Source organism: Grampus griseus (assembly GCF_964374135.1).
Source record: "Grampus griseus genome assembly, chromosome: 1".
Classification (NCBI taxonomy): Eukaryota; Metazoa; Chordata; class Mammalia; order Artiodactyla; family Delphinidae; genus Grampus; species Grampus griseus.
In genome coordinates, this window is record NC_139017.1 from 99,022,187 (window position 1) to 99,166,365 (window position 144,179).

Consider the following 144,179-nt stretch of genomic DNA (forward strand, 5'->3'; position numbering starts at 1 on the left):
CAGCTGTGTCCAAATCGGCTGTCTTGATAAGAGAATTTTTTGACTAACACTCCTTTCTTTAGACCTGGAATGTGTGTGTGTGTGTGTGTGTGTGTGTGTGTGTGTGTGTCTGAAGAAAAGCACTTGGAAATATGTCCTGGCTCACTAAAAAAGGATGAAATCTTTTTTTGTTTTTGCCTATAAATATTAGTATTAGACTCCCTTTTAGGGGGTTCACCACTTATTTTTGAAGTCTTCTTTTTTCATTTTTAATAAATTTCTTTTCTAATTATGAAAATAATACATATTTAGAGTAGAAAATCCATAGCCTATAGGAAAAGACAAAGAAGAAAATTAAAATTATCACCAATCCTACTTTTCACTTACTTAGCTTTTAAATTTCCCATAGGAAAAGCTACAAAATATTCTTAAAACAAACAAATAAACAAAAACCCTTTTGATTCATTTAGAACCTCCTTTAAAAAATTTAGCTTTTTATGATAAAATAAACAAATGTTAATGGTAAAAATTAAATGAACACTGGTGAAATATACAGTTCCCACACTTCTAACAACCCTCTTCTAGGTTCATTTGGCCAATACTCTTCTCCACTGAGTAAGGAGTTCACAGGACCAAGGGAAAGTGTCCCCAGACCACTTGTACAATATGATCTGGGGAGCCAGGGCCCAAGATTCTGTGCCCAGAGATTCACCCCCAAGGTTTTCACCTCTTCCCTGGGCATTCCAAGGGTGGGCTATACTACAGTTGGGTACACCTTCAGGTCTACAGGATAGCCCAGGGGCAGCTGATTGTAGATGACATAAAGGAGCTTGGACAGTCGGGCTGAGATGCCCACATGCATGCTCACGAGACCCTTCAAAGTGTGAAATGCAGTTTAAGGTGGTAAGAGAATGGAGTGGGTATCAGGATGAGGACTGGAGTTGAACTCAACAGGGTTTAAAAATAATATATTTGAATCTGATCTTCTAGGTCATTATGAAGATATTGTTAAGGAAGGAGAATAGAACATGTCTCATTTAATAGTTGTGTTAGCTTGATTTAAAATCCTCAAAGATTTGGCATATGGCATGTTGGCCTACATGTGTAATTGTTCTCCTCAAACTGTAAACGTTGGGGACAGGCCTGATGACAACAAAGAATGTGTTTCATAGGGTTTCCTGCAGGAAAGCAGTGGTAGTTTCGTTCTGAGTATTTCCATGTTTCCTCCTGGAAAATGAACAGAGCAAGGTTGCTCTGTGGAACACTGAGACGGAATGGTGAGAAGGTGTGGGTAGGCTAAGGGGCCGGGTGGATGCAGACCTCAAAAATATGCAGAAAACATACACTGCTAAAAGGAAAGAACTCCACCCTAAGCAGGTACTGTTGGGAGCTAGACTGAGATCTTACAGGAACCAAATGATAGGAGAGACAAAGTGAGAGGTGAAGAAAGTGCCTGGTGGGGCCCAAAGGTAGGTCTTGGAATCTAACACAAAAACAAACAAATAATAAGTAATAAGCAAATCAATAAAAGTACCTTCTAAAAAGAGTGGCTGATCTTGGAAGGCAAGACCTGTACCCATGTAGGTGTTGGGAGGTGTAGCAACTGGTGAAGGAACCAGGCAAATGCATATAGGACTGGCTGAATAAATCCTCCTGAATTAAATTAGGTTCTAGAAGAAAGATAGCACATTTTAAGGAAAATATCTATCTCTGTAGCAACAAAACGTGTCTTTGACTTATAATGTCTTGAAGGATACATTGCCCCTACTCCTTTCTCCAAGTAACTCTGGCTATTAACAAATCCAGAAAAATCCAACTCATTCAATATGAGTATCAAACAAAGAGTAAGCACAGCACACGTACAAAGACACCACAAGAAAAAAATGTTTCTAAAAATTAGCAAAACTATTCTACAAATGAAGGAACTTCAGTGGGAAAAAATATCTGCAAAGCAGATAAAAATTATAACCTAACATTAAAACAATACTGAAGTAATTACTCTTATAAAAGAAAACCAAAAAACAGAAATATAAGAAATCATGCAAGTGTTGCTTGGGCCAAAGTTGTCAAAATTAGGAGAAGGTAAAACAGTTACTAGCAGAACTCAGGAAGGAAATGGATAAAATCAAATTATTTCAGAAATGAAGATTAATTATTAGCACTTGGGAGAATAGACACTACTGAGAGTAAAACTCAGGATAGAAACTAGAAAAGCAAACAAAGTGAAACAAAAATAAAGAAAAAAATTTTTTAAAAATCATAGAGAAAAAATGGTGACTATAGAAGACAGTCAAAGGAGATTCAATTTGTGCATTAGTAGATTATTCCCCAAAGAAAACCCAAACAACAAAACAGAAAAAAATAAAATATAATTTAATAAACCTTTCCTGAAATGGAAGAAGACCTGAGTTTACATGATGATAGGGCATCAGGAAAAGTGTCTCCAAATGATCAATAATGACACATACTTGTTAAGCAGGGCTTATAATCTTAGAATCAAAGTTGATTTTTGTCTAATAAGAATAACAAAATAAAGAAGGAAATTTATAATGTTAAAGGGGACAATGAAATTTTAATGATATATGCATAAAAATGGCAGCTCCTATAATAAAGCAGAGTTTGCAGAAATTCATGGAGAAATAGAAAGATACAAGTTGTAAGAAGCTTCAGTTTACCACTTTTGGTCCAAGACAGATCAAGTGAACTAAAAATAAGTAAGTACAGAGAAGACCCAAACAATATAATCAACAAGGTAGAAAAATTTTTGTTTACATAACTGAGAATTTTAGTTTATTACCACAGCATAATCATTCTACTCATGCTGAAACTCATCTCTTACATCATTATATACCCACATCATTGTTAATGGGGAGACCATAGAACCACTTCCATCAAAGTCAAGAACGTGATATGCCTCTCAACCATTGCCTCTAACACCTGTATTATTTAATATTATATGAGAAGTATTCACTAATGAAATTTTTAAAAGTTACTGAAGATTAAAATTATAAATAAAAAGATAAATCTATCATTACTTACATAACAGTGTTTGGCCCCAACTGCAAAAGAATCAACTGAAGCCTACAGAAAATATAAAAGAATTTATTATTTAATGTGAATTAAATTTGTCTATCTACTTCTATTTTTATGGTTTTCATATATATAGCCAACAACCAGATAGAAAATATTTTAAAACATTAAAGCTTCATTAATAAAATACATAAAATATCTATGGAAAATTTAACTAGAAAATGTAGACAACCTATATGAGGAAAACTGTAAAACTCACTTCATAAATACACAATGTAAACTTTTAATTTTAAACCTCATGTATCCATGGCAGACATGCTATGTATTTGTAGTAGTTAATTTTGTGTGTCAACTTGACTGGACAACAGGGTCCACATGTTATTCTGGGTGTGTCTGTGATGAGAGTGTTTCTGAATGAGACTAACATTTGAAGAGATCGACTGAGCAAAGTTAGATTGCCCTCCCAAATGTGGGTAGGTAGGCCTTATGCAATCAGTTGAAGGCCTGAATAGAACAAAAGGGTAAGTTTTCTTGAGGGTAAGTGAGAACACCTCTGGCTTGACTAATTGAACTGGGACATCAGTCCCTTCCTGCCTTTGGACTCAGATTGAAACATTGGCTCTTCTTAAGTCTCAAGTGCGCCAGGTTTTGGACTGGAACTTGACAGCATTGGCTCTTCTAGTTATCAGGCCTTTGGACATGGTCTAAAACTACACATCAGCTCTTTTGGGTCTCCAGCTTGCCAACTGCAGATCTTGGGACTTCTTATGCTCCATAATCACATGAGCGAATTCCTTATAATAAATCTCTTCTTATATATATATATATCTCTTCACATATATGTGTGTGTGTGTGTGTGTGTGTGTGTATATATATATATATATATATATATATATATATATATATATATATATCCTGTTAGTTCTGTTTCTTTGGAGAACACTAATAGAGTAGTCAAAATAAAATACAATGTTAAAAAATAATCTTTGAGTACAATCAAACATAATCAGGATATTATTTCTTCTGAGGATGAATTTGTAAATGTCAAACTCCAGGTATTCATGGTTCCCAAAACTTTCTATTTTATTCTTATGCAAAAGGTCAGTAAATAGAGACACTAATGTGCCCAAATAGACTAGAATGGATAATGGCTTCTTAGTCCCAAGAATGTTGCTGTTTCTTGAAGAATTGCTGAATTTGAAGTGAAACTTTATCACAAAGTGGTGCTATCTTCTGCTCATTCTTTGATCCTACACATCACCTCAGGCAATCTATTTTCAGTCAATCAAAAAAAAAAGAAAACAACAACAACGACAACACTTATAAGGTTGCAAAAATCATTAAGTTATTCACCAAATAATTACTTAGTGTTAACAGGTGACAAGCACTCTGATAGGCACTAAGATTATATTTTGGTCAATTATGCAGAGGCTTCTACAGACTCAAGTAGAAGAAACAGGAAGAAATAAATAGCAACAAAATAAGTACATAAATATATAATTACAAATTATGGAAACAAGCAAGACACAATGACAAAGAATGGATGGAAGACAGATGAAGATAAAGTCACCAGGGAAAGTATCTCTGAAAAGATGACATTAAGTCAGCAGCTAAAGATATATGAGTCCTGTATGAGAATATCAGAGTGAGTGGAGTTTTAAGCAGAGGAAACACCATGTGATGGATTGAGATGAGGAAGAAACTAACCTGCTTGAGAAAATGTCAGGAGTCAGTGAATCTAGAGTATGGAGGATGAGGGAATACTGTGTAATACGAGCTTTGGAAGCTGAGTAGGAAATTGACTAGCAGGGAGGCCACATCCACATGCCTGGGCTTAAGACAAAGTGCAAGGAGAGATTTAAACTTGTCAGTGAGAGTCATGCCAGATTTATGTTTCAAGAAAGACTATTTCTGTGGCTGTGTACAGGATCAATTAGGGATGGGAATGGCTATGTTTGGTGTGCATGGAGGTATTGCTGTAGGTGGGTTTAAAATCATGATAACTTGGACTAGAGTATGACAATGAAGATGGGGAGAAGTTGATCACCTGGATATACATTTAGGAGACAGAGATGATTGGACTTAGTGATCAACTAGATGTAGAGGAAGAGAGACAGGGAGGAATTATGAGTGCCTCCCAGGTTTCAGGTCTAAGAAACTGGGTAGATGATGGTGCCAAAGAAAAGGAAGACAGAGGGAGATTTTCAGAGGAAAATAAAAACTGAGTCTTGGATCTATTTATGTGAAATAATCATGAAGCATCCATGAGAGGGTGTTATATAGATAGGCATATAAGTTAGGAGGTCAGAGGAAAGGTTAAGACTAGAGGTACACATATAGGAATTATTGGCCTAAAAGTGTACTTTAAGTCATAAGGATGGAGAAGGATGTTCATGAAAGCATAAAGCTTGGAGCTCAGATGAGAATATTGAGAAAATTTAATACTTAGAGATATGATATACAGAGGAGATGCAAAGGAGATTTAGAAGGAACATGTAGAGAAGCAGGGGGGAAACTGGGGAAATATGGAACCCTGTAAGCCAAGAACAGATAGAATTTTGAGAGGAGAATGGTCAATTATTGAAGGTCCTAATGTGGATTTTGCATTACGGAGGTCATTAGTGACCAACTGGGTTGTGAGTGTGAATGTCAGGTTCAAGTAAATTATGAAGTGAACACGAAGTGAAAAAGTGAGGGTACTGTGTACACACAATTATTTTATGGAGTTTTATGGTGAAATAGAAAGAAGAATGGAATGGTAGCTGGAGGGAGATGTAGATTGGCACAGAGCTTTTTAATTTTATTTTTTAGGTTGGTAATACTAGATTAGGTTTATATACTGGTGGGAATAATTCAGTGGAGAAGGTGTGACCAAAGCATCGAAGTTCCTGAGAAGATGAGAAGAATTGGATCCCAAGCATGATCGAGGGACAGGCGCTTGATTAAAAGAGGACACACTCAATTATAAGAGGGACAGAGACAATAGGAATCTTGGACGGAGGCTTTCAGATTTTGTGGTAGAAAACTCCTATTCTTCTCAATGAAATGCGAGGTGAGCAGAAAGAGAGTAGGGGGTGGTACCCTCAAGGAGAAGATGATGGTTAAGCAGAGTCTTCAAAGAAGAGTAAGTGGGCACATGGGAGGAGAAATGGGTTGAGTGAAGGGTGCAGACTGAACGGTGTTCCTAATGAAGGACAGTCTGTTGACCAAGTGACCGAGTCACAGAACAAAGATAACAGCCTGGTGCATTCTATTGAATCTATTCAGTAGATTCAATAGATTAATGTAGCTGGAGCAAAAGATGCAAGAGCTAAGATGGAGGACCTTGGATGAAATATTTATGAGTTTGGATAGTGTTCTATAGGTAACATGGAGCCACTGAAAGCTGTAAACAGTGATAAGAAGAACGTCACTCAGACCACAATGCCAATAATACATTTGAGGGATGTGAAACTAGGGACAAATCAAAAAGATTACTGCAGTGGTCCAGGTGAGAGAGGATGATATCCTGAGTTAAGGCAGTAACTTCAGGAATAGAGAGGAAAACACAGATTAGAAAGATATTAGACAGTTTTATTTGACAGAACTTCGTTATCAAATACTGATAATTATATAGGGAGACAGAGGAGGTGAAAATTTAGGGCATAATTCTGGTGAGCAGCTACAGTTAAAGTGCAGCAGGAGAGAAACAGCTAGAAAGGTGGGAAAATACTCAGGAAGAAATGGGAGCTGTCACAGAGTCAAGGTAAGAGAGAATTAAGTAAGAATAATCATAGTAAATGCACAAAAAATAAAAACCACAGGACCTGAAATAGAAAACTATCCATTGTAACTAGTATTTGCAGAAAGGAAAACAAATGACAAGAAGTTTTTAAATACTGTACAAAAAGAGAAACAATAGAGTTGGTAATAAGGAATTCTAAAGGATAAATAAAAATGTTTTAAGGGACTCATCATTACAAATTTGTTTATCAAATAAAGTGAATGTCAGTGGCATCTGTAATATTTTATGTTAGGAAATAGAAAACAATTATGATAACTTCCTTCAATTCACTCATTAACTCCCCAAACTCTATTTTCCTCTCAAGGTCATAAGTCCCTCAAACATAATTTCTCCTTAGCATGGGGATTTTCAGGAATATAACCTTCAAGGCTGGGAAGGAAATACTGTATCTCAGAATAGGTTCTGCCATCAGTTAACCACTGAATCTCCCTAGGCTTTTGTTTCCTCATCTGTAAAATGAAGTATTTGAGTTAGGTGACCTCTAGGGTCTCTTCCATGGTGAGACCCCTATAAGTCTGTGAATTTGACCATTATCTCTAAAATATTCCTGTGACTTTTGTGATGCTCTTGGCAATAAAACTCAAAGTGACGGGTCTGCAAACCACAGCCTGCCTGCCCACTGATTGTTTACTTCAAATAAGTTTCTTCTCCCTTTCTGTCTCAATTTCCATTGTGTGAAAACAGACACATTTGCAAAAACAAAGCCAAGAACTATAGAATTTGAACAAGCAAGGTACCCTGTACAAGGAAACACTTAGTATTTCTTGTATGGATGAATATAGAAATAAATATTCAGAAGTTATCTCCTCTAATATACCAGAGGCTACTAGAATCCCTTCTATAATACCCATGACCATCTACCTCTTTTTGAATATCTCCAGACAATAGGAACTCCTGATCTTACAGGGATGCCAGTGAGTCCTTATGGCTAGCACAAAGAGTGGCAATAGTGCAGCCGGGAATGGAAACCAGTTCCATTTAGCCAGGACAATGCCAGATAGCAGTGTCAAAGGTATAAGTGTCAGAAAATGCCAACCTATGAAGCTGAAGTTCAGTAGCGTTGAGGAGCTTCCAGGGACACAAATAGAAGGCAGAGTATTCAAACTGATGTTGCCATAATGTAAAGCTTTATCAGGGTATATCTTTGGCATTTTGTAGGAAAAAAGAAACTCTTATTCTTGATACAAAGTGAACTCTGTTTCCACTGTGATCTGCTCTTCCTGAAGACCTTAGCTCCTTAGACATATAGGAGACACTTTATTTTTTACGCAACCCTCTTAGGTTTTTCCAAAGAATGGCCTATAAAATGCCTTCGTAATAACTTTGTTGACAAGTCATGGGATACTCTCCACTATTAACATGGCAGATCTTCAAGAATCCAAAGATGTCAATTATATCATCTGTTTTTTTAAAATCATGAAATACTTCAGACACCAAAAATGGTTTAGAGTATATGAATACTTACGAACCCTCTACTCAGCTTAAGAAGTAGAAAATTCAAATTTTCTTGTACGCCTTGTGCTGTCATTTCTTTTTCTCCCTAATGTATCTCCTGAAATTTGTCTGTATCATTCTCAAGCATATTTTGTATTTTTACTACACATGAATGATTCCATAAAAGGTATGTTTCACATTTTTTAGGAGTTTGGGATTAAAATATACACACTACTATACAAAAAACAGATAGCCAACAAGGACCTACTGTATAGCATAGAACTATACTCAATATCTTGTAATAACCCATAATGGAAGAGAATGTAAAATAGGAATATATATAAAAAATAACTGAATCATTTTGCTGTACACTAGAAACTAGCACAACATTGTAAATCAACTATATTTCAATAAAAATTTTTAAAAATTAAAATAAAAATTATGATGCTTAAAAAAAAATTTTTGTTTTTAAACTTTATATACATGGTATTATACTGTACCTCTAATTCTGCAACTTGACTTTTCTCTTAAAACCCTGTATTTGACATTTATCCACATTGCTACCCTTAGCTCAAGTGTGTTCTTTTTGTAGCTGGTGTAGCCCAATCTATAAATGTACCACATTGTATTCATTATTTCCCTGGATACTTAGGTTGATGAACTGCTGTCCTTGAAAGTGGAATTTTCAATTGCCTGCATATTCCTGAACCCCAGTGTGTGTTTTCTCACTCAGTAAGAGGAGATCTCATCTGCAGCCTCCAGGAAATGTAAAGACATTTTAGTGAACAGTCTAGTAAGAGGAGGAGGCATTTTGATTTTTCCTTACTTCCCCAGGTGGAAAAATTCAGGGAATATGGTGAAATGTAATTACAACTCCCTTTAATCTTATTTATGACATAAAGGGATGTTTCTTTCTAATTTACACACGTAAATTAGAGCAAGGAAGTAGAGTACTTCAAAGAAGGAGGGGAGATTAAGTAAGTGTTTGGCAGAAATTGTTTGTTCTATCTCAGGGTCACTGTGGAAAGGTCAAATATTAGGACTATTAAGAACAATGGGCCCAATGTTTTCATCTCATTGTCACGTGGCATTTCTCACAGATGCCCTATAACAGCCATCTGACTTTGTGCTTTGTGAAACTGTGTAAATACACGTATACACTTGTTTGTGTATGCTTGCATACATATTAATGGAAAAAGAGGTGTCAAAAAGTAGAAGTAATTATCTCTTGGTATTGAAATCATGGGTGGTTTCCTGGATGGGGTAGTTCCCTGCATGCAACACTGACTCTGCATCCTCTGTGTTGGCACTGAACTGGACTCTGCAGACACCATGGGCAGCTCCACACTCGTGGACTTGCCCTGCACTAGATGTTCTAAATCCTGTACTCTAAACATGAACTAATTTTGAAATAAGACAAGATCAATAAAAGTTAACATTTTTAAAGAAGCTATCAGATATGCTATTGGAATTAAGCTATGAATGGAAAGAGATCATTTGTTTTAATTAGCACTATTTCACTGACAAGATAAAAAAAATGGCAACATTTAAGATGCTACTAATATGTTTAAGTAAATTCTTTTGCTGAGATCATTGTAGCCATTTAAAAAGAGAAAACTGGGGATAAGGAGAGCCAAACAGACCTATGTCCACAGCTTCTATTTGTCTAGGATGGGAGTAGGTTGAGGACGTAGGTAAACTGAGCAGAGCTGCGTGAAATCAGCCAACTGGACCTTGGTCGCCATAGCCCTCTCCTGCTTGTCCTCTCCATAGGAGGTCACGCTGCCTAAACTCACAACCTTCAGGTCTGTTTACTCTTTCCGTCATTCTCTTTGCTCTGATTCCTCTTCCCTTCAATTTCCATCACAACCACCCTGAACACTGAAACAGAAATGATTCTAATGTTATTCTTTACTAAAATAGCATTACTTAGGATATTTTTTACTAAAACTCATTTACATGGAAATTTCAGCCCCTTGCCTATGGATGTATCAAGGTTTATTCATTTCTATGATCAGGACTTCTTGAATCTTGAAACCATCCATAGCAACTTCATAGGCACCCAGCCAGGTGAGTCTCACCCAGGCAGGCCTGGAGTCACCTGTGACCATGCCCATCACCCACTATGTTCATGGTCTTCAGGTGGACAGCCTCCTTCTTATTTTAGCTTTATTCTCTTTCTCGCTCACTTCCATCTAAACAGTAAGCTGTCTGAAGGCAGGCCCAGGTTTAGATTTACCTATCATTTATCTGCTGTGGAGGGCAGAGCTCTGGCACAAAATAGACACTTAATGTTAGGTAGTAAGTCAATGAGCGGCAGTCTGCACAGGCATTTCAGTGGAAATTCAGGAAATGCTACAAAGGAAATTTAAACACAAGACACCGTATTAAGCTGGAATTCAGTGTGTTTGGTTCATTTGTCCCCATGAGAGAAAGTGCATGCACCCTCGCCTGGTCCCTGAAATAAAGCCATAGGCTCAGTGCTGGACTAAAACCTCATCTCCCAACCAACGTGCCACCACTCTAGCGAATGATTCTTCATGGCATGGCTGTGTGCTACAATGGAGGTTCCTTCAGCTGCCAAAAGAAGCATGTAAGCAGTCAGCAGGAACTTGCTTCCTGGAAAACCCCATGCATAAGCCTGCCTTTGTCATTTTAAAGCCCACGCAGCCGGCAATGGCAATTCAGAGCGGGCTCAAATGGGGCAAACAGGATATCCAGAGGTGTCTTTTCTCTCTATTCCTTAAGCTTAGGTCTCTCCCAGGATTCTCAGAAGGAAGCTAGGGCTCTAAAGCTTTCTAGTATTTTCTCCTGAAGAAATCTCAAACTTAAAATATTCAAAACTAATTTATGATCTTGCCTTCCCCCTCCAATAGCTATTCCTCTCAACCCTACATCCTTCTTCAAATTATCTAATTGAGCAACTTTGAGATCATCTTGAATTCTTCTCTATTCCTCACTCCCCGTATTAGTTCACTAGGGTTACCATAACAAACTAACACAGACTAGCTGGCTTAAACTAGAAATTTATTGTCTCACAGTTCTGGAGGCTAGAAGTCATAGATCAAGGTTTCAGCAGAGTTGGTTTCTTTTGAAGACTCTCTCTCTTTAGTTTGTAGATGGTTGCCTTCTTCCTGTGTCTTCACACCACCTTCCCTCTGTATGGGTCTGGGTCCAAATGTCCTATTCTTATAAGGACACCAGTCATATTGGAGTAAGTTTCCCCCAGTGACCTCATTTTAATTTAATTATCACTCTAAAGACCTTGTCTCTATATACAGTCACATTCAGAGGTACTGGGGTTTAGGACTTCAACCTATAAGCTTTGGGGGCACACCTAACATGGCCCAACAGTCAGTGTGACCTAGTGAGGACTGGAATCCAGCTCTATTGTTTATATTACATGTGACCAGAGAAGAGTTACTTAACATTCTGAGCCCATCGCTTCCTTAGTTTCTAGCAACAGAAACTAACTCTAACTAATTTAATCAGAAAACAAATGTATTAAAGCTATCAGTGTCTAACAGAAACTACAAGAGGGCCAGAGAACCAGCTTAGAGATGACCAGATAAACCCGATATTACAAGTCAAGACACAGCACTGAACATATATACTATCTCTTCCATCACCAGTGCTCTGGTTGCTGTATATGCACTGCTAACCTCACAGTCACTGAGAACCTGCCATGGCTGCAAGAGCCACGGTGATTCCTGCCTCTGGAAGCTAGGTGCAGTACAGGGACCCTGCCGCTGCTTTCACCACAGTGGTGTCTCACACAAGCCCTCTTTGTAGCTTTAGATTCTGGATCAAATTCTGACACAGGCACATCTACGTGTGGAGGGTCTTCCAACATCAGTGTTACACTATCAGGGAAAATGAGTATTTTGTATTTTCAACCTCGTATTGAAGTTGGTTTCTGCCTCACTCGTGAGGCTGGGCACTGTGCAAATATAGAAAAGAGCTTTTGATGCCAACCAGCCAAAGAGTGGGAAAATATACAGTATCTCTAATTTTAAGTCACTGTCTCTATATAATATGCATATTACATAAAACATTCATAATACTAGTACCTACTTCTTAGGTTTATTGGTAGCATGAAATGAGACTATATATGTGAAATCAGTGTGTTGGACATGGTAGGGCACAAAAGTGAAATGCTTTTATTTTGTCTCCAACTATTTGTTGTGCTGGGTTATGGCTCCCTTTGCCACGTCTTGACATCTTGGGTGGATCCCCTAGCTTTCTAGTCACTTTCTGTACTTAAAAAAAATCTCAGTCAAGTTCAATACATTATAGTACAGCCAAATTTAAAATTTGGATCTCACATTTATTTTAATGTGGTTGAGGATGAGAGAAAGTGTCACTTGGTTCAGGTAGAAATTCAGAGATAGAAGTTTTAGAAGATGCATGGGTCCCCACTTTTTTCAGCATCCTGTTGGAAAAAAAAAAAAAAACATGTTTGAGGCAGGGCATTGCTAGATTCACCTGTGGCTCTGCTCCAAAAAGAGAGGGACCCTCTGTGAGAGGATAGTTGTACAAGTGGCTTTAGATGGATAAATAAACATCTGGCGCTCAGGCATCAGGTATTCTTAGCTTTGGTGCTAGGAGTTTAGGGAAGTGCTGGAAAATGTCAGCTGCCCTGCACTTGGAGATCCCAGGAGCCCCGGTCCCAAGAGAAGCTGAGCTTAAGGCAGTTTTTCCTTGGGAGGTGGAGAGGGGAAATCCCGATGCCTGTTAGTTCATTATTAGGTGACTCTGAGAAGGATAATTGACATTACTGGACACTCCTGCTTATCTTCCCAAAAGCTCGTCCCCTCATCAGAGCTCAGACCTGGCTCCTGGCTCAAGGGTCTGTAATTGGGGGGAGGGCACAGGCTGTTGTTACACTCCTGCTGATTTTTGCTCTTTTAGACCTTCAATCCTAAGGTGAGTTGAAGCTGAGGATGGGGAAGAGAAAGGGGTTTAAAAGCTTTTCGTAACTGATGCTGCTCTGGGACCTCTATTGGCAGATGACTCCTGGTGCACAGCAGGCATTTAACTCTGGCTCCTTGAGGCATAAGATGTGCTCCAAGGTGATCTCTTCTCCGTACCCTTCTCAGTCTTTGCCACTCCATGTACCCATCTCAGCCTCTTGCTCAACAGTAGCCTTCTTGGGCACAGTACCAGCAAAACAGCTCAAGCCTGACTACTGATCCTCACAAAATTCATTCAGCCTTGTTATGCCAAACACAGAGTGGTCTTCTCTGTGTTGGGCTTTTCTTTCCAATTTCTTCTCCCTTGCTCAAATAGACACACAAGGGAGATTAAAAACTCCATTGCATAAGCAGACATTCAACTGAGAGAGGAGGCATCACTTCTCTCTTCAGGCTGCCTGCTGCAGTGCAGTCCCTGGGATTGTGTCTCTGAGAATCCATCCCTTCTCCTAGGGAAAGGGATTCTCCTCCACCCCTGCCTGCACAGAGATGGGTAGGGAAATACCACAGCCCTATAGCTCACCTGCTAACTCTGTCTTGCCTGAGGTGTCTAGGAGCTTGAATTTCACTTGAGGCCATTTTAATTTTTCCCTTAACCGGGCTGTCTGCAATCTGCTCTGTGCATGCAGGGCCCAGGGTTCAGTCAGGGACTTTGGTGGGTTTTGTCCACAGAATCAGGGCCTGTCCCACTCCAGCTCTCTCCTTTGAAGCATTCACCCTCAACTGCAAGCAGCTGGAGCTGCCCCAGGCTCTGTCCTTTCCCTGTCAGAAAGATGGCCAACTTCTATTCAGCTCTGCTACCCATACTAGCTCAAGACTGTAGACCACACTCAGGGAAAAACTACAGAAGTGAGAAATGCACCCTACGTGGTAGCAATTTTTAGGTTTTCTCCCTCCCCCAAATTTACTGCTTTTGTTCACATTCTAGAGCCTTCACATAGTTGTTTTTTGTAATTTTTGTCCACAGATTATAGTTGCTATCTATGAGAAGATTGATCTTCTGGGGACTGACTTTGTCTTACCAAATCAGAACTGCGTTTGTCTATTTTACATTCCCTGGACAACCCACCACCATGCTTTATACATAGTAAGGACTCAATCAGTTAGATGAAAGGAGGAATTAACAAAACAGCATGGCTTATCTTCCCTCCTTTTTTTTTTTTTTTTTTTTTTTTTTTTTTTTTGCTGTACACGGGCCTCTCACTGTTACGGCCTCTCCCGTTGCGGAGCACAGGCTGTGGACGCGCAGGCTCAGCAGCCATGGCTCACGGGCCCAGCCGCTCCGCGGCATGTGGGATATTTCCGGACCGGGGCACAAACCCGTGTCCCCTGCATCGGCAGGTGGACTCCCAACCACTGTGCCACCAGGGAAGCCCTCTCTTCTCCCTTTTACATCATTCTTGTTACACTTTTGTTCCCAGATGTATCATCCACCAATTATGGCCCAGAATTTCTATTCACTGAAACCCTCCAATATCCAGGGCACCTGGTAGAACCCAGCAGAGATTGCAAAAGATAAAGAATATTCTTCTGCCCTCTAAGAGCTTGTGATCTAGGGCAACCTTCTGTACATCCAAAAGAAGAGTCAAGGGAGCGTAGTAGTGACCAAAGGGAGGAGGACTCAGAGCCTGAGTTGAGAATCTCGTGTTTTAGAAAGTATGTTAGCGTTACCCAAGATAAGGGAGCATAAAAGGGAAGTATGGAAGATTGAAGCGGGCCAAATGTATCTCCGGCTATTTTTACACCCCTCTAACTTCTCTCCCTTCTACGTTTCCACTGTCACATGCTTTCCTCCTCCCTGGTCAAGTACATACCCCAAAGCTCCCACCAAAGCCCGAATCGCACTTTCTCCAATAACATTCCTTTGAAAATCCGGTTCTCTTCAGAACCCTTTTTTGTCCTGCGGAGTTTTCATTTTTTCTTTACTTCCCTGAGCCACACAAGGAAACTGTTTTATTGTTGTTGTTGTCATATGTGTGTTTCCTGTTCCTGATAATAATAGTAATTTACATCTTTTAAGGGAAAATATGAAAATATTGTCATGTGCAAGGGAAAGAATAAAAAATGATCTATACCTTAGAACTCAACTGATCACCACTATCATTTTAATGTCTAGCTTATGTCCTTTTTCTATTGAAATAATTTTTACAATATTACATTTCTCACTTGATTTTTTAAATATATTGTCACATTGTGGACATATTTTAGAGCTTTGTATAGTCTTCAAAAACAAGATTTATGTCACCTTAGTTTTCTATCTTATTCTTGTACCAGGAGGAGTGTAAACATATGTCAGATAGCTTCCCTGAAATATATTTTGATTGAATCATAGTGAAATGAAGAAAAGACATTCATGATTTTGCTCAGTTTAAGTTCAACTTGGGCTAAGAGAGAATTCCTTATTCCACCCCTGGGTAATTACAGCTGTTGAAAGAAACCATATGGTAATTATTTGGGGATAATATTTACTGAACATTATCTAGACTTTAATGTCAAAAGAAGCTACACTGTTTTAACCACAGAGTACAAATTCAGAGGTGGAGATTCCAAATAACTAAATTTGGTGGAGAGCAGCAGGGCGTTAGTCCTACTGAAATTAGAAAACTTGACTAGGGAACACGGGGCTACAGAAAGCTCATATTTAAGCTAGTTAGTTAGTTAATTAGTTTTGAAAAGAAAGATTTACATTATTAGAAAATATATATTCAGGAATTGTGTTACAGTCAACAACATTCATGTCTAAGCCTCAGGTATCTCATTAGGGGTAATGATTAATAGGTAATAAACATAGTAGTTATGTAATAACACATGCAGCTACTCTGTTCCTAAAAGCATAGAGGAATACACCCCAAAGTAAAAGCAATGCTCTCCCATAAATAACTTCATCACTCACATTCACACTTCAGATGTCACCTCGGGTGATGACCATGATGAGGGTAATAGCTAACTTTTAATGAGCACTTCCTCTATGCCAGAAAATGTCCTAAGTACTCTATATACATAAACTATTAAGTCCTCTAAACTGCCTTTGAGACAGGCACTTTAATTAACATCACTTTACAGCCAGAAGACTGATGTACAGAGAGGTTAAGAAAATTGCCCAGTGTCACCAGTTGAAATAGAGGAGCCAGAATTTGAACCCAGGGAATCAGACTCCAGAGGTAACGCTCTTAACCTGAATGAATTATTATATTATTCTTAGCATGTTAATCAGTAGAGTGGTTAGCTTAATTTTGAGGAATGCCTTATTTTTTTCTCAAATAAACATCTACGATGCCTGTTACTTATAAGACAGTGCATAGCATTTGAAATACTTTTGCACACATTGCTTCATTCAATCCACACAAATACTTCTTTTGTTTAACAGAAGAAGAATGTGGACCTCAGATGAGTCAAGTACCTTGTCATTTACTGTACTACTCAAAAGGACAGACTCAAGAATAAAGCAAGTAACTATTGACAGTACTTCTAACTTTGATTTCATTGCCCCAGTCAAACATAGAGGCATCAAATGGACATCATGCTAACGACTCTAGTAGGAGCTCAAGACAGACTTTCTTGGCATTGATATCTCATTACAAACCTAGGAAACATTCAGTGAAATCAACATCAGTAAAAATTATGACATATTTGGAAATCTGTGCTGCAGGTAAAACTTAGACTTTCCTGGTGGTTTTACTGCCTTAGAACAAATTCTATGTATTTTCTTGATGTGAAGAGTAGCATCTGTAAGACTGAGATAGGGGTCAGTCCTAATCAGAGAGGTCAGAGAAGCCAGAGTGGGTTGTTTCACTCTGAGTTCACTTTCTGGATCATTTTGGCGACAAATTTTGGAAATGGCCAGAGGTGAGCATGGACTATGAAACTCTCACTATGAAGGCATCCACCGTAGATGGCAGCCATTACACTGAAGAAGGGATAACTTTTTTGAAAGGGAACATGGGTCCCTTTACACACTACCCTTGGGTAAGCTAAAAGCTTCTGGCTAACCTCCTTCTCGGTAGACCTCAGAAATTGCAGGTAATGAAGGCGGGGGGGGGGGGGGGAAGAAGTCTTGTGCAGTGTGGCAGTCCACTTCTACAGATAACATTTCATGATATCCAGTTATGACAGACAAGGAAAGAGACCAAATTCTGTAATAAGTGAAAAAATCTCCACATACATACTATTGAGACTGTTTTACTACAAATGTTGTTATAAATGTTGCAAATGGCATCCATGGGCTTATTGGCTGATCTACGCAACTGAACGAGAATTCCAACCAAATCATCTATTTTTGCCTAAGTACCTCTGCGGCTTTTGAGTTCTTTTCTTATTGAATCCAAAGGGACACTAGCACATGTGCTGGTGAGTCATTGCACGTAAATGTGTCCCCAGTTTATTGACAGAAGAGGATGGGATGAGACTTGACAGAGAGGGTTTGTCATCCTTGGTGGGTATGCAGGGGGGCAGTTTCCTGGGTTTTTGTTGCTGGTATTGACATTCAGTTGTGCCTCGTTGGCTGCCTCCAGATGTGACTCACAACTCGAGAAAACTAAGCCAAATGCCAAGAGTTGATAAACAGAGGGGTAGAAACTCCTTTCCTCGAATCTTCACGAGGGGCAGCTTTTCCAGTTGAGTCTGCTGGAGCTGCCATAAACAATATAACCGTTTCCACCAAGCACTACTTTTTCCTCACTCTTGGAGCATGAGGTGGGCAGGCTTCTTTATTTCACACATCATGTTTGGCTGCCTCTGCGGTTCTGCAAAGACAGATGTCTTTAGAAAGTTAATGAATAAGGAACATGCTGGTGGGTCGTTTCCTGTAGGGGAAGGTGGTGGAGTTATTGAAACTTTGACTCCCACGTCTGAGGCTGGCTACACTGAGCAGCTTCACACATGGTTACCGCCACTGATTTCCTTTTCATTGCATGGTACTGACAGGTTATGATTGCAGAGCCATTCATCTTAAGTTAATAAATCAGAAGGAGGTTAAAAAAAAAAAAAAAGGCTGTCTGTGATGCCTCCTGTGGCAGCTTTGGGAAGTCAAAGGACACAGGGGTTTTAGCTTGATCCTGATTTCAGCTTAAGAGGAAAATTATTTATCTTCAAGTTGTTAATTAAGAAAGAAAAGGAATACCCTTTGTTGACTATTCTATCGCATCCAGGGACATTTCATGATAATAAGCTGCCTGGGCTGCTTCATCTGAAGCAATTCACCCTACTAACCCAACACTGTCTATAACACTTTTCACCTTTCCTTGTATTTTCCACTACGGCGAAATCTCACCCGAATAGAACTGCTTTGTATTAATTGTCTACCACTGAGGCTGGTCAGAAAACTGACAAATATAGCCAAAGAAAAAAGATCGAACCAAGACTTTTTTCATTCTTAAAAAATATATCATTCTTATTCTCATTACTATTATTTTTGAAAGTAAGATTACTACAATTTCCAGTTTATTGAACTGGTATGAAGAAAAATACTTGATAGAAGGAGTGCAGTCTTCCTCCACAAGTTTTGATGCTTCTAAGAGGAATGCTGTGCATGCAGATCACACCTTCCACATTCTTCACTTGAAGCTCATTCCACAATTATTTTTAACCAAGCACAACGCTTGAGAATGTGCACACCCTTCCAGGAAAGGGAGAGGGGCTGTAAAAATCACTGCCATGATAAAAATGAAGGTATTGTAGCAAGTCCCCACAGTGAGGCTGTTATCTTCTGATGCAAATGTCTCTGGCTGAGCTTGGGAAAGACTGGATAGGGACTGGATAGAAGAGAAGAAGTGAAAGAAAATGCTTCAGCCATTGAGAGATATTCCTGAAACTGGCTTCCTTTATTAGCAAGATAGCAGATCACAGCTGGGCTGTCTACCACTTCTATTTCAGCAAATAACTTCATTATAATGAGAATAATGGGAGTTATCCCCACTTCAATGCCCCAAAGAAATCTGGACAGGCCTGGGAGACACTGTGTAGCAGGGTGCCAGGAAATAGGGCAGGGTAGCTGGACTAAAGGTCATGTGTTTTGCAGCTTCTTTCAGTTTATGCTGTCTTTTCCTTTTAGTGAAAATTCGTATTTGTCCAAGAACTCTGAGCTTGCTTCTGGTAGATACTTGACTTTAGAGCTTTCTGAAAGTAAGGGGGAGGTGATCAAAATGGGAAAGGATCTATTTTGACTGGGGTCCATGGACATTTGGAAGAGCCCAAAAACCTGAAATTTAGGATCATTACCATGTGACAGCATGTCAGGAAAAGTTATTACCTAAGCAAAAGCTGGACAGGATGTGTTGATTTATATTTCTGCCTCCTCTTCCCCTTATCCTTTTCTTCCCCCTCTTCCTCCTCCTTTTTTCAATGTTTTCTACTGTTAAATTCAAATGGTTGTGATTAAAATACTACAAGAAGGTCTTTAGGAACCATATTTTCACATAATTATTACCAAGATGAGATAAATGATTGTATTGATAAACAATCATTATAGCTCTTTTGCATTTCATATAACTCTGCTCCTGAAAGCTTTCAACAGAAAAGAATAAAGGTGATGATGATGGAACCACCACTATGTGCACTATGTGTTTTCACAGGTGATCCTGTGAAACTCATGTGGAACTCAGGAGGTGGGTATTATTACGTCTGATTTTATCAAAAGAGAAAGAGGCCCTGGGAGACTAGATATCTAGCTCAGATTCATAGACATGGAGCCACAATCTGAACCCAGATCTAATTCCTAAATTCCCACTTCTTCTAAAAACAAGTCTTACTCCATTATTGTTTATAAATACATTTCTCACTAATATTTAAGAAATCCCAGTGATGTTCATAAAGGTTATGAAGCCCTTTTTACAGGTAAAGGACCACGGCACAGAGATTCATACTAAAACAAATTAGGGCAGCCTCTGAAGGCAGAGCCACTTGTGGGACCCCCTAGGCCTCCCATACTGCAGTCAGTTCCTGTGTCAGTAATTACCTTCTGTCCCTCATGCCGGAATTATACCAACACATCCTTCAAGAGCCAGGAGCCTGCTCCTCTTAGAAAAACTTGTTGGCCTTTATAAGGTAGAATCTGATGCCCCTCATTTGGGCTCTTTTTAAACCTTGCATGTAGCACTATTACCCTAAGTACAATTGTTAGTTTTCTTATTTAAGCTCTCTGCCAGCAATCTGTGAGTTTGCACTTTTGGGACAGGCACGGTGCTGTGTCTTGTTTCTCTCCTGATTTTAAGCCATAGGACACATACTTTGGGAGTTTCTCCCAGATGTGTAATGAGAGTTGACGTTTACCGATCTCTTACCATGTTCCAAACACTACTTTTGTACTTTGGATGATCCAACTTTTTAAACCTCACGCAAGCCATCAGAGCTTTTATTAAGCCCAGTTTATAGGTCAGGACCTAAAGTATAGAAGTAAATTGTTCAAGTTCACATAAAGAATAAGGGTGGAGATTCAAACGCATGCATTCTGACACCAGAGCACGTGCTCTTAATCACTGACCTAGATTATGATGTTTTTCAAAGAAGTTCAAACAAGTTTGTGAAATGAATAAAAGAAAGTAAACCTAGAGTAAACCCTTCAAACAATTCAGGCCCTAATAAAGTCAAATGAGGACATTGGGAATATGATATCTAAGCACCTTCACTTCATGAGTCTGAATCATATCAAGTAAAATCTCACAGCTAATGAGTGTCCCAGTACAGGCTAGAAGCCTCGCCTGCTCAAGCCCTCGCAGCAAATTATGAAAAAGAACACACCAAGGGGGCTTACACTGTACACCACTCTTCATTATCTTTTCCTGATGCTAGTAAGCTTTTCGGTTTACACGTCTAGCTGGCTATGGATATTTTTGAAAAACAGGACTAATAGCTTTCATCAGACTTTCCCCTGATCCCCAAAGTGGCTCACTTAGTTCAGTGACTCAGACTTCACTGATTCCTTTACTGTCTGGGGATTCTGAAGTCTCATCACTGTCCGTGTTTCTCCCAGGTGTCAGAACCCCAGTTCTCCATAGTTCTCAGATGTCTTTGCTGCCTGATTCACTCTGTTAACCAGAGCCAACAGCAATGAGGCTACAGGCAGAAGAGGAAGTAAAAGTTGGCATGGAACTTGAAGCTGCCAAATTGAATTCTTCTTTTCTCTGTATACAGCGTGACAATATACTAGACACCAGAGGATGCAAAAATAAGTAAAATGGCCCTTCCTTTGCTCTCAGGGAACTTATCATTTAAGGGAGAGGGAAATGGTTGGCTACCATACTAGCTCTTTTTACAAGGCTACATCATATACTTGCTCAGAAAGAATATAAACAAAGTTATTTTGAGGGGAGCTGTTGGGTGTGTGTTGCTTCAAGATAATGAAAGAGAAGGCAGCTAGAGTAAGAATTAGAGCAATCTTATGTTGGATACCATTATTAATGTTTACATAGTGCACAGATGAATGGACTGTGTCACACATGCCTGGAACCACATGTACAACTCCTTCAATCTGTACATTTTAGAGCTAGTTTAACCCCTTATTTTACATTTGAGGAACTAGAAACTAATTACTACAAAGGAGCATTTTTAAAGCTCTTATCACGTACTTTAGCATTTGATTTATATATCAAACACTCAGTTCATTATAATTGAGTATTTAATACTTTCATATATGCATTCATTCATTTAACAATATTGAGTGCTGACTTTGAACCAGGTGCTGCTCTAGACACTAGGGATAAAGTGTCAACCATATCTCTGCCTTATGGGGTTGACAGGTAGGAGAGAGATACAACCCATTAAACAAATGAATAAATAAATTTTAAATTGCAAAATGTGCTATGAAGGAAACAAGGAGGCAAGAGAGAGAAAAGAAGGCAGTTACATAAACGAATGAAAAAACAAAAGGACATCTTCCTGATTAGATTTTTAAGGGAACTATAATTTCCCACTACAAGTGAACCAAATACACCTTTTGGTCTAACAGAGAATGGTTGATTGTTAAAAACAATAGTCAGGGCTTCCTTGGTGACGCAGTGGTTATCCGCCTGCCGATGCACGAGACATGGGTTCGTGCTCCGGTCTGGGAAGATCCCACATGCCGCGGAGCGGCTGGGCCCGTGAGCCATGGCCACTGAGCCTGCGCGTTCGGAGCCTGTGCTCCGCAACGAGAGAGGCCACAACAGTGAGAGGCCCGCGTACCGCAAAAAAAAAAGAAAACAGTAGTCAACTGAAAGTGAAGGTTACCATTATGAAAATAATTCATGGAAGAAAAGAATACATTTTAAATTATATCAAAAATTTTAATTAGGACTACGATTTTATTATTAAAACTTTGATAGTCACATTTCAAAGTGAAATTATTATGCAAGAACAGTAATGTTTAAGAACTATCAGCTGCTAGGTTGTATGTACCATCACTATACTGCACATATATGACATGAAAATATGCTTGTTTTCAATTACTAGTACTAATAAACTGTTTGTGTCCAGCAGAAGGGAATTCAGAAACATGTTTTTCAGTAATTTCTCTCCTAAAAGAAACTTTGTGCCTCAGATTTATAGTTTGGGCAACTTTCAAAAAGTCTTCTTTTTCAACTGCTGAAAATGGTTAGCAATCTAGAGCAGTGATTCTCATACTTTGGTGCACCCTTGGGTCATTGGAGGGTTCCTAATAATACCCACAGTGGGCCCTGGACCCACAGGTGATGCTGAACTGCTGGTTTAGGGACCACACTTTGAGAACTACTGGACCGGAACATTCAATTTGACAAAATTCAAACACCATATTTAACTTCCATATACTCAAAATTACAAGTAATTTTCTTAAACTTGTCTGCTGCTTTGAAGTTTGGCTAGTGAGAACAAAATGTGTGGAGTACTTTCTTATTTCCTTCATGTCATTTTCTTTATTTTGTTTGGATCATTTACTTATTCTGGGTACTGTTGAAATGACTTGGGAAATTTTTCTCCTTATGAAAATTTTGAGGTGGCAAAGTTGACATCCACAAAAATCATGAAAAATTCCAAATAGGAATTTTTTTGAAAGAAATCTTGGAATAAATAGAATTAGATAGCTAAATATGAAACACGGTACTCAGGTACAATTTTGTTTAATGTTATAAATACTACTATGTCAAACAATTTTACAAAGATTAAATTTATGGTTTATTCACATCTTATATTACTTATATTTTATAAGCATGAGTTAACTCAGAAAAGGATATGTTCCAAAGTTGTCTATCCAACACTTTATTAGTATTCATAAGAACCATTAATTTCTCTATTTGATTCTTTGAAAATGCCAAATAATTGTTTTTGTAATAAAATCAATTACTTTCACAATAATTAGTCATGCCAGCACATTGCTTTGGCAATAATAAATATGTATTTCTACTTCTTCCTTAAGAATGTCATAAATATTATATCAGAAGACTAAAAACCTTTGGCACATAAATTTAATCAGTGTATGTCATGGATATGACATCACTATTAAGATTTGGGTGAAAGTTTATGCTGCGACTGGAAATTTGACTAGTTCAGGACCTTGGATTTGCTTAATTTCAAAGTTATTTAAGCCAACTAAGTTGCTTGGGAGGAACAATAGACATTAACAAACCTAGGAAACAGAATTATATCAAGGGGTCAAAATATGAGGCCGTAAGGAGGAAGAACACATGTAGAAAAAAGAAATGAAGGTGCAGAACACAAACACCCTTTCCTGAATCTGTATATTCCTCTCTATGTGTCTTGCAAAAGAAGTGGACTGGACCAAGCACACTGGGTAAAATTATGTTTGTTTCTGAAGAAGGAGGCTTTCAGCACTTAAAATTCACTTCCTCTTGTGCCTTCCTGAAGATCTGTGGGTTCCTGGCAATCGTATATTCTGAGTGTCAGACACTAAACCAAAGACACTTTGCAGAAAACCTCGGTTAGCAAAACACTCAGACTGCTTGAGCAGCCAGTGATAATTCTTTTCCCTTCAGTGAAGATCTCCTGGCTCCTCGAGTGTACAAATAGTCTTTAGTTAACAGGCAGGAGAGGGTTAACCAATAATTATACCAACCCATACCGACCGGCAATTTGGCCATCTTCCCTGCACTGATTTCCAGCCTCCTCCAATTATCTAGCCTCCTGCACTACACCTGGTAGTCAAGGTCCCACCTCTGCAGTGCAGGACGCTGGTATGGCTGCCCTAAGATACACCTGTTGCGGGCAGATTCCTGCAGGTTAATTTCCACTACCAGAGAAATTGCTCTAAATTGCATTGACTTTCAATGGGCTCCCACTGGCAAACACCTGGAGGCAATCTCCTGCAGATGACTGCCCAGAGACCCAGGTGTGTTTCCGGAGGCTGCCTTGCCCCAGTTCATCCTGATGAGATGTCTTGGTGCTCAGAGTGCAAAACAACTACCCCAGGTTAATGAGTCACAAAGACATTACATTCAAAAAGGCTCACAAAGAAAATGAAGCCTTAAAGGCAACAACCTCTGTCAGCCAGGGGGAGAAACACTTGCTCAAGAGAGAAGCAATAAGCTAACCGGGAAGTTTCATTCTAACAACCATCCCTGAGCCTCTTAGCAGCCCCTCCCCTTGATGGAAGCAAGTTTTTCAGCACTGGCAGCCCATATGGTAACTGTCTTTTCTGGATATTACATGCTAATGACTTGAGTATCTACTTGTACACACTTAAAGTTCTTTTTCTTTTTTTTCCTCCTGCATACAGTTTCTGAATCATCTGATTTTATGAAGACAGATTCTAACAAAATGTAGATGAAGGATAAAATCCCTAAATGTATCTGAATACCACCAAGCTTTCTGAGAACATATTTTTTTATTATTATTAAATGGAAACATGCAATTCTTGTATTTCTAATTATGATTTTCTCTAAATTAGCCACAGAGAAATTAGACTATCTGCTGGAAATAAGACAACACAAAAGAAATTTAGACTCAACTCATTTTAAAGGTTGTCTTGTACACAGGTTATCATAATATTTTGTTTGATGATGGTCACCGTTGGTATTTTGATTCTAGCCAAAAATTGGTGCCTCTGAGTACATACGGGTGAAAACCTGGTTAAAATTAATAGCAATCCTGATGATAAAAACTAACATTGACTTACGATGTGCTATGTGACCTGCACTATTTTAAAACCTTTGTGGATAATGGTATTCAGGTAGGAAGAACTATCCCTGGTGTTAAGGCAAATTTGATGGCGATATAAATTTGGGAAGGAGAGGGGTAAGGAAGTTTTGAACTACAAGATTGCTGAGCCACTTTGATATCTGCCTTCCAGAAATGAACTAGAGGAGACCCCAATACCTGCTCCCTCATGACAGAACTGTTTCTGCACAGGCTTTAGGATCCATAAGTTTGATTTCTCTACTAGTTTTCTATCTTAATTGGGTTTGATGTGGTTGTGCTTTCTTAATACACAGTCCTTTGCCTTGGTCGTGATGTTGTAGCAGAAAGATCCAAGATGGGGAGTGGAGATGAATCACATACTTCAAATTCAACTGTGTGTCTAGTTGATGACAGGAAGCCCTGTACATGCAGGGAATGAGTGGAGAAATCCAAGGTCATGAGACCAAACCAGGAACTGGCAGTGAGGTCTCATCTACCAGTCAGTGTCCTAGCCTGGTCCAAGCTTTATGGGGAGTCCTTTATCTCAACTCTTTTTCACTTTAATTTTCACGTTATAGAACTTTAACTTTACTCTCTCTCTGGGAGCCAAGGGAAGTGGGGAGAGAGAAAGTAAAATGCAAAATATAGATCATAGCTAGGCAAAAACAGGTATGAGACAGAGTCTTTACATATTTTAATTCTTTTTTTTTTTTCAGTTTTCAGTATTCTTTTTTTTGTAACATCTTTATTGGAGTATAATTGCTTTACAATGGTGTGTTAGTTTCTGCTTTATAACAAAGTGAATCAGTTATACATATACATATATCCCCATATCTCCTCCCTCTTGTGTCTCCATCCCACCCTCCGTATCCCACTCCTCTAGGTGGTCACGAAACACGAAGCTGATCTCCCTGTGCTATGCGGCCGCTTCCCATTAGCTATCTATTTTACATTTGGTAGTGTATATATGTCAATACCACTCTCTCACTTCATCCCAGCTTACCCTTCCCCCTCCCCGTGTCCTCAAGTTCATTCTCTACATCTGCGTCTTTATTCCTGTCCTGTCCCTAGGTTCTTCAGAACTACTTTTTTTTTCACATTCCATATATATATATATAAGCATACACTATTTCTTTTTCTCTTTCTGACTTACTTCACTCTGTAGACAGACTCTAGGTCCATCCACCTCACTATAAATAACTCAATTTTATTTCTTTTTATGGCTGAGTAATATTCCACTGTATATATGTGTCACATCTTCCTTATCCATTCATCTGTCAATGGACATTTAGGTTGCTTCTATGTCCTGGCTATTGTAAATAGAGCTGCAATGAACATTGTGGAACATGACTCTTGAATTATGGTTTTCTCAGGGTATATGCCCAGTAGTAGGATTGCTGGGTCGTATGGTAGTTCTATTTTTAGTTTTTTAAGGAACCTCCATACTGTTCTCCATAGTAGCTCTATCAATTTACATTCCCACCAACAGTGCAAGAGGGTTCCCTTTTCTCCACACCCTCTCCAGCATTTATTGTTTGTAAATTTTTTGATGACGGCCATTCTGACTGGTGTGAGGTGATATCTCATTGCAGTTTTGATTTGCATTTCTCTAATGATTAGTGATATTGAGCATCCTTTCATGTGTTTGTTGGCAATCTGTATATCTTCTTTGGGCAAATGTCTATTTAGATCTCCTGCCCATTTTTTGATTGGGATGTTTGTTTTTCTGATATTGAGCTGCATGAGCTGCTTGTAAATTTTGGAGATTAATTCTTTGTCAGTTGCTTCATTTGCAAATATTTTCTCACATTCTGAAGGCTGTCTTTTCATCTTGTTTATGGTTTCCTTTGCTGTGTAAAAGCTTTTAAGTTTCATTAGGTCACATTTGTTTATTTTTGTTTTTATTTCCATTTCTCTAGGAGGTGGGTCAAAATGGATCTTGCTGTGATTTATGTCATAGAGTGTTCTGCCTATGTTTTCCTCTAAGACTTTTACAGTGTCTGGCCTTACATTTAGGTCTTTAACCCATTTTGAGTTTATTTTAGTGTATGGTGTTAGGGAGTGTTCTAATTTCATTCTTTTACATGTAGCTGCCCAGTTTTCCCAGCACCACTTATTGAAGAGGCTGTCATTTCTCCATTGTATATTCTTGCCTCCTTTATCAAAAATAAGGTGACCATATGTTCGTGGGTTTATCCCTGGGCTTTCTATCCTGTTCCATTGATCTATATTTCTGTTTTTGTGCCAGTACCTTACTGTCTTGTTTACTGTAGCTTTGTAGTATAGTCTGAAATCAGGGAGCCTGATTCCTCCAGCTCTGTTTTTCTTTCTCAAGATTGCTTTGGCTATTCGGGATCTTTTGTGCTTCCATACAAATCATGACGTTCTGTGAAAAATGCCATTGGTAGTTTGATAGGGATTGCATTGAATCTGTAGATTGCTTTGGGTAGTATAGTCATTTTCACAATGTTGATTCTTCCAATCTAAGAACATGGTATATCTCTCCATCTGTTTGTATCATCTTTAATTTCTTTCATCAGTGTCTTATAGTTTTCTGCATACAGGTCTTTTGTCTCCCTAGGTTGGTTTATTCCTAGGTATTTTATTCCTTTTGTTGCAATAGTAAATGGGACTGATTCCTTAATTTCTTTTTCAGATTTTTCATCATTAGTGTATAGGAATGCCAGAGATTGCTGTGCATTAATTTTGTATCCTGCTACTTTACCAAATTCATTGATTATCTATAGCAGTTTTCTGGTAGCATCTTTAGGATTCTCTATGTATAGTATCATGTCATCTGCAAAGAGTGACAGCTTTACTTCTTCTTTTCCGATTTGGATTCCTTTTATTTCTTTTTCTTCTCTGATTGCTGTGGCTAAAACTTCCAAAACTACGTTGAATAATAGTGGTGAGAGTGGACAACCTTGTCTTTTTCCTGATCTTAGAGGAAATGGTTTCAGTTTTCCACAATCGAGAATGATGTTGGCTGTGGGTTTGTCATGTATGGCCTTTATTATGTTGAGGAAAGTTCCCTCTATGCCTACTTTCTGGAGGGTTTTTATCATAAATCGGTGTTGAACTTTGTCTAAAGTTTTTTCTGCATCTATTGAGATGACCATATGGTTTTTCTCCTTCAATTTGTTAATATGGTTTATCACATTGATTGATTTGCATATATTGAAGAATGCTTGCATTCCTGGGATAAACCCCATGTGATCATGGTGTAGGATCATTTAACATGCTGTTGTATTCTGTTTGCTGGTATTTTGTTGAGTATTTTTCCATTTGTGTTCATCAGTGATATTGGCCTGTAGTTTTCTTTCTTTGTGACATCTTTGTCTGGTTTTGGTATCAGGGTGATGGTGCCCTCGTAGAATGAGTTTGGGAATGTTCCTCCTTCTGCTATACTTTGGAAGAGTTTGAGAAGGATGGGTGTTACCTTGTCTCTAAATGTTTGATAGAATTCTCCTGTGAAGCCATCTGTTCCTGGGCTTTTGTTTTTTGGAAGATTTTAAATCACAGTCTCAATTTCCGTGTTTGTGATTGGTCTGTTTATATTTTCTATTTCTTCCTGGTTCAGTCTTGGAAGGTTGTACTTTTCTAAGAATTTGTCCATTTCCTAGAGGTTGTCCATTTTATTGGCATATAGTAGCTTGTAGTAGTCTCTTATGATCCTTTGTATTTCTGCAGTGTCAGTTGTTATTTCTTCTTTTTCACTTCTAACTTTATTGATTTCAGCCCTCTCCCGTTTTTTCTTCATGAGTCTGGCTAAAGGTTTATCAATTTTGTTTATCTTCTCAAAGAACCAACTTTTAGTTTTATTGATGTTTGCTATTGTTTTCTTTGTTTCTATATCATTTATTTCTGATCTGACATTTATGATTTCTTTCCTTCTGCTGACTTTGAGGCTTTTTTGTTCTTTGTTTTTCTAATTGCTTTAGGTGTAAGGATAGATTGTTTATTTGAGATGTTTCTTGTTTCTTGATGTAGGATTGTTTTGCTATATACTCCCTCTTAGAACTGCTTCTGCTGCATCCCATAAGTTTTGGGTCTTTGTGTTTTCATTGTCATTTGTTTCTAGGTATTTTTTTTATTTCCTCTTTCATTTCTTCAGTGATCTCTTGGTTACTTAGTAGTGTATTGTTTAGCCTCCATGTGTTTGTATTTTTAAGAGATTTTTCCTGTAATTGATATCTAGTTTCATAGTGTTGTTGTTGGAAAAGATACTTGATACAATTTCAATTTTCTTAAATTTACCAAGGCTTGATTTGTTACCCAAGATATGACCTATCCTGGAAAATGTTCCATAAGCACTTGAGATGAAAGTGTATTCTGTTGGTTTTGGATGGAATGTCCAATAAATATCAATTAAGTCCATCTTATTTAACATATCATTTAAAGCTTGTGTTTCCTTATTTATTTTCATTTTGGATGATCTGTCCATTGGTGAAAGTGGGGTGTTAAAGTCCCCTACTGTGATTGTGTTACTGTCAATTTCCCCTTTTATGGCTGTTAGCATTTGCCTTATGTATTGAGGTGCTCCTATGTTGGTAGCATAAATATCTACAATTATTATATCTTCTTCTTGGATTGATCCCTTGATCATTATGTAATGTCCTTCTTTGTCTCTTGTAGTACACTTTATTTTAAAGTCTATTTTGTCTGATATGAGAATTACTACTCTAACTTTCTTTTGATTTCCATTTGCATGGAATATCTTTTTCCATCCCCTCACTTTCAGTCTGTATGTGTCCCTAGGTCTGAAGTGGGTCTCTTGTAGACAGCATATATATGGGTCTTGTTTTTGTATCCATTCAGCTAGTCTATGTCTTTTGGTTGGAGCACTTAATCCATTTATATTTAAGGTAGTTATCAATATGTATGTTCCTATGAGCATTTTCTTAATTGTTTTGGGTTTGTTATTGTAGGTCTTTTCCTTCTCTTGTGTTTCCTGCCTAGAGAAGTTCCTTTAGCATTTGTTGTAAAGCTGGTTTGGTAGTGCTGAATTCTCTTAGCTTTTACTTGTCTGTAAAGCTTTTAATTTCTACGTCGAATCTGAATGAGATCCTTGCCGGGTAGAGTAATCTTGGTTGTAGGTTTTTCCCTTTCCTCACTCTAAATATGTCCTGCCACTCCCTTTTGACTTGCAGAGTTTCTGCTGAAAGATCAGCTGTCAATGTTATGGGGGTTCCCTTGTATGTTATTTGTTGTTTTTCCCTTGCTGCTTTTAATATTTTTTCTTTGTTATTTAATTTTTGATAGTTTGATTAATATGTGTATTGGTGTGTTTCTCCTTGGATTTATCCTGTATAAGACTCTCTGTGCTTCCTGGACTTGATTGACTGTTTCCTTTCCCATATTAGGGAAATTTTCAACTATAAGTTCTTCAAATATTTTCTCAGTCCCTTTCTTTTTCTCTTCTTTTTCTGGGACCCCTATAATTCGAATGTTGGTGAGATTAATGTTGTCCCAGAGATCTCTGAGACTGCCCTCAATTCTTTTCATTCCTTTTTCTATTTTTTGACTCTGCAGTAGATATTTCCACTATTTTATCTTCCAGGCCATTTATCCATTCTTCTGCCTCAGTTATTCTGTTATTCCTTCTAGAGAATTTTTCATTTCATTTATTGTATTGTTCATTGTTTGTTTGCTCTTTAGTTCTTCTAGGTCCTTGTTAAATGTTTCTTGTATTTTTTCCATTCTATTTCCAAGATTTTGGATCAACTTTCCTGTGATTACTCTGAATTCTTTTTCAGGTAGAGGGCCTATTTCCTCTTCATTTGTTTGGTCTGGTGGGTTTTTACCTTGCTCCTTTATCTGCTGTGTGCTTCTCTGTTTTCTCATTTCCCATAACTTACTGTGTTTGGGGTCTCCTTTCTGCAGGTTGCAGGTTCATTGTTTTCATTGTTTTTGGTGTCTGCTCCCTGTGGCTAAAGTTGGTTCAGTGGGTTGTGTAGGCTTACTGGTGGAGGGGACTGGTGCCTGTGTTCAGGTGGATGAGGATGAATGTTGTCTTTCTGGTGAGCAGAACCGCATCCGTTGGTGTGTTTTGGGGTGTCTGTGACCTTATTATGATTTTAGGCAGCCTCTCTGCTAATTGGTGGGGTTGTCTTCCTGTCTTGCTAGTTGTTTGGCATTGGGTGTCCAGCACTGTAGCTTGCTGGTCATTGAGTGGAGGTGGGTCTTAGCGTTGAGATGGAGATGGAGATATCTGGTAGAGCCTTTGCTATCTGATATTACATGGAGCTGTGAGGTGTCTGGTGGACCAATGTCTTGAACTTGGCTCTCCCACCTCAGAGGCACAGGCCTGACACTCAGCTGGAGCATGAAAACCCTGTCAGCCACACAGTTCAGCAGAAAAGGGAGAAGAAAAGAAAGAAAGAAAGAAAGAAAGAAAGAAAGAAAGAAAGAAAGAAAGAAAGAAAGAAAGAAAGAAAGAAAGAAAGAAAGAAAGAAAGAAAGAAAGAAAGAAAGAAAGAAAGAAAGAAAGAAAGAAAGAGAAAGAAGGAAAGAAAGAAAGAAAGAAAGAAAGGGAAAAATAATAAAATAAAGTTATTAAATAAAAAATTTAAAAATATATTAAAAATAAAAAACATTAAAAAGTAATTAAAAAAAGAAAGAAAGAAAGAAGTGAGCAATCAAACCAAAAAATAAATCCACCAATGGTAACAAGAGCTAAAAATTATACTAAAAAAAACAGAAAAAACAGGCAGACAGAACCCTAGGACGAATGGTAAAAGCAAAGGTATACAGACAAAATCACACAAAGAAGCATACACATACACACTCCAAAAAGAGAAAAAGTAAATATATATATATATAAAGAAAGGGAGCAACCAAAACAATAAACAAATCTACCAGTGATAATAAACTCTTATCACTAAACTAAGATAAACATAAAACCAGAAACAAATTAGATGCAGAAAGCAAACGCCAAGTCTACAGTTGCTCTCAAAGGCCACCGCTTCAATTTTGGGATGATTCATTGTCTATTCATGTATTCCACAGATGCAGGGTACTCAAGTTGATTGTGGAGTTATAATCCACGGCTCCTAAGGCTGCTGGGAGAGATTTCCCTTTCTCTTCTTCGTTTGCACAGCTCCTGAGGTTCAGCTGTGGATTTGGCCCCTCCTCTGCATGTAGGTCATTGGAGGGAGTCTGTTCTTTGGTCAGACAGGATGGAGTGGCTGATTAGGGGGCTCTGGCTCAGTCGGGTCGGGGGAGGGAGGGGTATGGATGTGGGGCAAGCCTGCAGCGGCAGAGGCCAGCATGATGTTGCACCAGCCTGAGGCACCGTGTGTTCTCCCAGGGAAGTTGTCCCTGGATCACAGGACCCTGGCAGTGGCGGGCTGCACAGGCTCCCGGGAGAGGAGGTGTGGAGAGTGACCTGTGCTTGCACACAGGCTTCTTGGTGGCAGCGGCAGCAGCCTTAGTGTCCCATGCCTGTCTCTGGTGTCCACACTGATAGCCGCAGCTCATGCCCATCTCTGGAACTGATTTAGGCGGTGCTCTGAATCCCCTCTCCTTTCACACCCCGAAACAATGGTCTCTTGCCTCTTAGGCAGTTTCAGACTTTTCCAGGACTCCCTCCCGGCTAGGTGGGGTGCACTAGCCCCCTTCAGGCTGTGTTCACGCAGCTGACCCCAGTCCTCTCCCTGGGATCCGACCTCTGAAGCCCGAGCCTCAGCTCCCAGCCCCCGCCCACCCCGGCAGGTGAGCACACAAGCCTCTCGGGCTGGTGAGTGCGGGAATCTCTCCGCTTTACCCTCCGCACCCCTGTTGCTGCACTCTCCTCCGTGGCTCCGAAGCTTCCCCTCTCTGCCACCCGCAGTCTCCGCCAGTGAAGGGGCTTCCTAGTGTGTGGAAACCTTTCCTCCTTCACAGCTCCCTCCCACTGTTGCAGGTCCCGTCCCTATTCTTTAGTCTCTGTTTTTTCTTTTTTCTTTTGCCCTACCCGGGTATGTGGGGAGTTTCTTGCCTTTTGGGAAGTCTGAGGTGTTCTGCCAGCGTTCAGTAGGTGTTCTGTAGGAGTTGTTCCACATGTAGATGTATTTCTGATGTATTTGTGGGGAGGAAGGTGATCCCCACGTCTTACTCCTCCGCCATCTTGAAGGTCTCTCTCCAGACCCTGTTCTTGACTTCAGGTAGTTTATCATGAAAGACAGACAAATAAAGGGAATGGTTTTCTGTGGCTATTAAGTGCACCAGTGAGGCTGATAAAAGTTGCAATTTTTGTTGTTTCTGTAATGCAGTTCAACTATGAAAATGAAATGCTTTTGTAAATTTTTAAAAAAAAATTTTTAGACTTTTATAAAAAAAGCAACCTATTTCTACTTTTTGTTAAGCATTTAATAACAAGGGGAATGGAGGAAGTTCACTTTGACAAGGTGAATAATTGGAGACTTCTGGGGACTTCTGGGGAACTACAGATGGGTCAGGTAGGAATTGAGGTCATAGGAAGCTATAGTTATTCATATGGATCTTCACACAGGAGACCTAAAGACAGAGGCCATAGGCGATTTGAGTCTATATTAAGCTTGAAGAAAACTTGAATAATGATATATAAAGAGCATTATTAAAGGCTAAATGTAGGATTTAAGCTTTGGAAGCCTGAGACAGAAACTAAGTTTCAGGAGGGAAATAGTTTCTTATTTTGTCAGCCCCACTGAGCAAGCATGTGGTCATTTTTGTTTCACTCTTCTTTGATTTAAAATCTGATGCCTATAATAAAAGTCATCTTTCATTGACTTGTACATAATTAATGGCTAAGAATCAAAACTATACTTAATAGCAAGAACTAACAAGCAATAAATTTGAGAATTACAATTATATTTACAATTCCATAGTGCCAATCAGTTACTTAGGTTTACTTGATTTATTGAATGGTTATACATAAGTCAAGAAAATATGTTCTAATTCCCCAAATCCTTTGTATCCTGGCAGGAATCCAGGTTTATGCCATACTTTTCTAGGTTTTATCCCTAATTGAAACTGCCTTTCTGTCAATCCCTCATTTGTTTCCAGAGAAGTAAAATGTGATTGGACTTAAAGCCAAAGTGCCCTCCTGCTGACAATTCAGCTTTCTTCTTCTGGATCCTGTTGACTTCACCCCTACTCAACAAAGTATTTACTTTTAGGTTTCACATAGCTTTGATTTAAATGAGAGTAATAACTTTTTAAAAGTAAATCAGGCTTACATTGCATATTTAGTAATGTCTGATGCTGAGCTGGAAATAAATACATAGTAAACCAAATGGAAGAGGTCAAAGTTGCATATGTCAAGTATACACTCTGAGCAAGTAAGCATCCCAAGTAAGAGTTCACAGGAACTACAGAGATCCATTCCTTTCCTTGTCTCTTTGGTTTCCACTTTATTTCCTTCAAATTCTGATGTTTGACTCTCAGGCTTTTTCCTACTCTGTACGAGTGATTCTGGTAATGACTTTTCTGAGTGTGCCCACTGCCCACTTTGTCTTGCATTATATGTTCATAAATGTTTGAAAAGTTTCCAGAGAGATCTATTCCTTAATAAACAATTTGAGTTTAGAAAGAACTTTTCAATTAACCAAAAACTGTTGGACTGTCACTCAGGAGCAGAAGGAAGATCATGTTGAGGCTCAGCCAGCAGTAGGGCACTGGGCTGCAGCATAGTCAGAAGCAGAGGATGTGCATGTCCTAGAAATAGAATCATCAGTGTAGAACTAGAAAAAAATACAACCTTGGGAATAGCAGGGTTGTTCTTCCTCCATGTTGATAGTATTGGGATCTTCAGTAAAGGGAGAAGAGCTCTACCTGCCTGTCCAACTTTGGAACACTTTGGTGAAAACAATGAGACAATGTATTAGTAGAATTTCTTGGTCTTTGAGAGACAAAGCTGGAAATACTTTGGGACTATTGGTGTAGCAAAAGTAGTGATGGGGAGGAAATGAACAAAATTACTGCCCCAATTTTCTTCCACAGGGGATGAGATTCATGGTACCTGCTCTTCCCTTCAGGGCACTGGCTTAGGGTTCCTCTCACTTTTCAATGATTAAGTCATAATGTCAATTCCATAAAAACTTCCCACTTCTCATGTTTTCAAGCTGCAATTAATCATTCATTCATTGCAGTCCAACTGCACTTTTTAAAAAAAATAATGCTTAACAGGTACTGCCTCTATTATAGTTAATTCTGCAGATATCTATTCCAGCAATTAGCAAACTTTTTTGTAAAGGGCCAGATAGCAAATATTTTAGGTCTTGCAGGTGTACAGTCTTTGTCATAACTACTCAACTTGCCTTTGTAGCACAAAAGCAACCATGGGAAATATATAAACAAGTGAGCGAGGCTGTGATCCAATAAAACTTTATTTATGAAAACAGGTAGTGAATCAGACTTGGCCCATGAGCTATAGATTGTTGATCACTGGCCTATGCCAATAGTCTATAAAATCATTGAAGACAAAAAAAGTGCTTTATTATTCTTTGTAAATAATATCAGGTTTGATAACAATGATTAAAAACCTGGTCTCTGGACTCAGACTCTTTGGCTTAAAATACCGACTGTATAGCCTTGGGACCCTGGGCAAATCATTTAACTGCTCTGGGCCTCAGTTTCTCATGAAAAACTATGATAAAAATGAAACCTGCTTCATAGAGCTATTGTGAGGGTCAAGTGAAATAATTCCTTTAATGCACTGGTACATGTTAAACATTCAGTAAATGTTAGTTATCCATTAATATCTTTTATAGGATCATGCTCAGTAAATAGATATTTGTTAAATAAATTCACAGTGAGATATTAAATTCATGTTTCAAATTTATCTGTAATGGATCAATGTTATTTGAAGATGAAAACATATTTATTAAAATATGTTAATAAAAGACATGCTTACAAATATAAATATCGGTAGTAATTTAAATTGTCTGTTATCACCTTGAAAAACAAAAACTCTTTTTGAAAAGATGTAGAATACAGATATGAAGGGGGAGATAGGAGACAGGAAAAGCCAGTGCTTAATTTCATGGGAGTAAACAAAATCAATTCTGGAAATTTATCATTTTTTAAAAAAGTAAAATATCAACAAGTTAATCCAATCAGAAGTAATAAATACAATTTTTAAAGAACAAATCAATGCCAGAATTTTTGATTATTTAATAAAGTTAAAACATTAGTAGATGAGTAGGTCTACCAAATCAATTTCTATATTTATTTTAATAAAAATATTGATATTTAGCCATAATTGTTATTTATATTCAGCATTATGTCTCACAAATTAATAAAAACTGGAATACACAAAAGCTTGCTACATAAAAGGGACACAAGATGAGGAGAATATTCAAATCATATTCAGTGAAGGAGATTTGGGAATTTTAAATGAGAACCATCTCTCTCTCACACACAAACACAAACACACACTCACACATTTATGTGTGTAAAGTATTTAAGTTAATAAAATATATGAGGGAGCCAACCTTAAGAAGTACTGGTGATGATTAGGCTCCCTTTGCCTGCCTCCACTCTCTCTGCCCTGTTGTATGCCCTTGTCTGCTGGCTTCCAGTTTGTGGCACCAGTGAGGTGGCGGTGGGGGGGGGGGGCGGGGGGCGGCAGCAGGAAGTCAAAAAGTGCTTGGAAGAGAGAGAGGCCATAGTATTTCCTTGTCACTGCTCCCACATGTTTGGAAGCTGCATCTCCTGTGGATCCTAGCCGCACCTCCACAGTTACTGGATCCTATGCTGGGGGCCCACAGCGCCCCCTCCAGGCCTCTGCTCTCACTGAGCATCATTGGTCATCCTCTCCCCAACCCCTTTCCCCCAGACTCAGGATAACAAGAGCTTCTCCCTGCTGCCAGTCCCTCGGCATCTCAACATTCCTTATTTATTCCTTTACCCTGCCCACACCTCTGTAGGTAGTCTTTCACCAACATTTCCCAACTCTGACCAATACAACAAAGACCTCCTAAGGATACCAGTGTTTTAGCAAAAGCAAAATTTAGAGAAGGGTAAGAAGTGAATTAACATTAATAAATGCATTTCAAGTTAATATGTTGCAAAATGTTCACTTGGGGAGGTAATTTGGTTTTGGAAACAAAACCAGAATGAAAACCCTAGAATGTAGTAGCAACAACTTTTTGAATGTATATCTGGTAAAATGAGGCTGCAGGGCTTGGATAAGCAGGAAGAATCATTATTATGTATGAGCTGGTATGTAAAGGCAATTTCTAAACATTTTACTCTATCCTTTGGTCTCAGGCATACCCTAATCAGCTCAAGGCTCTTAATAAATCTCTCTCTGTCCGTGGACAAGATCCTAGCTTCCCACCAAAACATGGCCCCTCCTGCGGATCATGTCTCCTGGCTCTGGCAATATCTCTGGTTTATATCTCCACCACGGGATTGCACATTCTGTCCTATTTAGCCTGCCCCTAGTCTTCCCCAGGTCATCTTAGTACAGGTCTCTGTTCTGAATTCTATTTTCCTCTGTGCTCTGAAGCTACAGGACTGTCCTGCCCACTGCCCAGTCCCAGCCTCAGCTCCCAGAAGCCCAACCTCACCAGCATGCAGGATCCCCCCCCCCCCCGTACACACACACTATCCACTCACCCAGAAAGGATTTCAAATAACTCATTTTGACATGTATTCAAAAAGTGTACAAATGTTCTTCTCATTTCTCAGAGGGAGAAGTCATAAATCAAAGGGTTTCAGGGAGCAAACCTGAAATAGAAACCATATCTTCTCAATGATTTACTTCCCTAGATTCCATTTGTTAGAACAGAAGTCCTCACATTATTCAGCTCATGTAGTTCCTACAATAATTTTTGAAAAAATTATGTACCCTCTTGCCCATTTTAAGCTGACATCTCAAATTTTTCATCATAAGTTTTAAATAAGTTCATTTCTTATGAATAGTGAGAATTCACTGTAACTGAAATAAATATTTCTTAATATAATTCAATAAAATATATGTTAACTATTTCATTAAATAAAGCTTGCCAAGTCTGACAGAAATCTCATAAAATTTTATCTGTTTTATTCAATGTATTGTCAAATAAAGACAAATCCAGACTTATGAAAGGATAGACTGTTTGAAAGATTATTGCAACAGCAAGAAGGTTCAGACCACAAGATGACAAGCATATCTAGGGTCAGGCAAAAAAGGCTTTCTTCACAGGGAGGAGTAAACAAGGCTGAAAAGAACATGAATTGGACAGGTGATCAGGGAATGCTGCTCTGTGTGGTCAGTTTTGGGAAGGGGTCATTAAAAGAAACCATTCCTTATTCTGATGCTGGCTCAGGCTGAGGGTGGGTCAAAGTTCAAGGTCAAATGGGAAGGAGAAAAGCTTAACTATAGAAGTTGGGTCAGGTCAGGTTAACAAGCATTTTATTCTGATTGTTCAGTGGAGACTAAAAGTTCAGCTAGTCATTTATGAGGCAAAGGATGGAAATTTGGAGGGTCTATGTCTGGCTTGTGTTAGGTAAACAAGAAGATTATCCCTATCACTTATCTCAGTCATATGAGAAAGAGTGGTTTTTGCAGTAAGCCGTTTCCCAGAATATAAAGGAAGGGGAGGTTTCTTTAACCATAGATGATTTCCAGAATTACAAAGCTCAGATAAAGTTCAACATTTTCTGTAAAATACTCCTGTTACATTAATATGACTAAATGTCACTAATCTATACTGTTCCATATATTCTGAATTCAGAGTGCCCCAATACGGGCCAGCATATCTCAAGGAAAATGCAGGGAGTGCTATGTGTTTAAGGTTCCTTGAGTTGTAGTGAAGGGGCATCTCCTAACCAGTGTTTCCATATGTCTCATTGTTTGCTGCTCTGGGTGGTTTCATGCTCCATGGCAATGTACCACAGTAGGATCTAGAATGGATGTGGGCTCTGCCTTCCTTCTATAAAGTGGGAGAACTACTTAAAGTTATTCTTTCCTGGAGTATCCTGGGAAAGTCTTTGCATAACTGCCTCTTAGTGTAATAAACACTGTTCTAGACTACCAGTGGTTTCTGCCAGGTAAAATTTAGCTGACATTTTTGTTAGTATTCTCTAAAGTTCAAAGGTATCAGATAATGCAATAAACAATAATAAATATGTTCCCTATAACTACATCTCCTTCTCATGGGTCATTAGACATGTATATTGCACTGAACAAAACCTCTCTGTTAGGCATATCAAGACCTTAGAAGACAGCTATGAGTAAGTTTTAGAAAATCTAAACTTATATATTCATTGTAGTGGGCAATGGAAACAAGAGAGGAAGGATCAGTGATGTGTATTTCTACCTAGCTAGTTAAATTTTTCATTGGTTATCTTATCCAACACTCGATATTCTCTCTTGGAAGTATAGAATATTCTGTCCGTTTCTGAATGAGAAAATTCAGAGTCACAAAGGTTATTCAATTTGCTCATGTTGTAACCGAGCAGAACCCTACGAGTCCTTCCCAGAAGAGAACCGTCTGCCTTTTGTCTGTAGAAAAACTTTAGTCAAAGAATAAATTTAATCAGAGAAGTGAGAAAATACAAAAAGGAAGGAAAAACGTCAAGCAAGACAAAATAATAATACTTTAGCCACTAAACAAAGTCAAGGACCTTTAGTGCTCGAGGACTATAGATAATATTCTGAGCCATGTTCTTTGAGCTGTTTGGCAGATAATGAAACCCCCTTCTTTGGCAGGTGGAAGAAGTTAACTGTATGCTGCCCACAAGCATGTAGACCCCAGAAAGTTGGAACCAGAAAGTTGACGGTGCTGACTCCCAATTACCTCACCACCAACCAATCAGAAGAATGTCCATGAGCTGATCTTGCCCTTGAATACTATGAGACTCCTCACTACCCCATCCAGGGTGGGACAAACATTCTTGAGTGCATTAGCCCAGTGTGGCACTCTTTGGCTGGCAAAGCAATAAAGCTATTTCTTTCTACTTCACCTAAAACTCTGTCTCCAAGATTTAATCCTGCACTGGTGTACAGAGGCTGAATATCGGCAGCAATGGGAACCAGAGTCAGTGGAAGGACCAAGACTCCGAATAGTTTTACATTACCCCAAATTCTGTCCCCAATCTTTTACACTAGGCTTCCTATTTTAAAAATTGCTAAATTTAGAAGCAGACCTTGATAAGATCTGGTTCTGCCGTTACCCCCTGTACCATCCAGTACAAGTCCATGAGACTCTCTAATATTTGGCTTTCTTTGTCATAAGATGGAAATAGTATTCTATACCTCATACAGGGTTGAGAAGGCAAAATGAGACAAAGTATGTAAAAATACTTTGAAAACTCTACAAATATTAGATATTGTAAAGAAACATGGGTGTTGTCTAATTCCAATGATCTTGACCACAACTGGTTTCCAAAATATTTACATAAAGAAGATTTCCAATCCTCTCCCCTCTACACACACACACAAAGCAATTTTTATTTGGCTTTACTAAAAAAAAAAAAAAAAAAAAAAAAAAAAATCAGTACAGAACAGCTGCACTTGAAATATAATTTATTGTATAACCATTGAATTTATACACAATTTACCAGGAAATCATGTATTTATATAAAATAAATATATCATTGAAGGCAAAAAATAAATGATTCTCTCTATATACAACCTAAGACACAGTGAAATAGTGTTTCATTTTGGGTCCCCTATCATCAGAATAAGTATACACATTGGAACATGCTCAAAGACATGCAGAAAGAATGATAGAGGGCTGAGGTGATTGATTCATGAGGAGAGATTAACAGAATTAAATGTACATGGGTGGGTCAGGCAAAGACTACCAGAAGGACAAGATAACTGCATACTGATAGCTGATGGTGTAAACACCAAAGCAGAAGAGAAATTATTTAGCAAGCTAAAAGATAATATGACTTTGAGTAATGGGGTGAAATTTAAAAAAAGAAAAGAAAAAATATACAAGCTAAATTTTATGAAAAAAAAACCAAACTCCTGGCAGTGAAATCTATTAGCCCGTGGAAGTGTCTCTAATAACAAAATTTGAAGAAGTGAAACCCCTTGAAATATTTAAAACAAGGGAAAAAATAAACTTAGCAGTTTATGATAAGAAAAAATAAACAAAAGTGAGAAGGGACACCTGATGACAAAATAAATCCTTGCTATCCTTGATCGTCATATTTGGTGCTTTTAATGGTCAAATCCAAATTTTTTTAAGTTTTTATTTTATTAAGAAATGATCCATTATATATCAGGCTGCCTTCAACTGTCATTCTTATTTACAACACTCTGTTCCAATGGTTTTATTCATGTTGAATTGAAAAACGCTTTATGCAACCAAATGCTAACATAATTTCAAAGTGCAGGCATTACAATATCAAATTTACTTTAAAAAGTGTATCCTAGGGCTTCCCTGGTGGCGCAGTGGTTGAGAGCCCGCCTGCCGATGCAGGGGACACGGGTTTGTGCCCCAGTACGGGAGGATCCCACGTGCCGTGGGGCGGCTGGGCCCGTGAGCTATGGCGGCTGAGCCTGCGCGTCTGAAGCCTGTGCTCCGCAACAGGAGAGGCCACAACAGTGAGAGTCCCGCGTAACACACAAAAAAAAAAAAAAAAAAAAAAAAAAAGTGTTATTCTAAAGGAAAAATAGAAAAGATTAGTATTTAAATTTTATTATATTTAAAACTATTTTTAGGCATTTAGTCTCTCACAACAGGGTGAACAAAATAATTTTAAGAACATATTGTTCTATTATGTTACAGTGCAAGAATTTTTTATATTTATTTGCTGCATTCAAACTTTTTCAGTTAAAAAGAAAAACTTGCAGTTTAGCATAGTGAAAAGAGAGCTAAATTTACAGTCAACACACTTAATTTAAATCTGACTATTATATCTCGCTGATCTTCAATTTTTTCTTTTATAAATAGTGAGTTACATTAAGCTGGTCCTGAAGTAATTGCAAATAAGAAAAATAATGTTGCCTCTGAGAATGACACTTTAAAACCAACATGCTATAACTAAGAGCAAAGACCTACATGGCATCTGAATACACAGAATGATTTCCCTTATAAATTCACAAATTCGTACTTGGGGTTATACTTGAGCATATTGTGAATTAGGTTATCCTACCCTGAGTATTCTAGCTCTAGATTTATAAAATTGATTATCAAACACTTAATCATGACAAATTCAGCAAAATAAGGATAGCATGAAGGGGCTCTTGGGTTGCCATCGAGTGGCAACACTTTTTGCCTTGTCACACCTAATTTGATCTTCATAACTGAGGGGAAAATATCTTTTATTGATCAGTGGAGAAATACCCAGCATCAATCCCATCAATCATGTACTTTATTTCTAAACCATAAATGCCGGCCTACAGAGGGCCTCTTGACCCTCTCTCTTGCCACTGCATGGCCACATACGCACTTCAAATCTTCATCATTCCCCATCCACTCTTCTCCTAGCCATTGGAGCTGTTACTGTCTCTTCATCATAAGCATAAAGATTTGGCCCATTCAAAAGTATTTCAAATCTATACAGTGTTGAAGTATTTCATTTCTTTCTAGCATAGGTACGAACCTTAAAAATAATTCAGTTTCAGATTCTCATATTACATGAGACAGGAAAAGAGAGTAGAAACAACATTTAAAATCAAGTTATTGTAGAAATAAATAAATGTATCTTTCTTCCCAGTTTAGGAGGAAGAAATAGTGAGACCTGGAACATATGGACCATTGTTAGGAAGAAAATATTATGAAGTTTTGGATATACCACAGGATGCTGAGCTTAGGTTATGAGTAGGTCTACATGCAAAAAAAAAAAAAAAATGTTTGGCCTCTTGAGCAGGCAGGGACAAGGTGGATTGAGGAAAGAGAGAGCAACATTGCTAAGAGCTGGAACTCAGATTGCCATAAACAGCTGCTAAGGGATTTCTTAAGGACAGGAAGGCCCAATAATCAACCTAAAGTTGTGAGTGTTGCTGAAATGTAAGTCCTCTCTATCTCCCCAAATATTCACTAAATTCTGCTCTACACAAAAAGGTCTTAGAGTGCTTACTTTCCTTTGCATTTATTATTTTTTTTGAGAGGTGGTAATTGTTTAATTATCTTTATTTCATTAAACTGTAATTATGGATATTTTGTGGATAAAAAGACAAAGGAGCTGAATTCTATGTCAGTTTCAATATAGAACAGCTCAGATGAGTGGTGGATAATTACAGACAACCAGTTAAGCAGGATTTGAAGGACAATGCAAGCTACTCTATCCTCCCTGAAATCTTAATAAAGAATGACAGAAGCATAAGCTTAGAAGAGCCCTGTCTTAGTCCATATGTGCTAAATACCACAGACTGGTTAGCTTATAAATAGCAGAAATTTATTTTTCCACACTTCTGGATGTTGGGAAGTCCAAGACCAGGGTGTCAGCATGGTCATGTGAGGGACCTCTCCCTGGCCACACATTGTATCCTAACACAGTGGAAGGGACTAGCTAATTCTCTGAGGCATATTTTATAAAGGCACTAATCCCATTATGAGAGCTCCACCCTCATGACCTAATAAACTCCCAAAGGTCCCACCTCCTAACACCATCACCCTGGGCTTTAGGATTTCAAAATATGAATTTGGGAGGGAAAAAAACAATCAGATCATAGCATTACCCAAAAGCTCAGCCTCTCAGCCTCTCTGTACACCGAATCAAATGTGCCAAATCAAATCTCGGAAACAGAGTTTTGGGTGAAGTAGAAAAGGATAGCTTTATTGCTTTGCCAGGCAAAGGGAGACACACCAGGCTTCTGCCTTGAAAAACTATGTGTCTCCACCCCAGAGGATGTGATGAAGGGTTTTATAGCAGTGGTTCAAAGGTGGTGTCTCTGACAAGATTAGGGTGTGAGCATCTCATCTCTTAATCTCATGAGCTTCTCTGGCCCCTTCAATCTTGCCTCAAGTGGTTTCATGGCTGCTCCTCCTTTGATTAGCAACAGTTCAAATCCACCCTTTGGAAGTCAGGGAAGGTCATGGAGGCTGGAGTCTTGCCTATAAGAAATGGTGGACAAAAGGAGGCCTCCATGCCCAGGCCCCACTTGGTTTCAGTGCCTGGGAGCCCTACAGGGCCCCACTCTGTTTCAATATTATGTCCTATTTTACTGTATTTAATTTGACTTCTAAAGGTCAAGTTACTCCTGTATGCATCTGAGTTATATAAAATGGAGAAATTGAGACCCAAATTGTTCAAGGGGTTTACCCAGGATTTCCCAGCACAATTCAGGTTTGCTGATTCTCATAGCTTTCCTCCATTATAAGAAGTTAATTTCAAACTTCACATTGGTCAATTACAGCCTCTGGAGTACAGGTTCCTGCATATGGCTCTTGGGCATTTGAAAATGTAACTTAAAATGCTACTGGGGCCCCAGAACTGAGACAAAGCCAGAGGGCCCTGGAAAGTTTCGTTCCTTCAACCCCTGAACTGTGGCAACCACAGATCCGTAAGCTTATTAACAATTTAATAAGGCCTGAGGTACTTGGCTTTAATCTAGGCTTGCTGCTCAACTCCAGACTGTTTCCTTTGATGGCAAACGTATGGCAGGGAGCTCTTAAGGTTGAAAAATACACCAAGAGAAGACTCACTCTTCCCTACGGCCTTGCTGTTCTGATGTCAGTTGTTCTATTCCTGCTAACCCTTGGATTACATGACCACTTCCACCAAATATATGGGTACTCTGGCCTTGCACTAGGCTTATGTCAAGGCTTAGATTTAGTTGATGAATGCCAAATTAATTATTTCTAGAAACACAGGGATTTTTGTTTGGTACATACTTCTCATTTAATGCATAGAGCTGCTCTGAGAAAATATTTATTGTGAAGAACTCAAGTGAATGCTTGCTATGTGATATTTTTGGCCTCTCCTGGGGCTAGGAAGGCAAGAGCCAAACTCTTGAAGCTGAAGGTCCATGGTAGGGGACAGTTTTGTTTCTTAGATCAAGGAGTTCCAGAGCTGAGGATACGTTTGTTTCCCAGATCAAGGGCAAGCACTGCGGGTGCTCAGGAGTGAAATCCTACAAAGGCTGTGACTCTCAGCACTCCTGCTGCCAGCTCCTGTATATTGAGCCTTAAAGGAATACAGAAACAAGTTAAACACATTTTATTGGGCAGAATTTACACCAAGCTCCTGAGAATTGAGAGAGTAAATAACATTTTCCTTCTTTATTATGTTGGCTGCCTCTTATGGACTACCTCGTAGAATGCGAGGCTAGTATACAATCAAGTTCCAAGTAAATAACATCATTAATTCAAATGGAATGAAGTGTGAAACATGACCCTATCCAAACTATTATAGGTATATATACTTTTTTAAATTAGAATGATCTCATGTGAAAGTGACAGGAGTGTGCTATAATTTAGAAACAGATGAATCATCCAGTGTTCCCAGGATAACATTTTTATGTACTGATGAAATCTATGTAATATATCTTCTCAAAAAAAATAAACCTCTGCTCATAAAATACCTTTATGAGAGTTTACCGAGTTGGGCAGAAATAGCAGTTAATGTCTGGAGTGCCTATTAAAGTACAGGTCCTTTGTTTGATAGCGATTATAGAGCATATTATTAAAACTGCATTCACAAAATGTTAACAATTCTCACTGTATACAGATCCACACAGAAAATAAGGCTTTTAACTTGTGGAGATTAAATACCCAGTAAAATATTTATTGTTGCACAATGTATTGTTAACTATGTTGACTACTCTTCAGTAAGGTGCTACATAAATGAAAAATTAACCACTGTAGAATAGAAAATAGTTTAAAGTCCTGAAGCAAGTTCCTATGCATACAAAATAGCTTTGTCCTGGGCACTGTAATGTGGAAACATTTCAGTGAAGAAGACACCGTAGTAAGATACTTGACAGCAAACCAAAACCAAGACCAGCACTGGAATTGCTAAGTTAAGGAGCTGCATGCAACCGTGGGTGGTCTGAATTAATGGTGTTGAAGGGCGCATGTGGAGTTTGGGGAGAAGATGAAATTTCACTGATACTGTAACTGCATCTCAGCAATCAGAGGCACAAGTCTGCTGCTGTTGTGTTGTGAAATTTAAGAGAGATAATAAACTTCCACATTAAAATTTCATTTCATATTTTGAGAATTAAAAAAAAAAAAAAATGATTGCCTTCCTCACTCTGTGCTTTAGAAACCTCTCTGGTGAAATCACCCTACAGTCTGAAATGTGAGTGTATAGTGGATTACATTTTTAGTGTTAATCAGAACACTTCACTCAAACAGTAATCTCGGAATTCTTTCTCTTCATTGATTTTGCTTCTTTCTCCCTTTAAAACTCTGTGTTAGCAGACTTCCTTTTAGACTTTTGAGAAATGACAATTTCTCTCGTGTGTTCTGGAAATTAGTTTAAAAAAACAGCTACCTCACTTTGCTGTTTGCCTAAAACACTTAAATAGTAGCCAAAAATACCAAATCTTCATCCTTCTGGTACTGAAGTAGCCTAAGATATTGATGTGAGTTAGAACCCAACTGGGAAGGAAATCTTACTGTCCAGAAATTACCTAGTTTGTATGTGCTCTCCTGTGAAGGCTTAATTAAGTTGCTGAATCCATTTTCTGAGTTTCTGCAAGAGCACAGTACCTGACAGCACTAATCAAGGTAACTTTTTTTCTTGACTTTTAAAACAAGTTTGGAATCAAGGATTTGCCTAGGATCTTTTGTGGTGAACCTCATTCTCATAGATGCCTCCCAGTATGTAAACCCCATACACATGCAAGCCTACTACTAGTTAGACACTACTGTAAGCTGAATTGACTTTGTACATTCTCATTCTTCGTTCAGAACATTCCAAAACTGTAAATTGTCCATTATCTTAGAGGAATTGAAAGGATGACTACCGTGGGTGAAAAATGTCACCTGCCCTATCAGTCAATAAAGGATGTTGCAGCCATCAAGCCATCAGCCATTGAAGCCGCCCCCAATTGTGCACCCTGAGGGGATTCAGGATGGAGAAAAACAGGATACTGGCCCTAGATGGTTAAAGTGCATAGTAAAGGAATGATTTCAATATGCCCAGACTCTTGCATCTTCCCATACATAGAAAAGCGCTAAATTTATTAACTTGAGATGTCTGTTTTTCTCTATTTAACAGTAATCTTTTGATGTTCTGATTAACTGGTTTTTGTTGCAAAAACTCCTAAGTAACCTGTCTCCTCCCTCACCTCTTCAAAGCTGTCCCTCAGGGCTGTCTGAGAGGCTGCTTCCTGGGCTTAAGTCCTCAGCAAGTCCACCAAAGAAAACATAATTCTCAACTTTTATGTTGTGCATTTTTTTCAGTCAACACTACCTACATCCTCTTCTTAGCTGGAAAGATATCACTTTTTACTATAAAAATCATACAGAGTTAAGATAAAAAGTACTTTTAAAAAGCATTCTCTCGGTGTAATTAACCTATTTCTTGGAATTAATTACACATAGACTGGATTTTGAGATGCTTGAGTGCAGGGAGCATATTTTAATTCATGTATGTTGAATGTGTCTGGTGAATAATCGGCACTCAGTAAATATTTGTTGAAAGAACAAAGAATGAATGGGTGAGTATATATTGCTACCTCCTTCTACACGCTCCAAGTTAGTATTGTGGTTGAGAATATTATCTTGAGAGTGAGACATTGTAAGCCAGGGGAAGGGGATTAGAATTAACAGGAGCTCATGTCTTTTTGAAGAAATTTGAAGAAAAACGTAGAAGAATTTGCACTGTCCTAGAAAAAGGGTCAAGAGACTTTACAAACATTAATGTGTCCGAACAAATTTCTTTATTCTTGAAACATGTGAAAGAGCTTGTGGAAAACATGATTCTAAGAGGTGGTCAAATCTGGTGTTTTGCCAAATGCTTATCATCTTTAGCCATCTCTTTATTGTCTTGCAAAGGGGGGATTCCCTTCCCTATCCTTACAAAGATGGCAGTTCAGATGAGACGGGTCTACTTATGCTTATCTGTCAACAGGCAAACTTCCTACAGAAACAAACAAACAAAATATATAGATATAGATATAGATATATTTTGTTTATAATATATATATAGTTTTTTTTTTTTCCAGCCACATAACCAGAAACTTCTTTCCACTCAAACGACAATGAACAGAATGAATTGAGGCCCTGGAGAAAAATTCTGCGTTTTAGACTTTTCAGAATCCTAGAAGGAACATTCTTTCTTTAAAACAAAACAAACGTAAAACAACCTAGCAATGGGAAATTATTTCCTTGACTCACTACTGCAATAGACATTCCTAAGAAAAGCCCAATAAATGAAGGAGTCAAGCTCAAATCTGGGCTCCTAATGAATCTATAAAAGTTGATGACAAGCTTTCTGGAATAATACATTATTACATAGAAACAGTGTTGCTATTATCAGCCTGTCCTGCAGGGAACAACAATAGGATTACTCGCTAAAATGTCAGTTGCATGAAGCATCTGATAAATGCTACTATAAGCCACAGATATAGAAACTTAAGAGTAAAGAAAAAAGAAATTGGGTTAAGGAGCTTGGTTACTATCTTGTTGCAAGCTCAATTAATCTTTGTTTTCCACTTATTGAAGAAAGGATGAAGTAAGTCATTGCTTTTGCCCAATTTTAAAAACTTGTAGGCCTTCCCTGGTGGCGCAGTGGTTGAGAGTCCGCCTGCCAATGCAGGGGACACAGGTTCGTGCTCCGGCTCACGAAGATCCCACATGCAGCGGAGCAGCTGGGCCTGTGAGCCATGGCCGCTGAGCCTGCGCATCCAGAGCCTGTGCTCCGCAACGGGAGAGGCCACAACAGTGAGAGGCCCGCGCACCAAAAACAAACAAACAAACAAAAAACAAAACTTGTATTAGACTTTCTATAGTATGAAGAAAAATATATTTGCATTTTGTAAAATAAGGGACTTACACTAGATTCACCTTTCATGTCTAATTATTTTCTGTGATTTTATAAATTCATTTAAAAATCAACAGCCATCCCCTTCTAAACAAATGAGTTACCTGTGATACCAGTGTCCAGTCTTGTTCTTAGAACAGGATAAGTGTATAATATATTTTTGTTGTTGCATTGAATCTACAACAAATCTTTCAAAAAGAAAAAGATAAACTATGTCCCCAGCATTTTAGAATGCAATATTGCTTTTAAGAAGAAAAGTTAGGGAACAATAGGCATCTTACACCTTCAGATTGCCTTTTTGCAAATATCACAGTGTAACAAGGGGGATGCAGAATAGCTTGTGGAACTGAGTTTTAAGCTTCTCCTTCTACAATAGTCTTTGATCATGTAGAAAAAATATGTTAAAAATGTCCTTCTAATATTGAGTAACATCTGTGCTACACATTCTGCTAGTACTAGCAATTCATAAATTAAAATAACTGGCAATTTTTCACTAAACTTATGTCAGCCAGTGCCTGGTCAGTGTAGGAGAGGATGTTAAATCATAAACATTAAAGAAGTTTTCCTAAACAAAAGACCATCCCCATTAATTTCAGCGGTTTAAATAAATGGTTAAATAAACCATCTGGTATATTCTGAGAGACTTGTATTTTTTCTCCTCAAAAAATCTGAACAGATTAACCTTAATTCACATTTGAAATTCTCCTGACTGCTGGATGATAGAGGGCAACAGTATATCTCAAAATCAGACAAGCTCCTGCGTATCCCAGATACAATGTCACAGAGGTTCTGCTTTTAAGAGGCCGGTATCCATAAAGGCAGCCACTGATTTGTGTGTTTATTTCTAAATCTGTGGTGTTCCTTAAAAGTAATGTACTCTTATTGTGCTCTATCTGCACACTAATCTGCTAACATTTATTCAGCATTTTTTTGTGATTAGAACTATAGAGGAAGGTATTCCAAAAGTTTGTACATACAAATGGTCGAATTTTGGTGAAAAGAAAAAAATCAATAAATGGGTGTGTGGAGGGTGAAGAGAAAACTCTGTTAGAAATACAGCAGAAATGACCTGCTTTGCAAAGACAAATCCTCGAAAAAGAACCATCCACTGAGCCAAATTCTGATTGTCATTGAAATCCAAAAGGAAAGCAGTCTTTAGTAATTCCAGTTTAAATGACACATTAAATTCAAGGAGGAAAGCGTTTAGGCTGACTTCCGACTTCTTCAAAGCCACATTCACTGTCAGAAGAAAAGGAGCAATTTCTACAAGATTCTCAGGGAATGTGTGGCTCAAGATATTAGACCCAGACAAGATACAAGTCAAGAGAAATGGCAACCAAAAATATGCTCAAACGTGCTTCTGGGTAGTAGAGTCATTTTCACAATGTTGATTCTTCCAATCCAAGAACATGGTGTATCTCTCCATCTATTTGTATCACCTTTAATTACTTTCATCAGTGTCTTATAATTTTCTGCATACAGGTCTTTTGTCTCCTTAGGTGGGTTTATTCCTAGATATTTTATTCTTTTTGTTGCAATGGTAAATGGGAGTGTTTTCTTGACTTCACTTTCAAATGTTTCATCATTAGTGTATAGGAATGCCAGAGATTGCTGTGCATTAATTTTGTATCCTGCTACTTTACCAAATTCATTGATTAGCTCTAGTAGTTGTCTGGTAGCGTCTTTAGGATCCTCTATGTATAGTATCATGTCATCTGCAAACAGTGACAGCTTTACTTCTTTTCCAATTTGGATTCCTTTTATTTCTTTTTCTTCTCTGTTTGCTGCGGCTAAAACTTCCAAAACTATGTTGAATAAGAGTGGTGAGAGTGGGCAACCTTGTCTTGTTCCTGATCTTAGTGGAAATGGTTTCAGTTTTTCACCATTGAGGACAATGTTGGCTGTGGGTTTGTCATATATGGCCTTTATTATGTTGAGGAAAGTTCCCCCTATGCCTACTTTCTGCAGGGTTTTTATCATAAATGGGTATTGAATTTTGTTGAAAGCTTTCTCTGCATCTACTGAAATGATCATATGGTTTTCTTCCTTCAATTTGTTAATATGGTGTATCACGTTGATTGATTTGCATATATTGAAGAATCCTTGCATTCCTGGAATTTTCCCCACTTGATCATGGTGTATGATCCTTTTAATGTGCTGTTGGATTCTGTTTGCTAGTATTTTGTTGAGGATTTTTGCATCTATGTTCATCAGTGATATTGACCTGTAGTTTTCTTTCTTTGTGACATCTTTGTCTGGTTTTGGTATCAGGGTGATGGTGTCCTCATAGAATGAGTTTGGGAGTGTTCTTCCCTCTGCTATATTTTGGAAGAGTTTGAGAAGGATAGGTGTTAGCTCTTCTCTAGGGAATGTATGGAGAACAGTATGGAGGTTCCTTAAAAAACTAAAAATAGAACTACCATACGACCCAGCAATCCCACTACTGGGCATATACCCTGAGAAAACCATAATTCTAAAAGAGTCATGTACCAAATGTTCATTGCAACTCTATTTACAATAGCCAGGACATGGAAGCAACCTAAGTGTCCATCAACAGATGAATGGATAAAGAAGATGTGGCACATATATACAGTGGAATATTACTCTGCCATAAAAAGAAACGAAATTGAGTTATTTGTAGTGAGGTGGATGGACCTAGAGTCTGTCATACAGAGTGAAGTAAGTCAGAAAGAGAAAAACAAATACCGTATGCTAACACATATATATGGAATCTAAGAAAAAAATTAAAAAAAGGGTCATAAAGAACCTAAGGGTAAGACGGGAATAAAGACACAGACCTACTAGAGCATGGACTTGAGGATATTGGGAGGGGGAAGGGTAAGTTGGGACAAAGTGAGAGCGTGGCATGGACGTATATACACTACCAAACGTAAAATAGATAGCTAGTGGGAAGTAGCCGCATAGCACAGCAAGATCAGCTAGGTGGTTTTTGACCACCTAGAGGGGTGGGATAGGGAGGTGTGAGGGAGGGAGATGCAAGAAGGAAGAGATATGGGAACATATGTATATGTATAACTGATTCACTTTGTTATAAAGCAGAAACTAACACAGCATTGTAAAGCAATTTTACTCCAATAAAGATGTTAAAAAAAAAAAAGTGCTTCAGGATCCCTTATACAATGAAAAACAAAATCAGAACTCCCATATTCTCCATACACATCTGATGAACACTTCATATGAAAACTCCTCAAAACTCAAGAGTTAAAATAAACCCCTCAGATTGGAAAAGCTACTGCAAAATAACTGGAACAGGACATATCTGAATAAAACCAAGATTTTTTCCTGCAGTAATTACAGTTAAAACGTAAGGTAAGTGTAAGCTTAATAACAAAAACATAATAGACAATTTCAATAGACATTAAATCTTATAATATATAACTATTAAAAATTAAGAAGTGGAGATGAAAGCTGGGAGCAAGCATAAAGCGCTAATATCTTCATTTCTCACAGCAGAGATTGGTACTGATGAAGGTTAAAACATGTTAAAAATGGCAACTCAAATGTAATATTTTTCACAATTTCTTAGGATTAGAGGGTTCTACTATGAAACAGTATCTTTGGGCACAGAGAAATATTTTGTTGGAGTTCAAAAATCCTTCTATTTCTTAGGAAATTCTTCTTTATTAAACTCAAACAAATGAAACAATTAATTTGTTTAAAATAGTAGTAATGTTTAACGTCATTTCAAAAAGTTTTTCTCTTTCTTTATTTGTCTACCTGACCACTCAACCATCCAACCTTACAGCAATAGCTCATAGAGTTGCTGACTAAGGATAATGCCTGTCATGGAGAAAGATGGAATTAGAAGAAATATTTTACTTTTTTTCTCTGTAACTTTCTGTCAGATTTTTTATAATAAATATATATCATTTTTTATTCAATGATATGGTTATTCTCCTAAAAAAAAAAGTATAAAATAAAAAAGAGCCATTCAAGAGATCCTAAATATAAAAGTCCCTTTCTCTCCATATCCCAAAATGACTTAATTGGTCATTGTCTACTTTAACTTTAGGACAGAGCTCATCTTAATGCCGTTCTCCACCTGGGTTTCATATTTTGAATTTAAGCAACTTACTTTTTAATTTATCAATTAATACTTTTAAAATTTTTATCTTAGTAAGATATAAGGATTAAAACCATGTAATAAAAAGCAGCAGTCTCTTACTTTACTTCTCCTCACCTCTAGTTTGGGTGCCTAGAGCAGTTCCTCTTAACCTTTATCATTGGGGTTTCCCTTCTTATTTCCCCTCACTCTTACTTTGCAGTTTTAGAAATGCCTATTGGTGTACTTTAATAATAGATGAGAAACTAGTTCATAGATACTATTTCCTAATTTTCCTAATTTACCAACAACCTATATAGTTTTTATCATCAATATTAGTTTCTCCACTGGTTATATCTTTACCCACAAAAAACATAATTTAGAGTTTATTTCCACTTCATTTCCCAGAAGTTTAACCATACATTTAATTTTTAATTTCAGGTTTTATATTTTCTAGTTCCAAAATATCCATTTTATTTCCTTTTGTAAATTCAATTTCTCTGTTCAAATTCTACATCTCTTTGTCCATTATTCATGTATCCTTCTAACATATTTGTGATCCCTATTCAGTGTTCCTGTCTACTAATTCCAACATCTGAATCTATTTCTATGACTACTTTTTCTGTTGATTAGTATTTATTTTATCTTGTATATCTCTTAATTATTTATTGTACTCCAGACATAATATTTAAAAAAGCATTATAAACTGAGTAAAATGTTTCCCAGATGGGAATTTAGCAACTTGGTAACTGGTGTAGGAAAATGATCACTTCAATCTAAACAGTAGTTGAGCTAGTCTGGGACTAGGCTGCAACTTTAGTTAGTTTCAACTTACCTCTAATTTCAAGTATCTTCTGGGTGAGATTTTTCCCTCCATATGTTGCAATCTCTTTCCTCTTGCAAGATATAAGGACTGTGAGGCTACAGAGAGCTCTTTTTGCTTTCTAGCCAAAACTCTTGTCTTCCATGCTGCTACTGCCGAACATTCAACAAAAGTCCTGTGGGGGAAGAAAATCAGCAAGCAGAAAGAATTAGTTTTGTGTTTAGGGGTCCTATAGATCTAACATGTCAGCCAACAATGTTACTAAATCTCTTGTTTCTTCTTACCCCAGAAAGGTGCTTCTGCCTTTGTCAGGCCTCGTTTTTAACTTGCCTATACCCAGCCCCACAGACCATCCAGAGAGGAAAGTGGCAGATGATTCCGGATACTTAGAAGTGTCTTGTCCTCGGGATACAGTGCTCTCTAAAAGTGATAAAAAGGAGATCATTTTTAGTTTTTTCTATTATCTCAATTTATTATTTTCCAGGTGATTTTCCTTGACTTAATTTCTTTTTTTTCCAACTCAAGTATGCTTTCTTGTTTGTGTTTGGTATTTCTTCCTTTTCCAATAAGGCAGTTTTCATGTTATTAAGGCAGTATTTTCCAAATCCCTCTAGGAACACTAATTAGAATATCTTCTATCCTTCAAAATATGTCTTTTCCCATGGGAAGGATTTTTCTCTCTCTTTTTTAAAAGGATCTGAGTCTTTATCCTTTGCATTGAGAATTTTCCCTGATTTTCCCTGAACAAGAGATGCTTGTTCTCCATTTAATTAAGAGACTACAGCAAATCTGACTGTGAACACGGTGTAGGGCTTGGCAGACTTTAATATGAGTGGGCAAAGAGCTGGCAGTTGAGTTTTCAGATCCCTAAATGACAGAATATGCATCACTTAATTCTGGGGTGCTATCTCTTCCACTAACTACCTTAGTTCCCCCCAACCCCCCGCCCTGCAAGATGGTTTAGTTTATTTGAAGAGAATTGCTTGACTTTTTTCTACCATTTTTCTTTTCTCCAAGTGGGCTAAATCCTTTTATGCCAAGCAATCTGTGTGCAGACATAGGACAGAGGTAGAGAGGTCAACTGTTCCTTCTACAAACATTTAATAATACAACATTCCTACTTTTTGTAGACATACTATTTCCAACTTCCAAGCCCTACTGAATTCCTGCAGAGAAAATCTGTTTCATCCTTGGTTGCAAATTTTCTAAAGTAACCTTGACTTTATTCTTCTCATTTCTGCCTCATTGGTTACCAGTTCCCAACATATTTTTATGTTGTTGTTTGTGTGTGTGTGTGTGTTTCCAGAAGGAATAGTTCTATAGAGCAAGTAAAATGATGCATATTTCCCTCACCCACATTTTTGGTGGGGTTTATGCCTTTATGTGTCCATATTGTTTTATTTGAAGTCATGTCAGTAGAGAGAAAGAAGAGAAACAGATATTCACTCTGCCATCTTGAAAGAGATTTCTTGTTTTTTTTATAAATTCCTCTTTATTAAATAATAAAATTAGATTGTAATGATATAGTTTCATCTTGGCTGTAATCAAATACCACTCTTCTTGGAAGAGTGAGAAGAAAGGGTCACTCAGAGACTATTTTAACTAAAGAAGAACTTACATTATATAAAAATAATTCCATCGACTTGTTATACCTTTGGGAAACAAAATGAAATTTGCTCTAATGGTGTCTTCTCTTTCCATTTCTTTTAAAATATTTTAATGTACTAGACATGAAAAATTTTAAATGTATCTCATGAAAAGTTTTAAAGAAACACTTATATGGAGCTACAATTGCTACTGTAAGTGAAGTACATATATATTCCTACCACTAAAATTAAAACTGTATCAAAAAGCTAGAGACCATTAGACAGAGGATGGTAAATTATCCAGTGACAAGCCAATTCTGCTGAGATGAAAGCATGGAAGAGAAAAACAAATTAATAAATGGAATTTTCTAATTCCCATTTGATTGTGCATTTTAACTATGTGATTACCACTCAAAGTCTTTTCAGTTTTATGTGAGAATATGACATCTCACTGGCCTTAAAAAAACAAGGAATATGCATTATCTCAAAAACCAAGAAGTCCATGAGTAGGAAGTTTTCACGCTTGGTGAACCCTACAGGTCATTAATGTCTTTAAGAACCCAAATTTTTCCAATCTTTCTCAGCATATGAGCTTATCTATACTTTTGGGGGCAAGTTCCTGTTATCATATGAAGATAGGACAATGGCAAGGGGAAGACGAACTATTTGTTATGTAACAAATTTAGTCTTCTAATTGAGCTTTCCAATGTTCATGAATAAGAGAAATAGAAAGGACAGGTGGCAGAGTAAGAGTGAAAAGATGATAAGACACAAGCAACCTTGTTCTCATATGCATATGGGAATGTACAATACTAACAGGGAGAAAGGAACATGTTTTTTTTGTGTGTGTGTACACAACAGCCACCTGGGCATTGAGGGTTGCAGACAGGTCTCTGCCACCTTTGGTCTTTCAAAGATGCTTTAGACATCAGCAGTGGCAGCCTCCAGGGGTAAGGATAGGGTTACCAGGGCCAGCAGAAGATACTACATAGCAAAAAAAGCTAATGTGTTATCACATTACACATTAGAGCAAGAAGTGAAGGATCTTTGTATTATCACCATATCAGAGGCATTGAAGACGGACAAAACTAGAGTTGTTCCAGAAAAGGAAGGGAAGAAAATGGCATATGTCACAGCAAAAGCTGGTGGCTCACTTTTGAGTAGATGTTAAGTATCATCTCAAGATTCCTTTGTGGGAGCTGAAGTCTGAATTAAAAATGAAATTGAGGTCACACCCTGGGTGAAGATTTTTCTCTTCTCCCTTTGGTGAACTGTTTTCAATAAACTTTTACATTGACCATGCAGCATAATGAATGTTTATCTAATCTGTTTTTCACTTCAATTGTTGCATTATTACATAGTTTGTGGTTTCATTTTTAAGTAGGAAGTTTTAAGTAATGAGGAGCTAAGTAGTTGGAGATGAGAACATGAACAGCCCCAACTCGTAGATAAAACATAAAGTAGATAGACCCAAAAAATAAGAGAGGAATGAATTTACAGCTTATAGTGATCTATCTTCTATGGAAATGGCCTTCATGAAAAGGGTGGGTCATCAGTAGCCATGCCTATGCTACTTGGCCCTGTACTCCTTGACTTGAAAGGACAGGTAGTTGACCAAAGATGAGCAATTCAGAACCTCTCTGTGGCATATTTGAAACATGAAGGCAGAGACATGGAATCTGAAAGTCACTGGAATTGAGTAATGCTAGTGGCAGCGCCTAGTGACTAAGCATCTGTTTAGGGTACCAGCAAAGGAGAGGTAGTGAAAAATGGAAAAAAAGAAATTGTGATATTATACATCAAAGCCAATCAAAACATTAAATATTTAAAATCTTTGTATTTTCAAAAATCAAGGTAGTAACAAAAAAAAAATAAGAACTTTGTTGAGCTTCTTTAAACTCTTATACTGGTACAACTCTATTATCTATTTTTCATAGCCACGTTGATCCCTCCCTTTCCTGATGTGAGGTTGTCCTCTCTTTCCTTTGATTCTCTGAGTTCAACTATATCTTTCCAAAAATCCAATTTTTTTGAGGGTTCTAGAGTGCAGTTATTTAGACTATAAAATTGAAAGTAAGGAAACATAAATATCTTATACTTGTTCAATGTCCTACAGTTTATAAAATGCTTTCATCCCACTATTTTATTCTTTCAGGAATCCTAGGAGATACAGATATTATTAACTTTGTTTTACAGATAAATAAATGGATACTTAAAATACCAGTAATCATGTGCCTAATAACTTCAGAGCCCATGCTAGAAAATTAGTACCACGTTCTCTTTGTCAGGTCAAACCAGCTAGCTTGGAAAACTAATTGAAAGTAAGGAATATTGACATAAAAGGGGAATATAGATATATATCCTGGAGACTAATTCAGGTGAAGCTAAAAATCTAGTATTTTAATTAAATTAACGGGTCCATTTCTGTTGTTTGCAACCAAAAGAATTTCTGATAATAAAATTAAGTAAAATAATACCAAATATATTTAATAAACAGTAAAGTTGCATCTAAAATTTATTACCATGTATATCAACTACAGGTATTATCCAAAATGATGCCAGTACAATACTTTAGTAATGCTAAATATCACATAAATTGTGGTATTGGAACCCACAAGCCCAGTTGGTGTTTGCTTCTGTCTCAGGAGAAGGTTTTCATAGAGTGATAAAAAATACTCTGGAAAGGTACATATTTATATTTCTGGGAATACTCTCTAGAGGTACATAGATGATTGGTGATAAGAATGGGCCTTTGTGCTCTCCAAGTAATATAATGCAAAAGCTATTGATTGTTTTGTGATTCCAAACGACAGACATCATATAATGTGTAGACTATTTGCTGATTTTTAGTCATTTTATTTTGACAAATGCACTACTGTCTTAAATCATGTTTAAATCACAAATTATTCAGTTTTTTTCCCATTCTCTCTCAGTATTCCACCACAACCAAAAACCCATAAGCAAAAGTTGACTATTTTAACTGGATGATAAGAGTGAAGTAGGCAACTGTAGGTGAAAATAGAAAGTATATAGAATCAGTATTGATCATATCTGTTCCATAGAAGGGACTATAAACAGCCCTTCCAAAAGGTAAAACCTAATCTGTGTTGAGCTGTTTGCCTTCCTCTGAATCTGGGATGCCTCATTTAATCTTCAGTAGCCCCATTTTCAAGATGTAAATATCATAGATTTTTTTTAATATCATCCAAACCATAATATGGTGGAAACACACCACAAATAATTCTAAATAATTGTTGCCTTTCTCTTTCTCCCTAGGAAACATCTTCCTGCTGCTAATAATGCAAACTGTTCCTGATTTACAGCTTCAAATACTTTACGTAATACCAATAACTTCAGGGTCAGTAGTGCCTGCAGAGCACAGCCTTGTTAATCAGTCAAAATGATTTCATGTGTTTTCTTAGAGGCATCAGAATGGGCAGAGGATTTATAGGTGGTATCATTTTATATGCCACTGTGTTGTACAATATTGTCATCATGTGTTAAAACCAACAATGGTCTTCATTGATTTTAATCACAGTCATAACCGTCTCATTCTCCCTGCCTCTCCCCACACACACACAATAATAAAAGAAATCTGAAGGCATTTTATATGGTGACTTAAAATACTTTTAGTCATTATCAGTTTTTCAATGCTTTCATAGCCAACCACGATAAAAATGCCACTTCTCACAGATCATATGTCTTTCTCACTGAAATTCCAACTAGAAACACTTACGGCTATTGAAATGAGAACATTTTAAAGTTGTTGGGGGTTCTTATAAATAACCACCACTGAAGAGACTTATTTACCTCATTTTCCCCAGAGCATCTTGTTTGTGTAATTTTATTCAAGAAAGAGCTTACGTTTTACATGGTGATTCATTCACATATCAGAAATGCAATAAAAATCTCATAGCCAAGAATATAGACTTACAGCAAAGGAGCAAAGGAAGGATAAGCTTAAATTGAAACATGTCAGAGTAGATCAGAGGACTCTCCATCACCCTTCCAGGGAGCCAGATTCGCTTCTCCAATAGGGTTGCTTTAGGAAAGGAGAAAGTTAGGCCCCCATCTACAGCAGTCTCAGTGTGAAAAAAAGACATTCATTCACTTATTTAGCCAATCAATCATTTGTTCTTTCACTCTTTCAACATTTAGCCAACAAGCATACATGGAATCCCATTTACATGCCAGGCACGGTGCTATAGGAAGATGCCAGAGGTCTCCATTTTAAGGTTTTCAAAGTCTAATGAGAAGGATAAATACTAATAATAACAACATTAGTAATGTCTGCAAACTGGTAGCCCAGAAGAAGAGAGCTAGTGGTCATCTCTGCTGGTAAGGAGTGGGTGGTGACCAGATCCGGTTTCCCAGAAAAGTCTTCCCAGGGATGTTTTCTTATTCACTGCAGTACGCTCAGTACCTAGTCTAGTGGTGAGTACATAACAGGCAGTTGTAGTTGACACAAACATGGCAGCTTTCTGTCTCACAGACATTCCCCTAGTAGCTATGTCGTGCATTTCTCCTACCCTGATCACCACCATCTATTTCTTCCTTAGCTGAATGATCCAAAATGTATAAACATTTTACCCGTACTGGATCAACCATAGGAACCCTATCTACTCATTGGTTCAGGAAGAAGCATATGACCCAAGCTGGAAAAACTAGGGTCCTTCCCTGTTACTCATTTATTCTTTTTTTTTAACTTTAGTTGGAAGAAGAGAGCCCTTTCCTTTCAGGTCCCTCACAGTCCATACCTGTACCTAGCATGGTGATAAACATTTAATGGGTTCTCAACATATATTTGTTGAAAAAAATGATTGCACGGTTGTGAAGTTGTTAGGTTACAAATCTGGAACTTCCAGTAATTAGGTTCTGTGACTCGTGAAGGAGCCCATTCTAGGAAAAGGATGTTGAGAGGCAGAGGAAAAGTGTGAAGGAGAGAGAGTCCAAAATCATCTATAAACCCAGTCCTGCCGTCCCTAATACCCACTCAACTTCTTGTCTTTCCCATGAACATGTATCAATAAACTACTTCAAGTTATTGGCACCTGGAAGAGTACTAACATATTATTCAATAGGTACTTGTTGAAAGACTGACTGGCTGATGATTGAATAAATGAATTAATGAATGAACAGATGAAGCATATCTCTGCAGAGGGTACAACAAGCAGATATGCCACAACATGGCATGCTGGATATGGTATTTTAGCCCATAGCACATTTTTATCTTCTTACATGTATTGCAAAGGTCGTAAAGTGATAAACAACATTTCCCAGACTCCCTTGAAGATGGAATTCTGTTTGTGAATGATATACAGTCAATGAATGATATACAGGTATGGGAGGCTTGAAAGGATAACATGTGACTGGGCATATTGTTGCTTCTACTGGTCTTGGTAATTAAAGTGGAAAGAAATACATGCTCTGAATCCTGAGTCTGGTCAAGATTCTTGGGTGTGACAGGCAGCTGTGTGGGGCAATGCATGGCTAATAGCAGCTTCCTTATTCTGACAGTCTGAAACAGCACACTCTTAAAATTCTACAGTCTGCTGGGCTCCCCCTGAATTCCTCTCCTTTAGTCCTTTCTGGTGTTGCAGACACTGAGTTCCTTTCTGTTAAAACATCTAGAAAGTACACTGAATTCTGACTTATGAGCATGGTATCTACAGGGAATTCTAAAAGGTTAAATAGGGTTGTAATACAGCGGTTCTCCAATGTGGTGGGTAGGGAACTTTGTCCTCCAGGGAACATCTTGGCTATGTCTGGAGACATTTTTTTTTTTGGTCATAAGTCAGGAGGGTGGTGCTACTAGCATCTGGCATCTAATGGATAGAGGCCAAGGATGCTGCTGAATATCCTACAATGCACAAGACATGAGGCCACACAGCAAAATTATCCAGCACCAAGTATCAATATAGTAATGCTGAGAAATCCTGGACTAAAGTCAATTTCAACAGGTTGCAGCTAGAGGAGTAGGCTCTTCATTATTGAACAAGACCAGATCGTAAAGAGTCACATATGGTGTTCAAAAGTATGAACAGATCTCTCTCTCTGACACCTCCCTATTGGTCTTCTACCAAGTTTAGAAGGTTTAAGGCTCTAAATTCTGGATTTTAATGTGTAAAACTGAAAAGATTGCATAATCATGAATTTTGACTACAGAGACTAGTTCCTAAGAATGTTCTTGCCTTAGTAAAAATTGCTTACAGTTATACTATAATCATTTCATTGTCTACAAATGTCTCCAGTCTGGAAGACCTATAGAGAGAGGTCATGCATGCTATCATTTTGGGAGCTGTTTGGAATTGTTATTAAACAATCTATGAAAGGACATTAATTTTAACTCAGCACATGGCTACAATGATCTGAAAAATTAAATGGTTTAAAGCACAAAAAAACAAGAAGAAGAGGAGAGCATAAAATTCCTCCTCTATGTTTACTCCAGCCCCACTATTTTTTAGTGAACACAAATGAACAAATCTTGAAGGAATTTGAGACTGTCCTGATTGTTTACCATGAAAACCATTCAAGGGTTAAAAGTTGGCTCCTCTTTGGTAATCTACAATCTCTGATCCTATTAAGTGGAATACAGAATGATGCCAGCACAATGAGAGACAGGACAGCTGGGACCAAGAGATTTAAGAAGCTACAAATAAAAACTAAAACAAAAAAAAGCATGTCAAAAGTGAACTTTTAAATATTCATTTTGACTGACGGAGTTTGCAGTGCTTTCTGTGCGGTGCAGATGGCTCAGGGACTCAGGGCAAACAAAGCAACAATATCTGAATAGTCACAGCTACTCAGCCATAAGAGCTGAGGCCCAAAACTCCAGGGCTTTGAGATGATTCAACTAGGTTCCTTTACCTGCCAAATTCCACGGGATCTATGGAGCCTCCATCAGAAACATGAGGGTGAAAGGATTGTAGGAAACATGGGTTGTCTTTACTTCAATATCTACCTGGCATTTATCATTGGGGAATGACCTTTTAAACTCCAATTACAGATTCATTTATGATGAAAAAATGTTTATGAAGGAAAGGAGGGACCTACAAAATTTCTGAGACAGTTTGATCCAAAAACTTAAATTAACAAAATTAAGCAAATGGAAAATTGTGCCCATTGTATCAAGCAAAATTGTTAACTGATTACAGGGAATGGTCTGAGATGTTTAACTCTATGAAGCTACCTGTTTCTTTGTTAGAGACAGGGGTATGACCTCATCACACAGAACTTATTCTCTGCATAATAGCTTGGAGAAAAGAAAGAGGCAAACCGCATCACTAACTGCCTATCTTACTATCAAGGAAGAGCTAAGACTCATACAGACTAATAAAAAACAGTATTGAACTGCATCTTTGAACAATCAAAAATAACACAAAAACTGGAGTCCAAATAAAAGGCTAACAGCTTTTTCTGTAATAGGAGATAATTTTGCCATTTACAATGTATCAGAATGATAGACCAGACTTTTTATTCCACAGACATTTTATTGAGTGCCTACCATGTGCCATGCACTGTTTAGGTGCCCCAGAAACATGCACAAGTCAGTAAGAGAATGCCTTTGTTCCAAGTTTAGTAGCTAAGATAAAATAAGAAACAATATAATAAAAGTCTGTATATGGCATTTATAAAAGAGTTTCAAACAAAATTTCAGAGACTATATCAGCATGAGTTGGAAGATGTCAGGGAGGGTTTGATGGAGAGGGTAATAATGAAAGGTATCTTGAAGAACTGGAAAAATTTGAACTGACAGAAAGAGAAGAGAACCTTTTGTAAAAATAAGTCAGCAGTAACAAGAGAATAGAAACCAAGACACAGCTGGACATGTGCACAGATCAGTATGTAGTCTGGTTTAGCTGGAACTAATAAAACATGTAGGGAACTCATAAAAAAATAGGTCTAGAAGGGTTAAATCAGAGACACATGGACTTCTAGGGCTATAGCAGACTTTAGGGACCCTGGAGTTTAACTCATTTATCCTACAGTTGAGATAACAAAGCCTCAGAAAAGATGAAATTTACTTATGCCAGGTGATGCTGCAAGGTGATGATCCCAGTAGCCACGGATAAATGAATCTGTGCCTGCTAAATGTCCACTCCCGTTGTTTTTTCTATGGCATCTCGCAGGGTAATCTGGGTGTTCTTAATCACCAAGACAAGACGGTTGTACTAATTACTTTACTTTGGTAAATCTTAAAGGAACACTAAAGATATTTTGAGAATGAAAATGACATCATTGAGAATGAATCTTGGGAAATAGAGAAAGGAGAGCAAAAGAAGCATTTTGTAGAGATGTGAAGGATAGATTTAAAAAACAAATAAAAATAACAAGCTTAACCTCCCCAAGGTCTACTTAGATTACACATAGACATAAAAATCATCCTTCATATATTCTTTAACATAGCTTTGGCCAGTCTTTAACATAGCTTTGAGAATGTGCACTGGCAAACCTGTTGCAGAAATCGAAGATATTTAGTTAATAGATGTGTAGCCCAATTGGTTATGAAGTTTTTTGCTTAAATACAGCTTGGTTTTAGTAATTTCTGATTCAGTCATAACCATATGAAAACCTTGGGTAAACAAATCACTCAAGAGAATTATGGGAGAATTCCAGCATTTATTAAAACAGTCATATTGCATAAACTGTAAGTTTGGGGAATATAAAATAATACATTTATTATAGTTTAAAAGAATCTTCACTGTGGATTCATAACATTCTCCAAAGCTTAATAGCACACATGGTACATATGTACAGATACATAAAATATGTGCAATTTGTCTCTAATTTAAAAAGCAGTGAAAGAAATGTATTACCTAATTTAGAACTGGAACAGTTAAATAAAATAATTTCAGTCTAATCAAAATCATGCTTAAATATAATTTAATATCTATTTTGATTTTAATCTCAAAAATTAATTGCCTAATTTCTCTGGTCTTACACAAAAGCAGATGAATGAATGTTTCATGTGAGGCCTTTCCCCTTAGAAACCCCTGTAAAGGCTCTCTTCACTCACGTACCAGGTTCAGTCACTAATATTCATGTCTTGCTTCTCTTTTGAAGATGTAGTATCTAAGGAAATATATTAATAAGCACTAATTTTAGGTATAACTGAAATGAACATTAGAAAGCTTGAGAAACTTTTAGACCATGATTTCGCTAAGGAATCTTGAGACTAGAATAAATGTATTCATCATTTTACTAATAGATGCCATTTACTAAGTGCTTACTATAGTAAGTGTTTTGCATGAATTATCTCAATTAGTCCTTAAAACAATTATGTGAAGTAGATAGTTATTGCCTCCTTCAAAAGGCTAAGTTGCCCAGAGTCACTCATATTGTAACCAGGTTTCATCTGGCTTCAAGCTCATTCTCCATTCAAATCATAACCACACTGACTCCCATCAAAATGTTAATTAATGGTCAGAGATGATTCAGTTACAAGGAGAAGAAACACACTCAAGACAGCTCGGGTAGAAGAGATTTAATGGGGAAGATGAGGAAACTTTGTGGAAAGGCCTGATGGTGAGAAAGATCATGGAATGTTCAAAGATTGAAAGAGACATAGTATGGCTGATAAAGAGGGGTGGAAGGAACATGGGAGAAACCTGGAGAGTGGACAGCAGCCACATCAAGGAAGACCTTGTCAGTCATGCATTCAGAACATGCATTTGGTGGAGAGTTAGGCACATAGCATAGTGATTAAAATCATAGACTCTGGAAACAGCCAGATCTAGATTCAAAACCCAGCGTCCCTCTAAACTGGCTGTGTAATCTTGGATAGTTACCCAATTGTATAAGCAATACTTCCTTCGGTAAAATGGACACAGAGCAGCTTTCTTAAAGGTTGTGTGATGATTAAATAAGATAATCCATATAAAGCACTTATCACAAGGTACACATAATAGAGGCTTACGTTAATGATTATTATTATGTAGCCTTTTCATTATACTTGGTCTAGTGTCAGACCTTCCATGATATACGCAAAAACGTTTTTCACAAGCATATCTCTCAATAGACCCTCAAGAAGAAACTTCCACTAAAAGAAAACTTTTGTCACCACCATCAAACATTTCTTCTACATGAACTCCCCTATGTCATTATTCATGCTAGTTTCCATTTTCACTCAACAATGATTTACTGAACATGCACTGTTTTAGACACTATGCTAGGCATTATGGATGTACGGATAATTAAAAAATGTTTTCTGACCTGGAGGAGGTAGCATGATAAAGGGGTAGAAGAAATGAAATGGCTGCTACATGTTATCATTTTGTATTGGGAAAGAAAAAGCAAGACTTTCAATGGGTATTTATCACATTCCAAGCAAGGTATTACATGCTTCTGTGCATTGTTATCAGATCTTAGTCCTTATCAGAACTTTGTGAGTACATTTCTTTCCCTAATAATAGAGAAGGAAAACAAGCTCAAATAACTTGCTCAAGTTCATGCATTTCCTAACATGGCAATTCACCATATAAACTCTTACTCTAAACCCAAGCTCTTCCCACCTGCAGTGCTATTTTACCAAGTCTCCAAACTGTACTAGTTTCACTTTATTAAAATAAGGACCAAAAAGTTATCTTTGGGTTTAGCAACAAGGAATTCATTGGTGACCTGGATGAGAATAGTTTAGTGAGTTGAAAGAAAATGCTAGCAAAGGAGAGAATGGATACAGTAGTTGGAAGGGTATAAAGTTGGGGAAGATACTGTTTTAGTCCTTACTTTATTAGATCTCTCTATAGCAATGGACACTCATCTCTTCTTCCTTTTCACAAGCATTTTTTTTCTTTGAACACTATGCCCCAGACTCTGAGGGTTCCTCTTTTCTGCTTATCCTTTAAATGTTCGAGTTCTGGGGTACTTTGAATTCATGCTCCTGTAAGATGACTTAGCCTGAGCCCTATGTGAGATCTTATTTAATCTTCCCAGCAATGTTTTGAGACCCTTGTCATTGACCCTATTTTACTGTTGGGTGAAAAAAAAAAACCTGAAGCTCAGAGGAGGTAGTTTACCTAACCAAAGTCATACAGGTAATAAGTAATGGGTATAGGATTAGGACAAAGGTCAATCTGACAGCAAAGCTCATAACATACTTTCTACCCAACTATATTTTTAGGAGCCCTTAGGGCATGAGATTAGACATGTGTCATCTACTTGAGATTCCCAGGACTCAGACTGGTCCCCAGCCTCTATATTTACCTCTCCAAGTCATGGAAGGTTAGTTCTCAACTGGCACATTCTAAATATAAGGGGCTGGGGGTGGGGTCAGAACTTTTTGAATTTCTGCTCAAGCTAGCCCTGAAAATAGTCAAAATTTATAGAGATTAAGAGCCAGACTTAAATAGCCAGCAGTTTATTCCCACATAAAAGCTCAGACCCGGCTTCCAGACAACTGCAAATCCTTAACTCTTGAAAGGAGAATGAAACAAAAGACACCAATCTGCTCCTGCTTGACTGTTGAATCTAAAACTCATTCATAAATCTGCCACATGTTGCAAATCTGACAGTAAGCTGTTCAGAGTTACTTTTGAAGGTGAAAAAAATTACCAGTTCATCAAAATGTTTGAGCAGCCTTGCCCAGTCTCCTCAGTGATAATAGATGATCTAAAATCCAAACTATTATCCCCCTGGGTAATCATGTGCGCCCATGGTGTTAACAGTAATATCTCCTCCACCTCTGGCATGCTTCCCACGGATATTACTGAAAAATCTTTTTAATAATATATTTTATTTAACCTAATGTATCTAAACACACATATTACTTTTGATTTGCAAATGCATGAGGTGTTAAGTGAAATAGTACATGGAATATAAGTGGGTTTCTACAATAGGCTATTTTAGAAGCTTTAATTTTTCTTGCCTTTCTTGGTTTCCACTGTAATGATTAGAATAAAACAGGGACACTTTTCAGTGATAGAATTAAGACCTCTCTTCAGAATAAATCCTTCTTTACTTTGCCTCCTTTCAAGTACATGAGAAGAGCTGCTAGGCGAGTTTATTTAATCACTTGGCATACGTCATGTTAACTCAAGGAAAAAGCAAAGTGCCTGAAAAGCCAGGATAAACTGTGCATAACTTTTTTTCCCCCTCACAAAATCTTGTTCCAAAAAAAACCCATCTTTACTGCCTGAGGCTAATATGTAAGTTAGTGAGAGATTAAGGTCTGGTTTTTATAGCATTTTATGTAGTATTTGACAATCCATAGGGATCTTGCCTATTAGTCCTTTACAGATGTAAAATGTAATTTTAAATTTCACTTCATCATGGTAATAGGCTATAGACACTTCCTTTCTAAAGCCTGCAGACCATCCTGTCACCTTAGGGAGCCTCCAACAACCTGACTTAATCACTTCTTGGTGACTCATTGCAACCTGTCCACTCTTGTGAAAATATATAAATCCTAATTATTTTTAAAGGTCTTTTCTAGGATGAGGTTGATTTCTTGTACACACTCAAGCTAAGCATACACAGAAAAAATAGGTAGGAAAAGATTCTTTTTCTCTGAAGGATTGCATTATTTTATATATTCTCTCCTCTGTCCCTCCTTCCCATTTGCAGTAAAGCCTCTGATAGAGAGACCCTTCCTGCAGGAAGGCAGCCAATCAGTCAAATCTCTAATAGGGAAAATAAATAGTGATGATTGCTTATAGCGTGATGCTAATGTACATACAACGTGGCTACCAGGGCACAAACCCTCCCAAGCAGTAGGTAATTTGGTCAGTCAGTCGCTAGATAGATGAAACTATTTTTGTTAACGTTTTGTAGATGAGGATAGAGAAACTCAGAGAAACTCAAGGCTAATTCTTGGCAAGAGTTGACATTGGGTCTTCCAGTATTTAGTTAACATATCTCTCCAATATATCTCACTGCCATTTAAATTGTTAAATAATTTTCATACCTCTTAGACAGGTCATATCTTGCCCCTATTTAAGTTACATCTCATTGAATCAAATAATTCAGTTAACCGGGACATGATCATTGCTATTTAACAATTCATACTAAGGCATTTGTTACTTCTTCTCGCGTGAAACTCTATGCTGACTACTGCATGTTCCTTCTCATGGAGGAGCTAGAAGAGACATCCCCTTTACAACTCTCATTGTTCCCAGCTAATGGCCTAGGATTGTGATGATCTTAGGTTAGATTCCTCCCAGGAGTCTGTGGATTCCACAGCCGCATCTGGAGCTCAGATAAGCCATTTTAGAGATGGACCGCATTATGCAATCTTGAAACTAAGGTTTACTAGTCCAGCATGTGCTCCATCATAATATCACAATTTCCTGGACCACCTACTATAAATATAATATCAATTTACAGATTGCAAAATTAGAATCTCACCCCATCTAGCCAACCTAACTTTCCAAATGTCAATACCTCAAAATCCATCTTGAGTTTCTATAGAGTTACAGAGTTTCTATAACAGAATTCTAATATACACCTAAAAGGCTGATGGAAGGAATTCTCTATTTTTTTCTAATTTGCTTTTTTAAATGTGAATGCATTGTAACTTGCAGCTGAATACTTCCATAAAGATAATTACATATGGCAAGACAGAAAAACTTTTTGAAAAAAAATTCCCTTGAATATGTGCCTGAATTCATTTACAACTGTTGCTGCTTTAAACACTTCAGGCAGAATAAGTGGATGGCACTAAACAGCTTAGCTGCAATTATTATGGAATGTCTGAGGTATAATTTCCCCTGCGGTTTTGTTAGGCGTACAAAATTCATAATTCTGATTTGTGGCAGGTACTTATTACCCATCACAGGTGGGGATATGCAAATATTATTCTAGTAGAGGTGAACAGCCTTTATTTCAGTATTCAGCTATTAACGAGATTTGTGAGTCTGGTACTCTGGGGCCATTTAATTAATTAGATGGTACAGATAAAATATAAATTGTTTTGTAGGCTACACAATTCCTGTCCTAGGAGGTGTAAAACTGAGGCTAAATGAACTTAGTGCAGATTGATTTGTTGTTTTTTATGTAGCTCCCAGTAAATGTAAATCCTGCTCATTATTTTACTGTATTAATTCCACTCATAATCCTCATATTCTCCGAGTTTCATTAAAATAGATGTTATGTAATTGACTGTTTTGTTAAGGGACTTTATCACTTAATCTCCATGTCCTTGGTCGTAAGCATGTCCTGTATATACAGAAAGAATGTATCTACAGTAAACTTTTAGAAAATTTTTCATGTTCTTGAGTAAGAATGTTTTAATAATTTATACTATTATGTATGAGGAAATAACATCTGCTAAAATGAATCCTGGAAAATTGCATGATATTTAATAAGAGTTTTATTGGGGTTGGTCAAAAATTAATGCAACCTACACAACTACCTGCACATAAGGAGAATAATTTCCCAGGCATCTGATACCTCAAGGAAGTGAGAAGTTTACAGTTATATGGACAATAACACATGAGTTTAACTGCCACGTTGCTTTTGTATATTTGGCATTGGATGCCTAGCAGTCTACAATAAGGAGGTGGGACCTTTTCTTGACATAGTGGGAAAAATCATTGTGAGTGATTGTGCTGTCTGTCATGGGTGTGTTATCATAGAGTGGTGCTGTTTGTGCTGCATATTTGCCATTTTTGGTTTATATCTCTGGTGATAACTCAATTAAAAGTTTTTAATCCTATTGTTGATTACCCTTAATTTGGCAATTAAGAACAAAAATGCACATATTTTGTTTCATTTAGAAGATACTTGATTGAAGTTATTAAATAGCATAGCAGTTCCCATCTTCTAATAAAAGATTTGGACATGTTTACTCCTATTTTACTTTGAAACTAGAAACTAGAAAGTAATTATGCAGATAAATGACTGAATATTTTTTCTGTGTTAAAGTTGGACTTATCTTAAATTTCAGTTTGGGGTTAAATACTAATTTCTTCTAACCTTCAAGACTTCATCTAAAGTTGAAATTTGGGCTAACCATAATAGTTTCTCTCTTCTTTGAGTACTATTTTCTATCTTCTGCCAGCCTCCCTGTACTCCCCAACTCTTTTCATTTCTTAATGAAAAGCAAGCATATTCTCAAAAGAAACATTCTTTTAACACCTTGAATAAATAAAAGGAGGGGTACATAAGAAAATGTAAGAACTGGAGAACAATTTCCCAATGGGATTTAATAACCACATTTAAAATAATTGCAAAAGCAGAAGCCCACACATCATGTTGACAACCTTGAATGCAAAGCAAAATACTTAAATGTGCAGATCTGAGAGCTTTGCATTCCAGGTCACCTTTCAGAAAATGTAGTTTCAAGAAACTTCTGTTAATCTCCATAAAAAGCCAGGAAAACAATTTTTATTAATTTGAGAAGAGATTTATAAGATGTTACAACCATGTATTCTACATCTCCAAGGGAAAAAAATTTAAATGAAGAGTGATAATTATTCAGATTCAAAACATGTTATAGAGGCCAAGACAAAATTCAACAATTAGAAAAATATTATTAGCAGAAAAATAACAAGGGAATTATATACTGAAAAGTTTGGTCAAGACAATACTACTGAAATGTTTAAGTGGTTTACACAGATAATAATGAGATGCAATATTAACGGTATATTTCCTGTGAAATTAAATTCTTTTGAATTTGCAAACTTCAATAGTTAAAGTGGCGGGCTTCCCTGGTGGTGCAGTGGTTGAGAGTCCACCTGCCGAGGCAGGGAACACGGGTTCGTGCCCCGGTCCGGGAAGATCCCACATGCCGCGGAGCGGCTGGGCCCGTGAGCCATGGCCGCTGAGCCTGCGCATCCAGAGCCTGTGCTCCGCAACGGGAGAGGCCACAACAGTGAGATGAAGTTAAAGTAGCTATAAATAGTAGAACCTGGATTACTGTTGTAGAAACAATTTGAGATCTATTATTAACCCTAATTTGATAAATATATATTTTTTATAAATAGGAAAATAGAGAAAATAACGATGGAAAAAATGTACACAATATTAAATGTTAAGATTAGTTTTTGCTTTTTTCTTTTATATTATACTCATGAAAATATTTCAGACATATACATAATATTCTGTATTATGCAGGTTTCTCCAAGTTTCACGCCTTTGGTAGCACAAATACTCAATACCTCTGCAGTTGGTGTATTTGAAGAAAATGGAAATATCACCTCCATTCTGATTCTTTGGAGAACATTGAAGAGGTCACATGAAAGGCACTGGATGTGTGGATAGGAGATAATGAGATGTGCTCTTATTGAAGAACTTTTGGGTGGAGATCAGGAGCTGAACTTACATTTCTGAGCTCAAAAAGGAGTTGAACTGAGTGGCAAATAAGTGGCTCTATGCATATGTCAAAAGAGTAAACTTTAATGGAGGCAAACTAAGAAAAAGAGAGCATTAATCAGGATGTTAAAGGGAAACTTTGTAAACTTTGTTACAAATTTATGACATATCTTTACTGAAGGAGATAGGGAAAAAGGAAGCTGACCTACATAACTTTGGAAAACGATGTTTTAGCTTTAAAGCTAAACTTAAAAAAAAGGGGGGTAAAGAGACTTTAAGGCTAAAGACAAAAAGGAACTGGAAATAAACACTGTACTTTAGTTGGTCTTTTTTTTTTCTCATGGGATTTCAAGTTGGCAATTCTGAAAAGACTTTATGTGTGTATTGAGTTTGGATAAATAAGTGAGGTTGGATAGTGGGTGCTAGGTTTCCCACTGTTGGAGAAAGACATTACAGATAAGCAAGAGGGGAAGGCTAGAATAAACTCCATGGTACTGGATCAGAGTTGGAGACATCAGTGTGAACTCATGTCTAGCTTAATACTGACACAGATAGTAGATATAGATACAACCATAGAAATGTGTATATACATAAATAAGTATCTATACTTGTGTTACTTAGCTCTGTTTGTTGAGAGGTCCTAGAAACAATGATACCCCACTATCAATGAGCACCCACAGCACCCAGATCTTGGTTTCTAAACACCATTTTAATCAAAGTAACAGTGGGTTCTGAGAGAAATAATTGATTCTAGATTTGGGGCAGGAAAATACCAGATGAGTTTCAAATATGTAGCAGTGACAGAAGGTAAGAAAGTGAGCAAAAAAACCAATCATGTAAAAGGGACAAAGAAGTCAACAGAAAGAACTCTCAATGGCAAAAGCTGGAACAATTTAAACTACAAAATAAATAATATAAAATAAATATTCATGAGTCCATACTGATATAAATAAATGAAGACTAATCTTCCTTTCAAGACTATTACAAATAATTATGCTTAATTATCCCAAATAATCTTCATCAACAGGTGGAACATAATCCCCCATTATTGCTCTTTCCCCTTAAGAGTGGGATAGGGTTTCAAAGGTTAGTGCATGGATAAGGAAAAGTGGTACAAAAAAAAGCCTGGTCAACATTACCTTAACCAAGTGTTGACCTTTAAACAGTGGTGTTGTGGGCACCTCCAGTACCAGTGGATATGTGTGATGAGAAGAACACTTCACCACTTTGGTATTCTTCCAATAAACCATAACCCACGTCTAATCATGAGGAAAAGCAACAGATACAACCAAAACTGTGGTAAAGGAAATACATATGGTTTTTGTCTCTAGTTTCTGGCACAGAGGTCCTAAAACTCTTGGAATTTCCTAAGTGTTAGGAATATCTTCTGTCATTCATTAGGAGTCCCTTTTGAGTGCACCTGAGTTTATGCTAATGAGACAAATTAGGGTGGGGCTCCTCAATAGCCTGGGGTGGGCTTGTCCCAAGAAAGACCAAACATTTAGAAGGTGGGGACTTTCAGTCCCACTTCCCTGACCTTTGGGAAGAGGAGAGAGGCTGGAGGTTAAATTAATCACCAAAGGCAATGATTTAATCATGCACATCTATGTAATGATGCCTCCATAAAACCCTAAAAGGATGGGGTTCAAGAGCTTCCACATTGGTGAACAAGTGCAAATGCAGAAAGTGCAACTTGTACAAAGAGCATGGAAGCTCTGTGCCCTTTCCACACACCTTTCCCTAGGCATCTCTTCCATTTGGCTCTTCCTGAACTATATCCTTTTTCAATAAGCTAGTAATTGTGAAAGGAAAATCAAAATGGAGTCAATATTGTTAAGAGAGGTCTCTAAAATGGATCTGGGAGGCCATTAAGGAAGTGTGTCTTATACACATCTCAGTCTGGATGGAACCTGACCTTTTGACCTGATGAAGTCATCCAAAACATCTGCCAGAAACTCATGACAGCCTATCTACTTATGGAACCCTTACCCTAATACAAATCATGATTCGTTTTGGATAAATTTTTTTAATTTAATTTTATTTTTTGTGGAAGTACAGTTGATTTACAGTGTCATGCCAATCTCTGCTGTACAGCAAAGTGACTCAGTTATACACATAGAGACATTCTTTTTTTTAATATATTATTTTCCATTATGGTTTACACAGGATATTGAATATAGCTTCCTATGCTATAGAGTATGACTTTGTTTTTTATCCATCCTATATATAATAGTTGCATCTGCTAATCCCACACTCCCAGTCCTTTCCTCTCCCACCCCCCTCCCCTTTGGCAATCATAAGTCTGTTCTCTATAGGACAAATACTTTTTGACTCGTATCAGAGCCAATCACAACTCTTGCCAGCCAACTTTTAACAATCTCATGGCTTTTTGTCTTTATAAACTTCTGACTCTTTCTCTTCCCCAGTATAGTTTTTTGGGGTTACTGGACTCTGTGTCTCCTGAATTGCAATTCTTAAGACCCTGAATAAACTTTTTATTATTTGCAGCCTCCTACATCCTTTTCTGGCTGACATAATGTAGTAAGCAAATATTTCTCTGAGTTCTGTGAACCACTATAACAAATTAATGGAACTGAAGGAGAGGGGTCATGGGAACCTCCAGTCTATGGTTCATGGGTCAAAAGCACAGGTGACAACTTGGACTTCAATTGGCATCTGAAGTGGGTGAGGCGGTGAGTCTTGTTGGATTGAGCCCATAATCTGTGGGATCTGATGCTTTCTCCAGATAGATATTATCAGAATTGAATGAATTGCTTGTTGTGTTGGTGGAAAAAACACACATTGGAATACTTGACTCATACTTCTCAAAACTGTCAGAGTCATGAAAAAATGAGGAAAGACAATAAACTGTCACAGACAGACACTAGGGAGACAAGACAACTAAATGCAATATGGTAGAGTTTGAGCAAGAAAACAAATGAGGTAATATTATATGGTCATTAGATTGGGTCCTGAAAGAGAAGAAACAGCATTCACACACCTCCTAAGAAAAAGTTTGTATATATTATATAATATTTTAAATTCACAACCAGTTATTTGTAATGTTATATACACTTTTAGGATATTTGCCGCTTTTTGAAAAATATCTTTCAAGTTCTTTCCTATATGAGCTGTAGAATTTCAGGACATATTTAAGTGTTCTCAGGCAGTGACTAATCTTAAATACTCTTGCAAACATTTGAAAGTTGAATTGAAAAGCATTAGAAGCATTCTTAGAAGTCATTTTTACTCCGGAACAGTTAGTAATTGAATTATATGAGGAGGTGACTACAAACTTCATAAATATATACAGACTCCAGAGATCCATACTAAGTGTTTCTTCAATTTTCCTGTTGTCAGATCCCCCCAGAATGCCCACAGGAATATGAATGCTCCTCTATGCATGGACAAATGTGTTAAGGGTGAGGGTCAGGGAGTGGATAGTCAGTAAGGAAAGAGACTGATTGTAGTTAAAGTTTCGTACTTTGCAAATTTTGTGAAAATATATGACAATACAAAGGTAATTTTAAGTTCCTTCCAAGCCCTAACATCTGACTCTACTAAGATAACAAGATTTAAATTTGGACTTAAGAGTAGTAAGGAAATTCTCTAGGCCATAAGCCTATGCAGCATGTTTCAACCAGATAGCCAACCACTGGAGCATCAATATTGTCCCAGCTAATAATCAAATGGTAATCCATGTCTCAGTTATCTCCTTGTATATATTGATTTATTGTATACCTTTCCCTCAGGAACAAAGAGGGAAAGGATGGGATGGAGAAGGACAGAAAAGGAAGTTTAGGAAGCTCTGGGCAGACTACCCGGTCATAATAAAATCTAATGCTTATTTTTAAAACACTTATGCAGTATATCTCTGTTCTAGGTACTATTCTCAGTGCTTTATAAGTGTGAATTCATGTAATCTTCATAACAACTCAATGGGTAAGTACACTTATCATCCCTTTTTTCAGATGAGGAAACTGAGGTACAGAGGATAAATTTGCCCCCTTCACAAAGTAAGTAAGGCAGAACCAGAATTTGAAGATTGTAAATCCTACCCCCATCCTGTAACTTTTTTAGAAAGATGGAAGAAAAAAGGGGGAATATGAATGAAACAGAGTAGCAGTTGTAAAGGTATGAACAGTGAAGGGAACCTGGCACCCAGATATTGTTTATTAGCCAATAAATTCCCAGGAGAATTTGATCACCTTTGGATGGGTCATGCATTTCAATTTGTTGTCTTCACAACTCTTTGATGCATTGACCTGTCACTTAACATATTTAGATTGCTTGTCTGGCCTCTGAAGAAAATGAAATAAAAGGTTAGAATGAGAGAGCAATGGAAATAAGAAAAGAAATGAGAGTCCAAAAAATGAGAAAAGAAGAAGGAAATATGAAAAAGCACATAGACGAAAAGTGGATGATAGGGAAGCAGGCCTGAACTAGATGGCCAGCCACATATATCCACTAATAAAATGTTACAGTAAAAAAGAATGAGAGCACATCTTTATAGTGCTTTATTTTAAAAGAATAGAAAGAGTGGAGAAGGAACCAAAGATAGACTCTGTCCTCCACTCCTCTTGCTCAGTTTAGAGTAGCTCTATAGATACTATAGACACATTTCCAGCAATAGAAATAATTCCCTCCAACATTTATCCAATCCTCTCTGGGACTCTTATTCAGACTTTAGACCAATTGAGTGCTTTTATGTTTTGGACCAACGTACAGTCATCTGGAAAGGATTCTCTGAGCCACAATTAGTAATTCAAATCTTCTTCCAAATGAAGTAGAAGATAACCCAGGCTTTCATCTGCTAGAGCACATCTTTTTGTAAGTGACAAGCAGCCCTACCTTTAAGACCCATCAGAACTGGAGTAAGTGAAGGAAGGGAAATAAAAATAAGTTAGAAAGAAGATTAAAAATTCCTAGCACTTTAGGCTCCACATCCATATCTAAACATGAAGAAATCCTGGTCTTGGACATACACATATTTGGCATGAGAACTTGGATTTCTTCTTTTACTGATGTTTGTTCAGTCTTTCAAAATGACAATATGAGAAAGCCTTGGTAAATTAGTTTATTTTGGAGATTTGTTAAGAGCCTGTTCACTGATGGAACAGTACATGGAAAACATGTAAAATCATGAAGAGTCACACCAAAAATAAACAACTCTCAGCCCTGGCACCCTTAGCAAAGCTACTAAAGAAAAGGCAAGTGTTTTCACCATTCTCTGAGGTTAGGCAAAGCAGGAATCGGCTGCAAGAATAAGGGGATGTGCATCATGCATGCAAGTGACCCTTCCTTAGGCTTATTAGGAGACCTGAGTAAAAAGGCTGTTTGGAAAAGCCACCTGTGAAAGTTCAAATCCTAGCTAACTCAAGCCTTTTCTGCCTTCTAAAGTTCAACACAGACAATCTCCCGATTTCTTCAATGTCTTCTGCAAAATTAGAATAACAGGATATTTTAAGGTGTTGTGCTGGGTCACTATGAAAATAACTAGTTTTTAATAGAGAAAATAGTTGTGACACTCTTGCCCCAGAAGGCTAGCTTGAAAATAAACATCAACCATGTTGGTTGCAAAGAATATTTTATCTCACTGAATTCTTCTTTAATCAGGGTTGTTTTCTACCCCCTGGATTCCTGCATTAAAAACAAAGGAAGTTATATTTTGTATGAACAGAGTATTTACATAGATCTCAAATACCTTCAAATTTCCTCCTTCTATTAGCATGATGATGATCTTCCCAAACAAACAATTCACTTAAAAAAAATAATTTTTAGGGCTTCCCTGGTGGCGCAGTGGTTGAGAGTCCGCCTGCCAAAGCAGGGGACACGGGTTCGTGCCCTGGTCTGGGAAGATCCCACATGCCGCGGAGCGGCTGGGCCCGTGAGCCATGGCCATTGAGCCTGCGCGTCTGGAGCCTGTGCTCCGCAACAGGATAGGCCACAAAAGTAAGAGGCCCACATACTGCAAAAAATAATAATAATAATAATTTTTAGAGAAGTTTTAGGTTTTTAGCAAAATGGAGTAGAAAACACAGAGTTTCTAAATATCCCTTACCCCCCCACACTCATAGCCTCCCTCACTATCAATATCTGGAACCAGAGTAGTACATTTGTTATAATCAACGAACATGCATTGATACATCATTATCACCCAGAGTCAATACTTTACATTAGGGTTCACTCTTGGTGATGTACATGATATGGGTTTTGATAAATGTATAATGGCATGTATCCACCATTATAGTATCATACAGAATAGTTTCACTGTCCTAAAAATTCTCTATGCTTTGCTTTCCTACCTCCAACCCCTGGCAACAACTGATTATTTTAGTGTCTCCATAGTTTTGCCTCTCTAGGATGTCATATAGTTAAAATCATATAGTGTGTTGTCTTCTCAGATAGTTTTTTTGCACTTACTGATAGGCATTTAAGAGTTTTCTGTCTTTTCATGATTTGATAACTCATTTATTTTTACTTTTGAATAATATTCTATTGTCTGGATGTGCCATAGTTTAGTTATCCATTCACCAACTGAAGGACATCTTGGTTGCTTCTAGGTTTGGATTTATGAATAAAGATGCTCTAGACATCTGTGTATAGGTTTTTGCATGGACATAAGTTTTAAACTCCTATGGCTAAATACCAAGGAGTATGATTGTTGGATTGTATGGTAAGAGTATGTTTAATTTGGTAAGAAACCACCAAACTGTCTTCCAAAGTGGCTGTACCATTTTGTCTTTCCTCCAGCAATGAATGAGAATTCCTATTGTTCTACATCTTTTCCAACATTTGTTGTGGTTAGTATTCTGGATTTTGGCCATTCTAATAGGTGTGTAGTGTTATCTCATTGCTGTTTCAATTTACATTTTCCTATTGACATAATGTGTGGAGCTCTGTTATAAACTTATCTGTCATCTGTATATCTTTTTTAGTGCGGTGTCTGTTCAGGTTATTAGCTAATTTTTTAGTCTGGTTGTTTGTTTTCTTATTGTTGAGTTTTAAGAACTCTTTGTATATTTTAGATAACAGTCCTTTATCAGATGTGGCTTTTGCAAATATTTTCTCCCAATCTATGGACTGTCCTCTCATATTCTTAACAGTGTCTTTCACAGAACAGGCATTTTTAATTTTAATGAAGTCCAGAGTATTAATTATTTCTTTCATGGATCCTGCCTTCACTGTTTTTTTTTTTTTTTTTTTTTTTTGCGGTACGCAGGCCTCTTACTGTTGTGGCCTCTGCCGTTGCGGAGCACAGGCTCCGGACGCGCAGGCTCAGCAGCCATGGCTCACGGGCCCAGCCGCTCCACGGCATGTGGGATCTTCCCGGACCGGGGCACGAACCCGTGTCCCCTGCATCGGCAGGCGGACTCTCAACCACTGCGCCACCAGGGAAGCCCTTCACTGTTGTATTTAAAAAGTCAGCACCAAACCCAAAGACATTTAGATTTTCTCCTATGTTAAATTCTAAGAGTTTTATAGTTTTGCATTTTACATTTAGTTCTATGATTCATTTTTGAGTTAATTTTTGTGAAAGGTCTAAATCTGTGTCTAGATTCAATTTTTTTTTAAATAAATTTATTTACTTAGTTTTGGCTGTGTTGAGTCTTTGTTGCTGCGTGCAGGCTTTCTCTAGTTGCAGCGAGCGGGGGGCTACACTTCGTTGCTGTGCGCGGGCTTCTCATTGCGGTGGCTTCTCTTGTTGTGGAGCATGGACTCTAGGCACGCGGGCTTCAGTAGTTGTGGCACACGGGCTCAGTAGTTGTGGCTCGCGGGTTCTAGAGTGCAGGCTCAGTAGTTGTGGCACACGGGCTTAGCTGCTCTGCGACACGTGGGATCTTCCTGGACCAGGGCTCGAACCCATGTCTCCTGCATTGGTAGGCGGATTCTTAACCACCGCACCACCAGGGAAGTCCCTAGATTCAAATTTTTGCATGTGGTTATCCAGTTGTTCCAGCACAATTTGGTGAAAAGACTATTTCTTGGCCATTTTACTGTCTTTACTTCTTTGTCAAATATCAGTTGACTATATTTATGTGGGTCTATTTCTGATTATCTATTTTATTCCACTGATCTGTTTGTCTATTCTTTCACCAATAACACACTGTCTTTATTGCTGTTGCTTTATAGTATGTCTTGAAGTCGAGTAGTGTCAATTTTCTGATTTTATTTTTCTCCTTCAATATTGTGTCAGTAATTCTGGATCTTTTGCCTCTCCATATAAACTTTAAAATCACTTTGTTGATATCCACAAAATAACATTGGCTTTTTGAATGGGATTGAATCTATAAACCAATTTGGGAAGAACTGAAATCTTGATAATATTGATTCTTCCTATTCATGAACATGGAATAGCTCTCCATTTATTTAGTTTTTCTTTGATTTCTTTGAACAGCTTTATGGGTTTTTCTTATATAGAACTTATATACATATTTTATTTGACTTATACCTCAGTATTTCATTTTAGGGGTTGCTAATGTAAATGGTATTGTGTTTTCAATTGCAAATTCAAATTGTTCATTGCTGGTATATAGGAAAGTGATTGACCTTTGTATGTTAACCATGTATTCTGCATCCTTGCCATAATCATTTATTAGTTTGAAGAGATTTTTTTGTCAATTCTTTAGATTTTCAACATAGAATCATGTCATCAGCAAGCAGATAGTCCTATGTCTTCCTTCCCAATCTGTATACCTTTATTTCCTGTTCTTGTTTTATTGTATTAGATAGGACGTCCAGTACAATGTTAAAAGGAGTGGTGAAGGGGAACAACATTGCCTTGTTCCTAATCTTAGTGGGAAAGCTTCTAGCTTCTCATAATTAACTGTGATGTTAGCTGTAGGGCTTTTATGGATGTCACTTATCAAGTTGAGGAGGTTGCCCTCTATTCCTAGTGCACTAAGAGTTTTTATCATGAATGGACATTGGATTTTGTCAAATGATTTTTCTACATCTATTAATATGATCATGTGATTTTTTTCTTCTTTAGTCTGTTGATGTGATGGATTACATTTATTTATTTTTTTAACGTGAAACAAATTTGCATACTTAGGATGAATTTCAATTGGTTGTGGCATAGAATTCTTTTCATATGTTGTTGGATTTGTTTTGCTAATATTTCATTGAGAACGTTTGCATCTACTTTTATGAGAGATATTGGTCTACAGTTTTATTTTCTTGTAATATCTTTGACTTGTTTTGGTATTAGAACAATGCTGACCTCATAGCATGAGTTATGAAGTATTCCGTCTGCTTTTATCTTCTAAAAGAATTGTTAAAAATCAATATAATTTCTTCCTTAAATATTTGGTAGAATTCATCAGTGAATCCATTTGGCCCTGGTGATTTCTGTTTTGGAAGATTATTAATTATTGATTCAATTTCATTAATAGATAGAGCCCTACTCAGGTTGTTTTTTCTTCTTGTGTGAGTTTTGCAATTGTGTCTTTCCAGAAATTGGTCCATTTCCTCCAAACTATCAAATCTGTGGGCTTAAGTTTGTTCACAGCATTCTTTATCATCCTTTTAATGTCTATGGGGTTTGTAATGATGTCCCCTCTTTCACTTCTGATATTAGAAATTTCTGTCTTCTCTCTTTCTTTTTTTCTTTAGAAATTCTGGTTAAAAACTTACCAGTCATTAATTTTTTCAAATAATGAGCTTTTGGTTTTTGTTGATTTTCTCTATTGATTTCCTGTTTTCAGTTTCATTGACATCTACTCTAATTTTAATTATTTATTTTCTTCTGCTTACTTTAGATTAAATTTGCCTTCTTTTTGTAGTTTCCTGAAACAAAAACTTGATTATTGACTTTTAGTTTTTTTCTTTTCTAACATATTCATTCAATCTATAAATTTACCTCTAAGCGCTGCTTTTTTGCATGTCCAAAATTTTGTTAAGTTGTATTTTAATTTTAATTTGGTTTAAAATATTTTTAAATTCTCTTGAGATTTCTTCTTTGACCCCAGTGTGATTTAGAAATGTGCTGTTTAATCTCTGAGTATTTGGTGATTTTCTAGCTATCTTTCTGTTATTAATTTCTGGTTTAATTCCATTGTGGTATGAGAGCAGACAGGTTGCTCTATTTTTCAATGTGCTATATATTTGCCTTACCTTTCCATTCTTCAACACCTGAAACATTCTTTTTATCATTTCACCTCTATTTTCAGTCTTGTGTCATATTCTAGAGGAAGTAATTCTTGGTTCCAGGTCCTCCCATTCAATCACTCCTCTGTTGTCCCATTTTATTCCTCACATTTTTTTGAGTGGCTAGTAACATAAAAAAATGATTTAAAAAGAAAAAGAAAAAAAACTCAAGAAGATGAAGCATAAAACATACATATGTACACGGATCTTAATATGTCTAAAAGTTGTTGCAGACTCTTTAGCTATAGTACTGACAATACTGATGTGGAGAGCTATACATTAGTATTGCCCATAGTCACTTATTTTCTCCAGACTAAAGTGAATAAGCAACTGAAACAGCACATATTTCTTCAACCACACTTACTGTACCATTATCACAAAGGCCTACATCATTCTGAAAATATCTTAACACTTTTATTTGGGGGAGTGAGCTAGAAAAGCAAAAGACTAGGATGCTTTTATGTACCTAGTCCTCATGAATGGAAGTTCTGTTCCTACATTCTGGTAGGTCTTTGCCTAAGCCAGATTTAGTCACCCAAGTGGCATATTACTCTTTGAACAGAGCTAAATGCAAGGGTACTCAGCTCTTGTTCCTGTTAGACCCAGTCTGATGAGTTAGCCCCTTCTAGAGGAATTATATCTAATAAAGGAAATGTCAATTTGTTAGACTAGTACATTTCTGTGAAAAACTATATATCTTACACAAATAGAATACTCTCACCAATAACTGGCTCATCATTACCTGGATTTCAACAAAGTGTGCCTCAAATCATGTGTCATGAAATGTAACAAATCCATATGGGAAAAAAAAAACTGCTCTAAGATAATTAGCATTTCAAATGAATCCAGCCTATGGAATCCACCCACTACAAAGAACTCTGACTTAGCCACTTAACAATTAGTACACTTCTATATACGTGCAAAATTTGGCTAAGTAAATTGAGATCACATCTCACAGATTAGAAGGGCATAGGGCACTCAACTATTCCAAGTATCTTTGGGAAACTGGACTCAAATTTTACAACATAGGAGATATTCCGATCAGATATAAGAAAGTTCTTTTCTCTTGTCAAAAGCCTACTCTTAGGGAAGAGTGAATACAGACCTCATCTTTCAAACTTTATCTTATTTTTTATGGGAGAGTTTCTTACCCCTTTACAAAATGAAGTTGACTGTTTTCTCAGTGTCTTCCTTTTTCTAATATTTCCTAGAGATTTTGCAGTTTCCCTAATATTTCATAAATGAATCAATGAATAATCCTCTTTTTTCTTCCTTTTCTTCCTAGTAGGACCTACAAATGTCTACCCATTTGTATAATATTGAATTTACAGTAAACTCTATTCTGCACTTATTTCTCTGGGTGCTGGTTTCCTGTCAAGGGTGTTCCTGAAGTCTTGACTGAATATAAATTGCATTGTACGTATATAATATATATAATGTATACAACACCACAGAAAAGTTATTTTTGTCTAATAAAGACTCATTTTTATTTTTCTTAAAATTCACAAACCTTCTTCGTGCTATTTATTCAGCATACTCTCATTGTAAAGGCACATCCTTAATGTTTTAAACTGAAATTATTTTCAGTATTTCCACTCACAACCCATTGTTTTCTCTTTTCCTTGTGGACCTTTGTGTGTTTCTTCCCTGTGGTGATCCCCACATGTCAGGCTGCAGTGCACTGACCTTCTTTTTGTGTGATCTCCCGAGATCTTCTCATTCACACTCATGGTTTTAACCACACCCCATATGTCCATGACACCCCATATGTCCAGATTTGACCTTTCCATAAGTTTCAATCTCGTATCCAATGGCCTGCTGAACAGATAAGTCACCTCAAAATCATAGGGAAACTATAAGAATTATTTATTCTCTGAAGGATACATACCAGGTTGTAACGTTGGTTACCTCAGGGAGATATGCGTGAAGGAAGACAGAGAGATTAGCTTTGTTTTTCTATATCGTTTTCTATTTTACTTCACTTTTTATAAAAAGCATGTTTGTATTTTCAACATCACCAAACAGAGATGAAGAAGAAGGAGGAAGGGAAGCACTCCAGGGTGCTATTACAGAATACTGTATACTGAGTGGCTTAAACAACAGAAATTTATTTTTCACAGTTCTGGAGGCTGGGAAGTCTAAGGTCAATGTGCTGGCAGATGCAGCATCTGGTGAAGACCCTTTTCCTGGTTCATAGATGGCCATGTTCTTGTTGTGTTCTCTGCTTCTTGTGTTCTCTCAGGTGGAAAAAGAAGGGAGCTCTATGGGGTCTCTTTTCTAAGGGCACAAATCTCATTTATGAGGGTTCCACTCTCATGACCTAATCACCTCTCAAGAGTCTAACCTCCAAATACCATCACATTGGAGATTAGGTTTCAAGTTATGAATTTGGGTAGGAATAAACATTTAGTTCATTGCGAAAAGAAATATTCTCTAAAGCTGGTCTCCCTGTTTCCAATTTTGACATCCTCAAATCTATGTTTCATACAAGTGATTTTTCTACAAAGCAAATCTGACAATTCCACTCTTGTCCTTAAAACTTACTTTCTTTTGACTAAAGGATAAAAATCTAGGATCTTTAATGTGGCATATTCCTCCTTCTTTTATCCAACACTTTCCCACCTGTCCAGTTTTATCTGACACTTCCTGTTTTGCCTTGGTTTTGTTACTGTAGCATCAACAGTTTACTGCAGTTCCTACCCACACCATGCTATGTCTTTCCCCTATACCTTTGCTTGTATTTTCTCCCATCTAAATAATAATTAATTCTCCTTTAGACCCAGCTCAGGTGTCTTTTCTTTAAGAAGTCTTCCCTGCCTCTAATTCCTAATACCCTTCTTGGGGTAGGTGCAACTTCTCTGTGCTCCCATGATAGTGGTTGTCAAAGAGTGATTCATAGATTCCGGGGGTTTCCAAAACCTTTTTAGGGGCTTTGTGAATTCAAAACTATTTTTATAATATTGCTAAGATGACACGTGCCTTGTTGACTGTGTTGACACTTGAACAAACGGTAAAAGCAATTGTGGGTTTAACTAACAGCTCCTTAGCACAAACTAAGGCAGGCACAAGAAACAGTACTAGAAGTTATTGTATATTCCACAGACACACATTTGGAAAGGAAAAAAAAATCCATTTAAGAATTTTCTCTATAAAGCAACAAAAAATTAATTTTATTTAATCTTGACCCTTACGTATGTGTCTTTTTAATATTTTGTGTAATGAAGTGAAAAGCACACATAAAACATTTTTGCTGCAAGCTCAGTTCATTGTTTTTTAAATGGAATACTATTTTTACATGAAAGAGAACTGAAAATTATGTTTATTTAGACCTGGTTATTTGGCAGACATTTTTCTAAAAACTGAATGGAGTTTGTCTGTTCAAGAAAAACAGCTAAAGTATTTGCAGTTATAACAAAATTTGCGCTTTTAAGTGAAAATTAAAATTTTGCAAAACTTTTATCAACCATTGTGAGCTTAATATCTCTCCCAATACTCAAAATCTTTTCTTGATGAGATTGGTGATGATGTTAACCAATTGGTGAGGATGTTAAAAACATAAGGTTTTTATATTATATAATGTGTCAACTTTTATAGAATTTGTGTAACTTAGTGAATCAATACTTTTCAAATGATCAAAGATGATGTTATAAACCTATTCCTCACTAGGAGATCCATTCATATGCAAGATAGATGAATGAGTATTTATGTAGAATTGAAACATTTATTTATATTATTTCAGATTCCACTTTAGTACTAACCTTTAAGGAACTGCTTGTTGAGTTTTGGTGTAGTATAAAAGAATTATCTTGAAAGGATATTAAGATTCCCTCCCCATTCTAAATATATACCAGTTTGAGGCCAGATATTCTTCAAAAACTGCAACCAAAACAGCACATTGCAAGAGATTAAGAACAAAAGCAGATGAAAATCCATGTACCTCCTCCTAAACTAGACATTAAATAGATTTGCAAAAATTTAATACAATACCATTATTCTCTCTAGAATTTGTTTTCTGGAACATATAGACATATTTTATAAAAATATGTTAACATGTAAAGGGTTTATTGTTTTTTAAATAATTAATAAATATTTTTAAATGTCTAACTTTTAATGTTTAGTAAATATCGATAGATTTAATACACAGAAATGAAATCTGTCCAAGGTCTCAGTGATTTTAAAAGTATAGGGCTGCCCTGGTGGCGCAGTGGTTGAGAGTCCGCCTGCCGATGCAGGGGACACGGGTTCGTGTCCCGGTCCGGGAAGATCCCACATGCCGCGGAGCGGCTGGGCCCGTGAGCCATGGCCACTGAGCCTGCGCGTCCGGAGCCTGTGCTCCGCAACGGGAGAGGCCACAACAGTGAGAGGCCCGCATACCGAGAAAAAAAAAAAAAGTATAACAGTGTTTTGAGATCAAAAATTTGAGAACTGTTTCCCTAACGCATGCCTCAATCTTATGGACTACATTGCCTTATAAATACATGTTGATGTGTCTCCACAATCCTGCACTTAAATCCTTGAAGACTAGGCTGGTTTTTATTCAGCTTTGTATTTAATTCTTCAGTTTCCAAGGAGCTTTTATAGGGAAAAGGAATACACACTTCCCTTTGTAATTTAATGTTCAATGTGTTAAACTTCCATCTAAAATATATAACTATGAAAGTTAATTTTCTTAAACATATAAACATAAGGAATGATTGTGACTAATTTCTCTCAAATAACTTATATGGCAATGATACATTTACAAATACCTTAAACAACAGATAAAATATAAACAATTACAATAATTACAAAATTTATTATGAAACTTAAATTCATTCACATTTAAATTATAGTCTAAGAGAATCAACTCCATAGAGTTACTTTAATTAGTCCTGATTTCTGTACCATTTGGTATATCTTCCTAGGTTATTTTAATACTTCTTTTGATGTTTTCCCGTGGTTTCAGAAAGTATTGCATTCATTCTTTCCAGAAATTTTATTGAACTTTACAGATTCCCCTTCCCCTCAGAACAGCAGGTTTTGCAGGACCTAGGTTATCAATCAGTTCCTAAGGATCTTCTCTGACCCTACAATTCAAGGGAATTAAACTCTAGTGATATATTATTTGGCTAAGTCCCTTTAATACATTTGGTTGTTAAACATTTGGACTTCTCTCTCTCCCTTCCCCTCTCCCTCTCTGTTATATATTTTCATTTCTGTAAGTTGTTGTCTTTCCAATAAATTAAGTTTCAAATAGCCTGCAATACTTAACTCATTGAAATGTCTTTGCAGTACAGTAACCCGTTCTGACATCATTAATTTCTCGTTAGTATTTCATTCTAACTCAAAAGGCTATCTAGAGTTTTCATCTCCTAGAAGATAAGGGACTAAGGCTGAAATATTAGCTCTCCTCTTTAGTTCTTTGGCTAACTTATCATTTTTAAATGCTGTGGAAACTTCTTTCCACTTTGCTTTTCTCTGTAGCCTCACGTTAAGAATAATTAGAGCTGCTTTCTCTCTGGTTGTTATGAGTGACCATCAGTGTTCATCAAAACTGTCTGTTCTGGAATACAGCTATATTTTCCAGGATGACTTGAATTACATGCAGAGAAACTTTATAAATAATGATATAACTTAAAAAAACTCAGAACAATACATCACCAACTTATTAACATCCTTAAAAACTATACACTTCTTATTGGTTTTCACCCTTCATTATTGCTACAGTCACCTTTGAAACACTGTCTTCACTTGAATCCCAGGATAACACTTTCATGATTCTTCCTGACCATCTTAATCTCCTCTACTAGTTTCTTCCTCCTTTCTGCCTCATTTCACATGTCCTGAGGTGCATGTTCATACACACACACACACACACACATACACAACTAACAAATTTGTATCATCAGCTCAGTCCTCCCAGACCTCTGGCCTCATGTTTCCACTGCCTATTCTGCATCTCCTGAATGCCTCAAACTGCATATGCTCAGCACCGTGCTTCTGGTCTTCCTCCCTACACCTGCTTCTCTCACATTCCTTCCCAACCGCATAAATGCCAGCCCCATTCTTCCTGTTCTTCAAACCACAATTATGACACTACCCTTGACACTTTTCTCACATACCCCACATCAAATCCTTTAGAAAATCTCATTAGTGTTGACTTGGAAATATATTGGGATCCGACCACCTTTCGAGTCAACATGATCTCTCTCTCAGATGACTACATAGCCTCCCAGGTGGTACCTAACTTCTGCTTTTGCCCCACCTGCAGTCCATTGCCCACACAGCTGCAAGTGGCTGCGCATTTCACTCAGGGAAGATGTAAACTCTCTCTACTGGCCTACGAGGCTCTACACAAGTGTACTTTCTGGACATCTGACCTCATCTCCAACATTCTTTCCTCTGCCTAGACCATAACCTCCTTGTTCACTGCCTCTTTTCTGCAACTTCTCCTCTCTGGAATTTCTTAGCCTCTTTCTCTAATTTATTTCTCTCTCTAGTACTCATCACAATTGACATACAATATTTTGCTTATTTATTTGTTTATCCTAGTTGCTTGTCTTTCTCTCTCCACTAGAATGCAAGCTCTAGTGACTGTCCCATAGTAGGCACTCAATAAATACAGGTTGGATAAATAAAATAAATAAACACCAGGACTGGATTTAAATAAATGGCATTTAAATTTGAATATCAGTGAGACTTCCTGGCCTTTCACAAATTCAATTTGTTCAAATTAACTGTGGTATTACTATAATTTTTATTATGTAATCAAATTATTTCAACATGGCCATCTGGAGTTCCTTTCAACTTTGCTTTTGTCCTTTATAACATTGCTTCTGTTACCCTTGAAAACATTCTCAAAGAATGGCAAAAACAAAATATCCAGGTGCATTATAATTTTTTCCTGATCTGAGGCATGGAAGTAGGTCCTCTCCAAGCAGCCCTGGTGTTTTGTGCTAGAGAATGGTATTAGAAACCAAAATCTTGATCCTAGGGGTGCCCTTAAAAATAGTCAATGGTAAATTCTAGTACTACTACTACTTCTGCTATTGGGAAACTTTAGTAGTGTTAAACTTTAAAAAAAAAAAAAGTAATTTTAAGGTCAGGACATCACACTGATGTTTCTAATTTAACTGATTAGATTGCTTACTCTACTTTTCTTCATATGTGATTTATTTCATCGTCCTCTAAGACTTTTTCTTATTTTGACCATTTTAGTATCTCTAGAATCTAGTCCAGTGACAGTAAATGTTCAGTAAATGTTTGATAAGTTAATTAATGTTTTGAATGTGTCATTGTGACCAAGTGTACACTCACATGCTCTGTTTCTGACCTAAGCTTCTTAGGCTAGTTTGGGAGGACAGATCAGAAAGCAAATTCAGAAGACCAAGTATGCCCTAACATTTCTTTTTGTCTACCATGCTACCTTATTTTCTTTCCCCCACACAGTAGTGATGGGGCCTCTAACAGAACAGATTCTATGCATTGCATATTATCCACTTGTATTAAAATTTTATTCAATATCAAGTCTTTCTCCAAGGATTTCAAAGTGCTTTACACAGACTAGGAATGGTGACAAGTCACTTGTAAATAAATAATAATGCTTTGAAATAACATAGTGCTCATCATCATTGGAGCCCAAAGTACTTCAAATGATTAATCTTATTTATCCTCACTGTGTTCCTGAGAGAAAAGCAGATATTATTTCTACTTCGCAGATAAAAACCATCACAAATTGGTAATGAAGTATGTCAGAGGCAATGCTAGACAAAGAGTGAAAGAACAGTGCCTGTGGGGAAGATTCTCTTCTCTTTGACCAACATGCTGTAAGTAAGACCATCCTTTTCTGCATGAAGAGTTTAGTGGAATTGTCCTTCCAAAGAACCAGAAAAGTAGCCTTACCAATGACAGAGTCATCCAGTTATCATTTACCTAGTGTAGTAACAATAGTGTAATGCCCCTCTGAGTAAGGTCCCTGCACTGGAGACTGTACAGGTCTTGCAGATTCTTGGTACAAAGACCTAGGAAAGTGTTAAGCTAACTTGCAGGTGATAGTGACTAGTGACCAGCAACTTCATCTATAGTTAATTCCCAACTTTTCTACTCTTTTTCTATGTTTTTTTTTTCCTCCATTATGCTTCTAAGTATGTGTAAACGTTTCATCCTGGCTTTTACCAAATGCCACATAACCCTTTCGAAAAATGAAAAATTCAGACAACGCTTAAAATATGTATGCATGACGGAAAATATTTTACTTTTATATTTCCTTTACTTAGACTTCTTTTCACGACTCTGACTAGACCTTCCCACCTGCAAACCCGAGACGGTTAAAGTCAGCATAGCAGCTCTGCAGACAGTGGGGGGCCTCAGAGGGCAGCCACAAGGGAGCCCTGTCCCAACCTGCAGGTGAAGGGATTTTGATCCTTGTTATTAGGGGCCTCTAAGAGTATCACTGACTTTGCTAGTCACCCCTGGAATTGAAATATAGTACAATGGGAAACATTTATTCAATACCTACTTGAAGTGTTTACTTTGTTCTTTAACGCTGAATAGGCTTCTTTCTGTCTCCTGATTAACTACCACTAGGAGAGTGATAGAATTATTCTGCAAGAAATAAATGGTTTAATGATGAGACATGAGGCCCAACTGTTCCCAGAATGTCTTCTTCAGAGAATTCCAAATGGGGTGTGTGTGCACGTGTGTGTGTGTGTCCATGAACTCCCTAGGAAGTCCTATGTGTATTAGTCAGAGTTTTTCAGAGAAGTAGAACTAATAGGATGTTAATAGATAGACAGATAGATAGAGGAATAGACATGCACACAGATCTATCTATCTATCTATCTATCTATCAATGTATTAATACTTTAAGGAATTGGCTCATACAGTCGTGGCACATGGCAAGTCCAAAATCCACTGGCTGGAAATTCCTGCAGGAGTCAGTGTTGCAGTTTTGAATCTGAAGGTAGTCTGGAGGTAAAATTTCTTCCTCTTCAGAGGACCTCAGTCTTTCCTCTTAAGGCTTCCAACTAATTGGATGAGGTCCACCACGTTATGGAGAGTAATCTGCTTTACTCATAGTCTCCTGATTTAAATATGAATCACTTCTAAAAAACACCTTCACAGCAACTTGTAAGCTACATGTTTGATGAAACAGGTGGCACCATAGCCTAGCCAAGTTAGCAAATACAATTAACCATTACATTTGGTATATTTAGGAAAGTTCATGAAACTACTGAAAAATGTCAGATTTAGGGTATATGGCCTTTCTTTGAGAGGTAAGAGTCCAGAGTTTTCATTAGATTGTCAAGGGGTTTCTTTTTTTCCCTAAACATGTTAAGAAATGTTGTATTAAAAGCAGTTTACAAAATGTAAAGGAACATTGCAATAAAGTGTCATTTATTGAAAGCCTACTATGTGCCAGATATTTTAATACCTGACATGTGTATCTAATTAATCCTCACAGCAGCACTGCTTATTGAATGTCAACACCTAACAAGTGACAATGAGAAGTAAACCTAATACCAGGGTCCTATTCATAATACGCACACTACCTCGCTTTTTGCTACTAGCCAGGACAAAATTGCCTGTTATTGAGAGCCAGCTCCATTTCCTTCCTATTTTATTTCTCTTTGACATTTACAAAATAAGTGTTTTACGTTTTCTAACTAAGCCTAATGCCAAAGTTTCACTTTCAAAAGCTGAAATTACCATAGGTACTCCCACTGGTGTCAACAAGTATTTTACCAAATGATCCTTGAATTGAAGCAAGGGTGACAGGTCAAAGTGCACTGGGCTGAAATATTGTGTCATCACCAATAACCCCTATGCTGCTAGCATCCCTGCTGAGACAACTGCACCCTCACTGGCTGCTGATGCAGCTTAGAAACTGCACCATGCAACAGGTATTTGCCTTTGGAGGATGTAAACCTAATGAGGTGGTGCAATCGTGCGGGTGGAAGTACTCTAATTTGTGTTTTCCCAGAAAAGACTGTCATTGATGGAAGCCTCAAGGGAAGAAGGTTTAGGATGGATAGTGCCTTTTTCCCCACAGGAAATCCAGAATTCTCCTAATACATGATGTTGAACAAAAATTCTACTTGATTGACATTTTGTCCGTGCTCACCTATCTTCCTTAAAGTTATTGCCACACACTAGAATAATTGGCCTCATCCATTAAATGGGCAAGGCACTACCTATGGAGATGGTTTGGAAGCAGGAGGAAGACTACCGATAGATGAATAGCTGCATCCGTTAATGGCTAAAGTTCCAAAACATAACGATATATACCTCTGTGTTTAGACAGTTATTATTATCCATACAAAATGCAAACATCCCTAGAAAGAATACTCAGACGCATTAAACGAAATCGTTTTTCATCCAATTTCCTCTGTGAGAGTGAAGACGTAGGAAAATGAGTTTGAATATTAGAGAAGGGGAGGGGAGTTCGAGAAAGAGAAAGTGATTTGTAGGAGGAGAAACATCACAGAAATGGGAGAGAAAGTTAAAATCAGATTTCTTAACTTAAACTAGAATCACAAGTAAACATGTCAACTTTGGTGACTAAATTTAGGACATTTTTTGATAAGCAAACACAGTGAAGTGTTGGGGAGGAAAAAAGATTCCTCTAAACTTCTAGGTTCTCTGGCTGGTCTAATAATCAAATTGACATAAGACAAATTGACAGGAGAAAAACAAGTTTAATTATGTACTTACGAGGGTCCCACAAAGACAATGAGACCCAAGGACAAGTAGGGCAGTTGAGACTGGCAGCTACAAACTGGCACTTGCCATCTACCTCTACAAGGATTAAATTATGAGCTATTGTAGCTGCTGACCTTCAACACCCACTGAAAGGAGTTCAGGGTAGAGATCAGGAACAAGGCCCTCTGTGCTCTGGGGAAAACTGGCAGAACACGTCTTCAGATACATATTTTCAGGAGAAAATTTTATGAGCTCAATTCTTGCATCTCTTCATATATAGAAAAGCACTAAAATCCTTCATGGTGACATCTGCTCCTCGTGACTAGCGGTAACTTTCACGAGACTAGCAGCAACTTTCTGCAAAAAATATGTGCTTGACTGCATGTACTCCCTCTTCACCAAAATCATATATCTACTGACCTTCCCCCCCTACCACTTTTAAGCAGTTTCTTAGAGATATCTGAAATGCTGCCTCCCAGGCTATAGTCCTCACTTTTTCCTCAAATAAAACTTAACTCACAACTCTCACATTGTGCATTTTTTTTTCAGTCGATAAGACTTATGGGCCATTCTGAACTAAGGAATGGGATAGGGGTCTGGGGCTTCAAATGGGAGGAGGGTGATTCATTGGACAATAAGAAGAGCAGATGTTTAGTAATGAGATGTTTGTTCTGTCATCCAGATAGTTCATTCAGGCAAAAAGTTCTCTCTCTTTCTGGGCCGGACCCCTTATCTAAATTCTTTTAGTAATTAAGGGAGGAGTAAAAGTTTTTCATAAGTCAGCTGGGTCTCGATTGCTCTCAGCTCAAAATAGTCCATGTGCCAAAGTCGCACATTTTGGGGAGGCTCATTCTGAACCCCTTCAGAAGTTCACCCTATTGCTACTTGATGCCCTGCATAATATTGATATTACACAGACATCTTTCTTTGAGACTCTTCTATAAGATTTGGTTAGTGGAGTACTTAATTCCATTTCCTCATTTAGGCAAATTTCCCTTTGGCTTTAAAACATATTTTAATTGGATACCATCTAGTTATTGTTCATATTTTACATTACTAATCTGTCATTAAGGATTTTTATTAGTGGCCATTTTTGCCTTTTTGCTGGAATGTTATTCTATTTGTTTATTCTAAGTTATTGCATTTGCAGTTGGCGGTGATGGTGGTTCATGTTATACAAAATTTTGTTGTCAAAGAGAGCCTTTCCTACAAAATGAATTTGTAATAAAATGCTTGGTAATTCCATACCAAATTGACTCTGACTTGACCAACTTACACACCCAAAAGCCAATGGATGAGATGCAAGCCATCTTTATCCTAATTTCATGAGAGCTATGAAAAGAAAAATGTGCTTTTAAACAAAAGAAATAAAATATTAGAATCAGCCTTAGTTTTCACTTTTCCTAGCAAAATTTATTTCTAGGGGGAAAAAAAGACTTTCTGAAACTTGGAAACCTCAATAGAGTTTGGTGTTACCAAGCTGAATAGATAAATAGAAATCCTATAAAGAAAGAACCACTCAAGACAATATAACACATCAGTACAAAGTGTCAGTACTAGAGCAGAACTAAATTTGCATTTAAAATGCATGTGTTTTTCTAGATATCACAAAAGAAAAGGTAAAAATAAGCACTCTGCATTTTTTGTACCATCAGGCTTTTCCCCTATTCTTTATTTGCTATTCCATCTTCCCTCATTCATGGTAGCTCAACTTCCCCTACTTTACACACCTAAAGTATCTTTGTGAAATCAAACCACCACAGGAAAAGATCTGATTATACCAATTAATATTTTAATGAGAAATTAATTTAGTATATGGCCACCATCTTAAATTTTACCTCTAAATTGCATAACAGAAAAAATTTACCAGCAGCTGAAGAAACTCACCCCATCATGTGTACAAAAAAAAATCTGTCTTACTTTCTACCCTAGCAAAAAACATAACCTGTAATTTCCCACCTCTCTGTCGTTCTTCATGTTCATCCCTTTACCTGGAATGACTTTGCCCTTATTCATCCTTCAAAGTCTGAGTCAAACTTACATCTCCTATGAAGCTTTCCTGGCTGCAAATATTCTCTTTCTGGATTCCCTTTGCAACTTACTTATCCTTGCTTATAATCCATCACTTTCTAGTTTGTCTTGAAATTAATTATGCCCATGTCTTATAACCCTCTAATAAACTAAATTTCTTGATGAGATTATCATGTATAATTTAAAAACTCTTGCAGTGCCAGCAGAGTACAAAGCACACAGTAGGGGTTTAATAAATGCTTGCTGAATAAATGAATTAAAATGAATATGAATTTCATTATACAAGTTAAGTGACAGAGTATAGTTTCAAGGAGTATTAACTGATTCTTTGCGCCAGTATTTTTTTGATCAAATGTGAAAATATGTGTTTCGATCTCTAACAAATTATTTCTAGAACCCAGAGACAAGACTTTACTGATTTTAATTTAAAATAAAACTCAATCTTGATATACTGTCAATACATACAGCAGTGAAGTTAGATTCAAGTTATATAATTTTTGTAGTTTCTGGATTTCCATTCCTCAAGAAATGTGATGTTATGTTAAACAAAGTATAATAAAAGGTTGTGAATAACATGAAGAAAATTATAATTCAGCATATAATTAATAAAAGTAAAGTAGAATAAGAGAAGTTCAGATAGAAACTATTAAACTTGTCTATGAACCAGCAGAACAATCTGCACCTGTTACCAAAAGTAAATCACACATTTTCTGAGCCATCAGTGTTTTTGTTTCTAGAGACCAACATTAGGGAACTGCTGAGATATAAGAAAAGTGATAGGACATAAACCCCTCTCGTGATTTAAGATATGTCAAAAGATGTAGTTACCTTCAAAAGAAATAAAGCCTACTATCACCAACATTTGCTGAAACCAGCTTATAATTGCTTGTAGGGTCTGGGAGCATTGCTAAAGGTTGCAGCTATCTCCCCAGCTACTGTTTTCCACTATTCATTTTAAAGAGGCTTGTACCCCTTTATGCCTCGGGATCTCCAAAGTAGTTCCTGTTTCATTCCCACCTGATAGAAACCTTGATTCTGCTCCTCAGTTTGTCTTCTGCCTGTCAGAAGGAAACTTCCACCAGTTTGCTATGGATCTTCCTACGTGGCCTTCATTTTCGGGCTTTTTCTTCATCATACATGGTTGCAAGTTTGCCCCAAGCAAAGCCACGGGTGAGGCTGAGTTTTGATTCAGCCCAAGTCTAATTTCTCCCCGACAGAAGATGTCTAGATAATGCATCCCGGCAGAGAAAGGCACAGATGTCATCTGGTTAATGGCAGAACCTGTTCTACTCAACTCCGATTGCATCACTTATGCTAACCTGCTACAGTCCCTCTCTAGAAGAGGCCCCTGCCTCAACTAAGGGGGATGTGCAGTTTGGTCAGAGAGATGAAGCAATTACCTCCTTTTCTTCTGATGAAGTATTTAAGATGACCTTGGTATAATCGGCAAATAAATTATTAACTCTTCTAATGGCCAAAATTGTCCAGACAAGCTTAAGTTAGCAATAAATTTTATAAATTATTACAGGTCAGAAAGGGCTCCTGAGTGATTCTAGTCGGTAGCAGCCCATGGAAAATCCTATAAAACTCTGCTTCCTTCTGTCCAGGCAAGGCAGATTGGTTCACATAAAGTTGAGTTATCAAATCTTCCATTCACTCATCTGCTCTCAGAAGCATACAAGTCATAAACTATTACATATATTCTGCAGAAAAATTGACGGTGGGCACTCTCCATTAAAAGGTTAAAAAATTTGGTGCTTTGTTTTCTTCATACACAAATGGCCAGCCGACATTCATTTGGTTTTCATTTTCAGCATAAAACAGTAATTTCTGGTGTGACCTAAATGCACAACAAAATACAGCATTCATGCCACACATACATTCTTAGAGGAAAATATTTGATTCTTTTCAATAAATAAGACTACATTAAAAGACCTATGGCTTCACAGGATATTATTTAGCTATTGTGCCTTTGCACCTAAGACAGTTTCACATTAAGTTTCCTTTTTGGTTTAAGTGTTCACTTTTTGTCAACAACCTTTGCTAATATACCTGGGAGAGGAAAAACAGAGAATCAAAACCACTTTGGCCTCCACACATGACCCTTCTGAATTTCCTTTTATGAATCATTTCGATTTCTTTTAGCAAAAGCAAATTTGCAAACTATCAAATATTCTCCAAGCCAGAGCATCATGCAAAACACAGCTCCTGACGGTTCAATTACTTGATCATTGATACTAGTGAGCCTTATGTGTTCCACTCTCATGAGATGGAAAGTTGTTATTAAGGAATAATACATGAAGTTCAAGGTAGCTTAGGACCCACCAGAGAGTATAATGAATACTTCCCAAGGCCTGAGAAGCAGCTTCTCTACTCTGACTAAAACAAATGCCATCACAGAAATGACTCTTAGAAAACCAGTGAGCTTTCAAAGACTCTCTCTTTAAAGGTAGAGAAATCTCCAGTTCCTGGGAAGTAGTGGCAGAGTAATAGGCAGAGAAGTGCATGGCTATCACAATCAGCACTTGCCTCAACAATTTCTGGATTGTTAATGCCTTCTGCTATGTTGGCTTGAAATTTGTATTTTCCATCATGCACCAACAAATATTGACCAGACAGTGTGGGCTGCTACAGTGGGCAGCAGTGTTATGGAATATTACACATTGAGGAAAGAGACACTTGAGTCTCTCTCAATCAATAATCAGAGAGGAGCCATTGCCAGATATTAGTTTTAAACAAAGTTTCCATCTTCAATGAAGGGGGATGAATAAAAATGAAAAGAGAGTTAGGGGGAGGCAAGAACCTATTTTTACTCATTTTCTTTGTTTCCTCTACACGGCACAAAAAATGCCTTCTTAAAAATCATATTCTTTGCTTAATAAAATCCATCCTAGAGTCATGCAGATGCATCATTACCTCACCTCTCTGTACCTTTCAACCTCAACTCCTGACCCTTTTTCCCCCTCAGTTCTTTTCACTCCCTCAAGATCTAGCAACGCCCTATCTCTATTCTCCATTGCCATATTTTTTAATCTCCCATGCCTTTGAAGATGCTGCTGTTGCTCTCTTAGGGAATGCTTGCCTACCACGTTCTAGCCCAGAAAACTCCTTCTATTCCTTTAGGATCCAGTGCAAATGCCCCTTTCCCCTTCCTGAACTCTGGGAAGTCTTAGGCACCTCTTTTGGATCTCCAGAGCACTGTGTACATTCTTCTTTCACAGCAGCCATTCCATTAAATTGGAATTATAAGTTTAAAAATCTCTCTCTTCTGTTGATGCAGGAATTTCTCAAGGGTAGGATCCTACATTCATAAAGCATAATAAAATTCTCACACATGGAAGGTGCTCAATTCATGTACCAATATGAACTAACGAATGACAGTGGCTGACTCCAGTGTCTTCTACTCTGACCACTGTTTGTGTGAAAGTTCTGTGCATCAAATTCTCCAAGCTATACCAGCATCAAGAAATATCATGGGTGAAAATAATCTAAGATTTATCAAAGATGAATCATGCAGAAATATACAGTTACTGAAGCCAGGTTATTTCCCTGTCCTTGAAATATTCCTGTTAAATCCTCCAAGTTTTTCCTTTCTCCAAAAATGCATTTGCATTATCAATGTGATTGTAAATTATTTTGCTTTTTTGTTCTTTTCTACAAATAATCAGTACAAGTTAACTGCTACCATTCTTCCTCAATGCAAAAACAAAGCAAAAAATGTGTGTGATGATTACCAAATGCTTGATTAGTTCTGTCTTTGCAGACGTAGGCTATACCTTGGAAGAATCTGGACAATTGAAATTGTGTTTGTAAGGATGGCCTGGCCTGACCTTTTATTTCCTTGACATCTTCTCTAATATCCCAATTCTCCATCCTAACTCAACCACCTTTTCAATCATGGTGTAGGTGTATGTATTAGTGATGCCCAGTGTAAGGTTTGACCATGAGGTTTTTCATCACCAATCAGTGCACCTATTCCATGATTTAAATTCTAGCAATTCTAACCACACTCCAACTACCACGTCCTGTGTTTCCAGCTTTACCTCTTTCATATATGTACTCCAGCATTCATTGCTCTCACTGAAACTGCCATCAATACACCCTACTTTTTCACTGTCTCTTACCACCTTCTCAACTACCAGTATTTGTTTCTCTCCTTCATACTCATCTACAAAAATCCAAAACTTAGTTAAATGAAGCTCTTTGCCAACTCTGAGCATATGCTAGGGTTAGCTGAATATTAGTGGGAAACCCCGCCAGAATTATATTGTCTATTCTCATTTAAAATTCATGACCATCAACCTCAAGTGAGTTTTTAGCACTACCTGGCAATCCCACTACGTTATAGTTTTTTCACTCTCCTCTTAAGTAAGCAGCAACTCCATTTTCTAGTTACTCAGGCCCAAACCTCACTGTCATCTTTAATTATCTTTTCTCCCATAGCCTATATTCAATCCATCAGCAAATTTTATCACCTCTACTTTTCATATATATCCAACATCCAACCAATTCTCACCGCATCTATTGCTACCACTCTCATCTGGCTTGAACCACCATCATCTCTTGCCTGGATTATTCCAATAGTCTAACAGGATTCCTTTTCTTTACCCTTGACCTCTCTACAAACTATTCTTAAAATATCCAGAGAGTAAGCCTCTTAAACTGAGTGAGATCCAGAAGCAGATTCATTGTGAAACTAATGAAGCTTTAGCTTCAAGGTCCCTCCTCTGCCACAGGTCCCTTCCAAGACCCTGAGAGGGGTCCAAGTTTAAGCAATGTGGTCACTTGGTCACAAGTTTTTATGACATTTCCAAAAATAAGATTACTAAGAACTTTTTTTTTTTAAAGTAGGTCCTCAAATATATATAATCTGAAATTGAGTCCCTGCAAAAACTGAATCGTCATATTCGTTTTGTCAGGTCAACTCCCTCTTCTGCTCAAAAACCTCTAATGTTTCCATCTCACTCAGAGTAAAGAAGTCATAACAAAGGCTAAAAAAGCCTCCATGCCTCTCCGACTCATTTCCTTTCACCGAATCCAGTTCCCCAGGCCTCCGCATCATTTCCAGAATCTCCTAGTGAGCGTATACATCAGAGCCTTTCCACGGGTTGTTCCCTCTGACTGGAAGGCTCCTCCCTGAGCAAGCCTCATGGCTATCTCCCTTTCTCCTCAAAGTCTCTCTGCTCAGATGTCACTTTTATTAAAAGAGAGAACTTCACTCATCAAACTATATTTTACTCCTCTTCCCCACCCATCCGTGACACTCTCTCTTTCTGTTAACTTTTAAAATCTTTCCTTAAAGCATTTACCACTTTCTGTTTGGTTAGTTTTTCCCCAACCAGAACATTTGTTATGTGTTCTCATTACTAGAACATGAGCTCCATGAGGTAAGAAAATATACTTGTACATACCTATGTTTCCCCAGTGTTTAGAACAACATTTGGAAGACAACTGGAGATCAAATATTTGTTGAAAGATTCTTAAATAAAAGTTGGAAGACTGTTGGAAAACTGATCTTCAGATTCATTCCTTAAACAGATACATATCAAGTGCTCAGCCACTAAGGAGAAAATAGTGAACAAAACAGGCAGTGTCCCTCCCTGTGGTACAAGCATTCTTAAAGATGGTGAACTATTAATGACCAGGTATACCTAAGGCCTTAAATGCTTGTGGATTATTCTGATAATGAAATAATGAATTTTCCCAATTTGATACTCTTCATTTCCACAAAAACCCTGGTAGGATTCTTTATTTGTACTACATTTTGATATTTAAGGGAGAAGATTTTTATACTTATATTAGCCAAACTTTAAGAGCGTAAGCATATTTAAAATAATCATACTTTGTTTCTCAATTACTAAAATGAGAAGAATCTTTGTATCCCTCTATGGAACACATCTTAAGAAGCATGTAATTTATTGATTATTTAATGGGAAATTATTTTTTTTCAAAACAGACTTGTAGAAAAGTATGTGCATTATCTTGTATTTTGTGGCAAATATAATGCTATTATGAACTTTTTTTTTTTTTTTTTTTTTTGCAGTACACGAGCCTCTCACTGTTGTGGCCTGTCCCATTGCAGAGCACAGGCTCTAGACGCGCAGGCTTAGTGGTCATGGCTCACGGGCCCAGCTGCTCTGGGCATGTGGGATCTTCCCGGACCGGGACACGAACCCGTGTCCCCTGCATCGGCAGGCGGACTCTCAACCACTGCGCCACCAGGGAAGCCCTGAACTTTTTAATAGAGTTTATTTTGCTTCTACATTTTCTATATCAAACATGCAAATTCACTAGTTTGACTTCTAAGTCTACTGTCTTCACCATTACACTTCATTGTAGTCGTATGCAAATATAAGTTAGTTAGCCTATAAATAGAAATGAAACACATATAAATATTAATGCAAACACTAATCAGAAGAAACAAGGAGTAGCTATATTAATGCCAGAAAAAGTAAACTTCAGAACCAGGGACAAAGAAGAACATTTTATAAGGTTAAATAGATTAACTCATCAAGAAGACACTAATGTCTTAAATGAGTATGCACCTAATAGCAGAGCTTAAAAGTATACAAAATAGAGACTAATAAAACTAAAAGACAAATCCACAGTTATAATTATCTTGGTAATGAACTTGGGAAGCACCATCAACCAACATGATCTATTGATATTTATAGAACTTCTCCACCCAACTATAGTAGAATATACATTCCTTCAAGTGTGCATGGAACATTCACCAATATAGAACACATTCTGAATCAATGAAAATAAATCTTACTAAAAATAAAGCAAGTAAAATAATACAAACTCTGTCCTTGTAACAAAAACATTTAGAAATTAAACAACACTCTTTCAAGTAACCCAAGATTCAAAGAGAAAAATCACAAGGAAACTTGAAAAATATTTTTAACTGAATGAAAATGAAAACAATGTAACAAAAATTTTAGGATGCAAATGAAGCAATGATTAGAGGAAAATATTAAAGTATTAAAATTCTTATATGAGAAAGGAAGAAAGTTCTCAAACAGTGATCTAAGTTTCTACCTTAAGAAAGTAGCAAACAGAAAATTAACCCAAAGTGAGCAGAAAGAGAAATAATAAACCTAAGAGCAGACCTCCAAGAAACTGAATGCAGAAAAAGCATTGAGAATAATCTATATAATTGAAAGACAGTTCTTCAACAAGATAAATAAAATTCATAAACCACTAGTTAGAATGATCATGAGAAAAAAAAGAGAAGAGACAAATTACCAATATCAGGAGTAAATGGGAGGGGGAGAATCACTCTAGAAATTACAAACATTGAAACTTAATGAGGAAGTATTATAAATATTTTATTTCAATAAATTTGATAACTTGGATGAAATAGACCAATTTCTTGAATGACAAATTACCAAAGCAGACTCAAAAAGAAACTGATAACCTAAATAACCCATATCTATTAATTAACTTAAATTAAAATTAAAGTTTTAATAATTAAAAACTTTCTAAATACACACACACACACACACACACACACACACACACACACATTCAAACTCCAGGTCAAGAGGGATTTACTGGCAAATTCTATTAAACACTTAAGTATAGATAAATATCTTTTAATATTCTTAACATAGATGTAAAAATCATAAACAAAATATTAGCAATTTAAATCCAGTAATATGTAAAATGAAAAATGCATCATCAACAAGTAAGTTTGGTTCATGTATGTAACTTGTATAATTTATGTCATTAAAGAAATTGATATATTTAAATTATCAAATTTATTGAAATAATATGTTTATAATATTTCCTCATTAAGCTTTCAGTGTTTGTAAGTTCTATACTGATGCCCTTTCCCTCTTTTCACCATGGTTGGTAATGGATGTTAACTAGACTTATTTTAATGATCATTTTGCAATATATACAAATATCAGATCATTATGTTTGTTGTACACCTGAAACTAATGTAATGTTGAATGTCAATTGTATCTCAATTTAAAAAAAAGTCAATGTAATTCACCACACAAACAGACTAAAGCATAAAAAACATATGATCATTTTAATGAATTCAGAAAAGCAATTGATAATTTTAGCATATATTTATAAATTTAAAAGAAAAAGTCCTCAACAAACCTGAAGGAGACTTCTCAACCTCATGAAGGACATCTGTGCAAAATGTACATCTCACATTATACTTCTTGTAAAAGATGGAGAACATGGTAAAAATGTCTGTTCTTACCACTTCCATTAAAAATTGTACTGGAATCAAAGCCATGCAAAGAGCCAAGAAAAATAAATATAAAGCATACATATTTACAAAAGGAGTAAAACTGTTTCTATTTGCAGCTGTTTGTCTACATAGAAAATCACAGGGAGAAGCTACTAGAACTATAAAGGGAGTTAAGTAAGCTCACAGGACACAGGCCCATATACAAAAGTTCATTGTATTTGGTCTATATATAGACAAAAAAAAAAAATTGAACCTTAAAAATCTTTAAAGATTTAAGAAGCAGCAAAAGCCAAGAACTACTTAGGGATTGACTTAAAATACATTCAAGACCTGTACAATGAAAGCTAAAAAGTAATGCTTAGAGAAATTAAAGGCAATATAAAGGAATAGAGAAATTGATGGATTACATTAGTGGATCAGAAGACATTGTTAAGATGGCAATTTTTCCTAATTGATCTATAGATTCAATGCAGTCCCAATCAAAATCATATCCCAATCGTGATATTTTATAGAAATTGATGAGTTAATTCTAAAATGTATTACTTGGTAAAGGACTAGACCAGCCAAAACAATTTTGAGAAGGAAAAATAAACTTAGAAGACTGATTTTATTTTATTTTTAAAAATTTATTTATTTAATTAATTTATTTTTTGCTGCATTGGGTCTTTGTTGCCATGCACGAGCTTTCTCTAGTTGTGGCGAGCGGGGGTTACTCTTCGTAGCAGTGCGCAGGCTTCTCATTGTGAAGGCTTCTCTTGTTGCAGAACACAGGCTCTAGGTGCACGGAGCTTCAGTAGTTGTGGCGCACGGGCTTAGTTGCTCCGCAGCATGTGGGATCTTCCTGGACCAGGGATCGTGTCCCTTGCATTGGCAGGCAGATTCTTAACCACTGCACCACGAGGGAAGTCCTGATTTTAATACTTATAAAGCTAAAGTAATCAAGACAGTTTAATATTGACATAAAGGTAGAAAATGGCACAGTAATGAAAATAATAAACTCATACATACAATGTCAATTGATTTTTTCTTAACTTAGACCACAAGATAATCCAATAAGTAATGGATATCATTGCCACAAGTAGGACTGGAACAACTGGGCATCTACACACCAAAGAAGAAGAAGGAGGAGAAAGGGGTAGAGAGGGAGGGAGGAGAATGCACCTCCACTAAACAAAACAGAACAAAGCAAAACACAAAGGAATCTTTTACCTTTACTTCACAGCATACACAAAATTAAATCAAAATAATATTGACACAGATGTAAAAAGTAAAACAATAAAACCTCTACAAGGGTATTTGGGATAAAATACTTGTAATCTTAAGGAAGCCAAACACTTCCTAGATAAACACAAGAAGTTAAAAGCATTCAGAAATATTATGAAATGTATTCCATCAAAATTAAAATTTTCTGCTCGTTGAATGCCAGTGTTAAACAAAATGAAATAGCAAGCCATAGACAGGGAAAAATATTCATAATATTGAATATTCCTATATATTGAATATAGGAATACAAGTCTATATTCATAATAGGCTTGTATCCAGAATATTCAGAGAATTCTTACAATTCAATAATAAGAGGAGCAACAACCTAATGAAAAATGGATAAAATATTTGAACAAGGAGATCTCCAAAGAGCCAGTAAGTACACCATAAGATCCTCAACATCGTCTGTCTTCAGAGAAATGCAAATTTAAACTACACCCATTGGAATGGCTGCAATTAAAATGATGGATAAAACCAAGTGTTAATGAGGATGTGGGACAATTGTAACTTTCATATATGGCTGGTGGGTGTTAATTGTATTACTATTTAGGAAAACAGTTTGGCATTTTCTTATAGAGTTAAATGTGTGCTTACCTTATAAAGTAGCCATTCCTCCCAAGAGGAATTTACCCAAGAGAAATGAAAACATGTTCATGCAAAGACTTGTGCATGAAGGTTCATAGAAGCTTTTTTCACAATACATGTAGTATTAACACTGGAAACAACTTCTGTGTCCATCAATCGGTAAATGGATAAACAAGTTGTGGTACATCTACACAATGGGAAGCTACTTAGCATTGAAAGGAAGGAATTACTAATAAACACAACAACATGTATGAATCTCAAAACATTATGCTGAGCAAAAGAATCTAGACACAAAAAATATACACTGTTATCATTCTATTTATAAGAAACTTTAGGAAAGACAAACTGAAGTTGTTACATGGAAAGCAGGTCACTGGCTGCCTGGGTGGGTGGTAAGGAGAAGAGACTGAATGCGTGGGTAGAGGCATAAGTAAATTTTGGGAGGTGATGATAATGTTGTTTCTTTAATTATGATTGTGGTGGTAAATACATGAGAATGTATATATGTCCAAACTCATCAAACTGTACAGTTACAATGGGTACAATTTATTTTTTAATTATACTTCAATAAATTTGATTAAAAGGAAATGGAATGTGAACAGGCTAAGTGGGCATCTTCCTTGGTTACCAGAAGCAATTTCTCATTCTGCAGAATGGATAAGAATGCATATGTGGTTTATTAATTTTCTGCTTAATGCTACTGACATGTTCCTCTTTGACTGCTTGGAAAATAGCCAACTTCCCAATACTCTCCTCTTCCCAATACTCTAGAACTAATGCAAAATGACAATTTTATTCTACAATTTATAATTTTCCACATTTAAAAGATATATACTAACCTCCCCAAGTCCAAGTCATCTAGATCTGTGAAGTTTCATCACACAAAAAAGTAAAGGTAAATATTTGAATACAACAAAACACATGTGATGGTGCTTTGAAATAAAGGATGATGTAAATGCAAGGTGTAGGGTCAGATTCACAGAAAAACCTCAGGAAATTCTCCCTTAATTGAATTCAGTGGTTTGCATAAGAAGCATGTTTGGATCAGTCACAAAACTAAATTAAACTTAGTCCCTGGAAAGCAGTTAATATTTGGTACAAAGTCCAACACACCACCTTTGGAAAGAAGTGAAGAGGGATTTGGCAGCAGGAGAAAACAAGCGGCAGGAAAAATTTGGGGTGGTCAACATTTGATATACGATGCTTCAGAAAATACAGGATCTGGAAATTAAGTAGTTAGAAGTGATGACAAGTAAAATTATAGAAAAGCTGGTTGAAATGATTTCACTGTAGTTTTAGGTCTAGTGAGATGAGGAATACTCTTTGAGTCATGTTATTTTAAAATTCAAAACAATATTTGGGGATGTCTGATCCAATTCCCTATCTCAGATGATAAGATGAAGAAAGAAACATGTTAAACAACCTGCTTTTGGTTTTTCTAATGAGTAGAAGAATCTAGAACAAAAACCAGGTTTTCTGAGGCTGAGTTCAATGATTTTTCTATATAGCAATGTCGCCTCTTAAACATATCCTTGAAAGAAAGTCATAAAGGTCACTATCTAACTTAAAAGAAAGGCATAAATAGCTATTTCAAAAGTCATGTATTTGGCGATGGTAACACGAATTTCAGGGTGAAAGTTTTTCATTGGCAATAAAGGAATTCTATTTTATTATTATAAAGTGAGAAATCAGTAAAGAAATTTCTCCATTCAACCTAATATTTTAAAACAGTATGAATCCACCTCAAGTGCTAGAAAACAACACTTTATGTCACAATATGATATATAGAAATACAACTTGAAGCATCAAAAATTAATACTTTATACCTGAGCTGTATTCCCCTAAAAGCAGGTAATGTGAATTATTTAAGGGTAATTTTGATCTGAGAAAAATTCCTCAGCATCATTTGCCTTTGGGAATGCAGAAAGCTTATCTTACCTTAGAGGTTTGTTTTCTGTCTTACAGTATAATACTCTTTTTTTGTCAATCTGTTTTTACAATTGCACAATTTAGGAATGTAGCATCAAAGCTAACTGCTGGAAGAATGTTCTTCTTAGTGTTTAAAAATTATTTTTTCCAATCAATACATCCTAAAAATTAATAAGAGCAAAATAAAAAGGAGGAGCACAATTAATACTCAAATGAAACAAATTTGGAGCATGTCATATGGAATAAAAGAACTCACGTGATTTTTCTGTTATTTTAAACCAGTGTACCAGACAAATTTTATGTCACTTTCTTTTCTTTTTAAATGTAATAGTACCGTAACCACTGTCAAGAGGGGTCATTGACAAGTGCTCCTCTGTTGTGTCTTATTCGGAGAAGACAAGGAAATTTACAACAGATTGAAAAAGGTTTTGCTGAAACACAGTGAAAAAAGATTACTATTTGAATCCTTCTCAGTGCCAGTACTTATCTGAGAGGGAAAAAAAATTAGTTTAAGGTAAGAGGACACTAAGGACGAAACAGGAGAAAAGTTTGTGCAAGAAGAAAATAGGAAGGAGATTTAAAGGGTTGAGGGCAAAACTCAAGCATGTGTTTACAAGAAGATCTAAGACCTCAAACAGCAGGACACAAAACAGAAAGGAGAGTTTGGATTCTTCAGAGGAGTATTCGGTATATAATGTTTGGCTCTTTAGAAAACAATTTCCCCACTTTGGCCTGTTTGAATTTTTTGAGAATCTCAGTTTCCTTTCCAAATATTAATTAAGCACTGAACTTTAGTGGCTGTTTCTAAATGGTAAGACTTTGGCTCTGCTTTTATATTTTTTTCCTCAAAATAAATGAAAGTACTTAAATGAGACAAAAACTTAAAATATTTATTTTAAAAATTTTATGAACACTCTATTTCCTTCCCATATAATTTGATAGGGCCTGAGTCACTGAAAGAACATTCACCAAACAAGTAAATGACTCACCGGATATTTGCCAAAGCGAATGGGGTGTGCAGGGTCAGGCCCCAAAGAATTCATAACAAGGTTTTAAAACTTGACCTTAATTACTGAAAGGGCTATCCAGTCATGGAAAGTTTGCGGACATTTCAAACAGTATTATTCTCACGTGAGGTCTCAGCATAGTTAGAGTAGGTGTTCAACATTTGGGGAGAAAAGAAGCCAGATACAATGACTACTGTATATATTTACTAGTCAGACTATATTCTTTAGCCAAGTTAGGACCCTTGTGCATTATGTGGATATTTGAACAAACGTTTTTCCTAGCTACTGGTGCAAGCTAGCATCAGAACTATTGGTATGTTTGTAAAATGATTTTCTCTCTTTTGCATAAAGCTGTGTCAAAAAATAAGAACAACAATAGCTACAAAGCCCTTTTTATTTATCAGTTACTTTTCTGGGGGTGATAGAAGAAGGAGAAAACTTCTTAATTCATGACCTTCAGGAAACTCAGGCAAGACCTACACATGGGAATCACTGACTCCAAATGCCATGTTCCTCCCACAGGATAATTTCAGTACCACATAGAGCATTTGGCATGACTGGAATATTTTCTTTGTGTGAGGAAAACAAAAACAGAAGCCAAAGAAAATAACAAATCTAATATCTCATTGGTGGCACTAAAGTGATACCACAGTCCTATCCTAGGGTTTAAATTTTACCTTAAATGAGTCTCATTCTCTTCCTCTTTGGGTGTGGAGCAAACCCTTCTGGAAGGAAAAACACCTAATTGAATTGGATAGGCTCTTCAAGGGAGAATTTAAAGCATTTAAATAAGTAAAGAATTTAGGGAGAAAAACAAGTTTCAGAGAAACAAGACAATGTCGAAGACAAATGGTAAATTTAATCACAAGGTTAGAGGCTGGAGGAACAGAGAAGTGTCACACAATATCTTTAGAAAAGGGGTTCAGGACCAAGACCAAGACCAAGGCACCAGTACTGAGGGTCCACTTGAGCTGTATGGAGCAACAGCATGTGTAATGGCTCAAAGTGGTCATGATAGAGTAGACATTTCTTGCTAATCCTAGTTCTGTGTCCTGATTTTCAAATGAGACTCAAGGACATTAAAGCTGTATGTATACAAGATATCTGAGGAGTGTTATTTGTTTATGAATATGTTTATAGTTTAGATTTTATCTACAATAACATGATGAGGCTGTACATGAAAGACTTTATAAGGAGGATCTTTCAATGTATTGTGGCAAAGCTGACAGTAATAAATTCAAATATAGATGGATTGTGCTAAATAAATCCCAATCTGTTATGCTATAAAGTAAATTAATCAGAGTGTTAACTTAGAATGTTGGCTGGAAAAAGATAAAAAACACGTAGCAGAAAGCATTTTGTATTTAAAGATGGTTGCTAAATTAAACATGTAATAATTCAAAGGACAGCATTTTACATGAAACTAATTTTGGAATTATATTCCCACATGAAATTTTAAAACCAAGCACCAGAAACTATAAGAATATTAGCAGAGACATATCTGATCACTCTGAAGTTGAATATGCCCCATAGAAATGAAAGGACAAAATAATCAAAGGAGAACACATTTTCTTAGAACCTAGATAACATGGTATGGAAGATTATTTTTCCAAAAGTTGAAAGAAACAGAAACACAGAGATAAATCTGTGAGATGATAAACGAAAGCACTCCGAAACTCAGAGCTGCTTTCTCACTCATTTTCATATAAATTCAGGTGAAAAACTACCAGTGCATTAAGGCCTCAATTACGAACACAGCACATATGATAAATGCATTAATTGTCAAATACCTTGCATCATGTAGTTATCAAAACTTGGAAAGCAGTCATGAATAAAATACCGTTTCCAGTTTAGAATATTCAATACAAGTATTTGATTTCAGCTTTCAGCTCCTTTATATATCTCTTTTTTCAGCTAACTTAAGCAACACGTATATTCTTTCTTTGAATTTTAGAGAAAAGCATGATACAAGGGGTTAAAAACCAATGAATTCTAACTCAGCATTTACCCCCAATAACATGTGACTTTGGGAAGGTCATATCAGCTCGTGAACTTTAGTTTCTTCTTCCATAATTCAAGAGGGTGGAGGGGAATAGAAAATTTCTAAACTCTAAGAAATCCATGATTTTTGTGTCACTTACCAACTATTTGGTTGTACTGTATACCATTTTGAATTATTCAGTAGTCTTCTCAGCTGGATTTTAAGTGCCCTAGATATATTTTCCGTTACCTAGCACAGTGCTGGGTGTTAACTATATGTTCTAAAAACTACTTCTTAATGGAATGATTATTCACTGAAAAAATATTGGAGGCCAGGAAAAGGCTTATTCACTCCCTTGGATGTTCTCTACTCTAGAATTGCCCTTTATCAGCAATGTGAAACTGGATGGTTGAAGAGTTTGTTTGAAAAGAAAGCCTTCATTATCAGTTTAAAATACACCATTTTCCAATTGTTAACGTTCCATTATCTATAACCTGGAAGACTTGTTCATGCATAATTCTTTTACACATCTGAAATTAAAATGAGTTAATGTGTGACCTACCTACAGAAATAGCAGAAAGGCATTTTAAGACAGCCTGGGAAAGGTGGAGAACTTTCAAACCACATTCTTATTTAGCTAGCATTTGTATAAATTTATGTCTTTTCTTGTCAATTCTAATGATAAATGTATATATTAGAAGAAAAAGTATACTCCACAATTAGCTTCTTTCTTGGCCCTGATAAAATGATTACATAATCTAAAGTTAGTTTTTCGTAAGGTTCTTCATTGAGGATGAGCTGTGATGTTGTGATCGTGATATAGACACTGAAAGCATCAGCTAAGTAGCATATCAGTGAACTTCAAATGTTGTAGCAATAGTTACAAGGAAAATATGTTAACAGTACTAAGAAGTTTAGCAGGGTTATCAGAAACATATGCTATTTTTTAAAGTTTTCCTGAATGCAACAGGGGCTCTGTGGAGTCATTAAGGAAAGAAAAATGAAGAGAAAATGTGAGTGAGAAGTAACCCTTTATCTTGTGAGCCTTTTCCCTCTCATCCTGTCTGCCTCAACTGTATCACACTTGGATGTACTGAAACTATCTACAGAAGTCACATTTATTTTTGAAGCTTAGTAAACAAGGTTACATCTCTTGAAAAAAATTGCAATAGACTGCACTAATGCTAAAAAGTCAAATAGCAGATTCACCTATTGACACAGATTGTTTTGGTAAGACAATACATAAGAGAAGTACGGATTGTGAATACAGTTGTTTTGCTGTCAAATTGGAAATGTCTTTAAAGTCATAAGAGAATATGAATGATAAACGAATGAGTACCTTTCATATGTTATAAAGTCATATGTTTGCATTAAGTGTTTTCAAGGGACAAGGGACAGTTTTCATTTGAGAAAAATAAGATGCATGTTTTTCTTTGCAGCACACTCTCTCTTCTCAGAAGAATACATGCTCCTCCTTTTCTGTAAGGTGTCATTTACATCCAGGTGGTTTCCAGTTTTGGAGCTCTCTTACTCCTATATTCGTCTTCTTCTCCAATACTTCCCTATTGTTTTCCCTCTGCTTCCAAAGTGCGCATCACCAGTCTTAAGAAAACTTGGATGTCAGCTTTTCTTAGGAAGAAACTGTATCATGCCGTTTTTTGGTTTCATTCCCACTAATGGGGCTCAGAGCAGGCTGCCCTAAAATGTGCCACTCTAGCATTCAAATTATTTTGAGCTGAAAACAGCCAAGGCCCAAAAAACTCAAGAGGAACCTTTGACCTTCCCCTTTATTGCCTAAAAGAATTTAAGACAGGAGGCCTGTCCCAGGAAGGAGCTATCATCACAGATTACCATAGTAAAGTATTAGGTGTAGGGAGGGACTGAGCAAAGTCCTCTCTGTGTCCCATTGTCTTCAGATGGCCCAGCAAACATTTGTTTACCAAACACTAACTCTTTTTATCTTCCTGTGAATTACCTCACTTCCCCTTGAAGCCTCAGACACTCACCTTCTTCTTCTTAGTCCAGAATATCTACATCAATATATACATCAGTACCTCACCTTGCCTTGCTGTCTTTGGAATTCTTCATACTTACGCATGGATTCCCTGCATGCAAGTAGTAAATTTGATTTTCTCCTGTCAATTTGCCTTGTGTAATTTTAACTGCCAGACAAAAGCACTGAGAGGGGGAAATTTCCCCTCCCCCTCACCACTGCACTTCGAAAAGTAAAAGAAGAAATGAATGAATTTAATTGTTAGTGGCCTTTAAATGTCCATTTGCATCCTCCTAACTATTCAGATAAGCAAATTGCCCTTCATTACCGTGAACTCCTCTCTGACCTGGGAAATCTCCCCCCTTGGAGACTCCCAATTTGCCCTTTCTCAGGTAGAAAAAGAGTCACTATTTTTTCTTCTTTACATATTTACTGTTGAGTCCTAGGAGTCCAAGCCAGGAAATTACAAACTAACAAGTGTTGGCTAGTGAGTTTCTAATATAATGGGAAAACAGGCTGGCACCAGGAGAGAAACTCAGACTTCCTAGGCTTCCATCAAGCTGTTTATTAAGTGTCTAGTACATGCCAGCTAGTTCTGAGAAGGCTAGAGAAGATAGATGTGGATATGGACCTTGATCTGAAGGAGCTCACATAGTCATAATGCAAACAAAGATATGAGAAGTAATTTTAAAATGATTTTAAGGTAGAATGTCCAGATCCTCTTCTAAAAATGGGAAAATTGTTAGCTGCCCTACCTAACCTACGATATTGCTCTGAAAATCAGAAAGATGTGAAAACATAAAATTATAAACTACACATTTGCAAAGAAGTTCTGGCATCATGTCACAGTTTTATAAAATTTACTGAGTTCCTATACCTTCAAATAGATATAGACTTTTATAAATGCCATTGCAGAAATTAAAGAACAAGGACTTCAAGACATAAAGTTCAAAACTGACCAAATCAGAGTATACATAATTTGTTTGATGCTTTTTACTAAAAACTCTAGAAAATATTTTCAGTTAACTTGAAACATACTTTTAAACCACACAGACTCTCAAAAGAGTTTAATCTTGTTTCTTACTCAATAGAGAGTAGAGATGCAGCCTTAAGTCATGGCAACTAAAGAGATGGGGATCTAAATGTTTTCAGAGACTTGACTATTTTTGAATTACATCATAGTGACCAATCATTTCAAATCTATTTATGCAATGATGTAATGGTATCAAGTGAATGCAATGTATCAAGTAAATGTAATGTAATGTATGCATCAAGTAAATGCAATAATATTGTCCTTAATGGATTCTTTAAAAGTAGACTCCAGTTTCTAAAGTTCAGAGCCATGTAGTTGGCATGTTAAATAATTTTTCTTTTTTAAGACAGGTTTTAAAGAGTCCTCATTATCCCCAATTCATCATCAACCTCTTCCACACTCCAAACCTAGTAAATAGCAATCATTGCACTATTTTTAAATGAAGTTAAAATGCTCAGAGTGCTATGTGATAAGCTTGCGTAGGCACTAGTTTTCAACTTGGAGTTGAACGTTTTAGTATAACTCTAGTTTGCTCCCTGGAGACAGGGCTTCTTTCATGGCTACCGAGTTCGGTGTGGATACAGTATTGTAAACTGAATCATTGTAAACTGAATCAAGACACAGCTTTTCTTAGACCAGCATTCCTGGGAAAAGAAACAAGGAAAGCCCTTCCTTTTTGCCAAGAGATATACAAACTGCTTATGAGAAAACATGCCACAGTGCTCTCTGAAAGCTCAAACCCTGTTCACCCCAATGCTGATTTTCACACTTTCAAGAGCAGCACAAGCAGAAATTCCAGAACTATTGCCTTTAATACCATTTTCTTAGAGTGCAGGTGTCCTTACTGTTTTTCACCAGATTTTCATCACAAAATAGTGAAGCATTTTTATATCTATTATTTTGGCATTATTGTATTTAATTCGTCTACTAGATCACTGCTATTTGAAAGTCTTATAAGTTTCTCACCCGCATTATTTTGGAGACTTCCTAACTTGTTATCCCAGCTCAAGTCTCTCTTTTATTCTCTGCAAACAACACAGCACTGCCAGATTAATCATCTGCTAATCACACTTTAGTGGACAAAATCTTTCAATAATTTCCCTTCACAGACTGAATATATACCAAATCTTTGATGTTCTATCATCTGGCATCAATTATATCTCCCACTATTCCTTATCCATTCAGATCAATTTCTGAAACAGGAATTTCATATCCTTGTTCATATTGTTTCCTTCACCTAAATCCCTTTCCATCTCCCCCACCAAATGACTCTTGTTTAAATTCTACAGATCCTTCTAATGTCGTCTTTTCCACAAAGCTTTCCTTGCCACTAATTCCTTAAGCTTTAAATGATTCTCTCCTCTTAACCTGCTAGCACTTTATTTGTAGCTCTCTTTATAACACATTTTATGGTCAACTTCAGTTAAGACCGTAGGTGTGCACAAGTGCCTCGTTTACCAACTGAAATGCCTTGGGAAGAGGGACCATGTCCTGCTTATCTTGGTGTGCTTCACTGTGTCTAACAGAAGTTCCTGCCACATGGTCCATTTCCTGTCCAATAAATAAATGAACGTAGGTTTTATCCATTAGATGCTAGAGTGTGAGCTGCCTGGGAGCAGGAGAAACATGCCCGATAGACAGATAGATACATAGATAGGTAGAGAGATAGAGAGATAGATCATCTTTTTAACCAGCTACCTAACAGTGTGCCTGAAACAAACTAATGCTTCATAAATGTTTCCTGACTCAAAAAACAAAAACTTGCAAGCCTACCCAGTGACCTTTTTAAGGGATTACTAAAAATAGTATGTTCAACATACAGAAATTCGGATCTTAGCCCTTATTATGTTATTTAAGTAGGAGAAAAATCATCTACAAAAGAAAAAGCCTCCACAACAACTTCTTTCATTTTCTTCATACCGAAAACCTGTGATCTTTCTTTTGAAGTTTCAAGGAAATGTCAGGGGTATTTTGCATTTATCCCTTTTCAAGATAGCTTGGATGCACACACTTTTTATAAGCTTCTTAACTTATAAACATGTTGGCAGGAAATACAATGACCACTATCACAGAAGGGAAGGGTAAACAAAATGGAAAAGAAGGTAGAGTTTTGAAAGTTAAGTGTTTCTTACAAGTTGTTGAGGATGCTTAGTTCATCCAAAATGATCAAGTCTATCGCCACTCTGCTACCAAGTCCCACACCAACTCTATTTTTATTACTTGCCACTGTATTTTCCTAGGCAGCTGTATTTATGCTTAGCAAAATATCAATTCTTTCACTTTTATTGAAAAATTATGTACAACAAATTGTAACTATAACGTAATCTACAAGGTTTAATGTAGGCGGCTTTGATTTACTGGCCCATTCATAATCTACTGATGATTAGCCTCCCTGGAAACAATCCACTCACTCGTCTAAGTGGTATCAAGGTGTTTGTTTTTAATCTGTCCAAAATCTTCCTATAGACAAATGCATTATTGAAGAATTATATTTTAATTTATCTTCATGCAGTGCTTTTGATGGGCATTTGCATTAACACAATATGATTATGCTTCTTTACACTAGTATCTATTAAAATTAGAAATTACCTGCACATACAGTCTCAGATGGTGGTCAAAAATTGTACAAAAAAGTAAGAATAGAACTCCTTAATATCACACAGCCCTGCTGCTCATCAGTGAGGCTTTTCTGTTCTAATGCTTTTGTCATGTATATGAAAGTCATTATGTAGTTTAGAAAACAGAAGATGAAGTGAAAGAGGAAGATCGGGGACCTAGGATGCATTAATATTCCACCAGCATCAAAGATATTTCCCTTGAGGGGCTCCTACAGGCCACACTGTTATTACAGTGCCTATCCATTATCTTGTGCTGTTCTTGGTATTAAGACAATAATGGAGAGAATAGGATTATGTGCAGATAATAGGAAATGTGAAGGCAATTCAGCAAGATAGGAAATGAATGGAGACATGATTCTTTCATCGAAGCCAGGGATGGTTTAGCATAGGGTAAAAGAGAAGATAAATGAAGCAAAATGGAATTTTTACAGGTTAGCAGGGGTAAAAATGAGTGTTTTCATAGAATCCTGTGAGTTTAACCTTCTTGATAGAAAAATGCTATGGCATCTTTCTTGAAATTCCAAGTATATGTGCCTGAAGAGATGATCTGTTTTTGTTCTAAAAATTCTCTTGTTGGAAAAGATGTCCAGTGCTTACATGGTCAGAAAGTGGCCTTAAGGAGTGGCATAACTTTTTAATTCACTCCCATCACTGAGAAATTCGGGCTGTTATTTAAGATTCCCCTGTGGAAATGAGAAGCCCCGCAACTCTCTCCACCCATCCTTTACCAAACAATGCCCAGTAAATAAGGGCGCAGTAAACTGAGAGCCAGACAGGAGAGTTTCACCAGGAAAAATGCTTAATCTCGTTTCTCGGGGGCCCCATTTCTTTTGACACTAACCCTCCCTGTCTGTACACAGACAGAGAGCACACAGAGGCAATCACCCAGACAGACTTTAAAAACAGGAAAGAAAAGCCCTGGTTTTTTGCAAAGATCACCTATATTGGATGCCCAAGGCTAATGTGACTCAAAGGTTGGCATTTCATGATGACGGCCAGGAAACAAGAGCGGCAGACTGTGTCATTTGCAGACAGGGCACTGGCATAAATAAACGTTTCTCTTTATATATTAAAAAAAAGAACATTTAATTAAATAGCACACTCAGCTACAGACAATATGACAGGGCCAGAGAGAGTGCTTTCTGTGCTCACATACGCTGCTTACTCTTCAAACATTGCATTTGATCCTGACTTAAATTGGATAGAAATTTAACCAAACTGAGATCAACAACATAATAACATCCTCTAACTCAAAGAGTTACCAAGGGGAATTGAAGAGAAAATATTAGAGGAAATCAGCATGTAGATACACTGTATCTATAAGCTTGTCTAAGAATGTGAAAACTGTGGATATCCAGACTGCATATGAAATGTAGATTAATATATCCTGCATGGAATTGCTCTGCAGCCATTACAACTTAGTTCAAAATACATTTTTTCTAAACAGGGTTGAGGACTATTTTTTTTGAGGGGATATATATATATATATCCCTTCAAAAGACACACGACTAAAGAAACATCCAGTGGGAATAACAGGAGGAAAAAATATATATCTATATATATATATATCTATATATATGTATATATATATATGTGTGTGTGTGTGTGTGTGTGTGTGTGTGTGCATATATATATATCTTTATCCAAAGCATGGACCCGCTATCTGTATAGAAAACAGAAAGTATATATAAAGAGCAAAACGTAATCAGGATCTTAAACAGCTTTTGCACCTTTTCTTCCCCCTCCCCCAGCCCTTTCTGGGCTCTTTGGTGCGCCTTCCTGGTTCTCTAGTTTTAAAAATGGCTCCATACTGCTCTCTGCTGCTGGTTTATAATTTTCTACTTGGAAATCTTAAGAGCTTGCTGCTCTGGCTGTATGTCAGGTCCTGATTGGAGCTTATAACTAATAACACTGTCTCCTAGTTTAAAACAAGATGGGCTGATATTTCGCAGATTTGGACTGCTGAATCCAGCTTCCTGGCTACATTTCTTTTCCTTCAAATTATCTGGACTCTTTGACCTTAAGAAGATCTCATTCTAGCCACAAGAATCATTTAAATTTAAAAGATTGCCCTGTTAAGAAAATTATGTGTTATCAAAAAATCCCGCTGTAGATTCATAACTCTAAGAAAGTGAGGTGGAAAGGAGAGGGCATTTTGGAGATGGACGTGGATACTAATTAATATTACCCCTTAATATCCACATCACACTGAACTCAATTTCAAACAAGGAAATTAATAAAATAATACATGTGTGATAGAGCACAGCACAATGCATACACTCAATAAATGTAAATGAGATTTGAATCAAATCCAAGCAATTGAAATATCAGATAAAGTATTGTAATCTGGGGAAAAAATTAACCTCAGGAAAAATATATTTCAAACATTAGGTAGGGTATTCAAAGTGCATTTTACTCTCCTTTGAAAACATAAGAATGGGAAAAGAGTGATTTGTTTATTTGTCTTAATACACAATACCAGAAAGTTAGGATTTTACCAAAAATCATATTATTTTATAGAGGCTACTAAATCCAAGCATAAATGTGTTTAGCGGGGGCTTGTTCAATGATAATATATTTCCCCCTCAGAAATAAAAATGATTATGAAAGACAGTTAACAGCTATAATTGGATATTGCAGTGTGTGTCAACATGACCACATGACAATTTAAGAGCATATGGTCAATTGTGTGACATTGATTGACAGACAGGAAGTTGCTATAATCCATATCATTATTTGGACCTGCATCTAAAGTACACAACCTTATTACCCTGCTCAACAGAAACATAAAGGAAGGAAATGAAAAGAATGATAGGAACTAATACATAAAACTGGTGGATATCTTTTACCAGGGCTTTTGCCTTTGAAATTTATTGTTATCTAGAGTTTCTGTTGTGTGAACTCCTCGCAGAATCAAGGTGGACTCTCACCCAAAATTTGATGTGAATGTCGAGACTGATAACTGATAACTGATAACGCCACACACACATCAAGAAGACATGAAAAGGTTTATTATCACATAATGAGGTTTTCTGGAGAAAGCAAGGTAGCCCCCAAGCAGTTCTACAAATGGCTTGAAAAAGCAGGGGAAAATCCATGCGCTAGAACGTTCAGCCTGGCTGCACCTCTTAAACATCATAAAAACCCTGGAGTTTTTTGGTGTTCTGGAGGTGCAGCCAGGCCAAGGGTTCCAGAACACGGTTTGAACTTCCCACAGAAGCCAAAGGAAGGTACACCTGCACTTTCTCATCAGCTTGCCCAGAGGTGGGGCAGAAAGGGAAAAAAAGGAAGAGCTAGGCTTAAAAGCTGTCAGCAACCAAACATAAAAGAAAAAAAAAGGAATCAGACACTTTACTACAAAGGCCTTCAATTTATATTAACTGCAGTTCTAGTAGTTATTTAGATGGTGGTGAAAAGCCTTTTAAACACCATCTAAATACCTCTCTGAACCCAACTGATAATCTCTAAATTTAGCTCATCTCTAAAAGGTAATAAAATCAGTTCATTCCACTCCTAGATACTGAAGGCTTCAGATTCTAATTTTTGAAATGAAGAGAGACGCAAAGAGAGCAGAGTTTGTTTTATTAACACCTCTGTCCAAGTGATTCCTTAAATAAGTGTGTATTGGAGTGTCTGGCTGGTTCAGATGAAGCTGATGAATAATACACTGGCCCTGTCCTCAACGAGTTTTCAGTCAACGGGTGGAAAGTACATCCATAAATAAATAATATCAATATTGGCAGCATCAGGAGTAGATACGAAGGACAGAAGGAGCAGACAGAGTTATTAACTCTGTCCTGAAGGCTGAAGAAATAATAAGAGAAATTTTCAAAAGCAAGATGAATGGAAGATTACCAGGCAAATAAGAAAGCAAAGGGGATTTGAGACAAAGAAAAACACCATGGTCAAGCAATGAAGGTATAAAATGCCTTGGCATTTTCAGGCAACCAACCATAGACAGTTCAATATCACTGATGCATAAAATACAAGAAATGTGGTGACCAAAGATGAGACCTAAGAAGCAGGCTAATGCCAGAGTGTGGGGGAAACTGTCATGGGAAAATACTTGGACTTCATCCAGTGGTTCAACAGCTTTCAACCTCTTTGATCTCACAGTCCTGGCAGTACAAAAAAATTTGATTATTAATCTGCAGTGTAGATCCATGAACTTCCTAAATTATTTACAGGTATTAATGCCTTTCACAGATATTAAGGTACAGTAAACATCTAGGACAAGTCCAGCATTAATGATATTTCTAAGTTAATTCAACTCAGTGTGGCTATCACCAAGACAAACAGTACCAATTTCCATTCAGTCAAAAATAATCACTTGAAAACAGGAAATAATGAACGGAACTGAAAGTCTAAAACAGAAGACCTGGCAAACCATTAAAATGATAATTCCAGAAACCTGAAAATCTTAGAAACAACCTGAATACTTTTAAAGGTTTATTAACCCTTGGTAATAATTTTTTTCATTTCCCTTATGACTTGTATGATGGTTAATCGTATGTATCAACTTGACTAAGCCATGGGATGCCCAGATTAAACATTACTTCTGGGTGTGTCTGTGAAAGTGTTTCCAGATGACTCAATAGGTTGCCCTCCCCAGTGTGAGTGGGCATTACACAATCCACTGAGGGTCTGAATAGTACAAAAGTGGAGGCAAGGGGGATTTATTCCCTTTCTGCCTCACTGCTTGAGCTGTGACACTGGTCTTCTCCTACTCTTGGACTGGAATTTATATCATTAGCTCCCCTGGTTCTCAGTTCTTTGGACTCAGATTGGATTTACACCATTAGGTTCCCTGGGTCTCCAGATTGAAGATGGCCGATCATGGGGCTTCTCAGCCTCCATAACTGTGTGAGCCAATTCCTCACAGTAAATCTCCTTTTATATATGCTATTGATTCTCTTTCTCTGAAGAACTGTAATACAAACCTATATAAGCAACCTACCTTCCCTGGCACAGAGAGAAGAAAATCTGCCTTCTGACTATAGGCAGGTACAGGTCTTGTAAGTCTTGGGGTTTATACAATTTAGGAAACACTTTAAATGAATAAAGAATTTTTAAAAGTTACTTTTGCAAATATTACAATATATGATCATGTAACTCTTTGCTAGGACCACACTCTCAGTCTTTACAAGAGGTCCTGTATGTGAAGGGGATACAATTTAGGATTTAGCAGACTGTTGGTGTTGCCTGTATCCTGAACTCTCTGGAATGGTGGCCACATGCTCCCTGTTTGGTCATTCCTTTTAAATTCATGAGGAAGTTGAGTTCCTTGAAGTTCTAGATCAACGTTATAGTGAAAAATTTCCTGTCACCAAAAGACTGAAATAAAACACATAAAGAAAAAATAACTGACTAAAAAAAATATCTGAGCTGTTTACTTTTAAGACTACTTTACTAACATTACCCAAGGATTAAAAATGAAAGTATTGGGTTGGTGTCAGCAACAGGTATAAAAAGACCAACGTGAATTTCATAAAGATATTGCAGCATTGCACAATACAGTTGGGATCTAAGGTTATATTGGAAAACTGCTTAGAAGCAGTTTGAAAGTAATGAATTACTTTTTTGCAAGTAATGAATATTTTGGGTCCATAATATATATTATTAAATTTGCAAATATTTGCTGCCAGCTCTATGCACTGGTTCCATGCAATATGTTCAAAAACATTTGAGGCTAAACCCACAGCAGGAGACTTTGGCACATGGTCCACTCCATCTAAAGTAATCATAGAGTTTAGAAAGGAATGAACAACATATTAGAAATTGCCACTTAAAAACAAAGCATGCAAAAAAAACCAAAACAAAACGAACAAGAAAAACAAAGCGTGCAACATTTAAGCATGCATACATCAAGCTTTGTATAAATATACTTCTTTAATTTTTGTTTTGCTCCATACCTCTACTGGATGTGTGATGGTGCAAAGAAGCTTCTGCATGACTGTGCTTTATGCTTAGATAAATGATAAATGGCATGTCTATGGTATTACACTTTTGCTACCAAAGTCACCAATAATTGTTATTTTACCAAATGTCTATATTATCAATTGCTGTTCTATTCCCCCCACCCCGGCTATGTGGTATCAGTTACCAAGAAACATAGCCAAACACAAACACATATTATGTGAAAGATTGTTTTAACACTGAACCCAGATATACCATCCAGTCAATTATTGTAAAAATTATTCATACCTTCTAGGTTGAAAGCCAGAGACAAAGGCCAGGAAATATTTGTCCTGAATTATCCTAGAGCAAATTCGAAACAAAATTTACTCTGCATCACAATTACTAATGTGCGCTCTTAAGCGCTAATAAGATTCTTGTGCTTTACTGGACAATTGTCTTCCTCTGGGACTTACTGAAGCAAAGGAGAATGAGATATATCATGCTTCCCCTTTTAACCAAGGACCACTACAAAAAAGAAACCACTATGAATGCATGTTGATGCTCATTGAGTAAACACTCTGCTTATTCACTAATGAAAATGATGTCACCAATCAATAGAAATCCTGCTTTGTGGAAAACTAGTTTTCTATTGATCAAACCTTTTGGTGTTATTTTGACTTAACAAAGAGTTCCAATGACTTTATTTCTACATAGAAACAAAGACTGATAAATGTTAGTTTCATGTCCCCCACCCACCCACAAAACCTTAAAGATCTCTCATTCCACATTACAACATTGCCAATAGGATTTCTTCTTCCCTGTTGCTTGTTACTTTAATTATCCTAGGTTTTTTTCCCTCCTTTTTAACAATTATACTTCATCTCTTAATTTTCCTATTCTTCACATAGAGGATTTTCTCTTTCTGTGACTCATTTAATTTTCATTACTTCCATCTTATTTTGTGCATGTATTCTAACTGATTTCAATTCCCACCCCGACACTGTAGTGATATCTAACCACCTAAAAAAGCATTTTTAGTCTTCCACCAAGTCAGCTTTTCTTTGAAAGTATCAATGATTGACAGCCAGGACTGCTCAGGGTGGTACTGAGTCAGCAGAACCATCACAAGATGAATAAGCTATGGGAATGTCAAATGTGGAAGAAAGAGGAAGCTGAAATAATGGACTAAACTAAATAACAAAGAAAAGTAATTGATTAAAAGCTGAGTTTTCTGAATTCTACGTAGACATAACTACAAGTTTCAATGAAATAAACATTCTGTTTAAAATCATTCACTTAAAACATGGCTCTATATTAAGTTACCAGTTGTTAGTTCAACCCTATGCTACCTTAAATGTGCAGGTTTATACTTTTTAAAATTGTTGGCACACGCAATGTGTATTAGTCTTGTTTTACGACAATCTAACATACATTTGAGCAGACCATTCAAAAGAAAGATAGAATGAAGTGAAAAGAATCTTTTTGAAAACCTTTGTTCATTCAGGTGATGGAACAATAAGTTGTGAATGTCACATTGTTCATAACCAGTTGAATACGACAGAGCACTTGTAAGGACTAAATGGCAAGATTTTCCTGTTTACCTATGTCTCTAATCTAGACATAGGGTTATACGGAAGACTACTGTTTTCTTTAACAAAGGCATATAGAAAGTTCTTGCATAAAAAGGTTATAGAAGAAGTAGTTAAGAAATTTTGATATGGGCCCTAATCTTCTGTCTCTACTAAAGACATCAGAGAAAGCTTTAAAAATACATCAGTCACTTTATATTTTATATTAGATCCTAAAATTGGATCCTGAAATTCAATGGAGACAGCTTTCATCTGGTAAAAAAGTATAACTTAGGCACAGTTTTTAAATATTTTAAACACAAAATCTAATGTAATATTACAAAATGCTCCATCAGTTAAATTTTATTATCCCTATATTATGGATGAGGAAACTAAGGCTTAGCAAGGCTAATTTACGTATTTGAACCAAAATTAATAGTAAATAATTGAACTAAAATAGCAAGTAAAATTTCAATGGCATATTCAGTTACTATCTACTAGATGGAACATATTGTCTAGTTTAAAGCCAATTTAAACTTTCTTATCTTGAAATTTAATCTTGGAGTCTGTGTCAGATTGGATTACTCCTGAGATATTGGTCCTGTCAAATTTGTCTGGCCAAATCATGCAGTAGGAACACTGCGGACCCACCATCCAGGTGATGTGACTATGTCTGGCCGTCCTTGACCAATCACAACAAATAAATTTTTCAGCATTGTTCAAGTGGACTCAGGTTTAACCTGTCTATTAATCACAACAGGAGCTATACCAGTGAAACATAAATTTTGTTTTACTATCATTTAAACTTTTACCTGTACGCTATTCAGCAGGGAGGTCATTTTAGATTCCAATCTCTGTGGGAAATGCAGGCAAAGTCCAGAAAAAACCAACCAAGAACAAGTTAAGGGCTAAATAAGTGGATTCTGCTATGCAAGGAGAGATGAGTGTCCAAAGGGTTTGGGTGACCAGGTAAGCAATCGGTGGGTTTGGGGGGAGATCAATTAATTGCAGAAAAAGCCCTGACACCACATATTGCTTGGACTCCTGATACTTATATCTACCTGGAGTTTGCCATTCATCAAAAAAGTTAGGCATTTTGCATTTGCAGCAACATGGATGAACCTAGAGATTATCATACTAGGAGAAGTAAGTCAGAAAATGAAAGACAAATACCATATCATATCACTTATATGTGGAATCTAAAATACGACACAAATGAGCTTATTTACAAAACAGAGACTCGGAGACACAGAAAACAAACTTATGGTTACCAAAGGGGAAAGGGGATGGGGGGAGGGATAAATTAGGAGTTAGGGACTAACAGATATAAACTACTATATAAAATAGATAAACAAGAAGGTCCTACTGTATCATATAGGTAACTATATTCAATATCCTGTAATAAACCATAATGGAAAAGAATACAAAAAAGAATATGTATATGTATAACTGAATCACTTTGCTATACACCAGAAACTAATACAACATTGTATGGCAACTGTACTTCAATTAAAAATTTGGGCATTTTAACATATAAAACTAACTTAGAAATTAAAAAAATAGGGACTCCCCTCGTGGCGCAGTTGTTAAGAATCTGCCTGCCAATGCAGGGGACATGGGTTCGAGCCCTGGTCCAGGAAGATCCCACATGCCAAGGAGCAACTAAGCCCATGCACCGTAACTACTGAACCTGCGCTCTAGAGCCCGCGAGCCACAACTACTGAAGCCCGCGCACCTAGAGCCTGTGCTCCACAACAGGAGAAGCCACCGCAATGAGAAGCCTGCGCACCACAATGAAGAGTAGCCCCCAGTCGCTGCAACTAGAGAAAGCCTGCGTGCAGCAATGAGCACCCAACACAGCCAAAGATAAATTAATTAATTAATTTAATTTAATTTTTTAAAAAACAAATTAAAAAATAAAACTGAACAATAGTTTTTTAATGAACAAAAAGATAAGTTAATTCACAAAAGGAAAAATATAAGAATTATTTATGAATTAAGAAAAATATTGCTTCACTAGCCATTAAAGAAATGCTGATCAAATGACCAATTCTCAATGATGGTCATACATTTCAAATTTAAATAAGCATGGCTTTTTGTAAACAACTGGACACTTGTAGCAGCAATTTCTCTTGCTATTAGCTTAAGAAAATAAGTGAACAAATAGGCGAATGTGTATGTATACATCTGTTTAGCATTGCTTGTAAAAGAAATATCTAAATGTCCAACAGTTTAGTATTAGTTGAATACATTTTAGAGCATCTATATAGTTGATTATCATGTATCCATTAAAAATGGTCATGAAAGGGCTTCCCTGGTGGCGCAGTGGTTGAGAGTCCGCCTGCCGATGCAGGGGACGCGGGTTCGTGCCCCCGTCCGGGAAGATCCCACATGCCGCCGAGCGGCTGGGCTTGTGAGCCATGGCCGCTGAGCCTGCGCGTCTGGAGCCTGTGCTCCGCAACAGGAGAGGCCACAACAGTGAGAGGCCTGCGTACCGCAAAAAAAAAAAAAAAGTCATGAAAATAATTTACATGAATATGAATAGAAAGATGGCCTAATGTACTATTAAGTAGAACACATTTTTCAAAAATATGTGTAGTATGATCCATTAAAAAAAAAAGTCTATGTGATATGTATTTTACAGAAAAGAACCTGGAATGATTTATCCAAATATTTCAGTGATTATCTCTGAAGAGTAAGATTATTCATGATATATCCTTTCTTCTTTTTGATTACCTGTATCATCTAAATTTCCACAACAAATATCAGTGGGATTTATAACAAAAACTTTTTTATTGAACATTTAAGACTCAGATTCAATTATAAAGTTATATGTATGCAATGGGTTTAGGAGTAAGTAACTAGGATTAAACAATAATTCAATAAAAGAGCTAATTTTAAAGTGTTCTAAGTTAGAATTTTTGTGTTCTAGTTCAACTTTTCAAAAGAAGAAATTTTCCTGTAAGCAGAAGATGTAAACAAAGGTCTAACATTAATTTTCACAGTCACTGAAAGAAAAGGTGAAATATACATAATCCGTATCCTAAAATTTAATGAGATTCACATGCCTGAGATACACAAATTCAACTAGCTTTCGTGGAATGCCTGCTCTTTGTTGTGCACACTTCTTTTGTGAGTATATTTAAAGCCCTACCACATAAAAGGTAGCATTATTATCCCTAATTTCTGATTGAGAAAAAAAAAAAAACGGCTGTATCAGAGTAACTATTGAATATATTATACAGGAATATCTTGAAGGAGATTGTCCATTACTGCTTCAGCAATTTATCAGAATCATCTATGAAATTTTTTTTTTTTCTATTTTTTGACTTCTCCACGAGGCATGAGGGATCTTAGTTCCCAGACCAGGGATCGAACCCATATCCCCTTCAGTGGAAGCGTGGCATCTTAACCACTGGACTGCCAGGAAAGTCCCATCTGAAGATATTTAAAACCACAGGTTCCTCAGCCCCACCTGCCTCAGACTTACTGAATCTGAACCACCTAGGTTATCTGAATTATTAGGCTGGGAATCACCAGACAGTATCACTCAGGACGTCCTTTTAAAGACGTGAGGTAGAAACTGGATTTTTCTTTCCTGAAATATTGATATCTTTAAGCAAGTATGGTCAATAAACCTAGCAAGAGGGGCCTGGACTCTGGGTCCCACCCTTTAGAAAGACATGCCTTTCCCTACATAAAAAATTAAATTTCTTAAGGGATAGTCCAATTTACAGCCCTGGAGAAATGTATGAATTAGTAGTCTATTCACAGCTGTTGCATCTGGCGGCTCAGGAATATTGTTTGATAGAAATAATTTAATAAAATATTTCCATTTTGAAAGTATTTTTGTCAAATTAGAAGGGCATAATTATTTTAAATGGTGGATTGATTTTACCTTTTAAATATTTGGACATGCGTGGGCTTCCCTGTGTAGTCTTGCCCTAGGATCCATAAATGTTAGAGTTGGGTCTACCCTTAGCCTATGCACAATGAAAATCTAATCATTCTTCTAGTTTTCGGCAACTTAAATCTAATTTCGTGATGCCCAATCTTAGTCAGAATAGGGCCATAAACCTACCTTTCTGTGCAATAACTTTCTCTCGTCTTGCCTGACTATCCTAGCTTGATTTTTCCATTGCTCTTTAAAAAAATGTTTGCACTGATTTATCTATCTATTGATAATCTAATGAGTTATAATCTTATTAAATGCTATGTATTTTGTAAGCAACTATAAGTTTGTGTGTGTGTGTGTGTGTGTGTTTTGTTTTTTTTGTGTGTGGGGGGGGGGGTACGCGGGCCTCTCACTGTTGTGGCGTCTCCCGTTGCAGAGCACAGGCTCTGGACGCACAGGCTCCGGACGTGCAGGCTCAGCGGCCATGGCTCATGGGCCCAGCCACTCCGCGGCATGTGGGATTTTCCCTGACCGGGGCACGAACCCGTGTCCCCTGCATCGGCAGGCGGACTCTCAACCACTTCGCCACCAGGGAAGCCCTATAAGTTTTTTTAAGAAATGAAATAGGTTAAAAAGAAAAAGGAGAGGCAGAAAGGATAGAAAAAAAGAAGAAAGGAAGATTCATCCAAGGTTAGTTATCTATAAAGTAATAGAGGGCAAATTTGAATGCAGTTCTGTCTGCAATTTCAATTTATACTCCAACATATCACGTTGTCAGTGTGTTTTTATAAGCCAACATAATTGTCAAAGGGTATGCTGCAATTATGATGTGGAAGTTACTTTTCTAGATGAAGTGAATGGCAATTTTTAATTGTTAGACATTTTATGAAAAAATAAATTAAAAAACCTATGAAGCATTCACATGCTTTAGGATTATCATTATAAACATTAATTATTGTTGTATAATTTTCTACAGGTGGTCTTCATCTTTCAAACATTGGTTTTTCATATAGCTCTCAAATTCACAACTTCTTCATTCATGGATTAATTCAGCAAAATACTTATTGAGCACGTAACTGTACTTAGACTGCAGCAATGAACAGTCAAAGGCAGCAATTGCTGTTCTCATTTAGCTTACTTCCTGTTTCCCCAGGGGGATACAGACATTAAGAGAAAACATTTTTAAAGTAAGCGTATATAGTATGCTACATGGTGGTTAGTATTAAAAAAAAGAAAAAGTAGATGAAGGTAGGAAGGACTGAGAGTCCTGAGGTAGCCAAGTGGGAATTAGAATTTTAAAAAGAGTGGTTGGGTAGGCCTCACTGAGAAGGTAAGAGCTGGACAAAGCCTTGATAAAAGTTATGGAATTATTCAAGTGGATGTCTGGGAGAAGAGCATTCTAGACAGAAGTAAGGGCTGATGGAAAAGGCAGGAATGGAATGGAGCAACAGAAATAGCAACATCCCTAATCTATCCTTCCTGCATCAAACTGGGTCTTTTATTCACCAGTGATGATTTTTATCTACAGCATGGTGTCACTTTCTGGCTTACACTCTTGGGAGAGTGCTTGCAATGTGACTGCTCACATAGTGTGGCCTTGGTCATGAGTACCACTCTTCTAGAAGCCATTGGATAACTGGGCTCCATGAACTTGCCTACCCAGCCCAGCCTCAGTACCAGTGAATTCTACTCTGCTAGTCCAACCACACTGAAGTTTTCATTGTCCAGTTTCTCTGTAGGCAGTGGGGGGCAAAGCCAACAACAGAGTTGGGCATGTATGAGGAGGCTTATGGTTCACTCTGGAAGGATTTTAAAAGTCTACTTATTCATATTTTCCAGATAAGTAAGGCTCTTGGGAGAGAGTTTTAAATATGGCAGCTGTCCTCCAATTTTTCTGATATAACTTCCCTGGATTTTTCATATCCAATGAGAGAACTACCATAAGGCCATGATCATAGTCTCAGAAAACTTTGAAGGTTTTTACTTATCTGTCTGATTTCTTGGAACCAAAGGAGGCATTTTATAATTGCAGCTTGGTACATTATGTTATGTCTCTCTGGGATCAGAGCACCGCCTTACAACATGAAAGTCTATTTTGCCACTCTGAGTCATCAATATTTGAACAGATGTTCAGAAATACATTCATGAATTGAGAGAATGTCTGTAATTTTTATTCTTATGAGAATGTTTTCTTGTTTGTTCCTATGTCAATAAAATTGCTGCTACCTACACTCTTCTCCCTTTTCTTTACCCCTTTCTTACTTGCTGTTTATGATAATGGAAAGGGTTTGAGATGGGAAGTCAGTATACCTACCTGTGGTTTATTTTGTTTTAAATTCAATTTTCAATCTCGGACAAACCACTTAACTTCTGAAGGGCATCAGAATATGCCACCCCAAAATACCCAACGTTGGCATACAGATTATTTAAGCTGAAGACATTTGAAATTCAGCAGAACAAAAAAGAAAGAAGAAAACAAAGAAGAAGAGAGAAAGAAAGAATGGAAGGAAGGAAGGAAAGAAGGAAGGAAGGGAGGGAGGGAGGGAGAGAAGGAGGGAGGAAGGAAGAAAGAAAGGAAGAAAGAAAGAAAGCTTCTTATCTGACTAAGAGCTTCAACTGCTGGAAAGTAAGGCTGCCATAAATTCCTCTTCAGGGCAGACCTACTCCCAAAAGGGAGAACAGAACATGAAAAAAACCTACCCCAAATCCTTTCTCGAGGGAATTTTATGACCCAGAAGGAGATGGAAAGGCCACTCATATTTGTATAGACAAAACAGTATCACAAACTTTCTTATCTCTTGTTTGTTCTCCTGAAAATCCATTTATCTTGCCAAAAAAAAAACCACAACAATTTGGTTTCCCATAAGTGCCTTTCCACTTCCTCCCTTCCCCTTTTAAGATGGTGTGTATGCCCCAAATTTTAACCGCCCCTCTGACTCTCATCACTGAGTTCTTCCAGGTGTGAGTTACATATGTAAATAAAGTGTTTTTCTTCTGTTAATCTGTCTTTTGTCAGTTTAACTTGCAGTATCCTAAATAGAACCTAGGAGAGTAGAGGATACGTTTTCCACTTCCTGCATTTCTCTGAAACTTAGTTCCCTCACAACTATAATGGGAATGTTAATAACCACTCACTAACTTATTTTGAGAACTGCAAGAGATTTACAGGTAGTGATTGAGAATGATTAAGTCCACATGGAAGGGTAGCTAGTTTATTAAAGACATGAGTTGTAGCAAAATGAAATGTGATGCTGAACTTTTTAAGCTCCTTTGTAAAAAGATCGAATTTAACCATAAAATAGCATTATTAATTGCTATTAGATTACTATATTGCTCCTGGAAAAATGCCTGGCTTCAGGCACAGTTCTAAAGACCAAAGACACAGTGATAATATGTAGCCCAAACTGGGCATCCATGAGAGAGTACCATTAGTAAAACAAAATACAGGAGAAATTTAGAGCTTCCGAGTTTGTTTCCACTGCAGTGTGACCTGTGGGAAATCTTGCAGCCTTTCTTCCCAGGATGCAAACCTTTTGTGATTAAAAAGAGCATAGTTGAAATTTAAAAATGCTGTATATTTACCTTGTGATAAAAAATTCTATTGTTTAGAAAATGTCTTTCTCTCCCATCCTTCAGCTTATTGCTACCTCTGGAAATAGAAATCATATAATAATAGAGTCTCTTGTGAAGAATCTTTGAATTTTAATATCAGTGTTGAAAATTATTAAAAAAAAAAGTCATTAATAAATAGGTTTACTCTCCCCCACCCACTTTGCATTCCTCTTTGATTTATTTTAAAATGATTCTTCTTTGGTTTGCACCAGAGGAGAAGGTTTTTTAGGGTGGGACTTTGCTTCATCTGTCTAGGAAGGCCTGCAAAAGCTCATTGGTACTTCATATGTCAAAGCTAGGCATGTGCAAATCTCTACTCACGATAAAAGAAGAAAATATCCAGAAAGATACAGGGCTCCATCTGGTGTAAACTACTGACTGTGAGAAAGATAATAAACCTATTGTTGAATTTACCAGACTTGTTGTTTTTATCTTTCTTTCAAATACAGCTTCTGTAGTGAGAATGGTGGAAAAAAAAGAAGGAAGCGGTCAGGGAAGGGAATAAGAAAAGGGGAATAAGGGTTAAGGGACTTATCAAAGCTAGAAAGATAATCTCACTATACATCTTATAGGAACTCCTCTTTTTGAGTCCAAGTGAGCTGATGAAACTCTAAGCTTTCTGGGTTGAGGGAGGAGGGAAGAGGCAGAGAGAAACTACTCTTTCGCCTTGGGAATGACAGAACCTGAGGCTTTCAGGTGAAAAACTAATGAGTGAATCAAGTGAAATGCATGATTACATCCTCTAACGCTTTGATTTGAGGGCAATTTTTATTAAATCACAAACGAGATTATTGCCCATCCCCAAGCAAAGAGTAGGAAAGCAGAGCGCTTGTCCCCCAAGGAAAGCAAAACCAATACAGTATCTCTCTTTTTGGTAGATACTGACTACTGCTGTCTATTTTCTAAAAACGGTATCAGTAGTTTAAAACTCCCTAGTGTTGGGTGAACAGTCTTTCATTTAAAACCAAAAACATATGTATATAAAAAATGTATAAGAGTTTAGACTTGGCTGTAGCTGCATGCCCATTTGGGTAAAGGTAGTTTATTTCTTTTGGATTCAGAACCCTCTCATACCTCTATCATATAGGGATGCATTTGTATTTGTTATATACACATATGTGCATAGACATTCAAATACAAATATGAAAAATTCATTTGAAAGGATAAAGAAACAAATGATTATTTGGAGGATATGAGCGTTAAAGCAGCGTTTCACAGAGTATTATCCAGGGACAAGCTACTTGAGAATTACCTGGAGATGTCTATTAAAATGCAAATTTTTAGGTGGCTGCAGACCCAGTGAATCAGAATTTCTGCCATGGGTCCTCGTTTGTGCCTAGGTGGGGCCTCAGGGGCATTTTTAGCAAGTAAACCAGGTTACTCTTGTGCACATTAAAGTACGTGAACCACTGTTCTAAATGTGTCTTGGGATCTAATTGTAGCTCTAGGTGATGTGTGCAAATCAGTACACGGTTACTGACCACTGTATTAACTCTTACAGGTGACAAATATTACATATTCTGACATAGAATTCAGGCAGCCACAGGAAAAGAAGAATGTGTACATCTCCGAAAAGAACTCCTATCCTTAGTGTAGGTGGTGTTGCTATTGTCTGTGTATAATCCTACCATTTCATTTTCAGTTATCATTGCTCAGAGGAAATGAAGTGTTGTGGTATGGATTCAGCTACAATGTACTGATCTGAAAATATCTGGGCAAAGAAATCATAAAATAGTTCCCCAAACAGACACACAAAAAATAGTTCCCCAGAGTCAAAATATCTGAGCTCTCCTGCTGAATGTATTGCTAAATCTTGCATTTATTAAGTACCTCCTGCATGCAAAGCTTGTTCAAGAAGATCTTGTGATTTTTATCCCCATAGGTACAAGTCATAGTATTTTCTTTTGATAAATGCATCCACAATCTGATTCTGGCACTGGGAGAAGTAAAAGAAAAACTCTGACCTGGGGTTGGCAGAGGAGGAAGCTGAAACTGCCTGAAATATAATCAGGGATTATCTACAGGTTTTCCAAAGTTTCCATTTTATGAGTGATGATAAATAATGAGATATATATTTATTAATCCAGGTGCAGATTAATGACTGTGTTCATTACTTCAAAGTATTTTAAGCAATAAGATTTAGACATTTTAAAAGAGGCATGTCTGAAAAGCTCTCCTCCAGCAGAAAAGAAATGGTGTGATTATTTGGCAATATGTTACATATACTCACATAATATATGGATAGTATAATCGAACGTCCAGGACCAAAGGTCTAATTATATGCCACTGTTAGATCAATAAATTTACTCAATTTTACTTCAGGCACAAAGAGAACAGGCAAATACTTGAAACTTCTGTGAGTTATGAAGGAGAAAACTGATACTTCTGGAGGTCCAAAAATGGTAAATGATCGTAATGAGTAAAATTGGGAAGTGCGGTGAGAGGCAACAAGGGAATGAGCCATAGCGATCAGAACAGTGTTGAATCATTGCATTATGCAGTATTTGAATTTATGCTCTCTCTTAATTATTCCTGTCATTCCGGCTATTGTTCTCCTACATTCCAGGAAAACAGAAATCAATGGCCAGGTTCCTTAAAGAGAAGTGGATCCTGTCCCCTTGATCCTTAGTGCTGTCTGCATCCTCAGGAAAGCGATGTCTGATAAGGCAGCTATTCTGAGCACATGGCACAGAAAAGGAAGACTCCTCTCCGCACTTGAGGCTTTCTCCTGAAAACTCTCGAAACAACTCCCTTTTGCCCTTTCACCTGCCACAATTTTATGAGTTCAGGTTTCTGCACTAAAGCTGACTTAGAGAATCAGATGAGCAAGTAGAATTGCTGGGTTTAAATTCATCACTGGGACTGGACCAAAAATGAAAAGGAAATTTCCATTTTGTTTGCCATCCATTCAGTATTGCAGAGAAAGAGGAAAGTGAAAACTTCTCTGCAGTTCAGCTTATCTCTAGGAATATCTAGAGATAAGGATATTTTTAAATTACACAGAACCCAGTTTCCTTTTAACCAATGCCTGCTCAACATAGACACCAGACTGTGAGAAGGAAGTGATATGATCACATGAGAATTCTGAAGGGAGATGCCATATTTCAACCTTCTCTGTATTACTTACTGACAATCAGAGATTTATGTTCAAGTACATTCCATTGATATCAGGTCTGAATAGAATCCTCAATAGAAATGTTTTTCTCTCAGGCTAGACTAATAAAAAATGAGACAAATTGGATGCCATCTTATGGAAAAATCTAGTAGGTGCCTGTCTTGTTCCCAATGCACACATTTATTTCAAAGAAAACCTAAAAGGAATTGACTCAGAAGTCCACATACACATGAAAAGATTTCATGTGACCAGTCAGGGTACATTGTGTTTCACAAAAACTTGGGTTTATCTTGAATATCATTTGTCATTCCCTCTGGAATCTGAAGTCCAAGGGCACTGAGTTAATTTAAGAGCTAGCTATTCTGGTATGTGGCAATTGGGAAAACTGTGCACGCATGCACACAGGTGCACACACACACACGCACATATGCACATCCACTCAAATATGTTAGATGTCAAATGAATTTAGATATGGTTAATGAGATCCTTGATTTATTCCTATTTGACTCATCAGTTTATTTTATACCAACATTCCTATTCTGATTTATTTATCACTATTATTTCTATCTCTTCAATACTCATTGCTCTTTTCTTCCCACAGAATTGTTTCCAAATGACCATTGATCTTGCTTTAGCTCCTAGGACGTTTTTATCCAGGGGCTTGGATGAATTAGCTATAATTATTCCTCTGACCCAGGAACATTTCAGAAAATTTGAGTACAGAGCAAAATGTCCACATAGGGAGTTAATTATAACTTGTTGAGTAAGATTACAGCCATAGAATGCACACCCAGTATATTTGCTTTTCTAAACTTCTGGCGTTGGTTAATGAGAGCTTCTAGACAGATATGTAGTTCTAATACCACCATCAAAATTTCTAGCTCAAAGGAGTTTCCCGATATTGAACTGCTTTTGTTTTAGCCCCTTTCTATTCCATCAGTTGAAAATTGTCGGGCTAACCAGATAGGAGAGTGAAGTAAAGTCCACAATTCTGTTTTTGTAATTCCTGAATCCCCCTAAGCTCGACAAACTAAGATTTTTACATGAGTCTGGCTCAACTTTTGGCATTAAAGCCTGACCTTAACTGAGAGGAGACTATTCATAATTTTTGTTTATAACAATTAGCATGAGTATTCATAAGTTTCTCCACAGAGATATTAATGCATTTGGTAATGGATGTTACTTCAGAACCTGCTAGGGATATCACATACCATAACACATGTTATATAATATAATATAATATAATATAAAAATATAGTATAGCATAATTAATATAAAAATAGACAGTTCCTAGGCTTTTCTGATTCCACATGTTTCAAGTAAGGGATTGTGAACTTGTACCTACTTTAAACAGATTTTCCACATAAAGAAATTGGACAGCTTTCTATAAGGTGCAATACTTCCCCCAGTGAACATAAACAACATAGAGTTAAAGATAAAACAATCACAAAAAAGCCACTGATTCATCCATGTCTCATAGCCCATCTCTCTGATGAGGTGTATATCAAAGCTCTCCTGATTTTAAGCTGAGATGGCTGGCCACGATGTGGTAGGGGAGGGAGAGTTCTGCTCTCTCTGAACAGTACAGCCTCCTTGATCATCATGCCTGGCAGAGGTGCGACAGAGGGTTTCAGCAAGGGGGATGGTGCAGGAGGCAATCAAGATGACCGAATTCTAAATGTCCACCCCCACTGGAAGGGAGCAGTCAGAGGCAAGTCCATGGAGGGGTTTCGGAATTTTGACAAAGTTCTTTTCTGAGCTGCCTTTTGCATTTCCATCTGATATTACCATGCTGAGAATTACTACCTACTGCTGAACCACATTTTTCAAGCAGAAACTTACAGAAAATTTTGCAGGAAGAAAAAAGAGAAAACCTGAGATTCATCCCATATTCCTTCCTCTTCTTCACCAATATTTAGTTAATCTTTTCCCATACATGCCCTCTTCTGCCCTCTCTGCACCTCACCTTTTTATTCTGCAGCTATTCTCTGCACTGCTGACAAGTTTCCTTTCATTTAACAAAAGTGGGATCATTTGTCTAGAACCCCTCAACAGATGTTTCAGCAAGTCATACAACCCCTTCAGCACTAAAGCTTCACGTGCTTCTCCAGCCCTTTGCTTTTGCCTTACTCCTGAAAGCAGTCCTCTAGGAATCCTAAACTCCAGATCCCCTGGACCACTTGCCATTCCAGGAGGACCCCATGCTCTCTCCCATTGGGTGTCCTATGCTTTCTTCTGTCTGGAATATCCTGACCCTACTTCTCCACTTGGCAAATCTCTACTCACCCTTCAAGACTCAGCTCCCAGAACTCCCAGGCCTTTGTAGAAGACCCTGGTGCAGCGAACAAGCCATTCTTCTATGCTCCTACAACATCTTCTACATAAGATCGCTTATCCCATAATATTGCACTTACCATGTCAGTCTTCCGTAGTCTCTGAACGCCTTGAGGATAAGATAGAAATCTTCTTCCTCTTTACAGTCTCATTGTCTGCTACAGTGCTTAGTTCAAGATGTGAAATCATTAAATACTTCTTGAAAAAAAAGTAATTCATAAATATCACACTCAAAAAAGAAATAGTATGAACAAGCTCTTCCACCAAGAATCTTCTAAGAACCATTTACTGTACCTATGAAAGGCACAAACTTACCTAGAAGACTGATAACTGACCTTCCATATTTTGGTCTTAAGTATTAATTTACTAATCTATAATTGCTAAATGCAAAATATGCCAACACCACAGTTTAACAGAAAATATTTTTCATGAAGCATCGTGGGTATGTGAACTAAGGAAATTGATAATTACACTACTCTCTCCTTCCTACAACCCACCATCCATTTCTAAATCCTAGCTAGGTAAGTTGGTTCTTAGAAATGCCAATCCCTTTGAGACTAACCTAAAGAGAACTTCATTTTAGAACATACATCACCATAAGCTAAAAGTATCTTAATAATACTTCATCATTCCTGTGAGCTTTTATTGCCTTTTATTATTCAAATTCAGTTGCATTTTATTTTAACTGGAAATACTTGTATCTATGCATGTATACTGTGTACATTATACTAGAATGGCTGGGACTGCCTATATAATCAGGCTAAGGCTTTTCCTCGGGGAAATCCAGTAAAATTATCTTCCATTACATTTCCAAAATACTACTCATTAAAAGCAGAAATAAACTTTTATACTCATGGCTAACAATGCAGAAAAGAGTCTCAACCCTGCAGCTTATCTCAATTTCAGAGAGGAGGAGGTATTTTCCAGATGAGTTGCTGTTTGATTTGATTTTCACTCACAATTACTATCAAGATATTTTCCCTCCAGCTTGTTTTGTGGTACAATTACACTTTGTCCTTATACCCCATTTTCTGAACCAATGTGTTTTCCAAAAACATGACCCAGTTACTGCTCATTTGAAGTTCAGAAGAATTTGCAATTTTTTTCTGACAAATTTTCACTATTTATAGTCATGGAAGCCAAAATAGAGAAAGAAAGGAGGAAAGAAAGAAATCCCTCTTCTTCCCAGCACTCTGTGTCCTTCTTTCCCACTGCTGAATTCATTGTTTTGATTCCTTCATGCGCTGGCAAACTCTCAAGCATGCCATATGAGAATTTTAAAAATGAAGTTCTCATTTAGGAGTCACACAGTGGTGATATACGCACAGAGCTTCAATTTAAACCATTATTGCATACCATCTTTTTCCTTTTATAATAATCCATTAAATGCTTTCAGTATGGAGAAGGAATAGTAACCTGTAGATCCAAATGGAACCCAGATGACTTATAAAATACATCCTGCCTTCCTGCCTGAGTTGTTAGAGCTCCCATCTCTAATGGATGGCATTGTTATTTTACCATCCAGCCAACCACACACATCCATTATACATTCTCCAATGTCATGAATCACTTTTCGAAGGCAACCTGTCCTTTTGTTGTTATATATGTCATCTTTCCTTAACCTCTGAACAAAACCTTGTGTGTGTGTGTGTGTGTGTGTGTAAAGCATGATGTCCTTGTTTTAAATATAATGACTGATAATTGGAAAATACCTTGGGGGAACATTTAATGTTCATTCTGCCAAGCATAGACTACACTACTATTTGTTCAGTAATTTTCTGTGACAACAATAGCAACATTCAAGAGTATAATGTATGGTAGGATATTTTCTTCCGGAAAAATGCCATTTGCATTGCTTTGTATATGTGAGTTAAGGCTTAATTTCCCATTTATACATATACACATACATATGTACTTATCTATCCACTTGCTTACATACATTTAAATTTACATTGTGAGGCAAGTTATGCAGTCTTATAAACAGCACACGATTAAAGACAAAACAATTATGAAAGAGTCAGTCTTTAAAAAAAACTTTAGTTATTTCTTTTTCAGTCTTCAGTTTTAAAACTATTTCTCCAAATGGTTTATATCTCCAAATGGATGGAATATTATAGTAAAACATTTAACCTTCATTTGCAGTATAATTACCCAAAGATTCCAAATCATCTCATTACTCTAAGTCAATAGGTTATTATAATACCCACAAAAAATGAAGCTTATAGAAAGCACGGGACTATCTGAAACCCTCAGGAAGAGTAACACATAATAAGAGCAGCTGGTTATCAATGCTATTCCTTAAAAAGATTTGGAAAGGAAATTCTTCATTATCTTTTGTTAAAGGCTCATATTACTTTCAACTAAGATTTCTTGTTGTTTTGATGTTGAGTGTGTTGTATCGCGTTGTTTGGATTGGTTTTTCATTTTTGCCTTAAGAGCATCCTAGTAACTTTAAAACATTTTATTTTTCCAGTCTCAAAGAGAATCAAGGATATTTGTTTGCCATCTTACAATGCATAACGCAGCTAATAATAATACTATAATACCAAACTCTTACTATAATACAAGATGTAATAAGTTCTTTACAACCATTATCTCATTTAACCATCCTAAAAATCCTAGATATTAGCACTCCATTTGACAGATGAAAGACGAGGCTCATGAGGCTTGGTTCCTATACAGCTATAAAGACTAAACCCCAAGGCTTTTTCACTTTTCCCCCTGGTTATATCAAATAACAGTCTTTCACTGTAGAACAGCTAACAATCACTTAAAATAAGTTATAAAGTTTATATTTATATATTTTGTCTCTAGTAGAAATTGGAAGAAATTCCAGAACATTAGGCATTGTCTCACTGTCAATGAAACAGTTATCAAGTGCTTTTTAGACCTTTTCTCTTCTCTCAGTTCTTGCCTCTGGGACTTCATATATTTTCTTCATAAGGCCAACCATTTCTCCAAAATTCCAATGCCACATTTCCAACCATCTGTTATACCTCTCTACGTGAATGTCCAACCAACTCTTTAGTCCCCCCAAATCCCAATTTTTCTAGACTTCCTTGCTTCCATAAAAGGCATTCCTTCAGTACATTCAGTATCTCACAGCCCTGCTCTTTCTTTCCTTCTCCTTACGCACTACTATCTGTAATCATTCATTTGGTTGTCAAACATCCATTTGGTTGTCAAGCTCAACTTGGAAATTCCTTCTATAGGTAGCCAGGCCCTCCTTTTCATTTATGCAACCACAACTCTGGTACAGTATCTCCTTTATTTTTCATGCAGAACTCTGTATTAACTCCTACTTGGTCTTCCAGCTTCCACCATATTTTAAATCTCTCTCCTAATTCCAGTATATCATACATCCTGTAGTTAAATCATCTTCCTAAAATCCACTCTCTTCATATCACTTCTGGAAAATCTTTTGTGGTCCTATGCTACCTACCAAAGTACATACTAAGTTATTTGTCCCAGGTTTCAAGGTCCTGAAATGTGACATTTTCTGGTCTTACCTCCACCACTTTTCCACATATAACCTATTGTCTTAGTCAGTTCAGGCTGCTTTAACAAAATACCATAGACTGGGTAGCTTCATAGATACTTATTGGGCTTCCCTGGTGGTGCAGTGGCTAAGAATCCGCCTGCCACTGCAGGAGACACGGGTTCAAGCCCTGGCCCAGGCAGATCCCACATGCCGTGGAGCAACTAAGCCCACGCACCACAGCTACTAAAGCCCACGCGCCGTGCTCTGCAATAAGAGAAGCCACTGCAGTGAGAAGCCCGGGCACTGCAACGAAGACCTAATGTAGCCAAAAATAAAAATAAATAAAGTAAATTAAAAGAAAAAAAGATATTTATTTATTACTGTTTTGGAGACTGGGAAATCCAACATCAAGGTGCTGACAAATTCAGTTCCCCAGTGAGAGTTTCTTCCTTGCTTGCAGAAGGCCAACTTCCTGCTGTGTCCTCACATAGTGGTGAGACAGCTCTCTAGTGTTTTTTACTTTTCTTATGAGGACATAAATCCCAACATGGGGCCCATCCCTCATGACCTCATCTAAGCCTAATTACCTCCCAAAGGCCCCACCTTCAAATACCATCACACTGGGGTTTAGGGCTTCAACTTATGAATTTAGGGGAAGGGGGGCAAAAACATCCTTTTTTTTTTTTTTTTTTTTTTTGCATATAACATTTATGCTGCACTTACATATTTTATCACATTAAGAATGTTCTCCCTCCTCCTCTCCCCATCAAGATTGCCCATTCTTCAAAGCTCAATAAAGCTTCCTCCTCTGTAAAGACTTTTTAGATCTTTCCTAAGCAGCTTTAATATCTCTTTCTTTTGAACTCCCTTTTGAACATTGTATTTTTCTTAATGGATTCAAATTTACTTGCAGTATAACCAGTCATGTACTTGTTTAAGTCACCCTGCTAGATTATCAGTGCTTTATGGAGAGGAAATGTATTTTAATCATATTTGTATCCCATGCAGCATTTTGCAAAATGTTTAGTATCAAAAGAGAACTCAAGAATGTTTATGAAATTGGATCATAAAAATTGTTAAATCTGGATAGGGACTTGGAAAAAAAGCATAAGATTATTTCTGGTAAAAAAAGAATTAGCATAACACTACATTGGAACTCAACTATACTTCAATAAAAGATAAATTAAAAAAAAGAATTATCAGCAAAATATAATATGACATCCCAGTTATTAAAGTATCAAAAATCAAGCAAAATGAATACTATTTTAAAAAACAAAGGGGGAAGCAATAAAGAACTAAATTTTTGTATTGTTAGCCCAGTGTTGGGAGTTACTAGGACATAGAGACTCTCTTATTCTCATTGTGTGGCAAGCAGGAGAGAAGCAGATTGGAAGTTATGTTGGAAAGGGCTTGGGAGGAGCCATGTATGGAACTCCTTTTGCTTGGAATGCTTTTTCTCTTTTTCTTTATCTAATTCTCCTCAATTCCCCAAATGATGTAGATGTTATTTTCTCTTACCCTCCTGCCCAGGTCTGTGTACATCTAAGAACACATTATTATCCTGATTGATTTGAATGTCTCCCTGTAAGACGTGGACTTCTTGAGAGTAGGAATTTTATAAATCTTTACATATTCAACTGACCTGGTACCTGGCAGAGACTAGATACTTAGTAAATATGTGTTAATTGAGTTAATTGATCAATTACACTGTTTCCACTATCTGAAGGCTTGTGATCCAGGATCAGTCACCTATCTTTGAACCTCACTCTCCACATCTGCAAAATGTATATCAAGACTGAAATGAGGCTAAGGTAGTGAGGAGGCTCAATATAATGCAGATAACATATATGGTACTGTTATTACATATACACTATGGACTATTATTAACATGTATAAAACGTCAATTTTTAAATGAATTATGACACCTTGATTTCATTTCTACCCAGGATGCTTTTGGAACACTTCTCCCTATAAATTATTCAGCATTCAGAATTATCATTAGGAAGTAAATGCAATACTGTTGCATATTTCTTGGTACATGCTTATTTCATAAACATAACATTTTTATTATACATCATTTCAGCACCCCATTATCATAATTAATTAAAAACTGACACATGGGGCTTCCTTGGTGGCGCAGTGGTTGAGAGTCAGCCTGCTGATGCAGGGGGCACGGGTTCGTGCACCGTACAGGGAAGATCCCACATGCCACGCAGCAGCTGGGCTCATGAGCCATGGCCACTGAGCCTCTGCATCTGGAGCCTGTGCTCCATAACGGGAGAGGCCACAACAGTGAGAGGCCCGCGTACTGCAAAAAAATAAAAATAAATTTAAAAAAACCTTACACATCAACTTACACTTCTATCATGAATGCTTAACTGTCAAAAGATTATGCTCTCACTGCAAACTGCAAGGCACTAGACAACAGGAAACACAGGACTGTGATCCTGAGAGAAAGTAAACAAAATGAGCCCCATAATTGCACTGGTTTACTGCCTGGAGGTAGTTTACAGACCACAGCAGAGAGTGAGGTGACCCACACAGAACCTGACGGTCTCAGTGAGCTGAGGATACAGAGATCCGAGTTCATGAACAGAGTCAGTTAGATTGGCATGTGGGAATATGAGTGAGGAGGGAGCTGCACATAGAGATTGCCTTGGAGAACCACGTGGAAGTCCCCTTCAACCTTTCACTGAAGAAAGATCTACGCATTAGGTGGAAACACCCACAAGACTGAGAAAAGCAACTCCAGAAGGCAGTACGCCAAAATACACCTAGAGTTCACACAAAGCTGGAAATAGTTTGTAGTCCCATCAACCAGAAGAGAGAGTCCTCAGCACCGTATGGATTTTAAAATATTGTTTGAAAGTATCAAAATGATCCCAAATAATTTAACTACGTATTTTACTGGTAAAATATACTGGTATATATTTACTGGTATATATAACTAGGTATGTTACTGAAGAGAAATAAAAACACACATCCACACAAAAATTCATACTTGAATGGTCACAGCAGCTTTATGCAATATAACCAAACAACCCAATGTCCAGCAACTGGTAAATAGATGAAATAATTGTGGTATGTTCATACAATGAAATACCATGCCAAAAAAAGAGAAAGAAAGAAAGATAAGAAAGGAACTACAGATACACACACAAAAAGCATGGATGGATCTCAAAAGCATCATAGGAAAGATAAGAAGCTAGAACCAAAGACTACATTCTATATGATTTTATATGTATAAAATTCTAAAAAAGCAAAACATAGTGAAAGAATGTAGATCAGTTTTGGAAAATGGCAAAGAATGAAGAAAGAGTTTTTTCTGCATAGAGAATTTTAGGGGATGATATAAATGTTCTATCTTTCTTGTGCTGGTGATCATTTTAGTATGTACGTGTTTCAAAATTCATCAAATTGTGCACCTAAATTGGTGAAATTTATTGTATATTAATTGTATTCCAATAGTTTATTTTTTTAAAAACTGACCATATGTGTGAAAAAGCATTATTTAGGCTCTTATTTATGTATCTTTATTCCTCCACAGAACTCATTTTCAAGCTTTATAGTTAGGCCCCAGTGTCCAATATGTGCTCTGTAGCCATCTTTAGTTTCAAAGCAGACTAGGAAAGTGAATAGGAAAAGTGGAATCCTTTTCCACTCTCTATGGTAGAAAGGGGAAAGGCCAACAAGAACTGGGAATGGCTACAAAGTTACTCAGTCAACAGGGTCTGTACTGTCTCACTCTAAATTTTAAATATAAAACAGAATAATTCTTAATTTACTGGGGGTATCAAGTTTTCTCAGGACAAGCTAATTAGAATAGTCAAAGCATGTTGCATTCTAGCTAACTGTATTTCCTAATTAACTAAAAAAGCGTTTTCTTTATATTTTTATCAAAAATCTTTTTAGACACTTAAGAATCTTTCTTTCCTCATTAAGTACAAGATAAGGAATGTATTTAAATTTTGTTTTTATTAATACCAAATCTTCCAGTGCTCAAAGTCGTCACTTTGAAAATAAGGTTTCGTTTTTTTGTTTTTTATGGGGGTATAGTTGCTTTACAAGGTTGTGTTCGTTTCTGCTGTACAACGAAGTAAATCAACTATATGTATACATATATCCCCTCCCTCTTGCACCTCCCTCCCATCCCCCCATCCCACCCATCTAGGTCACCACAGAGCACTGAGTTGAGCTCCCTGTGCTATATAGCATGATCCCACGAGCTATCTGTTTTACATACGGTTGTGTATATATGTCAATCCCAATCTCCCAATTCATCCCACCCCTCCTCCCCCACCTCCCATGTCCACACATACATTCTCTACATCTGTGTCTCTATTGCCCTTCAAATAGGTTTGTCTGTACCATTTTTCTAGATTCCACATATATCCGTTAATATACAATATTTGTTTTTCTCTTTCTGACTTACTTCACTCTGTATGACAGACTCTAGGTCCATCCATGTCTCTACAAATGACCCACTTTCATTCCTTTTTATGGCTGAGTAATATTCCATTGTATATATGTACCACATCTTCTTTATCCATTCATCTGTCATTGGACATTTAGGTTGCTTCCATGTCCTGACTATTGTAAATATTGCTGCAATGAACATTGGGGTGCATGCATCTTTTTGAGTTCTGGTTTTCTCTGGGTATATGCTCAGTAGTGGGATTGCTGGGTCCTACGGTAGTTATATTTTTAGTTTTTTAAGGAACCTCCATACTGTTCTCCATAGTGGCTGTATCAATGGAACAGGAAATAAAGCCTAGAGATAACCCCACTCACCTACGGGCACCTAATCTATGACAAAGGAGGCAAGAATATACAATGGAGAAAAGACAGTCTCTTCAATAAGTGGTGCTGGTAAAACTGGACAGCTACATGTAAAAGAATGAAATTAGAACACTCCCTTATACCTTACACAAAAATAAACTCAAAACGGATTAA